This window comes from Hibiscus syriacus, unplaced genomic scaffold (genome assembly GCF_006381635.1).
Source record: "Hibiscus syriacus cultivar Baekdansim isolate YM2019G1 unplaced genomic scaffold, ASM638163v2 tig00111542_pilon, whole genome shotgun sequence".
NCBI lineage: Eukaryota > Viridiplantae > Streptophyta > Magnoliopsida > Malvales > Malvaceae > Hibiscus > Hibiscus syriacus.
This window is the reverse complement of record NW_024063115.1, coordinates 368,007-509,586: the sequence shown is the minus strand read 5'-3', so window position 1 is coordinate 509,586 and position 141,580 is coordinate 368,007. Positions and strand designations below refer to the sequence as shown.

The following is a 141,580-nucleotide window of genomic DNA, read 5'->3' as shown; positions in this document are numbered from 1 at the left end:
ACTTTTTTCTCCAAATATATGATTAATTCAAATAAAATAATCAGGTATATGTTTAAAGACATTATTTAAAATAATATCATAGAAAATAGATGAACTCGGATTTGAATGCTGCATTCTCAATTTCTCATTGAAATATATAGATTAAAGTTTCCAATTTATATATCTGAGAAGGACTAAACATGAAATTGTACCAATTTATAAAGGGACCGACACATAATGCTCCGGTTTCGCCGAAGGTTGACCATATAGAATTTCATAAGGTGTCGTACAATGGCCGGTTGATCAGTAAGTAGTGCCGTGCCGTGCCGTGCCGTGCCGTGCCGCATATCGGCTGCACATTTTTTTTAATTAAAACTTATAATCACTCTTAATCATTATTTGGTTAAATACTTTAGTAATTATTAGTGTTAGAACATAAGCAAGATTAGTGGGGGCTATGGTCACCCAAAATTTAAAAAATTATAATTTAAACCCTTTAAATTTAAAAAATAATAATTTTATCCTCCCAAAATTTTTAAAATTTCATTTAAAATTTTAATTTTTTAATGTTGTTAATTAAATCTCCTCATATAATTTTAAAATATTCTTATTAAGGGTTTTAATTTTTCAAAAATTTTAGTTAGACCCGAATATTTTTTTAAAAAATAATCCTTCATTTAAAAAAAATAGTTTAAACTCTCAAATATTTTAAAGTTTTAAGTTGTTCTCCCAAACTTTATCATCAAGTTTTATCACTGTCCGAATCTAAGATTTTTTGAGATAACAATCATCATCTTAATCACTGAAATAATTTGAACGATGTTTATTTTTTTAATTTTATTTAGGGACTATGGGTTTTAGGACAAGGACATGAATTCAGAATTTTATATTAAAATCTTAACATTACAGAATTATAATTTTTTAAAATATAAAATTAGACTATTAATGAAATATAAAGATTATATATTTGACGTATTTGAACATGTCGTAATCACATCATAACTATAATTTATGACGGTTGGAGATGTGGAGATGAGCGCTGTTGAGTTTCTGAATATGCAACTTCTCCTATAAATCTTTTTATTTCTTTATTTCTAACACGTGGTAACATCTAAGGTGAATAGATATTTATGTTTTTAAAATTTTAGATTTTAGAGTGAATTTCTGATTATTTTTTAATGAGTACCAAATTGTTCAAAAAAATAAATAAAAAAAAAGAAAGGAAAATAATGGGGTGAGGGGAAGTAAAATAGTAGGCTGTCCTAACGCCAAATTAAAACCAGCTTCCGTAGAATACCTCTGGCAGTCAAAATTATGAATTATCCACCATGAGACTTTATCTCACGACCACAAGGTTAAGAGCCTTATTTTTGCATATCTGTTTACCTCATAATACCAAGGCCTTGAACATCGTTAGGGTGGGAATAGGCCAGGCCAGACCAGCCTTTAAAAGGCCTGAGCCTGGCCTATGTTGAATATTTTAGGTCTGAGTCTGGCCTGTAGCCTATCACAAGCTTTTGTTTTGGCTCGGCCTGGCCTTTTTAAAAGCCTAGTCTGACCTAATAGCCTTTTTAAAAGTTTGTTTCACATTAAATTTTTAATATTTCTTTGATAGTTGTTTTTACAAAAAATAAATAACACAACTTCTATAATAGGCTAAACAATCCCTTAATATATAAGTTGGCTTAATTTTTAATCTGATGTTAATTTAGTTGGACACATATATATTGGTACCTAAAAAAATAATATAAATATTGTAAACACCAATTTTTATCCCCTATACATGTTTGCACAGTACCCAAGGTCAGCACCATACATTGTTGTTCCCAACGCCTGCATTAGCACACATCAAATGCTGATGCCGCCCATACTGTGTCCATGCTCTACTTTTGTTGTTATTTTTCTTTGTTTGTAATAGATATATAACTAAAAAACAAATGAAGCAATGGTGGGGAGCCCGCTCGTGAGAGATAATTGGAGGGGAGAGATTAAAGAGATAAAGAAATCGGGGATGGGGTTAGTTTAGTTTTAGGGTTATATATTAGATTTAGAGTTAATTACCTTATAGACCCTATAGTTTAGCAAAATATTTTCAGTTTAGTCATTAATTTTATAGTAAAGTCCCTAGTAAGTCACTCTAACTTAGGCACATTTTACAAAGTAGACACCGTTATGACAAGTATATATACATATATATAGGCCGACCTATCAGGCTTATAAGGTTTTTTAATAAGCCTAAGCCTGATCTATTTAATTTAATAGGCTTTTAAAAAAGCCCGAGCCTAGCCTTTTTATTAAATAGGCCATGCCAGACCAGATTTTATGTAGGCCAGGTCATAGCTTCCTATAGGCTGGGCTGGCCTATTCCCACCCCTAAACATCGTGCGACAATTTTTAAGTTACCGTTGGATCACGTAATCATAAGATTTTATGTCAGATATCAACTTGATTTTTAAAATTTTTAAGGGCAAAACTAAACTTATAAAATTTTAATAGGCAAATATAGATTTTCAATGGAAAATATATAAAAAAATTATAAAATATATATTAATTTAAATTTTTTAGGAGGACGACTACCTCACCCACCCCTCAATCCATCTGTTCGACGGAAAGTTCATTTATGTATGTTTGTTTATTAAACGAGCAAACATGAACAATATTTTATGTTCGTTTAATTAAATGAACGAACACAAACAAAATGCTCGTTTGTTCATTTACGTTCGTGAATGTTCAATAACCCGTTTGTTTATGTTCGTTCATTTATGTTTTTTCGTTTATGTTCGTTTGTTTATATTCGTTTATGCTTGTTTATGTTCTTCAGACACGTTTAAAATATAAATATTTAATAAATTTTAATCTTAAACCCATTAATATTTTTAAACTCAATTAATTTTAAACTCAAATAAAAAGTACTCAAATCAATTAAAGAAAATATAAACCCTAAAATTATTTGAAAAGAAAAAAATATTCTCAAATATAAATCCAATCAATTTTATGTTCGATCGTTTGTGTTCGTTTATCATTTAAACGAATAAACTAATTTTCTTAAAGAACAAACACAAATAATATTCATGTTCATCCGATTCATTTACAAAATTAATCCTTTGTACAATCTCTTCCGATGAATGAAATGAGTGGAACCGCAAATTTCATGTTAAAGGGCGAACTTCTAAAACTTTAAGAAAGGAAGAATTTATAAAATTTCAAGAAGGTAAAAGTAGATTTTAAATTGAAAATACATAAAATATCCCTTAAATATACGATAATTTTAAAATTTAGGTGATTATTTGTAATATTTAGATGTTGTGCGTGCATAAATTATTTAAATTCACATGTTTTCGAACATAACATCATACATAACATAAAATGAAATTTTAATACGACATATTCATCGACTAAATGGTATATAACAAACATGGTTCAATACGTTAAGTATATACATTTATTTATTCAAAAAATAAAATAAGTATATACATTTCGTATTTGTGCTTATAATTACATTTTAATAGTACATCGCATGATGAAACTGTCTAAATCATTGATTCCTGCCAACTACGTCCCAACATCTCGAAGGTCATTGGAGCAGTTGAAAATATATTCACTTCTCAAATCGAGAAAAATCAATTCTAGAAGGACCTAATAGATATTTTCACCATTTGAAAAGCATAACTAAGAATGATCAAATAGTAATAGAAGCACTATTTACGCAATTCCCCCAAAAATATGGTTCCCATTTTGCTCGGCGTTTTCCGCGGCTGCGCTTCCGAATAATGAACCGCCCCCAAAGGATAATATCAACTGTAAAAGAAACTCCAAGTAAAACTTCATCTCGCTCTGGCTTTCCTTCTTTACTCTCTAAATTGTAGTTTTTGAATGTTTTTTAATCTTCCTCTACGCACCATCGTTTTCCCTTGTTCGCCAAATTGGATCGCCGCATTTCCTCGTCGAGACTCGGTCATAGATCTGATCTCCTATTTTCACAGCATTGACTAAGATTTGTTCATTTAGACTGAGAGAAGATTATCCTACCAAGTGTACTGTAATATAGAGCAGTAGGTAGATCAAAATCTGAACTCAGATTCGTTTTCGGGGTGTGGGCCGACGGATTAATGGGGATTTGTTTTAGCATTGAAGAACAGTCGCACCGATCTCACAGTAAGGCTCCAGGTTGTTCTCAATTTCATTTAGTTTTTTCTTGTGATTTTTGTCTTTTTTATTTGTTTATTTTAAGTTTGTACCTCTCGTTGGTGTATCGGTTTTATGTTTTTCATGCTTTTGTGGTGGTTTTTACTTAGTTTTCCTGCTCTCGATGTTATATTTGAAACTTTTGCGTATTTGATTGCTGGAAGTTTATTAGGTTTTGACATTGTTCATACGTTGTTCTTTGGTCTTGATTATGATTGTGATACGTTTTAAGTTGAAATTTGTGAAATGTTGCTCAACTGAAGAGCTGTTGTGTGGGAAACTTTAATAGAGATGGCGCGAGCATGTTTTTTTAGTAAATTAAAAGTTCACAATTTGATATATGCTGTACATTTGTAAAAACCAGCATGAACTAGAGAATCATGACAGTAATTGCTTGGGTTGAATTTGAACAAATCATTACAGGTTGAACGTTGAGTGCTTTCCAATTATGCCTTGTGTGACCGATCTTTTCTAAGCTGCGTAATAGAATTCTTAAATTAGATGGATGTCTATGTTCCATTCTTGTAAATCTTACTTTATCATGAACAACTTCAGATGGAGGACTTAAAACTACTTCGTCCTCAAACAAACAAGAAAACTCGGACTCACTCAAAACCAGAAGCCCAAGCTTTATTGCTTTGACAGCCAAGGATGTCAAAGATCTACGTAAGAATCCTGGATATAGCAACGTTGATATATTCACATATGTGGAGATGAGGTTGGCTACAAAGCAATTTCGTCCAGACTATATTCTTGGTGATGGTGGCTTTGGGGTTGTTTATAAAGGAGTAATAGATGAAAATGTGAGACCTGGTTACAAATCTACTGCTGTTGCTGTTAAGGAGCTTAATCCTGACGGGTTCCAAGGTGACAGAGAATGGCTGGTAATCTCCTTGTATTGTTTAATTGGCATATTCAATGGAATTCCTTTAATTTGAGCTGTTATGATTTTATTCGTGCCATGCCTACATTTATTGATTCATAATCTTTCATACCATTGCCAAACACTGGTACAAACTTATCGATACAACCTCCCTCCTCCAAATAAAACCGAGAGGGACAATATGAAAAAGTTTATCTAGCTGGGGAAGGCTGCTCGATATATAGTAGGATTCTGTACTTTAAAGGAATACATTAATTGTACACTCACCCTATTATGTTATTAATGTAGTTGTTTGATTCAATTGCAAGTGCATTAAGTTTCTTGGTCCAATTCGAATCTATTATTTAATTTTTTTTACTTATGCTACATTGAGTTAGTTAAAGAGAAGTGTAACGCAAGCATTAAATGATTGTCTTAGATAGGTATGCGTATGCTTTTAGGCATTTATAATTGAGCAAAGAAATTAAAAGATTGATGTGGTTTTTCTTATTATTTTATAGGTTAAACTACACTTGTATTCATTAAACTTTTAGGGTGCTTTCATTTGGGTCAGCTAACTTTAAAATCTTGCAATGCAAGTTTATTGACTGTAATGTAAGTTTTAAAAGTTAGGTAACCAGAGTGAAAGTGTCTTAAATCTTCAGTGACCACATGTAAATGGTACTTGGAAAAGAACTGTTTTCAAGTTGATAAGTTAGATCATTGTGTGCCTTCCTTCCTTTCAACAAAGAATATACTTGCTTCTGTTTGTGCCTGAAATCTTTGTTTTGCAGGCTGAAGTCAACTATCTAGGACAACTCAGTCATCCAAATCTTGTGAAGCTTATTGGATATTGCTGCGAAGATGATCATCGGCTGCTCGTCTATGAATACATGGCAAGTGGCAGCCTCGAAAAACATCTTTTTCGCAGTAAGTATTAGGGAAAAATAGTAATTTGAAGTTTATGTTTAGGATATAAAGAGCTATAAATATACCCTCTAAAAGCATCTGCATTGAGCATGCATATCAAGGAAAGAGGTACCGGTTCTCCACTATAGAAAAAGCAAAAGCATTTTTTATTTACCCTGTTTATTCATGGTTGGTAGGAGTTGGTTGTAGCTTGACTTGGTCAAAAAGAATGAAGATTGCTTTAGATGCAGCAAAAGGGCTTGCTTTTCTTCATGATGCGGAAAGACCCATCATATACCGTGACTTCAAGACGTCAAACATCTTGCTGGGTGTGGTTAGTCATAATTTCTTTGTTTTTCATCAGTTGGCTGAACAATTAATCAAGTGTATATTATTTTATGGGATCTTTAAAAATGGGAAGACTGATAAACTTGTATATGATCTTTCTCAGTTCCATACCCTTTCTAAAGAAATTTCTACGATCTGAACTTTAGTTTTATTCTAGCTCCTAAAAGTCAAAAGCCATATGACAAGGATTATCCATACCTAGAGTTCAATTGAAACTTAAGTTCAACTTTCCATGTTCTCTGTTTAGGAAGTTTTAGTTTTTATTTCTAAATATGCATGTAACCTGTAGGACTTCAATGCAAAGCTCTCAGACTTTGGACTTGCGAAGGAGGGACCAATGGGAGACAAGACCCATGTGTCAACACGAGTAATGGGCACATATGGATATGCTGCTCCTGAATATGTGATGACTGGTTAGTAATTAATTATTCTGTTACAATGGAACTGGAAATCTCCATCTTTGCCAAAATTTAGGAACATTTTTAAGTCATAATGATAGGGTATTCTTAATAAATTATTAATAGGCTTCTCTTAGTGGTGTTAAAAAAGACAGTTAAACATTTTTTTAGATTGGTCTTTAATTATTTTTAATATGCTTGGTATATGTCTTGTTATCCTGCTATTGGAGTTTAAAAGCTGCCCTGGCATTGGATGGAATCATTTTCGTTCTCTTATTTGCGGTTATTAACATTTTGTTCAGTTCAGCGGAAGTTGGAAGTATTGTTTCAGTGGAACAAGTTCCTGGTGTTTTGGTGGCATGCGTCGTGATATTCCAAAAATGCGTAATACAATATGTGAAATCAAATGTCAAAATTCCACAGTAATTTTGGAACTATTTCAATTTTATTTTTACAGAAAAATTCTGTGTATTAGAATTGTTTGTTGGCTTTATGACTTGAGAAAAGTATTTATTATGCATGAATCATATTTAGTATTCTGAAGACAAATTGCTTCAATTGCCTGACAGAACGTGTTATAGAACAGTTCTGCGATGCTCTTCTTTTGTTATATCCGTTCATAAGCTCTACTCATAGATTCATAATGTTTAGTTCTGCCGATGCTATAAATGATAAAGGCTTACCAAGTTGCAGTATTGATATGACCAGGCCATTTAACGGCAAGAAGTGACGTTTACGGATTTGGAGTAGTGTTACTCGAGATGCTCCTTGGAAGAAGAGCAATGGACAAGAGCAGACCTAGCCGAGAACATAACCTGGTTGAATGGGCTCGTCCCCTATTAGTCCATAATAAGAAACTTATGAGGATCTTAGACCCTAGAATGGAAGGCCAGTACTCAGCTAAAACTGCAATTAAGGTAGCCAATTTGGCACACCAATGCCTTAGCCAAAACCCCAAAGGGAGGCCTCTCATGAGCCAAGTGGTTGAATTACTAGAGACGTTTCAGACAAAGGTGAGCGATGAAGAGGCAATGATCCATAGCGGGGGCGGGGGCATAACCCTATATGAAGCTCCGGGTAAATCCCCTCGGAGCCGAAATCCGGGAGGAAGCGAAAGTCACAGAGAAGTGGGTGCGGCAGAGGGAAGCAAACCAACAATTGGAAGAAGCAAGAGTGAACCTCCCAAAGAGGTTGATCTTTATGATCCTCCTTCCTTTGCTGAAGAATAAAACAAAGGTTTGAACCTGTAGAAGGAACAACATGGATTGAAACTTAAAATTTGCACTTGCTCTCTCTCTTTGTGTGGAATGAATATGAGATTTTATGGAAGACTGCAACTGGTGGTTCGCCGGTCGGTCTCTCCGATGGAGGGATGCTTTGTTGTGACTTGTATTCCATTACCTGCTTATTTTTAATCAACAGTATTATTTCTTTCAAACCTTTGTGTCTTTCTAATTTTTGTTTTTGTATTTTTACCACCGATATGAAAATTTGAATTTAATTTCATTTTCCTTCAAACTAATTATCGGGAAATAGGTATACTATGGATAGAATATTAAAAAAAAACTTTAAAAATTATATTTTAAATACTTTCCCAAGAGTATACTAATCGCATTAATCAATTATTTTCCCTAAAATCATCAAATGACGTACAATAGCCACTAGAAAGTAAGATGGGACTGAACAAGGAAATGATTTAAAATTCAATCAAACAACTCCAAAAGGAGATGGAAACAAACAAATAATATAATCTAACACGTTGACAAATTGATCATAATATAATTCAATTACGATCTATCTTTAATGCTTGTGACAGTATAATAATATAACGAAATCGACCTAATGGTCCAAAATAACGCTACGTCAATAAGATAATTAAATAAACGTCAACTAAAAAATAACATTAGGCTGTTTATTCGGTAGGTGATTGGGTTGTTTTCTAGGGGAGCTTTAATAGAAAATTTGGCCTGTGAGCACCTAGTAGAGATCCGATGCTATCCATGCAAATATCAAGTTTTGTTTCCTTTTTCTTAATAATTGAGCTCTAATACAAAATAGTATTTCTATATTCCTTTAAGTACTCTCAATTAAATAAAAAAATTGCAAAATTTAATTGATACGTACGTACTCTATTACTTAATTACAATTATATGCATATGTTTGATTATAAAAAAAATTAAATATTAGATATAATTTGTTTGTTTGATAAATATAAATTATATACAATAATAACAGTTAAAAAGTAAAAAGAATCAAGACAAAATTAGTCAAGTCAAGCGAATAAAAAAAAAATTAGCTCCTTAAGTCAACTCGGTTTTTAATTTGAGATCTACTATAAATATTATAGTGAAAGACAAACTCATTATGTCAACATGATGAGTTTGTCCAAATAATATTTTCTTTATTTAAACTCCTTGCATCAATGTGACGAGTTTAAAAAATATAATTTTTTTATTAATATTATCATGTCGGGATGACAAATTTCAATAAAAATATATATTTTATTAGAACTCGTTTTGCCCATGTGACGAGTTTTAAGTCAATGTAACGAATGTCGTGGATCCCAAATTAATTTTGGGATGAAAAATTTCAATAAAAATATATATTGTATTAAAAATCGTTATGCCCATGTGACGAATTCTAAATCATGTAACGAATGTCGTGGATTCCAAATTAATTTTAGAGATTAACCTAATGGGCCAAGTTTTTTACCCGTTTCGCCTATTGAGTCAATTAAGCCAAGAACAAATAGTAAATTATTTCTGATCTTGACTAGATTCAGAAATCGGTAACCCAATAAAATAATAAAAGTACAATAGTTTTACTCATTTATTTATAAAACGTTGAGCTATTCATATTTAGTTAACAAATTATTAATAAGATTTAACAGTATTATTTAATTAAAATGATTTCTTAGTTTTCTTGGAGTACGAATTAAATTTTAACGTTTATTAAAAAAACTTCTTGTGAAATTCAGAACTAGACTCAAAGAATAACGTAACTTGTTCATGCATACCTCATGCACACCTATAACGTTAAACATTCGTTGATTGAATTCCTTTACATTCTCTAACGTATTTGTATGATCATCATTTAAGAAAAACATTAGGTTCTTAATTCTATTTAAACCCGTAACATCTAAAAATATTGTAACAATAGTACGAACCAACTTATCTCATAGGCTAAAGGAATCGTTATTCGTAGAGGTCACACAAGGACGGAGCAATGATTAAATTATGAGGGGGGCAAACAAGAATTTAAATAGTGGTTCCCTTTCAAAATAGCGACCATTATATAGCGTTTAAGATATCATCTGAAATTTTTGTTATTGTGCAATTGTGATACCTTAATAGCATCCATTATTGTCATAATCGTGATAAACGCAACACAACTAAAAAGATTACCGTAACCGTAATTTAAAATCTTGAGATAAGTTGTTTAATTTTAAAATAAATAGGATATTAAAAAGTAATTAAATCATAAAAAATTAAGAGATTGAGGGTTTAATTCTACTAATTTTAAAATTTAAATGTCTTAAAAAATAATTAAACCATATAAATTTTAAGTCAAGACTTAATTATATTAATTTTAAAGCTGATAGTATCCCAAAAAAATAATTATACCAAGAAATTAGGGGGGTAAGAACTTAATTGTAATAGTTTTAAAATGTTCAATGGCCTAAAATGTAGTTAGCCCGTCAATGCTAGGGGGCAGCTGCCCCTCTCATCCATAAGGTGGCTCCGTCCCTGAGGTCACGGGTTTGAGCACAGGTGACTGCAGCAGGGTGGTTGAGCAGTCAGTGTCAAATGGTTGAAAATATTTAGAACATATACTACTTTGAAAAAATTGTAAGTATTAGAACGGATAAAAACTGATAATTTAGGTACTAAATGCATAATTTACCCATAGTAGTATTATCGGGGTGGTCCACGAGCGAATCAATTCCTATTAATATCACCCCTATGCCGAATTAGTTAGTATTTAAGTTTGCTGATCACTCTCCTCTTCTTTCTTTCATTCAACCGTTACCTGCTAAGTGTTTACGCAAAGAGAAAACAATGTGGAAGCTTAAGGTCTCTCAAGGGAACGAGCATGGACTCAAAAGCACGAACAGCAACATCGGCAGACAGTACTGGGAGTTCGACCCTGAGCTCGGTACACTGCAAGACCGAGCTCGGATCGAACTGGCTCGGAGCCACTTCACCGAAAATCGATTTCGAACCAAACAAAGCTCTGATCTCCTAATGAGATTTCAGGTACGTACACTGAATACTATTTTAAATAATTTTCTTCTTCTTCATCTTTAATTTATGTAGTTGTTTCTGGTATAGTTTGCAAGGGAGAATTCATCAGCAGGTGATGAAATGAAGCCGCCTGCTGCTGCTGCTAAGGTCAAAGCTTCTGGGACTGAGGAATCTGTGAAGGTCACATTAAGAAAGGCTCTAAGATTCTTTTCAACTTTGCAAACTGAAGATGGATTCTGGCCTGCTGATTATGGAGGCCCTTTGTTCCTTCTACCGGGATTGGTACATACATGCTAACTTCCTATTTTTCATAATTAAATTACATGTTTAGTACCTAAACTACCAGTTTTTACCCGTTTTAGTACCTAAATTTTCAAAAAAAAAAATTCAAAATCATATCTAATGATTTAGTTTTTGTTTCATTTTAATTCCCATTTAAAAACTTAATGTTAAGTTCTGATATTTTTTTTTTGAAATTTAGATACTAAAACGGACCAAAATTGATAGTTTAAGTACTAAACACATTAAGTTTTTAAAGACGGGCGGGTACTAAAATGAAACAAAAACTAAACGTTAGGTATGATTTTAAAAAATTGAAAGTTTAGATACTAAAACAGAGTAAAACCAATAGTTTATATAGTAAAAGCGTAATCTACCCTTTCTTTTCTGGTCTAATTCTTTATTACATCATTCTTCTATGTGTTTTCGACTGTTTTGACTCCTTCTACAATAATTTGATAATTTCTAATGCCTCTATTTTTTTTAAAAAAATGCAAGGTGGAAGGGTTGTTATGATAACGAGTTTCTTAAAATTTAAATATGAAATAATCGATTAATAAATCAAATATTGAGTCGTTATATAAAAAAATTAACTAAAAATTAGATCATCGAATATTAGTAAGAATTTGATGTCTCTCAACATAATAATACCATCTAAATTTAGAATTCCCTAAAAACTAGATCATTGAATAAATTCAATTTATTTATAAGGTTAAACTAGTAATTTGATTCCTAAAAGATTAAAACTCAATCTCTTATTATCCCACTTCTCCAATTTTTGCTCTACTAAAAACATGTAAGCTATTGTAATATTTTTTTTGTTAAAGCATATAAGATGTGATTAAATTATGTTTAAATGATTATTTTAATTATTGAATCTTCAAATGTTATAAAATGGTCACTATAATATTATAATAATTATAAAAGTTTGACGAATTTAAGGGTAAATTATGTGTTTAGTACATAAACTATCAATTTTTGATATGTTTTAGTACCTATACTTTCATTTTTTTTAAAATCACACCCAATGTTTCATTTTACTACCCATTAAAAACTTAACGTTAAGTTTTGAATTTTTTTGGACGTTTAGGTACTAAAACGAATCAAAACTGATTGTTTAGTTACAAAACGTATTAAGCTTTTAACGGCAGGGGTACTAAAATGAAACAAAAATTGAACGCTAGATATAATTTTGAAAATGAACCAAAGTCGATAGTTTAGGTACTAAATGCATAATTTAACCTAAATTTAATGATCATTTTATAGCAATTTAACGGAATTTAATGACCATTTTATAACTTCTAAAAGTTTAGTGATGAAAACAGTCATTTAAATATGGTTCAAAATGATCTATGATGTACTTCATCCATAATTTTTCCCGACAACTTCTTATCCATTTTTTTATTTTTATTGTCCCATTTTATTCTCTTTACAAATATAAAAATAAGTAGTTATTCCTTCATGATAACATATGACATAACATTATCCAAGTGGTCCCATTTTCATATTATTAATTAATTTGTTTAATTTATAGATTAAAGGCGATATTGCAATCATCTCGTTAACTTATATGCAGAAAGAGCCCCGGCTTTGCGCTTTAAATATTACTTCATGGAGAATGAAGTTTAACCAATAACATTAACATCACATCATTTTCATAAACTTACAAAATGGTCCCCTCCAAAGCCTACCAAATTATTATGATATAATAAGAGGGTTCAAATCATATAGATGTCAACAAGGACAGACTCAGAATTAACTAGTCATAAAAGAATTGAACATCAAGAAGACTTAACTAGTTATAAAAGATTAAGTACCTAATAAGAATTTAAACTTAAAAATTAAAGGGACAAAACTTAGTTTAATTAATAATATTTAAAACAAAAACTTTGAAGGGAGATAAGGACCCCTTTGAAGTGTGATCACTATATTCAATTTTTTAGAGTAAAGTACATAAAAAGTCTCCCGACTATAAGATATTATTTTATTGATTCATTCAAAGTTATAAAATGATTTTTCGACTATAAGACATTGCTTTTTTAAGTCCGCGACTATTAAAAGTTATAAAATGATCACCGACTACTCATTATGTTCCAAACTCGTCCATTTTTCGTTAAAAAATGATAACAATTTGAGTTGGACATTAACTTGTTGAGCGATATATGATATAATCTGATCTCATAATCTCAAACGACTATTATATCACAGTCAGCAGATTAGCGTGCATCTCAAATCGCTATTAATTTTTAACGAAAAAGAACGAGTTTGGAACAAAATGAATAGTCGGGTGACCATTTTGTAACATTTAATAGTTATGAGACTTAATAAAGTAATACTCTATAATCGGGTGACTATTTGTACACTTTACCCATTTTTTAATAGTCTGGAATGATTAAAAAATAATATATATTCAGAATCCTTATTAATATTCGACAACATACACCCTATAGACACATCTATTCGAATCAAGAATCTCTAGAAAAAAACAACAATTCCTTTTAACCGCTAAAAGTAAAGCTGATTGGTTCATTCTGATGTTCAATCTCAACTCCATTCTTGAATGTAAAAGTATATTATTATTATTATTATTGGAATGATTAAAAAATAATATATATTCAGAATCCTTATTAATATTCGACAACATACACCCTATAGACACATCTATTCGAATCAAGAATCTCTAGAAAAAAACAACAATTCCTTTTAACCGCTAAAAGTAAAGCTGATTGGTTCATTCTGATGTTCAATCTCAACTCCATTCTTGAATGTAAAAGTATATTATTATTATTATTATTATTAATAAGTATATGAACTTGGTGGATTATACGGTAGGTGATTGGGTTGTTTGTAACCGGAGCTTTGGACAAAATTTTGCCATCGCAGCATCGGCAGGAGCTACGCCGTTACCTATACAACCATCAGGTTTTGTCTTTTTGCTCTATTTATTTATCCTCATAAATCCTCTCTTTCCTCGGATGCATATTCTTTTGTTGGTGTACTCTCATGCCTTTGTTAAAGTATTATGGTTGAGAGTGAAGTTTTGATTCCTCTGTTACACTCGGTATTTGGGATTTAGTCCCCATGTTTTTATTTTTTTTCTTCATAATTTGATCTTTATTTTAATAATATTATTTGTTAGTTTAAATAATTAACTTCATTAATTACTCTTATATTTTTGGGCAAACTATATCTGGGACCATTTAATTATGGAGGATTCTAATTTGATCGTCGATGTTTTGATTTTACCAATCATATTATTTAATGAAGCTAATCAAGTCACATGCCACTAATATGGTAGATTTTCTTGGATAGGGCATTGAGAAAAAAAATGAATTTCGTCATTTGGAGTGGTGCAAATTTTATTCTTCTAAATAGGGTAAATATTATAGTGGTTTGAGATGATGGTTGGACTATTCAATATCTTCCCGAAGCAACGTAGAGACCACCCTACTTGAGAAAATAATATCTACGACATTTCTTATACAAAAATTCATTTTTTTCATCATTTCATGGATTAGTTAACCTGACTCTTAACAAAACTTGTATAATTAGGCATTTAATCTTCATTACTTACACATTTTATCAGTTTGATCATATATGTTTAATTTAATAATTACTTATACATTTTATAAGTTTGATTATATATATTTAATTTAATGAATTTAATCAACAATCAAAGGTGATACTTTTAGATCCGAATAAGATCAAATTGATCAAGTATATTTTTTGGGTTGAGTCGAGTGAGTCAAAAACCCGACCCAATTTAACCTCTCTAAACATAGGTGATGGGAGGGACTATGTTTCTAAAGTTCTGTTTAATGATAATTTTGGTCCTTGTTAATTTGAATGTATGTCATATTAAGTTTTTGTTTCTTAAATTGAGATTTTTTTATAAACTTTGAAATTAGACAACTTGATCTTTCCATCGTCTAATCTGATTCCGTCTCGGAACAGAACGAAGACGGAGGATGGGGAATACACATAGAAGGGGAGAGCACAATGTTCGGAACAGCACTCTCCTACGTCACCCTCAGACTGCTTGGAGAAGCAAAGGACGACGGCGATGGTGCGATGGAGAAGGCAAGGAATTGGATTCTCCACCACGGTGGCGCCACCTTTATTCCTTCTTGGGGCAAGATGTGGCTTTCAGTACGTATATGCATGTTTTTATAATAATGTATAGTTCATCTCCTTCTATATAAATAAATCGTGCTGATAAGGTGTTTAAATAATTGTCTCTGAGGTGCTGGGAATATACGAGTGGGGTGGGAACAATCCACTGCTCCCGGAACTATGGCTTCTCCCTTACTGTCTGAATCCCATGCACCCAGGACGGCTGTGGTGTCACAGCCGGATGGTGTACCTGCCGATGTCGTTTTTGTATGCCAACAAGTTTGTGGGGCCCATCACTTCCCTTGTTTTGTCTCTCCGTCGAGAACTCTATCTGATTCCTTATCACCTCGTTGATTGGAACGAAGCCCGTTATCTTTGTGCTAAGGTAACTGCTTAATTTTGCGTTTTGCTCCTATTTCGGTGAGTAAATTGAATTTTTTTGAAGTTTAACGAATCATATAAAAGTAAGAAAAAAGTTGAGTGACTAAACTTTTAATTTATCCTTATATTTTTTTTTTACCTATTAGTTACTTTTTGCTTCATTACAATATATATTTGCAGGAAGACCTATATTATCCACATCCTATCATACAAGATGTATTATGGGAATGTCTTGAGAAAGTAGTAGAGCCTGCTTTAAAGAAATGGCCATTCTCTAAGCTAAGGAAAAAGGCTCTTGATGTTGTGATGCAACACATTCACTATGAGGATAAGAGTACCAATTATCTTTGCATTGGCCCTGTGAGTAAGGTAAGCCACTTGCTCCTATTTGACCCGAATCCGACGGATTTCGATCAGATCAGATATAATGTTATTATTATCCCTTATATATGTAGGTGGATTCAAATGGAGTGTGAGTGGGGTGTTCACATTTTGAGTTGAATTCAAATGGATGAAAAATCTAATCCAATCCGACCCTTAACCATGTGCTTGTTCCGAATTGGCCTTTTGTTAAAAACCAACATTAAATTTTTAATAATATATACACGTGGACTGCAGGTCCTGAACATGGTTTGTTGTTGGGTGGAGGACCCAAACTCCGAGTCATACAAGTGTCACCTTTCAAGAGTTAAAGATTACCTCTGGGTTGCAGAAGATGGCATGAAAATGCAGGTTTATATAGAGACAGCTTCATTGATATAAATATATAGGGTTTAACAGATGAAGAAACACTCTGCCTGTGACTTGTGTAGGGATACAATGGATCTCAACTATGGGACGTTGCTTTCTCGGTTCAAGCAATCTTGGCAACCGACCTGGTGGACGAATATGGCTCAATGCTTAAGAAAGCTCACTCCTTCATCAGAAACACACAGGTACGGGCACATTAACAACATCTAAATTCTTTCTTTCTTCTTCTTCTTATGATTAAGAATCAGAACTGAATGTTGTCTTGCTCTTGGATTGGTTTTCTGAAGGTGAAAGAAAACAGTGGGAAAAGCCTTAGTTTATGGTATCGCCACATTTCGAAGGGAGGATGGCCTTTCTCAACCGCAGATAATGGTTGGATCGTCTCTGACTGCACTGCCGAAGGATTGAAGGTAAATATGATTTTATTTGTTAATGATATGATTGATTTAGGAGAAATTAATAAAAACTTGTGAATATCAGGCAGCACTTATGTTATCAACGATGCCATGTGACATAGTAGGTGAAGAGATTATAGTTCCAGATCGATTACATGAAGCCGTTAACGTCATTTTGTCTTTACAGGTAACATGTATAAAATATCTGCCAGTATATTGGATTTTGGCATTTTACTTGTTTGTTATAATTTGCAGAATAAAAATGGTGGTTTTGCCTCATATGAGCTCACGAGATCTTATGCATGGTTGGAAGTAAGCATTGTTTCATCCATTTAGATAATGAAGAAAAAATGGCAAAAAGGCAAGAGGTCCCTGTAATTAAAAAACCAACGTCTCTCGTATTATTTTTAGTTCAATGTAGCCCTCCAACTTAAAATATAAACCCAATATGGTCATTTGACCAATATTTTTCGTCCATTATGGTGCTAACGTGGCAGTTCACAGTGTTGACGTGACAGTCCACGGTGATTGATAATGTGACGGATGACATGACAAATGGGCTAAATTGATAACTCACTGCCACATTAACATTATGGACTGTCACGTCAATATCATAATGGTCAACGATGGAAAATATTGGTCAAATGGCTACATTGAGTTTGTTTTATGAGTTGGATGGCCACATTGAGAGAAAAAAAAAATACAAGAGCCACCTTGGGTTTTTTCTCCCAAAAGTTTAAGGACATCTTATGCCTTTTTGCCAAGAAGAATTGATTTTCTTTGAGATTTCTTAACTCTTTTTGGGTTGTAATCTCTTGCAGATGTTCAATCCAGCTGAATTGTTCAGTGATATTATGATTGATTATCAGTATGATCCAAAAACACGTCTTTCTCTCACGTTTTTCTTGCTAATAATCACAACAAAATTCGGCTGCCATTGTACCTTACTTTAATCACTGAAAATTAGAAAATTCAGGTACGTAGAATGCACTTCAGCAGCAATACAAGGCCTCAAAGCATTCCAAAAGCTGCATCCGAGTTACAAAAACAAAGAAATAGAAGCTTGCATTAGCAAAGCAATCAACTTCATTCGGAGCATACAACGACCCGATGGCTCGTGGTACGGGTCGTGGGGAGTGTGTTTCGTGTACGGAACATGGTTCGGGATAAAGGGTCTGGTCGCCAGCGGACGGTCTTACCACGGCTGCGATAGTATCAGAAGAGCATGCGATTTCTTGCTGTCCAAGCAACTCCAGTCTGGTGGGTGGGGTGAAAGCTACCTCTCCAGCCAAAATAAGGTATTGTTATGAAATATTACTACAAAATACATTCAATCGTTAATTCTATTCTTTTTTACTCAACACAGATTCAATAATTATTTGTAATAACCTGAAAAAAACTCTTTTGAAAAAAAACACGAACAAAAGAGTACACAGCTCTTAATCGGCTTCTAAAGAAAAACCACGAACAAAAAAAACCCTGAAAAACCACGAACATAGATTTCATAGGAAGAAATCTAAAGAATTTCTTTTTATCTATCTTGAATCTGATAAAAAATAATTTGAGTCACACAGCTCTAGTAATGTTCATCAGGGACGGAGCTAGATGGAGCTATATGGGGAGTGGGAGAGAGTAAACCCCAAATTTTTAGATTAAACACATGATAAGTACTTATTATAAATTAAGTACCTCGTCCCTCCCGACATTTGATCCTAGATCCGTCCTGAAGTTCATGGATACGAATTATGCATTTCATTCGACACAGGTGTACACTAACCTGGAAGGAAACAAGTCGCATCTGGTGACAACTGCATGGGCAATACTAGCTTTGATTGAAAGTGGACAAGCAGATAGAGATCCGATGCCATTGCACCGTGCTGCCAAAGTGTTGCTCGATTCTCAGTTGGAAAATGGAGATTTCCCACAACAGGTACGTACTATCAGGTACAGAAAAAATATTTTTTGTTCTTAATCATGGCAAAAACAAGTGCATGTATTCTTCTAATGATAAACCTGGTACCTTTGTAGGAGATTATTGGAGTGTTCAATAAGAACTGCATCATCAGTTATTCATCCTACAGAAACATATTTCCCATATGGGCACTGGGAGAATACCTCAACCGTGTTGTTCTTGCCAAATCCTGGTAATTGAAGCAGTCGTGTGTTCCTTGGAAGAATGTTTCCATGTAAATAAATAACAGCGGTGAAGGAAATTTGTGAAGAAAAAGATGGGTGTTGTACATCATTGAAACCTGCAAACATTGCATGAACCCTAAGTTGTCCCTATGGTAGATTTCAAAAGTAATATTCATAGTTTAATTGAAAATAATGAAATTGAGCACCAACCCTCTACTTTTATAGTTAAATTATCTTTTAAAATTTTATTAATTTTAAAGTTAAGTAGTTTGATCCTCTCATTATTTCATTCTAGTTTTGTCGACTTTGTATGCTTAAAAGAACATAAATTTTGTTGGAAATAATCATGGTGCAAAACAATAATACTAACCATGATTGGCAAACAATAAATTGTATAAATAAAATAGGTTTATTATTTTATGGTAAAATTTATTGTCTTATGATCAATTTTATTTTAATTGATATAATCGTAAAATGAATATCATTCTTAAGATTAACACAACGTTCTCAATCATTTGACATAAAACAATGATATCCATTAAAAAAACATCGTATAAAATATTAAACACACATTAATGAAATTGACATAGAATCACAAAATAAATACCACGTATCATAAATCATTAAATATTTAAGACATATAAGAATTTAGGGTAAATTATGTATTTAGTACTTAAATTATTAGTTTTAGTCAATTTTACTATCTGAACTTTTAATTTTTTCAAAATCATACCTAAAGTTTGATTTTTGTTTTATTTCAGTATCCGTTCAAAATTTAACATTAAGTTTTGAAAAAATTGAAAGTTTAGGTACTAAATGTGTTAAGTTTTTAATGCCTGAGCACTAAAATAAAATAAAAACTAAACGTTAGCCATGATTTTGAAAAAATTAAAAGTTTAAGTACTAAATTAGATTAAAATTAATAGTTTAGATATTAAATGCATAGTTTACCCTATTGTTTTTATAGAATAATGATTGGGTTGAGGTATATAATCGTAGTTGATATGGTCTAATATTGGTTCATAAAAAAAGTAGCGAAAATGATGGTGCTTTTCCCTAACAAAAGAATGGAGCGACTTTAATGGCTTTAATTAGTGCTTCGATTATGCGCATGCAAGAGGGAAACCAAAAAAAGACGTGGAATGGGTTCCCCCGGTTTCAAATTCATCGTCCGCCACAGCTTGATTCATCATTGGGAGGGTTTAATCAGAGACCAAGCAATTTTCCTTGCTTCCTTGCTTCTCGTCTCCACCCATGAGAGAAACCTAGAAAATCAAATAGGTCCCCAAGATTTTAATGAAGAAATATGAGTAGAACTCATTCAGCACGAGGAGAAAGAGGGGAAAGAAGATCAGATCGATCAGTGGCCGTTGCGGTCGACAAGGACAAATACAGTCTGCAAGCTCTCCACTGGGCTATTGATAATGTCCTCATCAGAGGCCAAACCTTGAGGCTCGTTCATGTTCTTCAGAAACCAATCTGCCCCGTTAGTCCAGGTATGTATCGCCTTGATTAGGGTTTTCTTTTTTGGGTTAATTTGTAATCTCAAATAGTAATTGAATCAATCGGTTCCTTCATCAGATGACGGTGGCGTTGGTGGTGATCGACAAGTTGATAATCAGAACATGGACTTCTTACTTCGACTTCGAAGCTTATGCGCCCGTAAACATGTGAGTGTTAAGCCTGTTTGGATCAAGGACGATATTAAAAGAATTCAAATAGGATAAAGTACACATATGATCTCGCGATTATAGAGTATTGATTAATTAACTGCCTCGACCCTTAAAAGTTACAAAATAATCCTGATGAGTTCGACTATTAAAAGTTAAAAAGGGTCATCCGATTATTTATTATATTTTAAACTCATCCTTTTTTTAAAAAAAAATTGATAATAAAATATGATTTCATAATCTCAAACAAAATCGAACTCGATCTAATACAATGACTAAATCCAGAACCAGCATTTGACCAATTTTCAATGCATACAGATACAGTGTGAAACAGTTGTACTAGAGGATTCAGATGTTGCAAAAGCACTTATCGGATATATTCACCAATATGAAATTGAAACTTTGTTTGTTGGTGCAGCATCAAAGACTGGAATTTCCAGGTACCCAGCACCCCAATAACTAATGCATGTTTTCCCTCTATTTTTAAATTGTGTGTGTGTATGTATGTATGACTGAATGTATGTATGTTTGTATGAATGTATGCATGTATGTATGTATGTATGAATAAATTTTGGGTTATATACTTGCAGGTTATTCAAGGGAACAAATGTTCCATCTATCATACTAAAATTGGCACCAAATTTTTGCAATGTTTATGTAATTTCAAGAAGAAAGGTTGCTGCTGCACGAACTGCTACTCGTTCAGTCCCCAGAAGAACTCAAAGTTGGAATGATTTGGCAACCTCAGACACGTAAGCTACCAATGATTATGCCCATCATCTCGTGTTATATATATATTATGAATGTAGTGTAATCCTTAAAAAAAGATCACTCTGATTCAGGGAGAACGAGGGATTATATGATGAAGATATATCACTTGACATGATGAACTCATCCTCAACGGAAGGCTCCCTTATCTCTTCCGTTTCCTTAAATGGGAGCGTCGGACATTCTTTGAGATCACCCGTCGTGCTCGACCCGTGCCGGTTGTCAAATGTCGGGCCACCGCCGCCAGGCAGCGCAGTCGTTCCTTCCATTGGCCGAAAGCGTCATTCTAGTGCCGGCACTCTCACTGACTACTCGTTCTTGTTGGATGATGATTCATCATCTTCTGCAGAATCTCCAGTAAGTTCATTTATTCAATTCCCATGCCTTTAATGTAATAAATAAACATGATCAATTCTGGGTTTCTTTGTTTTAAAAAGAGAATGGAAGAAGACAATGATGAAACAAGAAGGTTAAAGATAGAGCTGAAGCACACGATGGACATGTACCATGCAGCTTGCAAAGAGGCATTAAATGCCAAGCAGCAGGTAAACTATACATTAAAGCTGCGTTCTTGTATGCATGCATGTATGACGTAAATTAAAACAATTCTATAGGTGATGGAACTCCAAGAATGGAAGAGAAAACAAGAGAGAAGGCTGAGAGCATCATCACCGTCGTTGGCAACAGTTGACGACACGACTCGGAAAGTGGTGGAGAAAGAGGTGCAGAAAAGGGTAGCATTGGTGAGAAGAAAACTTCTGTATGAATTAGGGCAATGCCAGTACCAGGCCCACTTAGTTGAAAAATACCGAGGCTTGTTTCATATTTTAGTCGTCATTTTCTTGTACTACTTTTATTTCACTATGTTCATACCTGTAAGAAAGTGTTATCCCTCCCAAGATTACACATAAATTCTGAAACAATGCCATACAAAAACTTTGATTAATGCAATTAAAGTATTGCACACATTAAATGCCATGCTTGCTTTGAATTTCCATTTACAAAAATTTTAACCCTCCATTAAGACCTTTATGGTATCAATCTCAACTCATCCATTTCTTAAATCCCCAATTAAAAATATGAAGTTTGGAGTAAAAATAAATTATACAAAACTTTGATTAATGCAATTAAAGTATTGCACATTAATGCCATGCTTGCTTTGAATTTCCATTTACAAAAAATTTTAACCCTCCATTAAGACCTTTATGGTATCAATCTCAACTCATCCATTTCTTAAATCCCCAATTAAAAATATGAAGTTTGGAGTAAAAATAAATTAGACTTATTAGAGTAATGCTTATTTTATTCGATTATCAATTAATTTGGTGTTTGCACTTTTTTCATTTTAAATATGTTGGATCATATGAGTTGTGCATTCGATTTTAATTAAAGTAATCTGGCATTAAAAATAAGGGTAACTTACACGAATAATCTCCTGATTATAGGGTATTGTTTTATTAAGTCTGTCGCTTACTAAAAGTTACAAAATGAACTTAACAATGGAGAACCATTTTGTAAATTTTGATAGTCAAATGACTCAAGAAATCAACACTTTATAGTCGAGAGACTTAATAAAACAATACACTATAGTCTACATCATTTGTGTACATTACCCTAAAAACAATCATATCCTAACTTAAAGTTGTCATCTTGTATGCAATAATAATACAAACTAATTTTAAAAATTATTGTTTTTCGTCCCTGTATCCATATCTATATCAGTGCAACATATACCCGTTTGGTGTCTAAACGGACCGATTAAGTGATTCGCTTTGGGAATAGTCAGCCGGAGATCAAACCATGTTTGATCAAAAGCCAATTTTTTTTTTCTGGCGTACGCAGTGTTCTATTGCTTTCCACATCCAGCTGATGATATCCAAGCTGGCGGTGCATCCATCTCACTAAATTTTACGTCAACATTATTCCCATGAATTGGCATTACTGGCGGTGTTATCAAAGTCTGGAAATCTTGCATTATTTTAAAATGCGGCATGAGTCCTTGAAAGAAGAAAAATAGAGCAATGGAGTAGAGATGCTTGAAGAAGCGGGGAGAAGATGAGCAAAATTGAGGATTGGGAAGAAAAAAATATTTAAAAAAATGGATAAATTGAAATGTTGTCACTTAAATATTCTGAATTTATAAAAAGACATAATCAGTTTTTGTCTAAAATTTAGGTGCTCAATTAAAAATTAAATCATTTTACTTATGGGTCACGTCATCCGATTAACGGCATTTAATGTTCGGGTGACAAAAAACTAATAAAACGATAGCGTAAGTGACCGGAACTCAATAAAATAATAACACAAGTGATCAAAAGATGTGTTTTTTTTTAATTTGGTGAACATAAGTATATAAATATAAAAGGAAAATGGCTAAAATTTAGTCAATGTATTATTTAAGTGAAAATGATGTAATTTTAATTTTGTATATTTACTGAGTCACGTAAGTAAATTGTTAACTTCGGTAATCGTATCTTAATTAAAATAAAATAAAAATGATTAAATATTATGTATTTTTGAATACGTGTGGAAAAGTCTCTAAAACTCAAACGTAAGTAGATAATTATAATTCACATTTAAAAATTTTATGATTAAATAATAAAAGATATAATCGATCGTTAAATTTATTACCTGATATTTAATTATTTTGTTTTCGAAATTATCTTCCCAGTAGGTTGACTTGTGTTTACATCTCGAGTCCTATGGAAACATGCAATGATCCAACAACGAAAAACAAATGAATATAGGCGGCAAATTAGGGATAACCCAATGGTAAGAACCCTCGGCCACCGGACAGCTTGAGGAGAGAGATCCAAAACTGTATGAAATTTCTTAATTTCTATTTCAGTGGATAATCCATGCAATTGCAATTGAGGGTCCAAATCCAGTCCATACATAACATCACGACATAAATATAAGCATCCCTCACCTCAATAAAGAAATACCCAACAATCAAAGTCCCTTCAGCTTAAAGCTAGCGTCCGTTCACTCATCGAACGACGCCGTTTTCATCATCTCCGGTCACTTCTCAGCTGCGACGGTCCATAACCGCTTTCTCGTTTACCTTCTCAAGGGAGAGGAAAGGTCGATAACATTACTCTGACATGGTTGAATTTTCATTCTCTATTTTACAGGAATAGTTTAAGTCAATCATCAGAACTTGAAAAATCCCAGGGAAAAAGGTGCCCGTTGTTTCAGCAGAGTTAAGAAGTGGTACATAAAGCCAGTAGCCTTGTTTTAGGCTTCCATGCATTCACCATTTCCGGTTGTGTTGAACTTAGATGGGTGTTCCCTCTTTGGGGCTTCAGTCTGAAAATCAAGGCGACACTTGTCCATTGTTAATGGAGCAACCAAGTGACTTTAGTGGACATGTTATTGACATGCCAAGGAGTGGCGATGCTTCTTCATCAAACTTATCTTCTGAAACAACTTCGAATGGGCTGGATGTTTTGCAGCATCCAGACAGACCTTCTACTAGTGCAAGAGCGCTGTTTTCACAACCTTCTCAACCTTCAACATTTTCTCCCAGTGGTACTAACTCAAGAACCTCATCTGCTGTAAGGAGAGGAGATTCCCGTAGGAGGAGGAGTCCATTAAATTCTGTTTTGTGGATTTCTGTTGAACTGGTTCTTACAGTGAGTCAGATTGTAGCATCTATGGTTGTCTTGTCTTTGTCACAAGATGAGCATCCTCGTACGCCTCTGTTTGCATGGATTGTGGGTTATTCATCTGGATGTGTAGCAACCCTCCCTCTTCTTTATTGGCGTTATCGTCATCGTAACCAGGCTTCTGAGCAAGACACTGCTCAAAATCATCATTCTGCACACAATAATGCCCCTGCCAGATCCTTTTCGCTCTCTGTCACAAGGACTTCTGATGGGGGTGATCATCGTAATGCAACTACATCTCCTAGGGGTGGCCAAAACATGGGAGTGATAAATGCCAGGTATAGTTTTTCTTATTTCGAAATGAGGGGTGATAAGCAGAGAATAATACACTCATGTAAGTTATGTGTGTTATATTTGTTTAGTTTTACAATGAGCATCCAACCTAAAGTCAATGAGCAATAGTTAGAGCAACCCTTGTTATATTTATGCATCCAAGATACACTCAACATTGTGAGATTTAGTAAATCTCAACTACGATGTTCTGGTGATAAGCAGAGAATAATACACTCATGTAAGTTATGTGTGTTATATTTGTTAAGTTTTAAGATGAGCATCCAACCTAAAGCCAATGAGTAATAGTTAGAGCAACCATTGTTATATTTATGCATCCAAGATACACTAAACATTGTGAGATTTAGTAAATCTCAACTACGATGTTCGGGTGATAAGCAGAGAATAATACACTCATGTAAGTTATGTGTGTTATATTTGTTAAGTTTTAAGATGAGCATCCAACCTAAAGCCAATGAGCAATAGTTAGAGCAACCCTTGTTATATTTATGCATCCAAGATACACTCAACATTGTGAGATTTAGTAAAGCTCAACTACGATGTTCCCCCTCATACGTAGAAGATAATGAACCTATCATCTGACATGAATTTCATGTGTAGAAATAATCACCTTCAATTTTCAATCAGCATTTTTTTTGTACTGCAGAATTAAAACGCTAGTAGAATACTTCAAAATGATTCTAGATTGCTTCTTTGCTGTTTGGTTTGTGGTTGGAAATGTCTGGATCTTTGGTGGGCATTCATCTCCCAGTGAGGCTCCTAACATGTACAGGTAGTGATGATCATTGCTGCCTGCTGGTTGGCATATCCTGCATTTAACTTTGATTTGTACTTCTCTGGAGAACTCATATTTTTTGTCTTTTTTGTTTCCAGGTTGTGTATAGTTTTTCTTACGATTAGTTGTATGGGATATGCAATACCTTTTATTCTATGCGCTAGTATCTGTTGTTGCCTGCCTTGTATTATTTCTGTCCTTGGATTTAGAGAGGATCTATCACAAGCCAGAGGAGCGACGCCTGAATCCATAGAGGCTTTGCCTACTTACAAGTTTAAGGTGAAGAAAAGTAGAAACAGTGATGGTAAGGAAATCAACTCGGGTGCCAGTGAGGGTGGCATCGTGGCTGCTGGAACAGAAAAGGAACGTGTCATCTCTGGAGAAGACGCAGTGAGTGATTCATTTCATTATTGTTTTGATCATTCAGAACATGTCTCGTACTTACTAATACTATTGGCACTACTCGGATTTTGAATAGGTGTGCTGCATTTGTTTGGCAAAATACGTAAATAACAATGAGCTGAGGGAGCTGCCATGTTCTCACTTCATGCACAAGGAATGCGTGGACAAATGGCTTAAGATCAATGCATCGTGTCCTCTTTGCAAGAGCGAGGTTGGGGAGAACATATTGGACTCGATGTCGGGGACAACTGCAACCAGCATCTTGAGTTCACTCTCCGGAACACATGATAACCATCAACGAGGTGAGACAATGGTGGGCAACAATTATAGAAGCTCTGTGTTTTAAAGAATTTAGTAATGTAATACGTAGAAATTAAAAAAAAATACATATGAAGTAGTAGTAGTATAATATGTGTATATTGATGCCTTGAAATTTGGTATTTGAACGTGCCAGCTGCATACAGTTTGATGGTCTTTCTTCTTATGTGTTGGATGGTCGTCCCTTCCATTCTTTATGGTTGTCTTACGGGGTGAGACTGAGCTTGTTAGACTCACTTGATTGTGACTCGCAAGACTGGCACAAAACACGGCAGTTCTACTGTCACCGTTCCTAAATTATTACTGTGTACCCACCACATTGGCATTGAACGTGTATGATTTCTTACTGTCGTTAAATTGAATTGGTTTACTACCATGTAACTACCCACGCGGATATTATATAATTGCAGAATTTGCAAGAACTTTAGGCTTTGTAAAGGGGGCTTCAAAGCTGTGAAAATGAATTTCAATTTTTAACTTACAGCCTTTGATTTCTCACCTACTTTTGCAGTTTACACATTTTTTCCGATTTGTATCTGATTTTTTTTTTCTAAATAAATTTTAGGGTAGATTATATGTTTCGTAGTTAAACTATCGATTTTTTCAAAATCATATTTAAAGTTCAAATTTTGTTTCATTTTAGTACTTTTGTTCTAAATTTAATGTTAATTTTTTTTTGAAAGTTTATGTATTAAAACGGATCAAAACTGATAGTTTAGGTATTTATTCATAAGTAACTTTTTACCATTGAACATTTGCATCCTTGACATTAGAGGTGCACAAAAAATTTGAATATCCGATTTTGTGTAAAAAATATCCGAAACCGGATTTGGGAAAAATTGGTTTTTTTAAACCGGATCGGATATTTTAAAACCGGATAGTATAACCGGTTTGGGAAAAAATTGGACGATCGGATTTTTTACCAGATAAAAATTGATTTTTTATCCGGAAAAAAATCCGGTCTGGGATTTAAAAAATTGGATGACCGGATTTTTTATCAGATTAAAAACCGGTTACATTGATTACATCATCCGTCCCTTCAAACCGGTTATGATCCGAACTGATTTTTTTATAAATCGATTTTTTGACTTAGTGAAAAAACTGAATCAATTTTTATCGGATCCGAATTGGATTTAAATTCAACTATGTGCATCTCTACTTGACATTCATAGTAATCAAATTCATGAACAATTCCTCGTTCATGAACAATTCCTCGCCACCAAAGTTGCTTGACTTGTGCCTTCATAATTGGTTTAGTTGGCGCATTAGGAGATATTCCGTCAAATAACACCCAAAATACTACTACTAATAATAACAATAGTCTATGTTTCTGTCATTCTCGTTGTTTTAAAATACCTTGTACAATTTACACAAACTTGTATATGGAGGTGAGTAAAACTTAAGTCGACTCGAAAAATTAAATTTTTTGACTAGATTCGAGTCAAATTGACTTCGAATTACAATTTCATAAACTCAGCTCGACTCGAAAAAAATTCAAGTTCAAATCGAGTTGTAAAATACAACTTGAATAACTCAAAATTTTTAGTAATTAGTGGGTTTATTTTCAAGTTTGAGTCGAGTCCTTGGACTTTGTATGATATATGTATATCACGTATGAAAAATAATATGAAAAAATATATTTGCATTGTATATATGATTATAAAAAGTCACTTAAATTGGAATCAAATAATACTATAATATTATAAATATTTACAATTAAATTTAAATAGAAACTCGAAAAAATTTCAAATCAAGTTCGAGTTGTAAAATAAGACTCGTCAACTCGAATAACTCAAAATTTTTTGACTCGACTCGATCGAACACTAACACCTACTTGTACAGTATATGGTATGTACGTACACATCACAGTAATCAAAATGGATCCAATCATAACTCAGCAGGACCGGATAGTGGATTAAAGCAAAAAGAAAGAGGATGGTATATATGAAAAGAATAGAGCAATCAAGAAAAGGCATCATCATTTTCAGTTATCCCGGCTAAGTCTGGTTTTCTTGGGTTCAAACTTGGCTATGTCACTTTATTAACTATGCCACAAAGAACAGGAAAAACATAAGGAATAGAATCAAAACAAAAAATATCTTGATCATCAGCCACCTGTTAGACGATATGCTGTTTAGGTACTTGAGCAATGCTCCCTGCGCTCCCTCCACATTTGCTAAGGTGTCATCCATGTTCTCATCAATCCTGTAAAAAAAATCAGTTCAATCAGTGGTGGTTCATAGCTCAGTCAAAAGACCTAGACGGCAATATAAACTTATACTGCCATATTCTTCATACAGGTAAAATTGTTTTGCATTGGTGGAAATTCTCTGTAACTTTTGACAGTCACCACCAAATGCAAGAAACACAACAAATGAATTCTCAAATACTCCCAAGCACTCAATCAGAAAAAGAACAATAGTCACATTTTTTTTTGTATAAACACCGGTATCTGATCCATTGATTGAGTAATCCGGAGCAGATATTACAGACTCATTACGGGGGCGTCCCCTCCCAAACAGTTTGCTTCATTCACAACGTCGGGATTCAAACATTGGAGGTTGTTCAAAGGACTTAGCACTTCATACCAACTAGTAGTTGGTAACAATTACATTATTAATTCCACATAATTTTAAATGCCATGACGAAGCCACCATAATTTTTTGTTGATTATTGAATTCAATCATTTTTCTAGTGCAACCATGCAATTATGTGAAACTCAGCTATTAGCAAAAATAAATAAATTCATATATATATGAAAAACAAAGCTCTCCTTCAATAGAAAACCTGATAGCTATCTCTCCTTGCTGAGAAACCAGAGTGGCTAGCTGGTTGAATATGGTGCCTAGCTCATGAATAGTGGATTCTACATTTTGAAGAGCTTCAGCTCTGCTCTGCATGTAGCTGTCTTGCAATGGAACCATTTGTTGTTGCTGCTGTTGCTGCTCCTGAAGCAATGGCTGACTCTCCCTATCATGCTTTCTATTCAATTAAAAACCAAAATTGAAGTTTCACTGTCATGCAGAATTTCAAGTGGATATGGTTCAAATAAGAAGTTCAACCCAATTAGATTAAAACAAAAATAGTCAACAGTAGTTGATTCCAAAAAGATGGAAAGAGAAACAAATATTTAAAAGGAAAAAAAAGTATGAAGAATAAAAGCAAATGCGCAGCATGAACCACCACAAGTACATGGTACTGCATAAAAAGCAAACAAGAAAATACAGTTGTGGCACAAAAGAAGGCAATATGCACTAATCATAAACTGCTAAAACTGCACAAGAGGAAATTTTAAGAATTGTTCCATGAGTATCAAACAACAAGTTATCATACAATGGACTAGGAAGTTATGAAAAATAAGTGCTCCATTATTTTCTGCGGTTAATGAGGTTAAGAGCAAAATATTAGAATCAGTTGTTACCTTGGAAACAACTGAGATGAAGATGCAGATCCATTAGCCCATTGTGGAAGGTTGTTTGAAGCTCCGGCTGCAGATTTGGCAGCCAGGGGGCGCTGCCGTACAAAAGGATTTGGAGAATCCTTTGAAGCAGTGGAAGAAAATAACTGTCTTCTATTCTCATGAACCTTTAAATTCTGAAAAAGGAAATTCAATTGCCGTTGATTGTCATGGGAATAATTTCTAAATGAAATTACTACAAGAAATAGTAAAACAGATCAAATTAAACTCAGTAAGCAAACAAACTGAAAAACTCAGCCTTACCTCTGTTCGCATAGTGAGGACATCTTTAAACTCTTTTGTGGCGCTCATCAAGCGATTCTTCAAGTCATCTACAACTGTGGTTGAATGACTAGATGTGTCACTGGAGACACCACCTTCGTTTCCAGAATTGCAGAAAAGCTGAAGGTCTACCACAGCAGAATTAAGGGCAGTGATATCCTGCTTTATAACAGCAGTGAGCTCTTGGATTTCCATAGTAGGGTCATCAAAAACTGAAGTCCTCTTGGCCACTGCAAAGTAAGTGGGATTCTTTATGATAATGGAAAACATCTGGGATCATAGTAACTATGGTAAGAAAAACGGCAACAATAAACTCGTATCAATATCTAGTCTGTTTGTCTTCTTCGATATCCGTCATTGAAAGATGTGCACATTGGAATTTCATCAAGCTCAGCTACAACAGTGGTACCATATAAACCAAGACAACCAAGATTGGAGTTTGCCGACTCGCTGCTTAAACTCTCATGGGTTAATTCAACACTAATGATCAAGTACATTATTCCAAAACATTGTTTGATGGAAATGTTTCAAGCATCGAAGTTCATTTTTGCACATCCCATAAGCCCATTGAATCTATCACTCCTCTCAGGAGCTCATAAATTTCTAAGCTACACACCCGAGAAGCTAAATTTCAGGTTTCAAATAAACCGTGCCTGGCTTACCTTCATCTTTTTAAGAACTATACCATGCAAATCCTTTGGGGGGGGGGGGGACAAAATTCTAAATGTAAATGAAGCAGGTATAAAGTATAAACACTTACATTTAGCTAACTTAGAAAGCTTCTGCGAAGTCTGATGAATCCCCAATCCAACCTTAGAAGCCCTCCTATTAAACTCCAATTGATGCGCAACCACAGATCTCTTGTCCTCCGCTCTCGACCTACTACTACTCGGCCCATTTTGGTTCGGTCCAGACGTGATCGACTTCTTTAACCTCTCCGCTACGCTCAGAAATTCTTGCGTCCGATCCCTAAATGACGACTGTGCCGGCTTTACAGGCATTTTTTTATCAACCTCCACGATCTTTTAAAAGGGAAAAACTAATGTTCCTAATACAATACCTGATTCCTCGAGGGAAAAGTAGGAAAATGAAAAAGATTAAAAAAAAAGCTCAATTCCATCAATTATCTTTGCAATTAAACAAAAAACAGAGATATAGGCGAAGATTCTTACTTCGAACCGGAGGGATCTGACACCGTAATATTCCAGATCGAGCTCAATTAGGAGAAGAAATCGAAGGTCGAGATCTAGATCGAGATCAATACAAAATTCTTAATAATATACAACGATCAATCCGAGAAGGCTATACTGATGGGTGAAATCGAAAAACGAAGAATTTCGGGTGCTCTAGCAGGGAAATGCAAAGGCAATTCGAAAGCACCGACCGATGCACCCGAACCGGGGGAAAGAACTTAACCATAGTCCATAGAGTTCGGGTCGTTATGTTGCGTTAATTTTGGGGTAAATTACACCACGGTCATTTAATTATTAATAAAGTTATCTTTTGATCCTTCAATTAGGAATATGATGAAAATGCAACACAAGTGACATTTGTTCCAAGTTCTTTCCAATACATGGATACTGAAAATGAGGCCGAAATCATTACATTAAAACTTTACTAGAGTGTAAGAAGGCTTCGAATGTCACAATCTAAGAAAATAATCTAAAATGAATATAAGATAATAAGTGATCCATCTGAACTAAAGTTCATCTTAATCAAAGTTCATCTTAATCAAATGATCAATTATTTCGTTCATTTCTCAATAAATCTTTTAGAACTTAACGAACCATACTTTGTCACACATATTAGCTCAGCGGCGACTTCAGAATTTTTTTTAGGTTGTGCACATATATATTAATAATTTAAAACTTTTATATCTATGTTGATATGATAAAATTTTAGGGTGGACGTACCCATTCTAACATCACTGTTCATCCATCGCATTAGTTATAACTCATATTAAGGCCAAAGGAATGGAAGAAGATGATGGAGAAAATTAAATAAATTTAAACGATAAAATGTAATGTAATTTACCTGTAGATTTCAATTTTGACAAAGTAAAAAGAATCGCTTTTAATATTATTTAGGGTAAAATACATGAATGGTCACTTTTAATTTACTCGTACTAGGCCCACACCCAGTTACGACCAGCCGCTCATTCTACGTTTTTCTTAGCTTGTATTATGTTTGGTTGCCGAGAAAATCAAGTTAAAGATGAGTAAAATGACTGGTTTCCATTAGAGAAAATTTATTCACTCATTTCACAACCATTTTTTTTCTTTTTTACAAAAATACGTCTCGTTATGCATCAAATATTTATGATTAACACTGAGTGATAAAAGCTTTCTTCATCGTCTTCGTTTCTCTTTCATCTCGATCCTTTCATTTCTCAAAGATCAAATATGCATATTCCAATATCATAATCTGAACTTGAACTCAGTAACTCCAACTTGTTCACTTCTTCTCTACTACTTTTCAACAACAGTAACGTCATGTCCGAGTTGCTACAATTATTAGTATCAATGCTTGAGATCGAGACAACCCCTTGTTGATCACCATTGTTATGTCTATCTTCATGACTCAGTTGTGAAGCAACAAACTTATCAAGGGTTCTCCAATCAGTTACTTTCTTGGTGGTGGTGGTGGCGTTGCACATTCTTTTCTAATCATCATTTTCTTCTTCATAGTTATTACCATTATTATTATTTTCTGATAGGTGTGATTAATGAGTTGAGCCACTCAAACTTGATTCGGTCAAAATTAGGTAAAAACTCGATTCGAGTTTACTCGACTTGAATTCGAACTCGACACGAGACCTTAACGAGTTGAGTTGAGCAAAGTCTAACTCGACTCGATAAGTTCTTGAGCAGCTCATTAATTTTTTTATATAATTTTTAGTATTTATCTTAAAAAAATATTTCATACACTCAAATATCAAACATTATTTATTATTTTAATATTTTTTTATTGTTACTTTGGAGTTTATATTTTAAAATTACTTCATATACTCTTTTGATAATTTTTGGTTAAATTTATTAATTTATGTTTATATTAAGTTTTACATTGTATTATTAGATTTTATCGTAGTTAAGAAAACAAGATAAAAATTTCGTTGAATTTAACGAACAACGAGGTGAACAATGAGCATCGAGGTTAATGAGCAATGAGTTGAGCAACATATTTTCTTAACGAGCACGAGTCAAGGTGAACAATAAATTTTTTTAACGAGCACAAGTCGAACACTACCTAACTCGTGATCGACTCGCTCGATAAACACCCCTATTATTTAATACAATAGATATCGAGCTTGGCTTATTCATTAATGACAGAGAAGGGCTCTCTTGGTCTCTCGGGTACCGAAAAACTAGTTAAAACCAGCTAACAAGTCTGCTAAGGAAGAGCGTGGGGCATGCGGAGCTAGTAAGCGTCACTTATGCTGGCGGTGACAAAAAGGAAGACAAGAAAGATGAGACAAAGTCGGAGCCACCGCCGTACCATATACCAGTATTACTAACAGGCAGTGCCATGGCAGAAGAACCAACAATCCCAAGAGCTAGCCCCCTCTCTAAATCAATTCAAACGCAGGTTACCAAGAAGTCAAAGGAGCAGTCTCGTGTGGCATATTAGTTGTCAGATCAGTCAGTTAACGTACCACATCAGTTTTTCATTATCTACGGTAACAATGCCGAATGATCATTTTACTACAAATCAATAATATTAATGATCAGTTTTTAACTTTTTAAAGTTCAATGGGAAAATAAAAATTTATTCATTCATTAATGACCATTCGTGTATTTTGCACTATTATTTACTTTTATGCTTTGTGATAAATTTTGGGTAAACTATATAAGTGGCCACCTAACTATAGTTTCTTTTTATTTTGACCATCATTTTTAAATTTTTTTGTCAATCATGTTACCTAACTATTTAAATGCATTCAATCAAGTTACTTATCGTTAACATTTAAGAGAAGTGTTGAAGTCGCAGTTAATAAAATTTATATAATTACACATTTAGTCTTTTATTACTTATACAATCTATCAAATTCGTCATAATTTTAAATTAATTCATTATATTTAATCATCTAATAATATGATTGGCCCTTCGAGGTGGACAACAACAGCCACAACCAATGCACCAGCACTGGTTTTTGGCATAGTTGTTTACAACGTTCACTATTTATCTTATACTATAATGAAGGTTAGAAAAAATGAAAACAAAATTAATTATACCGACTAGATTCGAGTATATATATAAAAAGATAAACTAATAATTTATACCAGGTTAGATCATTCGATGATTTCTTATCTTAAACCTAGTCCTGCTCTGCATTGATCCGATTTGAATATATTAATATTTTAAAATAGTTAAAACAATGCATTTATAATTATTTATTATAATTTAAATTATAAAAATAATATATTTTTACCTTAATATTTCGAATATATATAAAAAGGTAAACTAATAATTTATACCGGATTAGATCGACTCAGTGATTTCTTACCTTAAACCCGACCCTATTCGAATATATTAATATTTTAAAATAGTTAAACTTTAATAATCATTCGTGTAGTTTACGCTATTTTATTTACTTCAATACTTTGTGAAGAATTTAAACTGTTGCTTCACCTTCACGGAACTAAATGGGGCAATGACTAGACACGAACGTTTAAACGTGGGATTAATATCTTAATTTGTCACGTGAGATATCCAATAATTGATTCCTTATTAATTCTAATTAATATTATCATTCAAGTGCATTCGTGTCAATTTTTCATGAGTAATTTACAGTATCAACTCTTCGTATCGTATTGGAACAGTATCATCTCCATTTTAGAGAATCGCTATAGGCTGCGCTATATCTGGCGTGACACTGTAGCATGCGCTATAATTTTGTTTTTTTTAATTCAAATATATTAAATTACAAGATAGATAAAAATACATTGAAATTAGATATTTTTTTGTAATTTTTTTTTATTTTTTGTATTTTTTCTAATTTTTTTAATTCAAATAGATTAATTTACAAGATAGATAAAAGTATATTGAAATTAGATAAATAAACATATTAATTGTTACATGCGTTGAATGTTTTATTTATGTTTTTTATCTTGATATTTATTAGAAATGTATATGTTTTATTTTATATTTACAAAATCAATATTATAATAGTTAAATATTATGAATAAAGTAGAGTTGATGATAGAGATAGTGTTAAAAATGAATTAATGTTTCATTTTTAGAGTAAAGATAGAGATGTAGAGTAAAAATGAAGACTGGAGATTGCCTTAAATATAAGAACTTCTTTTAATCAATAAAATTTACTAAAAACAATTATATTGGACGAACAGTTTAATTGAAATTTTGAAACTATAAATACATTATTAATGATAGGTATTTATTGACATAAAAGTTAAAATATTATTAGTTTGTTATACATTTATACTTTGTTTTTATGTATTTTCCTATTTGATCAAATAATTAGTATGTTATATATTAATTTTAACAAATTGACACCAAAATAATCAAATTATTTTAAAATATACATAATAATTCCTTAAAAATATAAAAAAATTATCAAAAATAAAATGATAAGAGTTTTTTTAGTTTATTAATTATGTGTTTAAATCTCTGTAATGATTTTTAATTTTTTTGTACTATATCCTTTCTCTTAGGTAAGTATAAGACATTATCTGTTCATAAATAACTCTCCACCATTTAATATTGAACACTCATACTCTTGACATTCTTGGTGCTTGAACCGGAACCTTAAAGAATAACAACAATTATTTTATCACCGACGTCACTTGATTCGTGGTTGTACCATACCCTTAAATAAAGATAACATGCTAATATTCTATTGAGTTAGTGTAAATATTAAAAAATGAAGTACTAAAATTTAAACATTAAAAAACAAAATATCAAAAAATTAAGTGTCAAATATAATTAGATTATTTAATATATATAAAACTTAAAGAATAAAAATACTAAATTAAAATTTCATTATATCATAAATAGATCATTATCTACATAAATTTTTTAATATATTTTATATAAAAATATTTGTACTAAATTTAAGATAAATACTTACATGGTATTTTAGCAAACATTATCCCAAAATAAATTACGTGACGGATCTTCTTTCCCTTTCGTATAAGATTTTTTTCCACTATAATACTTAACATCGTAATAATCTATCCACGTCAGCTAGGCAAGACTTTCGCCCAAGAATCCGATATGACCAATTCCAGCTGTCTTGTTGACCATACACGTGTCGGCATCGCAATAACTCAATAGGACAGCAACCTTTTCTGCGGTCACATCAAATCCCGACCGTTCATTTTCCGGTCAGATTTTATATTTGTTTTGTTCCCATTATTGGGCTGTCCTACTCCACCGACCCTTTCGTCTCAAACGCTATCGGACACTCAAACCCGAATAAAATTTTCAAAAGGAAAATGATTTAAATGTTAAATTGACAATTAATAAACAATTCTTAATCAATATTGACAGTTTAGCCCTAAACTATTGTCCATATTCTAAATTTGTTCTTAAATTCTAAAATATTTCAATCAAATACTTAAAATATCAATATAAATATTAACTAAGTTTTTTTATTAACTTAATTATCAATCCAAACATTAAATGTCTGTTTAAATATGATATAAAATATTTATAAAATATCATCATTAAATTATTATATGAATACAAACTAGCGAGACTAACAGAAGAAATTAATATAAATGTTATAGATAATTTAAGAATTTAATTAGAATATATCAAAGTTCAGGAACTTCCAAAGCAATTAACCCTGATGGACAGTGAAGAAGATATTTTTTGAGATAAGAGGGGTGAACACGTCATTTCATACGTTTATATTTGTGTCTATCGACAGCTATGACAAGCACAGAAGCCAGCAAGTAACAGCTTTCGCTTTCAGTTTTCGTACAGACCAGAAAAAATTTCGAAGTCTCGAGAAATCGAAGAAACCGATCTTCCCTTATCTCTTTAAGCAGCTATAAAAGGGCAGCTTTTTTACCATAATTTTCTCATCAAATTGTTGTGAAACAAACAAGAAGAGAAAAGGCTCTGATTGTGAGAAACTGAAAGGATATATTCACATTTGCTATCGGACGTTGTCATCGGGATCACGCCGTTGTTCTTGTTTCAGATCGGAGCGTTTCTCCTTAAGACTTAAAGTTCGTTATTTCGTAAAATCTGTTTTAAGCTGATAATAATATTATTTTTTGATTGCTGCTGAATTTTTTGTTTAGGTAATGTATTAGGCTAATGTTCTCTTTCGGAAGTAGTAATTCGTTGGTATTGATTTGTTAAGCGGTTTAGTTTCCGCTAAGTTTCTGAAAGAATTAAGAGAAACGTAAGGAAAAGTTGCTTGAAAAGATTCGTTTTTAGAAGATTTAGTTCTTTCACTAGGAAAAATATTGATGATTGAATCGGTCGTTCCTATTTAGCATCAGATGGAGAAATTTTGATTGCTTGATTTGTGTACTTTGGTCGAATTTGATTGTGTTAGAATAATTTGATATAAATCTCAGTTTGTTCTTGCTGGGTGATTGATTTGATGCAGTGTTTGTGTTGCTTTTGCTGCTGCTGCTGCTGTTTTCTGTTTTTGAGATATTGCTGCTGCTAATTTCTGTTTGATGTGCTTTGTAGGGATTTAGGCGTAAATGTTCTTTTAACTGTTGTTCGTATTTGCTGAATTGGTTGCTTCTTTTTATTAGAGATTGTTGTTCTTTTATCTCTCTGCTTGGATGGCTTTTGTGTCTATAACGTTGATTCGATTTAGAGCCTTCAGCATAAGCATTTGATATCTATTACATTTGTACCGAAGTATTCTACCTTAGGGATTGCTTGTTACAAATCAATATTATAGTTTAACCATCCTTTGCGGTCTCTATTACGTTATTGACTCAAAAGTTTTAAAAATTTAATCAAGTCTGCTTTCGGTTGTAGAATGAGGAAAACGAACTTGAATTGTTTTTATTATCGGTATGCCTTTTGCTTGACAGCTGAGTTTCGTATTCTCTAACACACGATGTAACCTTGGTTTGTCTTTTGAGTAACTTTTTAAGTTGTCCTTGAAATGAACAAGAGAATAATAATGACTTTACAATCTCATTTTGGAGTTCACTTTTGAAACTTGATATTATGTATATCTTTCCCTGGCAATAAAGTGCTAGATAAGAGACTATTGAGATTGCGGAATACGTGGGAAGCAGGAAATACAAAAAACTTGTGTTTACTTGTTACCTTAGAATGTGTGGTTGACTGCAGCGAGGGGAGGACACCAAAACTTTGATTTCTGTACTTTGAATTCCATTTGCTCCTGCAGATTTTCACTAGAAATCATTAGTGAATTTTGTGCATATATCTCTTTCAAACTTCGATTGACACGTTCATTACATTCCTAATCCCCATGCCCTATTCGTCATTCTAAACCCTAAAACTCACTTCTTCCCAAATTATGGGGTCAATCTACTAGTTGCTATGATTCATTTCCAAAAGCCATAGGAGGGTGTATTCTAAACTGGTTAGAAATAAAAGAATTTTTGCTAATTGGTTTCAACTAGAATTTTCCTAGAAATGAGGTATGTTGATGGCCGGTGAACCAGTTTGGTTATGTTTTAACTGAATAATCTTTCGATAGTTGGAGATTTTCTTGTAGAACTTGATTTTTCGAGAGAAATAATTAAGTTCCTAATAAGCTTAATTCTATCTGAAGATGCACCTTCTCAAGTTCTAAGGATGTCAAAGTATTAAGGGATGGAGAGTAAGTACTATTGTCAGAGGGGAAACTTGGTGCTGAAATGCTAGAGGTAGGGTTGCTTGTTGTGGACGATAATGCAGCAAAATTTTGCAATCAATCACTCTTTCCCTTTTTTTTTCCTTTTCATTGGAGAACATGTTTGATTCTGTGATATATTGCTTTTACCATAGGTTGGGACATCTATGGTCATCTCCAGTATAGTTGGATTTGGGTCCAGAACTTCAAGCAATCAAGTTTATCATGCAATGCTATTGCTTTCTATTCACTGCTGGAGGCTCTGGAGTTCCTCAGTGCTGCATTATTCTTATTTATGTGGGATTATTGTAGTTCTACTAGGTTTGATGAATCCTTCACTTGGGAGTAATGCTGATTGGAGCTGTTCAACCTTTGTTGGATTATTTTGTTGCTGATTTCAACTGGTCTGAAGCAGTGTAGAAGAAAGCAACAATGTCATGGAGTGTTTACCTGGCTTGTTCAAGCCACTAGATGTGTGTAAAATATTGGGTTCTTAGCTAAATTTGTTACTCTCTGCAGGTTTTTTAGGGCTGCACATGCTTTAACATAAGATACAGTTAAACTGGAGATGTCTTTTTCAATGGAAGAAGTTGAGATTAAGCCTTCTGCAGCTGAAGGACTAGAGCTTAGCTGTCAGCAACAAAACGAAAACTGCAAAGTATATGAAGAAGAGGCGGGGGGGTCATGCTCACCACAGTCAGCTCTAGGTTGTATGGTCAAACAGGAATCAAATGAAGCAGAAGCAACTGAATTGCTGGATAAGGGGCTTATGCAGTATGGGTATGTTCGAGTCTTTCTTTTTCTTTTTTAATTTATTTCCATTCAGGTTTCTTTCATTTGTTTGTTGGTTAATACCACGTGTTGCTAATTTTCCCTTTTTTCTCCAGTTGCGCACATTATCACAGAAGGTGCCGGATTAGAGCTCCCTGTTGTGATGAGATCTTTGATTGTCGCCACTGTCATAATGAGGCAAAGGTTTGTTCTTATGATTAACATTTTACGATCAACATTAATTGCCTTCTATGTGACATAGTCGTATGAGAATGCTATTGTCAATAATTTGAGTGTTATCCTTCTCAGAATAATATTTACATGCATTAATTGAAAATACTTTTAACATTCTATTGAATGTTATCCTTCTCAGAATAATATCAATGTTGATCAGAAGCTGAGACATGACATCCCACGCCGTCAAGTCAGTAAGGTATTTATATCCATAAATTGAGCCTGTTTTCTTTCTACCCGGTGGTATTCCTGGAATTCTGTTCTTTTTATTTTTCTGGCATCACCGTTGTAATTCTCCATATTCTAATATTTCCCTGAAAATTTTACCAGGTCATTTGCTCACTGTGTGGCACAGAACAAGAGGTAAATTACTCTTAGCTTTTTTTATGTTCTTTTAAGTATTTTCTTTCGATGAAAGATGTCAATATATAAGCTTAAACCTTTAAGATATTACCGTGTAAAAGAAATGATGATGATATTCTTGATGATGATGAAAATTTTAGTCTGCACAATATAGTGCTTTTAGAGTTGTTTTGTCTAGGTGGGATTTTGTCTGAACATGTTTGCTTTTGATATCATTTTGAACAGGTCCAACAAGTCTGCATCAACTGTGGTGTGTGTATGGGGAAATATTTCTGCGAATCCTGCAAGCTCTTTGACGATGATGTAAGTGGATAATAATTCCCTAATGTAGCATTCAAATGTGAATCTAAGTTTTCCCATGGTTTACTGTTTTGTGATTTGTTTTGTTGTCTCAGCTTTTCATGTTTTGCACAGAGTTGATAGATACATATAGTGGCATACTAACGTTTTTTCTACTATGCAGATATCGAAGAGACAGTATCATTGTGATGGTTGTGGGATCTGTAGGTATGTTCATGTCCTTGGTTTTTTTTTGGCTTAATATTTTGTGACAATTTAGAAGTTATTTTTTCCTTGGTCAATATTTTTTTGGGGGAGGGGGTTGAATTTTTCTGTTGATCTTGTCATTGACACAACTAAATAATTAATGTTATATTCTCCCAGGATTGGAGGGCAGGAGAACTTCTTCCATTGCCACAAGTGTGGTAAGCTTATACGAATCTATCTTTTTTAAGATTGTGTTAGAACTTATTGGGTATTTGAACATCACTAATACTTTTATCTGTTTGTTTTTTCATTTTCTGTTGCACAAAGGTTGCTGCTATTCAATTCTTCTGAAAAACAGCCATCCCTGTGTGGAAGGAGCGATGCACCACGACTGTCCTGTATGCTTTGAGGTAATTTCAGATTCACCTTATTAACCATCAAATGCTATAAAAAAAATTGCTTCAATATTTACCTAACTGAAAAATTTAACAATTTATGTATGCAGTTTCTGTTCGAGTCGAGACAGGATGTAACTGTTTTGCCCTGTGGGCATACAATTCACACAAATTGTTTTAAGGAGATGAGGGACCATTTCCGGTATGTGCTTCATTTCAGTCTCGGGACCAACTGTTTCCTCAATTTGTGATACCTATGTGTTCTAAATGGTATGCTAATCACTATAACAGATATGCCTGCCCTCTGTGCTCCAAATCGGTTTGTGACATGTCAAAGGTTTGGGAGAAATTTGATGAGGAGATCGCAGCTACACCAATGCCAGAACCGTATCAAAATAAAATGGTTCGAATCTGAGCATCCTCTTATCATTTATAGAATGAGTTCACCTGAGGTTCCTTTCATGGAAGAAGTTTCTTATTACCTCTGTCCGTTTACTAATTGTGGGTAACAGGTTTCAATCCTCTGCAATGATTGCGGCACAAAATCTTTAGTTCAGTTCCACGTATTGGCTCGGAAATGCCCGAACTGCAAATCATACAATACTCGGCAAACACAAGGCTAAAGTGGCTAGAGTAGCATCTGGAAATGACTTGGATATTTGTCTTCTTATTTGGTGCATCAACCGTGAGAAACCTCTGCAGGACTTATGACAGGAGCTGATTTGGTGTCCTTCGTGCTTGTTCTTTCGGAGTAGTATTTAGTAATTTCAGAAGCGTTAATGTAGTGCTTGTGTTTTCGTTTCTTTTTTAGATGGACTCATCTTGCCAGGTCTCGCCTAGACGATAAAAGCAAACCTTCGATTATTGTTTAGATTTTTACCTCCCATGTAGTGTATGAATGGCTGTTTCATCCTTTTACGCTTTCTATTTCTTCATCGTTTAAATCGGTTTACCGATGAACATTCATTTACATATATGTCCTTTTAAAGTGCTCCAAAATAATTTACCCTCATTCCTACCAGCTTTGGTACAACATAACTCTATATCCTAATGCAGGCCTCGATCAATCATATGCCAACGGCATAATGAACTATACAAAATTGTATGATATTTTTTAAAATAAAGGGTAAAGTTCACAAATGATCCTTGATGTAAGATACCGTTTTATTAAATTTTTTGATTATTAAAAGTTATAAAATAATTTTTTTCAATTATAGAATGTTTGTTTATTAAGTTCTTCGATTATTAGAAGTTATAAAAATGTTCATCAGACTATTTATTATTTTTTGAAGTCGTTTTTTCGTTGATATACTGGTAATTGTCTAAATTAGACATTAATATGATGATTGAGATATGAGAGTTCGTTTGAAATTTTGAAACCAAATTTTATTATATTACAGTTAACATGTTAATGTTTAATTCAGAAGATTGTCAATTCTTTAACAAAAAAAAATGAGTTTAAAAATAATAAGTAGTCAAACAACCACTTTGTAATTTGTAATAATTAAAAAGTGATCAACAAAATAACTTAGAGACGGAAGATTATTTTATAATTTTTAATAGTTAAGATATTCTATTTGTGTACTCTACCCTAAATAAATTAGCAATAGAAATGATCTTTCCCTAATTGATTTGTGATTTAACACATTTGAAGCTCATTTTATAATTATGTGATATTAAAAAGAATTTTATAATTATGTAATTTAACACATTTGAAGCTCATTTGTGTACTCTGCTCAATCGCATTCCAGACTGAAAAAAATACCCCAAAGTAGTAATGCATAAGTAGCGCAAAGAAAGTTACAAATGCAACCTAAACCGATCTCGAAAATAATATCAGAACGCTGATACAATACCATGCAACTAATAAAGAATCCAAGCAAAACATGTTATTGTCGCTGCCTTCAGTTCTCCCTAACAAAGTAAAGCTCAATATAATAAGGTAGCAGATACGATTGATTAATGTAAAGGTTGATTTATTTCGAGCTCTTCGACTGCCGATTCTCTCTTCAATCCAGCTTTACGGACGAGAATAGATAGTGCACGAACCAGAACGAAGAGAGGAACCCAATTGTGCCAGTCGCCAACATGATTGCTAGGACCATGAAGAGAGAATACCCCAAATAGAGAGTTGCAGAGACTGGTCCACTCAAACTCTTGAGGTCGAATATGAGATAGTTTACGGAGTACAAGAAGATGTAGATGGCAACCGAACCAGAAGAGAAGAAGGATTTCCACCACCATTTCCAGTCCTCCACGCATAGATGCATGTAAGTTAAAACCAAGGATACTTCGGCACAGACCGCGACGAGGAGGATCATAACGATGAGCAGAAAGCCGAAGACGTAGTAGACACGCCCCATCCAGATGCTAGACATGATAAAGAAAAGCTCGATGAAAAGGGTACCGAAAGGTAGAGTTCCAGCACCAAGAACCAACAGCCACGATGGGTATTTTTGAGCCGGGATTTCCCTAGGGATCTGGTTGGTTCTAACAGGGTATTCAATATGAGGTGCCTTTGCCCCGAAGTATCCACCGACTAGGGTGAGTGGAACCGAGATGCAGAACCAGAGTAGGAGTAGGATAACAAAGAGCGAAAACGGGATAGCTCCTGTGCTATGGCTTCCCCACAGTAGGAAATTCAAAGTGGTGAGAATCAAGAAGGCGATACCAGGGAAAAAACAAGCAGCCTTCCATGCGACCGAAGCCCATCCCTTGTGATCACCATAGCTGATAGTTCTCCAAAGCCGAACTGCAACATAGCCAGCTGCAATTCCCAGAATCATGTAGAAGAATATCATACCTGTAATGAGGGTTCCTCGAGATGCCGGGGACATAAATCCGAGAGCAGCAAACAATATAGTCACGATTCCCATCCCGAGGATCTGAACTCCATCGCCAACCATAATACATAAAAGTGCAGGATGGGACGGAGCACGGAAAACGTCCCCAACAACTAACTTCCAGCCAGACAACTCCTCATTCATATGCACTTGGGCTTCCTTGTCGAGCTCCTCGTACCGGGTCAGATCCCGCCTGACGGTCCTTAAGAAGATCACAAGGACTATACCAGCAAGGAAAGTGATCACCATAAGGGAATTCAAGATTGAGAACCAATGGACTTTGGATCCCTCCATCTTCAAATAAGCATCCCAACGAGATGGCCACTTGATATCACTCTCCTTAAAGGCAACCTCATACGTGAAGGCGATTGGCTGACCTTCTTTGATCGGCATCGAGACAGTAGTCGTCTCACATTTAATCGGAGACGGATATTGGTCATAGATTTTCAAGTTCTTAACCAGATTCCCTTCATGCATGACACTGCAAGGAACCACTTCGAATCCAACAACTATATAACCCGGCACATCCGATCCTCGTTTGCCGCCGCCGGGGATAACATCAGCAGCATCACCGGTCCCCATCATATTAGCCATATTCGTTTCCTCATACTTATGAACAAGCACCTTGAATTTCAAATGATTAAACACATAATAAACATCCTCAACCTTAACCCCGACCGGGAACCCGGTCCACCTCAACATGAAACCCCCTTTCATAGTATACCTTATCGCAGGCAAGTTATCGAGAATCAAGTTAACCTGATACATCTCATCAATCCTCTTCTTCAACAACACATAATCATCGGCCGACAACTTATCGGATTGACACAAGAAGATCTCGGTATCGTTAGTGTGCATCTTAAACCTATAAGGCGAATTCTCAATCCGATCTCCCATGAGAATCTCACCGAGATTCTCGGCACTATCCTTAACACCCTCGGGAGGCTTACAAAAGGGTAAACTGTAATAGCTAAAGGGCATTTCAGTGTCGATGGAAGTTAGGGAATTCACTTTGACAGACAAAGGATCCCCGACGACATATTTGTGAGGGTAACTACCAGGCAGATAAAACCCATACCCAGATTGAAATATCAAGAGAATTGTCAGTACCCAGATCCCAAAACTAGCCATTGAATTCAGGTTTTGCAAGATGTTGGCAAACCCAGATCGAGAAATGGGTTTGTAAACGGATTTTGGCGAGAGTTTCGATGTGGGTTTTGAAGAAAACAAGAAAAAAGTGTAGCAATGAAAATGAAAATTGAAGAAACTATGTAAAGGAAGAATGGATCCGACTGACCTTTGGAAAGAGAATGAGAATTGGAGGAGAGAAAGATGCGAAAAAGGGTGTCTATGAAGAAATTTGAAGTCCACACATTGAGATCTTCAAAGTGTTTTTTTTTCAGATTTATTCCAAATAAACGGAAATTTCGAGAGAAGAAAGCGGCAAAGAAAATTATGATAATGGGTCTTGAATCACTGTTTCTGCTAAATAAGTCACCGACGTCATATGGTTTCATTGTTTATTTCATCTCAATACTATTAAAATAAAGGGTAAAGTACATAAGTGTATTCCCTAATTATTAAAAGTTATAAAACGGTTTCTCAATTATAGAGAGTTGTTTTATTGAGTTACTTGACAATTAATAGTTCAAAATGGCACTCGACTACTTATTATCTTTCAAACTTGTCATTTTCCGTTAAAAATTTAATGGTTGTCTAAGTTGGACATTAACATGTTGACTGAGATATGATAGTCGTTTGAGATTATGAGATCATATTTTATTATATCTCATTCAGCAATTAACGACTCGGACTTTCATCAATTTTTTAACTGAAAATAGAAAATTTGGAATATAATGAATATCGGGTGACCATTTTATAAATTTGAATAGTCAATGGCTCAACAAAGCAACTCCCAATAGTTGGAGGACAATTTTATAATTTTTAATAATAAAGGAAATTAATAAAGTAGTATTCTATAGTTAGGGGACCATTATGTACTTTGCCCTAAAATAAATTTTCATTTAAAATTTGTTTAATTATTGACGAATTCAAGCTTATTTATGTTCACAGCATAAACAAGTTCGTTCATTAACTAGTTTATAGATTTATTTATGAATTTGTTTATCAGTTTTCTTCGTTATTTATGTTTCAAATATTAATAATTGTAAGGACTAAATTGAATGTGTAGTAAATTTTAAAGTTCAAACTATGAAGGTTAAGGAGATTAAGCATTAATAGTATAATTTCACCAAGATATTCGCCGTATACATTTATCAACGTTAAATGAATGTGCAACGAATATATAAAAGAACATGTTTGCAAATATTAAGTGAAATGAACAAAAAAAACCTTCAAAAATAAACAAATAACTAAAACGTGCTTTAAAAATTTAAAAAAACACGAATCGAAAATTTTAACGAAGATAAACAAAATCTTATTCATTTGAACTCAATTCATTTACATTATTATACACTCAAAGTAGCAATTAAGCTTAACATAAAATAATAGGAATCTATTTGTAAACAATTTGAATTTTTTAATGCTATGTTTAATGATAACATTAAGGACGTAATTAAAAAGTAATTAAATATTCAAGTTTTTTCAATTAACCATTAAACCAAAATGTTTTATTGAGAAAATATAACAAATAGCCAAAACTTGTGATTATCATTAATTAATGAACTTTGGATGCTAAAACTTTAGTAAATGAACTTTTAGCTATGGTACTATTTAGGATTGGGTATGGTCGGTTCGGTTCAGATTTTTAGTTAATCGGATTTGATTTAAAAATATATACCCTACGGCCTCCACCCGAAACTTAATCTGGCCCGAGTTTAAGGGTAACTTCACCTGACCCGATTTTTTATATAAAACCTGAACTCGAAATAAATATTTTTATAAAAATATTATTTTTATTCAATAAAATAGGGATCTAATTGAAAAAACAATATATAGATGATTATTAATATAATTATCCCTAAATATATAATGTAAATTTATATTATTTTTAGAGTCGAGTCGGTTTATGTATTTTTCACTTTAGACCCGACCCAAACTATTTTCTAAAAAATCAGATCGACTCAACCTAAACCTGAAAGTCTACATAACTGAATTTCAAAGAATATAGCCTTGTAAAATTCGAACTTTATTCATTTATGGTTAACCAGGTTGTATGAACTGGTTGGTTCATTTGATCGTCTTTCTAAGATATTAACTCATAACGTTTGCATTTTATTTTTCAAAAATGACTTAATGTAAAAATAAGTATCCCGACTTCGAACCTAGTTTATTTCATTCGCATTAAACCACCGAGTTGTTAGTAATTTACTCTTTGTTCTTCCTGTACCCATTTTCTGTCACTTTTTTTATCTTCTTCCTTCACAAGCTTAGGTTAACTGTTTAGCAAGGTTTCAATCAGCTTCCCATATCATATGTTCATTAAAACGACAATAATTGTTCAATGACAATTGTAGAATGTGATCCGTTATAGGGTCCCAGAATTTAGAGGCCACAGACATGGATATCATTTAAGTTCGTCTTTGTATAATATTTGTATTCCAACGATATTTACGTTCCAAGTAAAAATAATTTTCCGTTTAATGATAAAATTGTAGATAAAGTTGTCAAAAAAGATTTTGACAATGTTTTTAATCGTTTTCTATGATGAATTTTAATAAAAGAAACCTCGTGGATCCCTCATAATTTTAAATTTGACAAATTGATCTTTATTATAAAATATTTTAGGAGCCTAATTTTTTTGATCAAGCTAACGTGATTACAAAGTAATATCTATTCTAAACACTCTCAACCATTCGACAATGAACGCTCAATCACCTTACTGCAATCGTTGGTTCTCAAACCAGTGACCTCTAAGAACAATAACGATTTCTTTAATCACCGAAGCCTAAGTTGATTCATGCAAAAGCCTCATTTTCAAAAGCAGCACAGAATCTCTACTTTGGGACGAGCATGAGGATAACAATAAGGAACACTAAGAAAGGGATGTACCTAATAGTGATACGTGTCCTTACATATTACCAACTATTTCATGCTCATTAAAAGGACTAAGTTAATAAACTTTGTAATATACGGGACCAACCATTGCATAGTCATTACAACAAGGAACTCCTTCGTCGAAATATTTCATAGTCATTACATTCGAAATCTAAAACGGATCAAAATTAAATTTTAAGTATGATTTTGAAAAAAATAAAAAATTGAGATACTAAAATGGATTAAAATTGATATTTTAAGTATTAAATTAGTAGTTTACCTTTTTTTCCCGAAAAGAGCCTCACAGCTAAATAAGGCCAAAAAATACCATGACACACGGCTCCCACAACGCTGATGACACACGCCATGGTTTGACTTTGACCCCACTTCACATATAAATACACTATACCCATTACATTCGAAATCTTAAGCACATTGCATTTTTAATAAAGAAAAAACACGCTTGCTTGAGTTAAGGAAAGCATGGCCGCCGGAGCTGCCAATGAACTTTTCCGGTCGCTCTACGAAGGTTGTTTATCGGGAAGCAACATCGGTATCGAGCACCGGCCATACCACCGGAACTGTCACTGTGCACTCCACGACAAGTCGCTTGGGAACTGTTCCCACGCATCCCCTAAAAGAAGAAGCGTATCGTACCCTATAAGGAGAGCTCGGAGTGAAGGAAGCTTAGCAATGGAGGCGCCCGGGGCATCTTTTTGCCGTTCGTCGCCGTCTTTGTCGCCGGCTTAGAGTGGGAAGCACCGGTTGGGACCGTGTAAAGAAGAGGAAGAAGAAGATGTTCTTAGGGGGAACTGGTAATGAATATGAAATTAATTAAGTTTTGATCGATACTTGTCGATTGACAAAAACATCGGAATAGAAAGCTATCAGTAGTAATTAGTGAATATAAAAAATGGGTGTATGTTTCATATAAATATATCAAATTCTTTTTAATTTTTGCTTCTTATAATATTTTCATGTTTAATTATATATGTTAATCTTTCACGAGTAATATATCAAATTTGTATCACATAAATAGAAAAAAAAATAGGAGTTAATTGAACCATCTCTTCAAAAACTACAATATTCATTTTAAATTAGTTTACGAATTAATTATTAAATTTTAGGATAAAGTACATAAATGGTCCCTCAATTATATGATATTGTTTTATTAAGTCCATCGAGTATTAAAAGTTATAAAATGGTCACTTGATTGTTCGTTATGTTTCAAACTCATCATTTTCCGTTAAAAAATTGAAGGTTTCCTAAGCTGGACGTTAACATGATGACTGATATACGATAGTTATTTGAGATTGTGAGGTTAGATTTTATTATAACATAGTCAGCAGGTTTGCGTTCAGCTCAAAATACTGTTAATTTTTAACGAAATAAAACGAGTTTAGAACATAATGAATAGTCGGGTGACCATTTTATAACTTTTAATAGTCGATAGACTCAACAACAACGCTATATAGTTAGAGGACAATTTTGTAATTTTTAATAGTCAATGGACTTAATAAAGCGATATCCTATAGACGGGGACCATTTGTGTACTTGACCCTGAATTTTATTAACAAAATTGTAGAATAATCAATAAATTTATCAAAATTTTACAATTATTATAACTTCATATTGATTATATTATAACATTTCAATAAATTTAATGATCACGAAATAATTTTTAAAATTTAATACTCAAAAAATTATTTAAACACGTTTTAATGACCTTTAATATAAGTTATCCATTAATATTTGACGAAATAGACCCCACCCAAGCAACGTGGATCATGTAATGTTTGAAAGTGGGCGTCTTGTGAAACGCGTTGTGTCATTGATTATTCCATTAATATCTTCGAGAAACTTCCCTAATTACTACATTCTTTTATTTTTTTCCTAATGGAATTTTTAGTTTATAAGAATTTAAATAGGCTAACGAAAATCAGAGGTTCCAATATTTTTTAAAAAGTTTAATGTGATATCGTATTATTTTTTTTCAATGTGGTCCTTCAATTTATAAAAAATCTAATATGATCTTTTTACCAACGTTTTTCGTCATTGATTATTACGGTGTTAACATGACAGTTCATGATGTTGACGTGACAGTTCATCCATCATGTTTGAGTTACCAATTTTGCCCATCTACCATGTCATCTGTCGCATTATCAACCATTATGATCTGTTACATCAACACCGTAACGATCAACGTTGAAAAACGTTAGTCAAAAGTCACGTAGAGATCCTCAGATGTATTTTTCCATTTAAACAATTATTAAGGTGAATCTATTGGATGACTTCCATAATTAAATCGATTGTTGTTAGCTCTAGAGATCCTAGATTGGAATGTTTACGTCTTATAAGGCTTGTGCGCGTATTGTCAATGTCTCAATGGCTAAAACAATTATGAATAGACATTATTTTGCAATCATCTCGGATTAAAAAATTAATATATTATTAATAGTTTTCTAAAAATAATTATTATTAACAACATATTAAATAATATGGTTTATAAATTTATATTTTCATATTACATCGAATAAAAGCATCTGCTAACAATAAATATCACATAGAAGATGTATTAGTGTGATAAAACAATCAAAATAGAATTTAAAAAATTGGAATATGATCCTTGCGTTGAGGAAGATGTAACTATAAAATCTTGATGTGGTTTATATAACTGCTCATTTCAACGACCTTGTTAGGCACTTTTAAAATTTATAATACATATTATATAATATGTTGTTAATAATATTTTTTTAATATGAAAGTGACATGTGTTATTTAATTTTTTAACGGTATGTACTTAAAAATATAATAGACAAAATTTTAGACACTTATTTTTAACAAAAAAAAAATCTTCAACATTAAAATATTTTTCGAGATAAAATTTAATTACTTATTTTTTTATTAAACCTATTTATATCCTAGGTAAAAGAAGTTGGGTGTTAGCCGTTAGGAATAGGGAAGCTAATGTTAGGGCTTAAGAAAAGAGAGGCAGATAGGAGGGACCATGATGCGTTTAGCCTAGCTGTTTGGACGGATTCCTCGCCGACCTTGTGTATATAATAATAAAAATAAAGGAAAATAAAGTTGACTCAAAGCATTGCATTCAACTAAAAATCCAGCCTGTGCTTTTATTATATTTACACCTCAAATCCCAGCTGTGGGAGCCTCCGCGGCTAAATTACACCGTTTTTAATTTTACTTTTCTAACACCGTTCGACTAATATTTCCAAAACTAGCACTCTTTCTGTTGAGTTGGCAAAGGTGCGTCCCCGGGGATGCGCTTTACCCGTGTTTTCGCTGAGTTGGATGCCACGTGTGAAAGGCGCGTCCCCGGGGACGCGCCTTTGCCATATCAGCAGACACGTGTGGAAGGCGCATCCCCGGGGACGCGCCTTCCATTAAATGTCATAAATGCCCCCATCCGTTTTTCCTAACTACCCCTCCTCCTCCCCTATATAAACCCCCTCAACCCTCACTCATTCTTCACACCAAAATCATCTTCTCCTCTCTTATATAACTCAAATTCTCCAACTATTTGAGTTTTAAATTTGTTATTAGTGGTAAGAAATTTATTTTTATGTTAGTATTTTTTTAAATAGTTATTATTTTTTATATTAATATTTATGTAAATATTTTTTTTATTAAAATAATATTTATATAATTATTATTTATTTAGAATTATTAATTTTTTTGCTAATTATATTGTTTTGTCTACAGTTATAATGGAAAACGAAATGCTGTTGCGATTGGATATTGATCATATCTCCAGACATTTTAGCGATATGGTAATATTTTTTATAATTAATGTTAATATTTAAATTTATTTTTATTTTAAAGTTATTATGAATTTATATTAATTTTACTTTTATATATATATTATTTAGGATGCTGATCGTATTTTAGAAACTTTTATTAAAAATCCACGTATACCGACACCGGAACGTATTTTGCCATATTTGGCTTCTGCTGGGTTCGGGTATATTGCAACAATTATAGGCGGTTGCAAACTCGAACCTGTCCTAATTTCTGCACTGATTGAGAGGTGGAGGCCCGAGACACACACTTTTCACCTTCCATGTGGAGAGGCAACAATTACATTGGAGGATGTCTCTATGCATCTGGGGCTTCCCATCGACGGAAATATGATGTGTGGTATGGCGGATGGTGATTGGCAATCAATGTGCATTGATTATCTTGGAGCTGTTCCGCCAGAGTTTAATGGAGGTAGAATAGCTTTATCTTGGTTGAAAGCTAATTTTGAGGTTTTAAATGAAAATGCTTCAGAGGATCAAGCAAAGGCATGTGCTCGGGCATATATTCTACGAATAATTAGAGGAATATTGATGCCCGACAAATCTCGCAACCAGGTGCATTGTATGTGGTTGCGGCATCTGATCGATTTTGATGAAGCTGGAAGATATAGTTGGGGTGCTGCAGTTTTGGCATTTCTCTTTAGAGAAATGTGTCGGGCGACGAATTATAAGAAAACTGCTATCGGTGGATGTCTTCTGCTTCTACAATCATGGGTGTGGTTCCGCATGCCTTTCTTATGCCCGATCGTGAATGAACCATACGTATTCCCCTTATTGCTGAGGTAATTTTCGAACTAAATTTTGATTTAAATATTTTCAATTAAATAGGGTGATATTTAGTTTATATTATATTTCATAGGTGGTCGATGAAAAGAAAGGACCATAAAAGTATACCTACTGGTTAGAGGAAATTCGTTTACTTATTGATACGAAAGCTGGGTCTGAGGTATGTTTTTAAATTTGTTTAATTATTAATATTTTAATTTAAAATATTAGATATAATTAGAATATTTTATTTATTTGAATTGTATATTTATATTTCAGTTTCAGTGGATACCTTATGCGAGCGATGAAGTGAAAGCTTGCATCCCACCCCACCTTAGTGGGTCATTACAGGTATGGATATCGGTTATACCTCTTATATGTTATGCTATTATTGAGTGGCATCCAGTTGATCGCGTGCTCCGTCAGTATGGTTGTACGCAATATATTCCTGGAGCTCCTAGAAATTTAGACGACGTGCATAACATAGATAGACGGGGAAAGAAAGATGTTAACTGGGTGGTGAGACACAGAGATTGGATTGTGCTTTGGGAGAACCGATATACACTGTTGGCCCCTCGACAATATTACGCTGAAACTGGTCATATGGTTACGGATAACTATATGGACTGGTTTAATGAAAATGGGAAGCCGTTTCTACTTTCGGCGGAAGCACGAGGGGTTAACATTCCTAGGCGCCGAGAAAGACGTCAACCGTCTCAATATCATCGTCCCCCGACGCGTGGACGGAGAGAAGGCGCTACCGGTTCTGCATCAGTCCCACCACAACATCCTTATTCGTCGATGCCGCAGGGGTACATGCCCAGCCCTCCACTTCATATGCCAAGCCCACCAGTTTATATGCCATCTCCGCAGGGTTACATTCCGAGCCCGCAGGGTTACATTCCTAGCCCGCCAGGTTACATGCCTAGCCCGCCATGTTACATGCCTAGCCCGCAAGGTTTTATACCATATGGAGGTGCATATACGACTATGTTTAATGATCCATCATATGCTTCATATGCATCTTATTTGGCTGGTGGTGCTTCTCCGCAGACACCTCAATCTTCATCTGGATCACATACATCGATGCCAATGTTTCCACAGTTTCCACAGTTCCCGGGGAGCGGTGGGATTGTTACTAGCACTCCTCAAGGGTCGTTATTTTATACAGGCCCTTCAGCCCCTTCAGCGTCATCTACACCAAATGAAGAAAATGCTGCTGATGATGATAGTGAAGATGAGGAGACTGAAGAACAAGTTCCACGAAGAAATCCTCCACGAAATAGGCAACCACCGCCATGTGGAACTCATTCGAGAAGACGACATCGGTGATCCAGTTATATTTAATGTTATTTAAATAATTAAATTTCAGAATTTTATGTAATTTGGTTATGTTATTTAAATGTTTCATGGTTGTTACATACATATTTTTTAATGTTATTTTTTTATTCACATTTAACATTAAATGTTTGATAAATGTTTTTAAAATACAAATTATATTATTCGAAATTTAAAATAAAAATAAAAATAATATTATTCAAATTTAAATTTAAAATATATAAATTATAGTATTCGAAATTTAACATTAAATTTCAACTTAATATTCCAATTGTATTCGAAATTAAAAGTTATATTCCAATTATATTTCACAATACTTAAATTGAAATTAAATTTATCCATACATATGATTTTATCATTAACATATATATTAAAACGTATACATTAAAATCAACTTATGTTGAGTTCATCGATCGACGGAATCAACCAAGAGGGGGTGAATTGGCAATTTATTCAATGTCACATTTCAATGCTCATTCCATACAATTTCAATGTCACAATCAACTTATCACTTCACATTTATTCAATTTATCAATAACATTTTATCTAATTTATTCAAACTTCGCATAACGTTTTAATTTAAGTTATTCTTAACTTGTTGAACTTTCAAAAGAAGTTAAATTTAAGTTATTCCCCGAGGGACATGAGTGACATAATAGGGCAATGATAACATATTCTCTGACGAAATAATGGAAGGGCGCCCCCGGGAACGCGCCTTCATGTGAATAGTGAAATAATAGGTACTGATATATCTAGTGTCCCCGAGGGACATGAGTGACATAATAGGGCAATGATAATATTCTCTGACGAAATAATGGAAGGCGCGCCCCCGGGAACGCGCCTTCATGTGAATAGTGAAATAATAGGTACTGATATATCTAGTGTCCCCGAGGGACATGAGTGACATAATAGGGCAATGATAATATTCTCTGACGAAATAATGGAAGGCGCGCCCCCGGGAACGCGCCTTCATGTGAATAGTGAAATAATAGGTACTGATATATCTAGTGTCCCCGAGGGACATGAATGACATAATAGGGCAATGATAATATTCTCTGACGAAATAAAAATAATGGAAGGCGCGCCCCCGGGAACGCGCCTTCACGTGAATAGTGAAATAATAGGTACTGATATATCTAGTGTCCCCGAGGGACATGAGTGACATAATAGGGCAATGATAATATTCTCTGACGAAATAATGGAAGGCGCGCCCCCGGGAACGCGCCTTCATGTGAATAGTGAAATAATAGGTACTGATATATCTAGTGTCCCGAGGGACATGAATGACATAATAGGGCAATGATAATATTCTCTGACGAAATAATGGAAGGCGCGCCCCCGGGAACGCGCCTTCATGTGAATAGTGAAATAATAGGTACTGATATATCTAGTGTCCCCGAGGGACATGAGTGACATAATAGGGCAATGATAATATTCTCTGACGAAATAATGGAAGGCGCGCCCCCGGGAACGCGCCTTCATGTGAATAGTGAACCGATTATAGACACTATTATATGTAACGTATTATAAACTTTCAAAACAAAACTTCAGTTCACAATCTTTCAAATTCTCAAATTCCCAAACTCTAAATTCTCAAATTCTCTGAAAATGAGTCGTCTTTCTGCTGTTGTTTTGTATGATGGAGAAATTAAGGAAGCTGAAGAGGGGGTTGTTTTTGAGTCAGATCATTATATCCCCTTAACCTTGAAGAGAAACATCACAATTGAGGAGTTAATCACAAAAATTTCGTTAAAGATTCGTGTAGCAGGCCAGAGAAGACTATCTTCACTTCAATACAGATTTCCTACTGAACTTTTTCCGCTCACGTATACATCATTTCAGCTTTCAAACGATGATGATGTTTCTATGATGGTTGATGCTCATATGGGGAGTTCACAATCTCTTATTGAAATGTATGCCACTTTTATTGAGGTTCGTGTAACTCGTGGTCTCTCATATTCCTCTCACTTTGGCATTGCATATCAAACTGATCAAGTTGATAGCCCGACACAACTTATCTGTAATGATTTCACATCATTAATGGCGGATCCAACGCCATATACCATGCCATCAAGTTCAATAGGAAGGCATTCATCTGCAACTGCTTATGATCTCAACCCACGTGGCTTCACCAATAATCCATATGGCAACATCTCTTCTACTTCAAGGGGCAGACATTCATCTGCCAATGTTTTCGACTTACATATGGAAATGCCAACGAGACGACAGTCTATTCACATCCCACATGATACAATGGCCTCAAGTTCAAGGGGAGGACACGCAAGCGGGAACTTATTTGACCTCAACATTGGATTATCGGAGGAACCCTCATCTCCACCAGAAGAACCTCTTCGGGAGCCAGGTGCAGATGGTGCTGAAACGGGATTATTCGTTGAACCTGACTCACCACAGTTTAACGTACATTCTGATGATGACGAGGATGACGTTCCGATAAATACAACACCAGCCGAACTTCCTGCACATATGTATGAGGCTGATTATGATGCAATGTATGAGCCTGAATTTCCAGATCTTCCTGATGTTGGCAACTATGGACTTCAATCATCAGTCAATGACGGTAATTTACATATTGGAATGGAGTTCGCATCGAAGGAGGAAGCAATGATGGCAATAAAGAGTTACAATATTCGTAACTCAGTTCAGTCCCGAGTTGATCGATCTAACACGGAGAAATATGTCTGCTACTGCGTCCAACGTCACAACGGATGTCAATGGATGGTCCGTGTATCAAAGAGGAAGAGGAAGAACAACTTATGGGAACTAACCAGATACAACGGTCCTCATACATGTTGTGCAACAGGTATAAACCAGGATCATCCCAACTTGGACTCCAACATTATTTGTCAAGCAATCATGCCCATTGTGAAGCAAAGCTCTCATATAGTTGTTGCAGTGTTGATTTCTGCTATACAGTCACAATATGGGTACACTGTCTCATATAAAAAGCGTGGTTGGCAAAACAGAATGCCATTTGCAAACTTCATGGCGAATGGGATTCCTCTTACAACGAGCTGCCCAGTTGGTTTCATGTTGTGCAAAGACTTAATCCCGGGACAATTGTTGAGTTCGAAACTCAACATCATTACGTGAATGATCGAATGGTTCGCGATCGCTGCCAATTTTACCGAGTCTTTTGGACTTACCCTCAGTGTATTAATGCAGTCAAGTACTGTAAACCAATTGTCCAAATTGATGGTACTTTCTTGTATGGGAAATACAAGCAAGTTTTATTATTGGCTGTGGTCCAAGATGAAAACCGCAATATTCTTCCTGTTGCGTTTGCCCTCGTTCAAGGAGAAGACACTGAGTCTTGGGCTTTTTTCCTTAAAAATTTACGTTTACATGTTGTCACCAGGGAACGACTATGCATTATTTCAGACCGAGGAGCCGGGATAAAAGCAGCAATGGACTCTTTGGGTACAATGTATAGACCTCCACATGTTCAACATCGTTATTGTGTCCGTCATATTGCTGCAAACTATTACGGAAAATACAAGAAGAACGATGAACGTCAGTTAGTCGTGCGGATGGGTATGTTACTTTTTCCCAATTTTTCTATCAATTTCTTATTACTTATTTATACTTCATATTAACTATTACATATTCCTAATGGCTTAGGTTACGAACTCTTACCTCAAAGGTTTGAGTCGATGCTACAAGAGCTGTTTGGCAAAAATAAGAAGGGGTGCGAGTACATTATGGACATCAGCAAAGAAATGTGGACAAATGCATATGACGGGGGGTATCGCTATGGTCATATGACAACAAACTTGGCTGAAGCAATAAATTCAACCTTAAAGGGGGCGCGTCATTTACCAGTCACGGCGTTGGTCAAAACGACTTATTTTCGTTTGGGTCAACTCTTTGCAAAACTCGGTGGACAAGCTCTTACTTGGATGCAAAACGGACATATTTACCACCCAAGACTAGTAGCCGATTTACAGAAAAAAGGGGCTACATCAAATGGGATGTTAGTTACAAATTTTTCTCGCACCCGTGAATTGTTTCGTGTAACCGAAATGCCACGTCCGCTGCAAGGGATTGAAGCTAACTCTTTCAGAGTTAATCTGCAAGAGAGGTGGTGCGATTGTGGTTTCTTTCAAGCACTCAAATATCCATGCTCTCATGTCATTGCTGCTTGCTCACATTCGCATTTGGACTACAAAATTATGTTGATCCCGTATACCAACTTTCACAAGTTTTCAAGGTATATGAATTTGAGTTTCCGCCCATAGGAAACGAAAGAGACCCAAATGAGATTCAAACTTGGCTTACAATTGTACCAGATCCATTGCTATTGAGGGACTCAGGTCGTCCAAAATCTACTAGAATACATTGTGATATGGATATTCGGGAGAAGTCAACAGAACAAAAACGATGTGGGCATTGTAGAAACATCGGGCACAATAGAAAAAAATGTCCAGCTCTGTTATCATCATATAACCGTTAACTCTTATGTAATTAAAGTTTTTAAATGAATGTTTTTATTTCTAATAATTTAATGTTATTGCATTTATATAATTTGTCAATGTATGTACACCTAAATAATTTTTTTTAACTTTTAAATACATAAATATATTTAATATAATTATTTTATATATTTAATATTATTAGTTATAATTTTTTTTAAATATAATAATAATTCCACCTTCTAAGTAGAGAAAAATATTAAATTAAACAAATTAAAAGTTATTAAAAAATTTATGTATACGATGACACATTTCATGTTCTGATTGAAGGATTAAATTTATTAAATTAAATTTTCAATAAGACTAATTTTATAAAATATGTAAGTCTTGAAGATTAAATATGTAATTATACTAATTTATTAACTTATGCATCAATATTTTCGTTAAATATTGATATGAGATGACTAGATTAATAACATTTAAATAATTAACTGATAAAATTAATAGATCGATAATCAAAATAAAAAATACTCGAAACTTGATAATTCTTACATTATAATCGAAACATTTTACATAATATATTATTAATTTATAATAATAATAAAAATAAATTATTTATTATAAAACAAAATACGCGTCTGCTGAGTTGGCAAAGGCGCGTCCCCGGGGACGCGCCTTTCACACGTGGCATCCAACTCAGCGAAAAACACGGGTAAAACGCGCCCCCGGGGACGCGCCTTTGCCAACTCAGCAGAAAGAGTGCTAGTTCTGGAAATATTAGTCAAACGGTGTCAGAAAAGTAAAATTAAAATCAAACGGTGTCAGTTATGTAAAAACCCAGCCTCCGCTTCCTCCTTATTCTTCAACCACGCCTCTTTAGCTCGCCTCGGCTCCTTCCGTGGAGCCACATCCCCATCTTTCCACGGCTTCGTTTAGAGATGTGTACTTTATTTGAGCATGATGGTTTCGGCTAGATTCGATTTGATCTTATCAAATTTTATATATATATATATATATAAAGACGTGATCTATTTATATTATTAATACTTCTTTTATTATATGATTTTTGTCTTAAGTCGATTATACACAAAATTTTAGGATATAAGTTTGATCGTATACTAAGTTATTTAAAATTAAGGAAATGATAAGATCATTCTTAAAAGTGATGGATATATTTGATACATTTGATAGGTGTAAAAATGGTAAATTATAAATTTGGTAACTTAATTTTTCTCTCTCCTATTTCACTAATTACACTTTAAATCTTTTTAATTTTCTCACTGAACCTAGGGTCTATTTGATAGACTAATTTCTGAAAAATGAATTCTAGAAAACCAATTATATTTTTTGGAAAACAAATCCAGGGATCATTTTATGATGTTTGAATGATATTGTGTAATTATTTTTCCACTGTTTGATAAGTTTTCATGCAAATAAATTTCAGAATCTGTTTTAGTTAAACAAAACATATTATAGATTTTATTAACTTAATTTTTAATTTAATTAATTACTACAAAATTATAAATATTTAAAACTAAAATTATAACCGAATGCATCAACATAATCAAGGGAGTATATGCATTTCCCCCCTAAGAGTGAACATAGGCTTATTCAAAAACTATGAATGACTAGTGAACTGAGTGTATCAAATAATTGCTCTTTTTCCGGGTTACTAAGAATCTAACCAAGCTAACAAGCCGAGCCGTTCTTTTCTCTGATTCCCAATAAGCCATCTTCTTTTCTCAGCATTTAAAGACCCAAGTACCAAACAACTAAAACCAGCTCCTTCATTTCCTCTCTTCTTCATCTTTCTCCGTACACATATAAACTCTCGAGTAACCAAAGGAGGTTGAGAAAAGAGAAGAAAGAAGAGAGATCGAAAATGGCCACTGGAGCAGCTGCGGTCGAGACGGTGCTCCGGTGCGTCCTCGAAGGAAGCTTATCGATGCAAGAAATGGAGGTGGAGCGCCGCCCGTACCATCGCAACTGCAGCTGCGCTTTACACAACTTAAAAGGTAGTAGCGTTTGCTCTTCCGCTTGTTTCCGCTCCAGGACTATATCTTTTACCAAGAGAAAGACATGGGATGATTGTTCCTTACCAATGGCCAATTCTCAGTTTTCTTCTCCATCTTCTCTTATCGGAAGCTCTTCTGTTAGGAACATGGAATCAATCACATCGACGGGGTTTTGTTGCATAGATGATTATCAAAATATGTGAGAGGGTAGGAGATAAGAGATCTGATTTCTCTTTTTTTTTTTTTCCAATTTAGATGGATTAGATCAAAATTCTTTCAGGCACCGCATTCCTGTAAATTCGATTCAATGTATTGTATTTTGAGCAAAAGAAAAAGAACAATGAATCTGTCACCATTTAATTTTCTCATCTCTTCCAAAATGCGTCTATTTCATGAAGTGTTTACAGCAGATCTGAGGTATATAGATTTGGATCCATTTTAATCTGTCAAATTTGTTCATTTTCCTCGTATTGTCTGCTCCAATTAAAGGGATCTAATCTAAGGTAAAAGATATATTTTGAAGAATTAATCTCAACTATACAAAAGGGTCACCAAATTATTGGGTTGTTCTAATTTAATCACTGAATTATACATTTTATCGAGTAAACTATTAAATAATTTAAATCAAACCATTAGTTGTTCATTGTTAATGAAACTATGAGCATCATATTTAAATAAATTTGTATAATTATTCATTTGGTTCTCATTACTTATTATGTACTTTATGCTATTCATTAAAGTTATGAATTAATAATAAAACTTATTAATCTATTACAAAATAATCATTATATATTATAAAACACTAAAAAAATTGATTAGTTTAAAAAGAATCATTTGTAATTAGGGACGATCAAAATATTCGAACTTGACTTTATAGGGACTTCTTTTTAAAAAAAATTTTGTGGCTGGGAGCGGGACGGGATGGGTTATATGATATAAAATTTTGGGTGGGCATGGTCGGGTTTAAGGTGAAAAAAATGATCTGGTTTAACCCGATTAATTTTTACTCATATATATATATATATATATATATATATATATATTATATTTAATATTTTTATATTATTAAATATATTGTTTAAATATTAAAAATATAAAAATAATTATAAAATATATTAGTTTAAAAGTTTAAATTATAATATATTATTATAAAATATATTATTTTGATTATAAATAATCTTCTGCAACTTTAAAGTAATAATAATTTTCGATAACCTTAAATATTATTTTATAAAACTTTTAAGCTTAAACGGATAACCATATACATAACCACAATAAACGGCAATTTTAGCCAATACTGCATGCAGGTTAATTATTTATCCCAAATAAAATATTAGATATTTTATTTTTTAAATTACGACATTTGTTATAGATTTGGAACTCATCATATGAACATGATGAGTTCTGATATACTATATTTTTTATTAGAATTTATCTATCTGACATGACAAAATTTAATAAAAATATATTTTATTATAATTCGTCATTTTAACGTAACGAGTTTAAATAAAAATATTATTTAAATAAATTCGTAATGTGAACGTGACGAGCTTATCTTATACTGTAGCATCTTCGTATATCCCAAATTAATTTTAAAGATGCCTAATACGGTAGTTTTTTTTTATCCGACTGACCTATCAGGATCAATTTTGCCCATAATAAATTCCTACTCTTCCTTATAGTGGGTTTAGTTTTGGACCGAATATCTTGAAGACCCAATTTTGTAAGCCGATGCTCATGAATGGCAACCAATTAGATATTTAGGGTTTCTCATCCCGACCCTCCCATTTTCACCGTCTTCGCCTGCAGCCGTGCCACATTGGGGGGGGGGGGAGAGAGAGAGAGAGAGAGAGAGAGAGAGAGAGAGAGAGAATTCGTCAACCATGGCCGAGCAGGTTCGTCTCTCAGATCAATGATACCCTTCATTTACTCCCATTTCTTTTCCTCTCATGTTTCTGAAGTTTTTTATTCTTTATTGTTTGTTTCAGACTGAAAGAGCGTACCTTAAGCAGCCAAAAGTGTTCCTAAGGTAATCTCAAAACTGAAAACGTTGAAACAGTTTTTTTTACTTATATTTCTGATTCGGATTTTATCGTTTTCAGCTCCAAGAAATCTGGTAAAGGTAAAAGACCTGGTAAGGGAGGGAACAGGTATTGGAAGAGTATTGGTTTGGGATTCAAGACTCCTCGTGAAGCTATTGAAGGTATTTCTTTTTCTAGTTTCATTTTCTTTATGATTGTGCAGATTTATGTGTATATATTGTTGGAACCATGGATGGTCAGTTCTTGTACAAGAAATTCATTGTTTCTTGCAGTTTAGAGCTTAATTCAATACACCTGGGAATGTATTTCACTATGATTTACTTGATTGACGCCTAGCATCCGATGTAGGGAGGGTATATACGGACGAATTAGGATTAAACATTGGGAGGGACCAACTTGCTTAATTTCAAACGAACATAGACCTTTTAAAGATTTCAACCCAAAAATTAGAGGGGGACAGGGCTTAGTTTAATCAATAATTAAAGTACTAGGGACCTAAAATGCTATTTGACAAAAATGGGAGTACCTTCTGAGTACTGCGTAGTTCCCTCCCTGTATATGTGTGTATGTTTGTATAACATGTTTCTATGCTTTTAGAAATTCAGTTGATGCCCAGATTATGGTTGTTAGTTGTTATTTGATAATGTTTTGCATATTTGTTTGCTAAAGGAACCTACATCGACAAGAAATGCCCGTTTACCGGCACCGTTTCCATCAGGGGTCGCATCTTAGCTGGTACTTGCCATAGTGCTAAGATGGTGAGAACAATCATTGTTCGACGGAATTACCTTCATTTCATCAAGAAATACCAAAGGCATGATCCAACTCCATCTCTCTGATCTGTACCATGTTTTTAAAATCTTTTTTGAAGAAAGTTTTCGGGTTTTCCAGGTATGAGAAGCGCCACTCGAATATCCCGGCACACATTTCTCCTTGCTTCCGTGTGAAGGAAGGGGATCACGTCATTATCGGGCAATGCAGGTTAAATTTCTACACAGAAGGATTTTTATTAAATTTGTATTTGAATCTAATCTCTTACTGTTTCAGCAATTTCGGTTGTTTGTAATTTGTTTGTGTTGTCTCATAATTTCAGGCCATTGTCGAAGACCGTCAGGTTCAATGTTTTGAAGGTGATTCCGGCCGGATCTTCCGGCGGTGGGAAGAAAGCCTTCACCGGAATGTAAGGAGAAAATGATATTGTGTTTTGGACATTGAGAAGTCCTCAACTGTTAGGTTCATTTACTCTTTGTGTTGAATAGCCTTGAATTTTTCGTTACCTTAGTATGAATCTGTTTTCGAAGAATATATCTTTCACTTGCTTTTTATATTATGGATGGAATTTCTGGTTTACTTGAGCCAATTTATGATAGTTATCTGGTTTGAAAACTACTATTGCCACCAAAACATTTCATGAGAAAAATGAAATGATTTTTTTATATTTTATAATTTTTGTGAGAACTAATGATATTTTATCAATTTTCGTAATTTTATATTATTTTATTAATATCTGATTTTTTATTATAATTTTTATGGTTTTATATTTTCAAAGATTACTCCATGTATATTTGTTAAGTTTATATCATTTTTATATTTTATAATTTTTTGTGAGAACTAATGAATTTTATGATAATAATGACATTTTATGAATTTTCATAGTTTTATGTTATTTTTATTAATATTTGACGGGTTTTTAATAATTTGTATGGTTTTATATATTTAAAGATTACTCCATTTATGTTTGTTAAGTTTATATCATTTTTATGGTTTTCAATACTTTTTAAGTTATCATATTTCTATTTTATAAGGCTTAATATCAAAACAAGTGATCCAATTATACATTTTTTTCCACGAGTACCCTCCAATCATATATAGACATGTGTTACCTTTGAATTGAATTAAAATAGTTGGCTAAACTATTTGACTAATTGTCACATCACCACCTCTGTTAAAAATTAACTATCAGTGGCTTAAATGAATCATTTAAATAGTTAGGTTGGATGGTATGTTTGATCGTTTTCAAATATTGATGGTCAAAATGGTTAATGATCATAGTTCGGTGGTAACCCGTATAGTTTACCCAATATAAAAATATATTCTTTCCCTAATAATAAAATAAGTTCACATTTTATACTTATTTATTTTTAAAATTCATTCTTTGCTTATATATATATATATATTAGAAAGTTTATCCAACTTTAAAAAATTGTATGAATTTTTTTTCAAAAAAAAATAAACGTTCAATATATGTTGAAGATATGTATTTGTAGCATGAGCACACGTCAAAAGACAAATCTTATATTCGATCACTCAATGAGTATGTTTAAAAAGATTATATTTAAGTATATGAGAAAATTAGAGTAAAGTACACAAATGATCTCTCGATTATAAGATATTATTTTATTGAGTCTCTTGATTATTAAAAACTACAAAGTAATTCCTCGACTATAGAGGATTGCTTTGTTGAGTCATTCGACTATTAAAAGTTACAAGATGATCACTTGACTATCCATTTTTTTTTCTTCGCCAAATTTTTAACTGAAAAATATGAGTTTAGAACATATTAAATAATTAGGTGAATATTTTATAACTTTTAATAGTCGATGAATTTAATAAAATAGTTTCTTATAGTTAAAGTACTATTTTTTAGCTTTTAATAGTAATTGTACTTAATAAAACAACATCCCATAGGCGGAAATCATTTGTATACTTCACCCAAAAAGATAATATTTAAAAAATTATGTGATTTAAGAATCTTATGAATAAAATTACTGATTTTGAGTTATTAAAGACATGATATAAACTTTGTCAGACTAATTTATTATCTATTAAAAAATTAAAATTATTATTTACTAAAAATAAAAAAAATTATTTTTCCCCTTAAAAATTAATTAATAAAAAATTTATTTTCATCATTCTAGAATTTTATAAATTTAAGTTTATTCGCTTAAAATTTTATAAGTTCAAATTCACACTATAAAATTTTATGAATTTAAGTTCAACCTTACATAAAATTTTAGATTCACGCATTGAATAAGTAAATGAAAGAAGTTATAGATAAGCTTTTGAGTGTGTTGAACATGATAATTGTTTTCTCTCCCCTCCTTAAATGTTACAGTTGGTGTAGTTAAGTTAAGCTATCTGCCATCCTCCAAACTACGCCTACACAAAGCCAATTGCTTTCTTCTTCATTCAACTTTTCTCTCCTTCATAAAAAAATCTCTCTCTCTCTCTCTAGGTTTTTTTTTTGCTCATAATTACTTTTTGTACTCTTTTAGATCATCATCGTCATCATCTTCTAGCTGTTAGCTGTTGTTGTTTGGAAGAAAGAAAAAAAATGGATCCGACCCTTGATTCCAAGCCTGCTTCGGAGCCTGTCAAGATGAAAAAATGGAAGAAAATAGTACGGTTGCCGCCGTCGACGCCGTGTGCTTTGGTGTCGTATAAGGAATTGCCGGAGTACATGAAGGACAATGAGTTTATTCTGAGTTATTATAGGGCTAATTGGCCTCTCAAAGGAGCACTCTTTAGCATCTTTCGTTGGCATAACGAAACACTTAATGTTTGGACGTGAGTTGAAGCCCTTAGTTTCATATTTTTTCTGGTTTTGAGTTTTTTTGGTTAAACTACACATTTAGTGTCTAAATGATTAATTTTAGTATGTTTTAATATCTAAACTGATAATTTACATACTAAATGCGTAATTTACTCCTTTTTTTATTCTAATTTGATTTTGGTTTTTGTTATGAACTCTTCGGACATTTAATAGGGTTTGTTCTATTTATGGGATTAACAATGACACACTTGATTGAAGTCCCTCAAGTGTCGGATCTCATTGCATTCTTTACCAGGTTGGTTTTGAAAAAAATTAGAAGTTTAGGTATTAAAACGAATCAAAATTAATAATTTAGGTAATAAACACATAATATATCCTATAAATTTTTATAAGTCATTAATATGTATGTATGTATGCGTGCATGCATGCCAATTTCAATGTGCCAAGAATTTATGTTATTGAATTGATATCGCAGTTATTTTCCTATGAGTGGCGACCTCAATGTTTCTCATGATCCTCAAGACCTCTTTATGGTGAGTGCCATTTATTCATTGATTATATTTGTTGTGATAATTGCAGAGAACAACATCAAATAATCTCATCGATTTGAAGCCGGAATCGGAATCAGACGTTACGCGCGTAACGCGGTGGCCGTTCTACGTATTCTTAGCCGGCTCCATGTTTTGCCTCCTTTCGAGCACCATTTGCCACCTTTTTTCTTGCCACTCTCACCATCTCAACTTGTCGTTGTTGCGGCTCGACTATGCCGGGATCACCGCCATGATCATCACATCATTCTTCCCGCCGATCTATTACATTTTTCAATGCGATCCGCAGTGGCACTTCGTCTACCTCGGTGGGATCACAGTTCTAGGCTTGTTCACCATCGCGACGCTGCTATCGCCGGCCTTGTCGACCAAGAAATTCCGAGGGTTCCGAGCTCTACTCTTTTCTTCCATGGCACTCTTTGGCATTATCCCCGGTATCCACGCCGCCGTCGTCAACTGGTCTAACCCGCGCAGCAATGTCACGCTGGCTTACGAGCTGGCCATGGCTATGTTCTATTTGACGGGGACCCTGTTCTACATTAGCCGAATCCCGGAGCGGTTCAAGCCGGGATGGTTCGACTTAGCCGGCCACAGCCACCAAATATTCCACATCCTGGTAGTGATGGGTGCATTGGCTCATTATGGCGCTTCTCTTGTATTCCCGGACTGGCTCGATCGCCATAGCTGTTGAATGATCTTCATTCATAGCAGCTTCATGCAATATATTCGAAGAACTGTACTTGAAATTTATGTATTCTTTTTCTTAATTGTTTCATTCGTTAGTGAATTGAGGCAAGTTGAAGAAGAGCTTTCTTCACTCAAATATATTTGTTAATCTCATTTTATGATTTCATTAGGGTTTATATCTAATCCATTGACGTGAAATGAATTCATACCGAGAATTCTACTCGATTATTGAGACGTTACATCGCCGTAGCTAAACTTACCTCCTCATCGGTTCCGTCATTGCCGGTTCAACCGACCACCCGTTAAACTGAACTATGCTATATGATACAAATCCTCTGAAACGATTGCTGGCCTACCTGCTAACTAGCAATTGCTGACCTACAATGTTCTAACTTGGACAGAGCTTCCTGCGACTTAACGAGCACGAGATCGATGTAAATCGAAGTCACGGTGGCTTCACTAGTGCTGGATACCAGGGACAATGCTTGTGCGGCGAACTGGTGGGCGCAATCGAATTCGCCTTGTATGGCGTACAAGGCGGCAAGATTCGAGTAAAGCATTCTGCGTGCCTTTTCTGGCTTAAGAAACATGGATTCCTGTGAGCCCTAAGGGGAAGGGTTCCCGGCAGCTCCTGCGTTTGGTTCTTCACAATCGACAGGTTTCTCCATTCGCCATTGCTCACGGTCCTCTTGACCGAATGGCGATTCGACGTTATTTCCCCGGGTTTGCCACAGGCCAGGTAGTGCAATTATCTGGGGAGATTTATCCTGTGAGAATGTTAATAGTTTTGGAGGCTTCTCCTTCAGAAGGTATGAACAAGTACTAAGCGCCTTGGAAAAGAACACTGAAGAGGTATTATACTTCCCAAGTTGATAGTGATTGCAGCCAAGAAAGATTTTCGTAAAATATGCTCGACGTCGCTGCATCTGTCCGGTTACTTGATACCATCAGCAACTTGATGGCTTTTTTATGGTGTCCACGAGCATACTCAAGCCGGGCCTTCAATAGGAGCGCCACAGATGAATCTCTCCCTCGAGCAGCATTCATGGCATGCTTGACTTCACGCTTTGCAAGATTTACATTTCTAGTTAGAAGCAGAAATCGAACCTTGTAAAGTTGCAACTCGAGCTTCGGATCAATACCGGAGGTAGATCTATCCATTACGGTCCTGGAAAGATCATTTGCTGATGTAAGACCTGCAGACCTTCATAAGTTCTGTCCACCAATATCCGGTGACGAAAACATTTCCAACATGGCTACCGGACTCCGCCTGTTCCCCAGTTGCACGAGCAAGCTCCTCGAAACTCTTCTGAGCCAACCAAAGGAAAAAAGAAAGTCGTTTATACAAAACATGCAGTTTGTGTTGCCAGTATGCATGACTCTGTTATGGTCCATGTCTATTGTTGAATACTCAAATATTGAGAAGTAGAGAGTTTGATACTGCCCATTTCTTACTTGTAATGAGGAAAAAAATGGCTAAAAATAAGAGAAACTGAAGAGATCTTCAATCAGGTGGGCTTTCTAATGCCTATCACCTTGCAAACAAGATCTCAAAGGAATTTAAATAGCGGTTCGCGACTGTAATTATAATTACGATTCTCGTAATTATTATGATAGCATCTGTTAAGTTCACAATCACGAAGAAACTCTTGCCATTGAAACATTTTTTTTATTAAAGTGATTATAAAATAATATCTATTTTAAATACGTTGAACCATTTGACAATAATCGTTGATGCTCGAACTCATTACTTCTAACAACAATAACGATTTTTTTAATTACCTAAACAAGTTATCCGTCATTGCAACATTAAAAAGAAGCCGTTGAATCATCCATTTGCCAATAATAATAAAAAACTTAAGACCGCGCCAGCAGAAAGGGCAAAATCATAATAGATGTCAAATCCACTACAGTGAAGCAACTGGCAGTAAGCACATTTTCTAAAATATGATGGTGGTGTTTGGTTCAAGGATTGTGTGATTCTCATAGGATGAGAATCTTACATTTTCATATTTGGTTGGTTGGGAATCTCATTCCCGGGTAATATTTTATTACCAATAGTAGATTTTTTAGGTATGTTACCGGGAATGTCATTACTTCCATTCTCTTAGGTATTATAACATTACCGGCATTTTGGACTAAAATACCCTTAAATTTTTATTTTTTTTTCAAAAATATCATTCTTCTATCATTAAATAATAAAATTTTTACGAATGTTAAATTACAAATTTATCCTTAAATTATTTTAGATTTACAAAAAAAAATCTATAATTAAAATTTTATATGAAGTTCAGGGGTTAAAAAAATTTACCCTTTCATTAACCATTTTTTATATTTTTAATTTTGTAAAAAAAATATATAAATATTATGAATTTAATTTTTTAAAGAAAATATATAAATATTTTACAATTTGTAATATTATACAAATATATAATAAGGACAATTTGGTCAAATATACATTCTAATAATATTTTATTCTTTTAACCAAACACGGTAATCTTACATTCCTGCTAAACCAACCAAACACAAAATACAACATTCCCAGTAATCCTATTCCCTAGTAATCTTTTATTCACACTGGTAATCTTACATTCCGTGAACCAAACGCACCATGAAGGTAAATGTATAAAATGGTAGGATAAATTATGCATTTAGTACCTAAACTATCAATTTTAGTATGTTTTAATATCTAAGCTTTCAATTTTTTCAAAATCATACCGAACATTTAGTTTTCATTTCACCTTACTACCCACCGTTAAAAACTTGATGCGTTTAGTACTTAAACTATCAGTTTTGATCCGTTTTAGAACCTAAACTTTCAATTTTTTCAAAATTTAACGTTAAATTTTGAGCAGGATACTAAAATGAAACAAAAACTAGAGTTCTTAACGACGGCTACTAAAATGAAACAAAAATTAAACTTTTGATATGGTTTTGAAAAAAATTGAAAGCATAGGTACTAAAACTGACCAAAACTAATAATTTAAGTATTAAACACGTAATTTACCCAAAATAGTAATTCGACTTACGGAAGTCCACATTGGATTATTAAGATAATTGGAAAAGAAATAACAAATATTAAAATCTAGGCGACCGAATTTGAGAAAAGTTTTTTTTTAATTCTAAAATGATTAAACTGACAATAGTTTGGTGTTGCATGAAAAATTATGAAGTATTTTTATTACTCACTTCGTTAAGTTTGTTAATCACATTTATTGCATACAGTTTTTGATTAGTTTAAGGATTATTATAAAAATAAATAAATCATATCACAAATAGATTTTGAAACTTTTTATAGGGAGGGAAAACAGAGATAAGATTTTTTATTTCCTTTTTTTTTTCATTAGATTTAGAAAAATAAATATTTTTTGAATTTAATGAGCGAGACTTAGTAATCGAGAGAATGTTGTTTTATCTAAAGAGAAAATAATTTCATTGACAAAAAATGCCTTATAGTATACGATTTTAATCAACTTTTTTTGGATTTGCCAAAATGACCAACTAAATCGCAATGCGATCGATAATTCGTAACGCGATCTCCGGTATCGCAAATCAGTTTTCAGATTCGCAACGCGAACTTCGACTATCGCAATGCGAATATGTAAATCGCAACGACTGATGGTATTACATTTGTTTCTTAAGAATTTTCTCTAAAAAGATATTATTCGCGCGGACGTGTCGAAGACACGTATTACCACGACCACGACCATGAAGTTATATGAACATCTCCATCATGGTTTATCTTCTACACGTGTCGAAGGCATTTTTAGTCACTGAGATTATTTTCTCTTATCTAAATGATACGTACAGTAAATTTATTTGGATTTATATCCAAACACAAATTCTAATGTATATATGAACATAAACAAACATCATTATCGATAAATTGATGTTACTACAATTCAATTGCGCCCATCTTCTCAACATCTCCATCATGGTTTCCGAATATCCTGACTGTCTTGCGAGTCCTCGTTTCCCTGCGAAAAGTCGAGACCAGTATAAGTTCGGATCCCGGGACCATGTCCATTGCAGTCCCTCTCCCTTCCTTGCTGTGCTCGTCTTACTTCTTTTTGATGCTCTGTTAGTTCCACTCTTTTTCGTTTCGAATTCAATGGTGGCTTATCCTTTTGGTTAACTGCAGCAATCATACCCTCCTCCGTCAACTCTACTCGCTTCGAGCTCCTGTTCTGTGTTGCAGTGATCTTGCAACACCGTGGGGCGGAGGCAGCGGAAGTGCCGGTGTCGTTTTCTAGTGTGGAGCATCTTGCTACAAGTGATTTACTTCTATTGTAGAGGCTTATTCTTCCGATTCTTGACAACTTGTGTAGAACATGAAGCAGATTTTGGGGATACTCCAAGTTGGTTTGCTTGCCATATGTGGAGTTCCAAAAGATAATGGTCTCATCAGAAATGGAGGTATTCCGATGATCCAGCGTTTTCTCGAGGAGCGGTGCTTGAAGTTTGAGGAAAGAAGAATCGAATGTTAGCAGAGGCTGACTCCTCCGTATAGAATCGAGGATCTCAGCCCAGAGGATTCCCAGTTGATCCTTGACATGTTCATCCTTTATATCTTGATGTGATAACCATTGAAGCAGTGAACCGGATATTATCTGCAGTATAAGAACCAGCCAATGCTAAAACAACTAAATGCAAATTCCATAAAACATATTTAGAAATCAAAGTGATGCCAAGGAAGGGAAGAAGAGAGTCAGAAAAAGTAAAATTTCCCTCGATCCAAGAGAGCTTCGATGTAAAACCAGGGATTTAAACCATCATTTTTCATTCTGAAATTAACATGTTAATCGGATTCGGGTGAGTGACAAATATAAATGTGTCCAACACGGGCATTTAAAACCAGGGCTTTAAACCATCATTTTTCATTCCGAATATGCATTGGATGTTGCAAGAAAAATGAAAAGTTAAAGCAGTATAGTTGAAATGTTCTCATTCACGGTTCCATCAAATTTTGTTTGAAAGAAAATAACACCTGCTCAATTTCAGAATTAAAAAGCTTACATCGATTTAACTAATGTACTTGATCAAATGTATTGATCAGCTATATATCGGGAGTATAAATCAGATGCAAGAGCGTAAATGAAGTTTTTCCTCATCATGCTACTGCTAAATGATAAACACAGAGCAAAATACAGACCTCAAAAAATGAAAGAATATCTTGCTTCGAGTGAAGGCGACAAATGAAGCGAGTCAATGCAGAGAATACCCTGAAACCCACCCACACGAGAAATATAAACATGTATACAATTTGTAAAGGAAAAATCTCAACATGAAGCATAAATAAGCAAGAGGAATATTTACCTTGAATTCACAATCCCCAACGCTGGTTCCTTTGCCATGTTTATGTACAAGAATTTCATGACTCTGCAGGATATTAAGCGACAAAGAAACAACAGATTATAAGATTGGGGGGGGGGAATATTAAGCACCCTAGTCGGTAATAGTTTACAAGAAAAATATGCATTCTTGGTTAAAGAATAAACAAGCACAATTTTGATTTTTGCTGTCACAGATAGATATCAGATAAACTACATATCTAAATTCTTGTGTAGATCATGGTTCAGTTGGATTATTAGACCTTTCTGATTTTAGTTACCCTACAGATGAAACTTCTCCATGCTTAGGACAGCTATGTAAGTAGCTAAATATTGAACATTTCATCCATAAAAATGATGCACTCTTAATTTGAAAAGGCAAAACAGGCTAGAAATCGTGATGAGACAGAAACTCCCAAAAGGGCTTTTTCAAGACCAGCACAATTTCTGAGCAAATCAACTACGAATGACATCAGAATATGAGCCTCATGTAGGTTAAAGATGGCTTTAGGAACATGAGTGTATTAAATGTTTTAATTTACCTGGAAGAAAATTCTAAAATATTGATAATGCCACTGGACTCATTACAGACACCACATTCTTTTCCACTTTCGCCTGTATCTGAAGTCAGTTTCTGTTCCAAGATACATACCAAAACGTTGCCAGTGAAAGAAATGCAAGAGAATTCCAGATCCTTGTAACATAAACCAAGCTCGCTATTATACCGAAATATGCTGCCATTTTCATCCAAACACGAATTTAACATTGCACACAGATCACCGCCAAGAGTGTTTGTAGCGGATAACTTAAAGAACGCAGCACAAACAGAAACATATAATGATTTCCAAATCTCAATAGCCTGTTCAAGTTTTCTCTCTGATAAAACAAAAGATTCTTTCAGGGCGTCACCAGAGTTCAACAGGGCTAAATCTTTCTCAGAACAAGAGAACAAAATGAATGGATATGATAAGAGATGGCAGATGGCCCTATAAAATGCATTGTCAGAATCTGTTTTGAACAGGGAGAGATCCTCCATACCATTAATATAGTCATTAAGACATGTCACCATCGCCATACATATCTCCATGTACTTAAAACCCATGTGCCCATATAATAAACCAACAGAAGCAAGAAAACTTTCCAGGGGATCATCAAAAGACAGTACAGATTTATAAAAACTTTGAAGCCTCTGTAAAATCAATTCCATCTCAGGTGTATTTATAGCTAACTGAACCACCAAAGTGAGGTAGAGTACAGTTAGATAAACCATGGGTGAAACCATATCCATAAAAGAACACTGGTGCGGTACTTTTGAACGGTTAACTGAATCCAGAGTGCCAACATAATTGATGTCTAAAGCCACCTTGTATAGAGGGGATTCCATAATAGAAGGTTCTAACTCATCCACAGCAGCCTCTATTAAAGAAAGGGAAGTATTAAACAAATCACCAACACCTTCTGAACTAGCATCTTCACCTACTTTCTTTGTGAAACTAAATATTCTATTCAAACAGAACATAATGTTATCATAATTATTTAATGGGTTTCTAAACTCCATTTGCACTCCCTTTAAAACAGATCTAAATATCCTGACAGCTGCATCACGTGCCGTTTTTTTGCATTCTGGGGAAACTGTTGCTGTTGCCACATGAGTAATGATAATAGCAATCATCTTTAGGTGGAAGTCCAACTGATTAAGATCCCAAGGCAACCATTTAATAGGATATTGCTTCCATGAGTACCTTCCAAACCCGGGAATTATGATTCTAGCAGAAAGACGAAGGTTTACCTGGTCCTTTGGATCAGAGATCAAATCTGAACACTTCGCTGATATACAATCTTCAAGCAAATCAAGGCAAAAATTCCATAGCTGGATACTTTTACTATCTGGGCCCATCTTTAAAATTTCTTGAAACATAGGATCCAATACCACTTTAATTACTGATGGAGAGTTGATGGATGTATCAAGCTTATGTAGGAGATAACACCATGTGTTTAGGCAGGATGAGAGAACAGATATATCACATTTACTTGAAATGATTCCTATTAGAGGTATCATTGTGAGCTTTAAGCTTTTTGAAAATCCATTTAACATCAATTCACTGCTTTTTCCTGAGGATGTTTGTAACCGTTGACTTGCATTCCTTTTGCAGGACAGTATTTGAGGGTGAACCAGGGCATCAATAAGACCTTGCCAGGCAACCTGCAAAATTAAGACAACCATTTTAAGGAAGATGTTCAACAAGCTATGTATACTTCCAAAACAAATTATTAAAAGCCATCAGTAAAAAGATAATAAATAAAGCTGTTTGTCACAGAGGAGCCAACATATAGGGTTATGCTAAACAATTTTCTGTGCATGTATTGTTTAGTTGTTGGATCCTGTAGTTAGACCTTCCTGATCTCTAGATGAACTATGTCCAAGATTTTTCTTATTTAATTATCCATGAAGGAATTTGTATCTGTCTATATCATATGATAGCAAAGCTGACTTGTGAAACAACAAACCAAGAAAAGACATGCGTTCTTATTTGAATTATATGGCTTTGTACAAGAGATTGTCAAATAGATAGGATAATTCATTTGGCTGAATAGAATTTCTTGTTCTGCTTTTGTACTCCCCTATTTATTGAATAAAATGTTTTCCAAAGAAAAAAAATAAACTAAAATTTTATCAGTAATACCAGAGAAGCAATCTGGACTTGTGGGTTGTGATCTGAAAATGTTTGCTCAAGAACCTTCAACATATCATTTACTAGATGTCTGTTCTTCAAGGCACCAGATCCTAGGAAGCTGATAAACCACCCCCATGCCTGGACAGTTTGAACTTTCATACCCTTGTCTAACAAGTCCTTCATCCCCATCAGCAAATTTTTCCTCATGTCTTCAATAATAGCCTGTTTGAGAAAGATGAAGCACGAGTGATCTGAGATTATAGAATTAATCAAGCAATATTGCAAACCACCTTGAGATAAGCTTTATGATATTATATTATGAAACTGGAGGAAAGTGATTAAATTCTGAGGAGCTTAACAAACAGATTTGTGTTTGCCCTTGCAAAATGCAGTTTAAGTGCAAACTAAAGTGCAGTTTCTATCATAAAAGCACACTCCATGTATTCACTTTGGAAAATAGAAACGGGTCATGATAAAGAAAACAAAAATAATAATAAACCTGAAGCATGCAATTAGTCTAACCTATGTTAATAAGTCTGAGGGAAAAAAACATACCAAGATATATATGGGTAAAACTTTTCGTGCCATCACGCACAGCAAGTTATATGCACTCTTTGAATAAATAGGGAAACATTTAAAAAGGAAAGGGGAGAAATGCAGTAAAAATGTCAAGAGCACAATACCAGTTACATGTACCCTATCATAAAAGCACACTCTGTATTCACTTTGGAAAATAGAAACGGGTCATGATAAGAAAACAAAATAATAATAAACCTGAAGCATGCAATTAGTCTAACCTATTAATAAGTCTGAGGGAAAAAACATACCAAGATATATATGGGTAAAACTTTTCGTGCATCACGCACAGCAAGTTATATGCACTCTTTGAATAAATAGGGAAACATTTAAAAAGGAAAGGGGAGAAATGCAGTAAAAATGTCAAGAGCACAATACCAGTTACATGTACCTTTGAAAGACTTATTGGAGCAGGAAGTATTGTAGACTTAATTTTCAAAAGACACCTCTCTGACATATCTCGCTCTCTCTTATCAATGCTGAGAAGTCTTCTATATATTGGAGGAGCCCATAAGTGTGCTGATTCTCGCATCATTTCACTCATTTGGGCTGTTAACTTTGCCACAGCCTAAGACAGGTAACATAAATAATTAGTACATACAACAAACTCAGAGTTAACACTTAACACCACATCTTTCACCACAACAAATATCATAGATCATTTTAGTACATTCTATGAAGGAGAGACTACCAACAAATCCGTGATATTAAAACAATGAAAAGTAAATGAGTCTCTTGATTAAATTTGCTAATAATTCAATGCAATATGAAAACCCCGCATAGAGGCAATGGCGAACCACTGAACTTGATTATCAAACCACCAAATAAATAACTATACCTGCATGGCCTCAAACGTTGTTGACAATGAGCCACTAGGATTATCAAGGGCATGAACAACCGCCGGCAGCAATGTATCAAAGCAAGCAGCTAAAAGTGGTGTATCAAATTGTTGCATAGATATACACCACACGCCTAAATTACAAACTGACTGCCATTAAGAGATGAACAAGTTCAAAGTCACTAACAAAAAGTGACAAAAGAGTTTAAGGGGAGAAGAAAAAAAAAGGAACCTAACGTTGTTCTAATAAAAATTTATTTTACCTTCATTTTTGTAACGGTGATGAGTTTAGCCAATGACTCTAAAAGCAGCTTTACATCTTCAGCTACAGCAAGAAGTCAAGAACAGCGCCAAAAACAAAAGAAATCAACAATAAATTAAAACTTCAAATCATTTAAAAATAAAAGTTAAAAACAATTACCAGGAATTGCAGCGATAAGGGAAGGGTGATAGATCATATATCCCAAGCACTTCAAGGCTTGAGCAGCTCTGCAGTCAAACAAAAAAATGCATAAAAGCAAATAAAATAAAAAAATCAACTTGAAAGGAAAATTGTGATCAATTTTTACATTTCTTCGTCTTCATGGTGGATATCAGAGTCGATTAAATTTAGAAGACAACGAGAACTTTGAATTAGGGCTTGGATTGAAGGAGGACTGTCACTGGACTGTTCTTGGAAGTGCAAAAAAGTTGAATAACCGAACGATCGGTTTGCTTTTGAATCAGATGATATTAAGGCCTTGATTTCTTCCATCTGACCGCTGATATTCGACATTGTCAAAACGATTGTCGATTGTGAAATTGAAGGAAGTGAACATAAAATAAAAACCCTAAAAGGTTGCAATTTGGGGATTTTGAGCTTGCACCAATTTTCGCGCCAATTGGTATTGCGTTCGCGCGGCGGGAAAGGTACTGTTTGGGGGATGTGAATTTTAACTATAAGCTAAGCCCAATATTAGCCCGTTTACAATATTTATTTTTATTTTTATATATTACATAATTTATTTTATATGAAATTAAACTTATAATATCAGAATATAAATTTATAAAATACTTAAAATTTATTTTTTTATAACCAACTGTATATGTTTCGTTGATCGATTATTCTAGATCGAGTACTATAAAAATTTATTATGAACACGATCCTCCTAATTTAATATAATCCAGTCACAATGTAACTATTAAAAAATTGAACATTCTAAGAGATTTAATGTAGGCATGTAAATGAACTGATCGTTCAGCGAACCGTTCATAAACCGTGCGGCAGGAAGTTCGTTTATGTTCGTTTATTTATTAAATGAACGAACATGAACAAGATTTTGTGTTCGTTTAATTAAATGAACGAACATGAATAAAGGGCTTGTTCGTTCATTTACGTTCGTGAACGTTCAATTATATGTTCGTTTATGTTGGTTCATTTATGTTCGACACAGAGGGCAAGTTGAATATGTAACGAAGATTATTGAAGTTGTTTGGATTTCAAAAAGATTGTTTTGTTGAACAAATTAACTTTAAGACTTTATTATGTTCATATAGCTTATTTATGATTTATGTATGTTTTTGTCGTATTCTAATAAATTAACTATAAAGTTACATGTTATATTAATTAATTTTAAGTTGTTATTCTTGTTGTTTACTTTTTTTTATATTCGTTTGTTGTGTTCGAATAAGTTCTTTTGTGTTTTTGTTGTTCGTTTGTTGTGTTCGTTTATGTTCGTTCGTTCGTGTTCGTTTATTATTTAAATGAACGAACATGAATAAACTATATTCATTAATGAACGAACATGAACAAAAAAATTTGTTCGTTTATGTTCGTTTTCGTTTATGTTCGTTTATTTATTAAATGAACGAACATGAACATACATCCGTTCGTGTGCGTTCGTTTCGTTTACATGCCTAATTTAATGTCCTGTCCAAGGGTGGCAACAGGTCGAGTGGTATCAAGTTTTTAATCGATATAACTTAAGAATCATTTATATCTCCTCCACTCAAATCGTAAATCCAACTCAAATATTACAAAATATTATTTTTATTTGGAAAAATATAGGGTTAACTAAAAAATTGTAGATAAACATATCTTATATCAATTATCTATACAAATATATAATTATATTATATTATTATCTTAGATCGAATTAAAAAAATTATTATAAATTCAAAATGATTTTAGTCATTTTATAGATTTCAATTTAACTCGAACTAAATTATTTAAAAAAACTTATAATTATATTATTATTATAAATAAAAATGAGACATTACCTGTCAAAATTTATGTCAATTTGATACCCTGTATAATAAATGATTTAATTATATTATTTTTGCGTTAAGAAAACTCGTTGAGAAACTTATTCGAAGACTCTTTTGCAAGGCAACCCTAACATGTAAAATGGTTTTAGTATACTATAAAAGAATAAAGGGTCAATTATTTATTTGGTATCTAAACTGTCAATTTTAATTCGTTTTTTTGGATAATTCATCTTTATTACCCAAGGAAGTAGGGTCTGCTACAAAAAAATATCGATCTCAATACAATATATACATTCTACATGTAACCCCCTTGACCCGGCCTATGCGTTTCGACTAAGTCTAGTGGATCACATTATGATTATTAAAGACATTTTCGAAACCGTTATTCCATCAATATAAAATCACATTATAAATAACATGAAATTATAAACAAATTATACTATCAAAATCCAACTCGTAAATATAATACCAATAAGTAATAAATTAATTTAAAACATGTTTTCAAATTCAAAATCACAATAAACCGAATAGTAATAGCAAAAGAGTCATCATTATAAAATACGATATTTTAAAATAAGGTCCATGTCACTAAAATAAAGTCAACTTGCAAAATAAAAAAAACATTACAATCTGATTTACTTCAAGAGATATGTTGATCCTCCAAGTGCTCGAACCGAGGTATCTAACCAACAGTATCTGAAAGGGGAAACCATTTTCGAAAGGTGAGCTAGGCTCAGTGTGTCCCAACATTTCCATAAAATCACAATATGTACAAATCATAGTCCAGTAAATCTCACAAATTCGTAAAAAAGTTTAACTTTTGAAAATCATAGTTTAAACCCTTTTCTGGTACACCATCAGTAGTTCCCAAAATTATTTTCCATACAGTTTACTTTATGCACATAGAAAAAAAGAAAGCCGACTTAAGGATAGGCTATGAAGCTTGTATCCTTAAGCCCAAGTCAATAAGTCCATATAGCTTACCCTAAGCACACAGCAAATGAAAGCCGACCTAATGAAACATCTTGGGGACCTCAAGAGTCACATTAGGCCCATTTAGCTTGATCAGAGCTATTCCATCGTAATTCAATTCCAAAATTCAATTGCACCGTGACATAAATTCCATAAATCCAAAAACATGGTAATCATATACCATTTCAAAACAAAAATTAGATAGCAGTCATATTCCATAAATTGTCACATTAAATTGGTGCATCCATAAAACAATAACCAATAAATTCGGTGTACCACATATTAAAACCAATGAAACAGTTCAGTAATAAGTAGGGAACACGCCTCGATAATAGGTTCAAATAGCAAATCTACTGATTTCTAGTTTCACCACGCTCTGCTACAATTTTCGAACCTATTTAACAATAACACTATATTACTTATGAGTAATATAAATAGATCCCTAAAATCATAAAATTTACGGTATTACGGGTGAATACTGGCACACGTGGTTTAATTGATCTAAAAGAACTGGGTCGAGCTGTCGAACGATTCGGAGAGTCTCTTGTACCTTCAAACAATAATGATTGATCAGCCCCAAATCTTATTTAATTGTTCAAAACTAGAATTCTTAAGTATCTAAGCATTTTTCGGGTTTGACTATCAATTTGGGGTATTTCGAGTCCGAATTTGGCCAAACGGATTACGGAATCAGAATTAGGACGTCGAAAAACATAAAGTATGACTTTCCGAAAATTCAGATTCTTGGTCAAAGTCAAAGTCAACCACTTTGACCGTCAATTTGAAGGCCTTCGGGTTCGAATTTGATGAAACGGACAGCGGAAACGGATTCGGCACGTCGAAAACTATCAGGATAGGTATACTCGAAAAAGATTAACGGTCGTTTAATGCTCAGTCAAAGCCATTTTAGGTTTTGGTCAAAGAAAGTCAACGGTCAACGGTCAACGGTCGGGTCGGGTTAGACCGGTCAAACCGGTTCGAACCGGTCGAAACCGGTCAGAACCGGTTTCCAGCAGCCACTCTCCTTGCGGCGGCGCGTGTGGAACGTGAGGCGTCCTCCGGGGCCCTAAAAATCCCGGAAAATTTTCTAAAAATTATTTTGAGTGATTTCGAGATACTTACAACGACCGGTTCAAATTTTTAAACGGCGGAGAGCTCGATTTCAAATCGACCGAATCTTTGACTGCTCCACCTCCTCACGCGCCACCGTCGACGGCGGACAAGATTGACACAGGCGGACCCGCAACGACACAAGGAACACGATGGTGCTGGAGGTGTCGTAAACGGAGCAACGATCGGCGATGAATTTAAGATTTTCCCTACGATAGAGCTAAAAAAACGTCGATGCTTTGACTTGAAATTCCTGGCGTTTGGCAGCGTTTCGCTTCAATTAATTTAAGGGAATTGTTCCTAACTCGATAATGAACACGATGGTGGTTTCAATTTGACGATCAGATGTCAAACGACGTCGGAATAGGACTTGAAAGTGGAGGTGTGAGAGGAAGAAAGTTTAAGGAATTGCATTTGTGATTTATGATTGTAAATCAGAAATCACGCTTAAATCATCAAAGCCTACCGATAGTTTTAGGGAAAAATCAGGGCTTGGTCCTTGAATTTCCTTTACTTCGAAAATGGCATACAAGTTTTCATAAATTTTAATTTATTCACTTAATTTCACCCATTTTCACAATTTACCTCCAATTTCAATTAATATTATTTTGTAAATATTCGGGTTGTTATACTACATACAAAAATAAACAGATCGGTTAGTCAATCCCCCATGTAATACAAAGGTGAGAATTAACTCTATCATTCCTATTGATTCTTTTCCCTCTAAGCTTAATACCTACTAGTTCTTTGATGCAAACAAGGAGCTCGTCTTTAATTCGTTTTAGTGTATAAACTTTTAACTTTTTTTACAAGCATGTCTAATATTTAGTTTTTGTTTTATTTTAGTACCCCACCGTTAAAAATTTAATGCGTTTAATACCTCAACTATTGGTTTTGGTCTGTTTTAGTGCTTAAGCTTTCAAAAAAATTCAAAACTTAATGTTAATTTTTTAACGGGTACTAAAATGAAACAAATTAAACTTTACGTATATTTTGAAAAAAAATTAAAAGTTTAAATATTAAAAAGAAATAAAACTGATCATTTAAGTACTAAACACATAATTTACCCAAGAATAAATTGGAAAGAAACAGACAAGTAACGGGGGAAATGAGGAGGAAGACGAAGTCGTGGGTTAAATCGGACGGACAAAAGAGCTTGAATAGTGTCGGGCATGGCATGTTTTTCGATTTCTGTGTTGTTGGAACAATTAGATAGGTAGCGTCAATGATAACGTGACAGCTCAGTGCATGCATTTCCATGCGATTGTCCCCCTCCCCTTACGTGCCACTCTGACCTTTTGTCGCTCCACTTGTTCGGGAACTCCACGTCTTTTCAATTAAATTGCAAATATTGAGGTTTCAAATTAAGTAGATTATATAATATATTTTATAATTATTAATATTTAATTTATTGATTGATACTATGCATTGCGTATTATAAATATTTCTCATAAAATTTTATTTTTATTTATTTATTCATAGTTAAAACTTAAGTCTTTAATGATATTTAAGAGATTAATATTTCATCTCGTTAATTCAAGGAATAATAAATAAAAAAAATATGAATTTATAACCTAATAAATAATCAGATTATTACTTTATAATTTTTAATAATCAAAATATTCAATAAAATAATATTTTACAGTTAATAAATTATTTTAAAAATTTTAATGATCAAAAGAATCAATAAAATAATATTCTATAATTAAAATAGTATTTATCTATTTTTCTACGGTTGAACACTCCATGAAGTTAGCAAAAGGATACAGATAGAAAGCGTCCGACAAAGTCGCACGGTAAATTGGTAACATTACAAATTTACCTATTACATTATAATTATCGGTTTTGATGTTTTTGGGATTGATACAATTTTAAATGTATCGACACTTTATGCGTGCACCTCGTTGTGCTTTTATTTTGGGGAAAAAGTATCGACACATATTTAAAGAATGTCGATACATAATGTTAACCTATTTACTAATTAACCAATATATTTTTACCGGTTACATTGTAAATTTACCTGTTTATGGGTTTTTGTTCTTTGAAAAACTGATAACATGGTGGGTTTCCCAATGTTATTCTTTTGTAACTGCAAAGTTTTTATTTTTTTCTTAATGGGTTTTGCTTAAAATATTTAACTTTTTGTATTAAAAAATGAAAATTCTAAATTAAAAATGACCACACAAGCACACTTTTTTACTACCGGTTTTGTCATTTCGAGACCGATTTTGACATATTTTTACCTATTATATTATTATGAATCGATACATTTTTATAAAGTAACGACACTTTATTTGTGCTATAACTTCTTTTCTTTTAAATTCCAAAAGTGTCGATACTTATAATAAAGTATCGACACTTTCAACAAATCCGGTAGCTGTTTACCGGTTTTGTCATTTCGAGATCGGTTTTGTCATATTTTTACCTGTTATATTGTTATGGATCGATACATTTTTATAAAGTATCGACACTTTATTAGCACTATAACTTATTCTCTTTTAAATTCAAAAGTGTCAATATTTATAATAAAGTATCAACACTATCAACATATCCGGTAGCGCTATACTTGTTTTGTCATTTATAGACCGGTTTTATCATTTGTTTACCTGTTATATTATTATGGATCGATACATTTTTATAAAATATCGACACTTTCAATATATCTAGTAGCGCTTTACCTGTTTTGTCATTTATAGACCGGGTTTGTCATTTTTTTACCTGTTATATTGTTATGGATCAATACATTTTTATAAAGTATCGACACTTTCAATATATCTGGTAGCGCTTTACATGTTTTGTCATTTATAGACCGGTTTTGTCATTTTTTTTTACCTGTTATATTGTTATGGATCGATACATTTTTATAAAGTATCAACACTTTCAATATATCCGGTAGCGCTTTACCTGTTTTGTCATTTATAGACCGGTTTTGTCATTTTTTTATCTGTTATATTGTTATAGATCAATATATTTTTATAAAGTATCGACACAAACCGACAAGCTAAGTTTGTCGGTTGCCAAATTTTTTAATATTTCTTCATGATTTCCACCTATTACATTATTATTACTCGATATTTCCGATAGCGCTAAACCAAATTTGTCAAATATATTTTAATATATCCGGTAACGCCGTATATTAACTGTATATTAATCCGACTTTCCTGAGACAACCCCCAAAGATTCCATTTATTTTTGTAAATAAGCTCCGACCCGAGATGTTGGTGGGATTAGGGAGGGGCATGAGTCGTGTCGGATTAAAATTTTGATTAATTTGTCTCAAATCTAGTTTAGGAATAATTTCATTCGATCCAATTTTGGTATGAGTTTAGGGTTAACTTTACTTAACTCAATTTTTTTAAATAAAATTCGAGCCGGACTTGATCCGGTCGATCTAAAATAAATATATTTATAAAAATATTATTTTTATTCAATAAAAATAGAGATTTAATTAAAAATAATAATATATAAAGAGTGTTATTGTAATTATTTGAAATTATAAAAAGTAATTTAATTTTTTTAGGGTCAACCTGTATCAGATATTTTTTAATCTACACTCAAATTTAATCTGAATCTAATTTTTTAAAAAAAAATCTGATGATCGAGTTAGGTAATAACTCGTTGGATTCGGTCCTATGCCCATTCTTAGGGACCGTGGTTGAGCCTCCGTCAGTGGGTATTTTCTGGCCTTATAGGTGAGCTGTCGTTCATGGGTTAAATTTTGGAGGATTCCCCTTCTATCCTCTTTGATCTTTACGGTTCTTCATGCATTGATTTGATCCCATCAAGGCTAATGGTGTCTTTTCAATTATCAATCATTGACTTGTCTCTTAGATATTTTTCTTTATATTTTCCCTCACATGCACAATAGTTTCAGTGAGAAATAAAACTTTGGATAAACTATTTATCATTTTATTTTTACTATCGATTTTTTAGTTTTATCAATCATATCATTTAATTATTTAATTGTTTCAATCAAATTATTATTCGTTAATTATTGATAGAAATGATGACATAACAATTAAAAGAAATTGACATAATTATAGTTATGTGGCTTAATTGAAACAATTAAATAGTGAAGTGGTCAAATAAGTAGTGGCTTTTAATGGCCACGTCATCATTTCCGTCAATGATAACGGTTATTGGTTTGATTGAAACAATTAAATAGTTAAATAGTGTGCTTGATAAAATTAAAAGATCGATTACAAAAGTAAAAGGACTAAATAGTTAAGTGGTCAACTGAGTAGTTTACCCTAAAAATTATATGTTAATGTGTCGAGTTAATAATGCATATTAATCATTTTTATTCAATAGTAATTATTTTAAATAGAAATCAAACTATATGTGATTAAAGAAACGATTGTTATTTCTAGAAGTTTCTTGTTCAATCATCAGAGACTACAGAAGTATTTAAGCATTCATTATCAAATGATCGAGAACATGGGCGAACGCACTGAAGCCCCTAAGGAGAAATTATTTCATGAACTTGGTTCATCATGTCATCCATGGTCCCAGTGAATCACATCTATTAATTTTAAAATAACTTTCAAATGAATGTTCACTCATTATTTATACGTAATAAAGAAGTGAAGATTCACATTGGAAAAAAATGAAATGGAAAAATGTTATTAGTTGGGACCATAGATGACGTGGTGAGCAGAATCCATCTAATAATTTCTCCCATAAGAACCAAGTGCATCTCATTATTTTGAAAAAAATGTTAAATTTAATTTAAAGTGTTAAAGAAAAAAAGATAAAAAAACATAAAAAATTGCATACCCATTATTTTTTGAAAAAAAATTAAAATTTTGGACCCGTTCTTAAATTTATGAATCCGATATTGATCGCAAATCTTTAAAACAAATACAACTACTTGTAAGCACACTAGATTAATAAATTAATTAAAATTACAAAATACAAATATTAAATTATTAAAAAAATGAAAAAAAGAAGGGGGACAACCATACAGAGAGAGATGAAGTTGGAGTTTGAGTGTGAAGCATGCATTTTCAGAGCTGGGAAAAACCCAGAGTATCTCGAGTGCATGGACCATAATCCATTACACAAAATTCAACACAAACCCTTTCTTTTTCACAAATGGGAAAAAAATCAACTTGTTTTTGTTTGGTATATATATAATCCTCCTGTTTGAACCATACGATCAAATTCTCATCTTTGGTGGGTCACATTACTCCTTTCATACCCTGTTTTATTTCCAATCAACTGGTGAAAACAGTGATCTTTTTGTCCATAATCTTCAACTGTTCCATGATATTTTGATGAGTCATTGTTTTGTTCCGAAACGACAATCTCTAAAGTCCTGGGAAAACACCAAGCCATGGAGAAACCAGCGTGATCACTTTGTCGGAACAGGAAAAAAATGTGGTGAATGGTGCTGCCCATGGGAGCTGGATCCATATTTAAAGCACTGATTGGCAAATTGAGATGCTCTTCGTGAGACAAGTGGCACGGGCTAGAATTTCGACTATATGATTCGTGTGATCTTAGGTAATGAAATTTGAGCTTCGGTTTCGGTTGAGTTTTAACTTTATCTACAAAATCTCATATTCGAAGGAGCTCAAATTCAGCACGAACCAATTGACTTCCGTGATAAAGGAATTATTATTATTATTCTTGAGGATTCGGGTTCGAGCATCATAGATATCAAGGGTGTGAGCGTTCAATGTTGAAAAATTGAGAATTATCTTTGAACATATACTCCCTTATACTTGCAACATGTTATTTAAAGAAAAGGAATTCGAATTCAAATTAGTCTTATCAAATCAAAGAGAATATGTTTTATTATCCAATGATCGGATCAGATGATCCAGACAAACTTAATACTCTGCTCTTTAACGAATATTATTAGCACACACGTTTCGGACCTGAGCTCACAGCATGAAACATAAGACACTAACGTAAGAGCAGGTGGTTTTGCATGATAAACGTAATAATTTGTTATATAATATACTAATATTAATGTTATATAAAATTGCCACGGTGGCGCTTGTAGGTCAGTGGATAGAGCGTCTGTTTCCTAAGCAGAAGGTCGTAGGTTCGACCCCTATCTGGCGCGGTTATGTTTTTTATTTACACTGCACACTTCCTAAAGACGCTTGGAAGATTGTGGTAATGGATTTTATTGCGACTTTACTGCCTGAAAAAGTTAGTCCAGAATACATTAAAGATTACGAAAATTATAATTAGCGGTTCACTGAAGGAGATGGAGAACAATGAACTATAGAAGATGAAGAATAGTGAGATCAAAGAGAGACACTTCAAGAATCCCTTTTTCTTAGTGCCGGTGTTAGAATTAGAATGATGTTGAATACTTGTAGGTTGACAAACCAAATAGGTTTAACTGTGAAATAATGAATTGTAGTTCATGTGAGCCTATCGATGGTCATGGCAAGATGCTATAGCTATTCAGAAAATATGAAGTTTTGGACACTTCAAAAAAGCTCCAAAATCCTCGACACTCGTATGGAAACGGAAATGCGACTTCCGGGGAAAAAAAATCCTGAAGAGGTACAACAGTAGTTTATAAATGTATTACTCGAATTATGGTCAATAGAGTACTTCAATTTCTGCAGTGCATCAACCTAAACCAGTCTGCATTCATACCTGGCAGAAGCACTTCCGAAAATATATTATTGGCTGAGGACATCATGAAGGGGGTATGGTATATCATTTGTAAGTTGGGAGTTTCCAATTTTTTGTTTCAGGCTTTTGGATTACTTGAGAAGTTCATATCACGGATGGAGACAGACGCATGATTATATATTAAGAGGAGCAAATTCGAACTTATAAAATTTCAGGAGGCAAAAACATATTTTCAATATAAAAACATAGAAAAAAACCCAAAGTACGAGATAATTTTAAATTTTTAGAGGGACGATCACCCCCACCTTACCTAAGTCCATCCCTGGAGCCTGCATCACAAAGCCGAGGTTTTCCATCTCTATAAATGGGGGAAACCCTGAAAGTGCCCCAAAATAGCATCTAAACCAAAACAGCAATGCTGCTTCATACGATCAAAGGAACACAAAATCAAAGGATGCGTGACTTCAAGACTGTTCTGTCAGTTAATATTAACTAAAATAACATCAAAATGGATGGTCTGCATAAGCCATATCAGTCCAGATAACATTCTAGACATACATCAACCTGGATATATAAAATCTTACATTAACCAAATTATATCAATAAAAAATCTCAGTATGTGGCCTAATGCCTTCCTTAGCAGCTTGAGAACCCAATTATACACTCCAAAACAAAGTGCAGTTCCGTGTTTGCTATGTATGGAAAGCAGAGTGTGCAACGTGACAAGTCCGACCACTTTTGTTCAGTCTGTCACCTACATCACAAATGCACACCGTCATTGTTAGCCTACTAAGACGAAGGGGAAGTGAATTTTTTTTTTCAACAGATTAATCGGCATCAAACATGTAATCAAAGAGACTAGACGTGCAGAAAGGAGAGAAGGGATTCAAGATGTCCTTACTCAAACTTCTCCAGCAGCATACCATAAGAACATGAAGCCACAAGAGCAAAGCTTGCACTTTAACTAAAACATTGTATGCATCTTATGGTATCTTGTAAGTTTGTGTGGGATGTTTGGTGTATTTTTCTACGTTTTTGGAAAGTTACAGCGGTATTGCCATGTAATCCTGCTGATTTAGTAGTGGCTTGGATGGATTTAGTTCAAAACTCTCACATTTGGACGTTCATACCAGGTGTGATTATGTGGTTTGTGCGGAAGTGTAGGAATGAAATCGTTTTTAAGAAGGGTTCATTTGATTCAGTTCAACTGTCATTCCTCGTCAGATTTAGATTGGTTTCATGGTTTGTTGCAAAATTTCCTAGTGCTAATTTGCAGTTTGATTGCTTGGTGAGTGACTCATCGCTGGCAGATATTCATTGGAATGCCAAGAAGGTGATATCCTCTTCACCTGGTTGGTCCCCTCCTCCCTTAGGTTTTTTGAAGATAAATGTTGATGGAGCAGTGGAGGAGGAGTGGCATAGAGGTGGAATAGGTGGTCTTGTTCATGACTCGAATGGTAAGTTGCTGGGATCCTTCTCGAAAAAGGTCGGGCTGCCCCCCCCTATTTTGGCAGAATTGCTTGCAATTAAAATAGGATTACGCTTCTTCTTTGAGAAGGAGTGGGAACATAAAGGTAGGTTGATTTTGGAATCGGACAGTTAGAAGGCTTTGGAGTGGATCAAAAATCCTGGTTCATGCACAGCTTTGTTCGAATCTTTGGTCAAGAAAATTTGTGCTGTGGTGGTGGATAAAAGTGTAATTGTAAGGCATGTTCAGAGAAGTTGTAATTGGAAGGCTGATGAGCTTGCAAAGTCGGGAATTGGGTATTAGTTTGTAGTGCAGCCTACTGTTCTGCTGTGTAAAGGATGTCTAGGTTATTTTGTAAGGAGGGGCAAGTATTGCTAAGTTAGGGATAGGTTTTTGTTGTGTTGTCTGCAGATTGTTATAGTCATTTTGTGGATGTATTCTGGTTGTGTTTGGTTGTAATGTACTATTGATGTACTTGGTATTTAAGTAATAAAATTTTGAGGCACTCTTTTCCTCCTTCCAATGTCCGTTAAGCTATTTTCGTAGCTTGACGGTTATGAAGGGGGTTTTTAACGAGGCCTCCCATTTATATAAAAAAAAAACTAAAACATTGTACTTAGTGTTTCAAAAGGAACATTTTGAAAAGGGAAAATTGTTTGTAATATTCGAGTCATATAGGTAACCATCCAGTAAAAGAAATCTGATTTAATTGTGTGACACATCAAATTGTAAGATTGCATGCAAGTATTCCATATACAAAAGTTTCTACTCATTTTAACACTAATACTAGAAAGCTGCTGTCTCTTACTGCAAATGTGTATGATTATGCCAGGTGCAGAGAAATTGCTTTAAGAACCATTTTCAAAGGGCAGCAGAATGAAGTTTGGAAGAATGAGAACATATTTATGCAACAAAAATGAAAATTTCGTGTGAACTCTAACTGAACCACATTCGATTTTTATCATCATCAAAACTAACGGCACATGCTTTCATTATACTACAGGCATAACTATACCATTCAGGCCTAGATAAAGTCACATTAAGAATCGATATCAACATGCATAACAAGCTATCAAACTGTATACCTTGAACCCAGATTTCAAATTGTGCATTTGTATAGCAAATAGACATGTCATAATAACATATATAATCATTCCGATGCTTACCGACAATCATTGCACTTAAAACTTCAAACCTTAAAACTTAATGGGACAAAAATAACACAGGGGCATGGAAAAGACCTTAATAGAAGCCATTAAGCTGCTGCTGCTGCTGCAGACTGAAACTTCTCGAGCCTATCGCAATGCGGCGTCTCACGGATAAATCCCCATTGCTGCCGCTGAAGCTCAAATCTACAGTTCTGAGTCAAAATAGAATAATAATCTCTCTCAACACGTTCCTCAATCCTTGCACGCTCAATACTATCATCTGGATAATCCTGCTTGAATTTCGTCGACCTCACGTAAAAGTTCACACCATTCTTTGTTGTGAACTTGTACTCATAAGGATACGACCTGGACAGCGAAAAAACAGGCTCAGATGATGGTAAAAAGCTAAACAAGATGATTAGAAGGATCGGCAGCAACTGAATCAGCATTCGGATGTTGAATCCAGCAGAGCCTTGATCCCCCGTTCTAGCTCCCATTCCAGGTCCAAAATTGAAACTTCGAAATTGGGTAGTCGCCGGAGGCATCCCACCGAAGAAGAAGTTCCTAAATATCTCGTCCGCGTCAAAATCTGTATCGTAAAAGCCATTGAATCCATTGCCCCCGCCACGATACGGTGAAGCTCTCCTCTCGTAAACAGGTTCGTCCAATCCAACGAGATCGTACCTTTTCCTACTTTCTTCATTGCTTAAGCATTGAAACGCTTTCGAAACCGACTTGAAGGCTTCCTCGGCACCGGGAGCTTGGTTCTTATCGGGATGAACTTTCAAGGACAGTTTCCGATAAGCTTTTCGAACATCATCAACGGAACACGTTTTCTCTAACCCCAAAATTTCATAATAATCCTTCTTCTTCTTGATTTGCTTCACGATCAAGAGTTGCTCTTCGGTGTACGTACCTGCAATAGCCGTCGGCGAGGAGGAAGAAGCAGCCGCAGATCCAGACGGTGGATTCCTCCGGCGAATTGAGGGTTTATCGGACGGCTTGGATTGAGAAGAATCGGAAGGAGGTTCCGGGGTCGACCGATCGTCGGATTTCGCTTCATTAGCCTCTGATAAGAGATTGTCGACGGGAAGAGATGGGTCGAGCCGACGCGCTTTGGTGAGGAATTTGAGCGCACGGTCTCGATCTCCGGCGTCCAATGCATCTTTGCCGATTTTCAAGCATTTCAAGGCATCATCTTTGTTGCCATCCATGTTCAAATTAAAAGAACAAAATTTCAAGAGATGACTATTAATCGGAGGTAAAAAATAGCGGGATATTGCCCTAGAAGAACCTGGGGGTAAAAGGGAAATCGCTACTTAGAGTTCGTATGCTATTGATACTTCAAGGTCGGTGGGTGATTTGAAATTTAATTGAATTCAAGATTCAATATTTATTAGAGTAAATTATGCACTTGGTATCTAAAATATCATTTTTAATCCGTTTTAGTATCTAAACTTTTAATATTTTCAAAATCATACTTAATATTTAGTTTTTGTTTCACTTTAGTACCCGTCGTTAAAAATTGAACGTGTTTAGTATCTAAACTATCAGTTTTGGTCTATTTAACATCTAAACTTTCAAAAAAAAATCAAAACTTAACATTAAATTTTGAACGAGATACTAAAATGAAACAAAAACTAAACTTTAGGTATGATTTTAAAAAAATAAAAAATTTAGGTACTAAAATGGACCAAAACTAAACTTTATAAAGGAATAAACATTTTCACTACAACACAAGAAAAGAAGGTTAAACATAACTCTCTTCACCAACGCATGTTCCACAATGATACCAACATGCCATCAACTCTGCCCTGCTCCATCTACACCATCTCTTTCTTCAGCAACATGGCTCAACGACTATATTTTTTACCATTAGAAGGCTCGGTCTCGAGACCAACATATTAGTATAGATATCAAATGTGCAGGTGATCATTAAATGCTCAAAATTAATGAATCCAATGGCTCTAAATGGCTAGACTGACGTTAGAAGACATAAAAGGGGCGAAGATTCAAATGGAGAACAATAAGAAAGTCAATTAAAAGATCAAACCAACATCAATAGTATTTTAGAGCAAAAATTGTCAAATCTTTTTTAATATACTTGTGAGCTTCTTGTATATTCTTGCTCAAGTATAATTTGGGTGTGTGCTTAATTAGTTGCAAACTCATTTGCCTTTATGAGGTTTTTTCTTTAGTTTGCTAAATTTGTAACTACTCTTAGTGAGAGTGTGTATTCAATGTTTTGGGGTATAAACCTTGAAGAGTTTGTAAGATTATACATTGTCCTTAAAGGTAAGCAAATCTAGTGGATTTGAGAAATTCTTAGTGTGGATACTAAGGTAGTGGATATATATTTGGTTTAAAAGTCGAACCACTCTAAATCATTGTGCAATTCTTTCAATTTTTCTATTCCTTCCACCAAATTTTTTAAAAGGCCAATTCACTGTTGGCATTATTTGGTTAATCGATAAAGCTAACATGAATGATCATTATCAATTGATTGAGAGCCTTTAAACATATATTGTTTTGTATTTTCCCTAGATTTATCAATCAAATTTTAATCGAATATGCACTCTTATAAATAATAATTACATCAATCGAATAAAAACTCAGCTGATATTTTTCTCAAAAAAGCTTTAAATACATAAAACTTTTAACTATATATATTAAAGGCTTAATTATAAAATAAGTACCCAAACTATACTGGTTCTCCTAAATAGGTGTCTAATTTTTTTTAATCATCTAGGTGCATAATGTCACAAACGTTACCATTTTAGATGCCCGGAACATAAGAGTCATTAAAAAATTCCGTCAAGCGACACGTGTCACACTCTAGTAATTTTGATTTTTTTTTAAATATTATACTTATAAAAACCTATATTTTCTAAAATTACAAAAAAAATACAAATCCTCAAAACTCCCAAATCCCTAACCTTAACTCTAATCCTAACCTCCTTTGTCGACCATGATCGCTATTGGGATATTTGAAAGCTCGAATCGACTACCGGAACGGTTTGCAAAGAGGGGTCAAAACGGTTTTGTGTTTAGGGAGTAAGGAGATTGAAAGATAGAGAATTGCACAACGATTTGTAGTGGTTCGACTTTCTCAACCAAAGTCTACGTCCACTACCTTAGCTCCTCACCAAGGATTTTCCAACAAATTCACTAATTTGTTCTTTCTTTTGAGGACAAAGAGATAACCTTACTGTTGAAACATTTTAATATTTCGATATAACAAATTAAGTTAAATGGATTTTAAGATTTTCCAAATGATTTTCTAAAGTATATTCGATATAACTATTCGAATATCAAAACATTACTCCAAATATTTCAAAAATCATTTTTAATCCTTACTTAAGTGTAAAATTAAGTTTTAATCATAAAACAATTTCAAAATAATTTTACAAAGTATTTCGAACCAATTCAAAGTCAAAAATTACAGATTGCTCAGAGGGAACCGATTCCCCCCCATAGGAGGAACCGATTCCCCCCTAAATGGTTTGGCTCCGAGATTTCCAGAATGCTCGGAGGGAACCGATTCCCCCATAGGAGGAACCGATTCCCCCCTAAACATTTTTGTTCCGAGAATTCCAGTATGCTCGGAGGGTACCGATTCCCCCCTGTTCAACGGTCGAAATATTTGAATTTTACACTTAGGGAACCGATTCCCTATGAGAGGGAACTGATTCCCCCCACGCTCCAAGCTGTTTTATTAAATGTTTTCACACTAAAATGGCTATAATATCTTCTCTAATTATCCCCAACGTTCAGAAGTGATCCAAGGTGTATTTAAGCAAGCTTAGAAGCCATTGATCAATAACAAGAAACATCAAGCAACTAGAATCAAGAGAGAATCAAAGAGAAAGCATCAAACCTCAAGTTTGAGCATTTCAAGCCTATTTTCATTCAATATTCATTTTGCTTTCAAGAACACTTTTTGTGCTCAATTGTATTCATCTTTGAGTGTTCTTTTCTTTGTTTTAGAATTGTGCAAACATCTTACCTTGTGAGGTTTTCTTGTAAGTTTGCAAATTTGTAATCTTCTCTTTGAGAAAAGAGTGTTCTCAAGAGTTGGGGTATACTCTTGAGGGAATTGTAAGGTTATCTCTTTGGCCTCAAAAGAAAGAACAAATTAGTGAATTTGTTGGAAAATCCTTAGTGTGGATAGCTAAGGTAGTGGACGTAGACTTTGTTTGAGAAAGTCGAACCACTGTAAATCGCTGTGCAATTACTTTCAATTTTCTGCAAAAGCTTCCACAAATTTTTTTATTGCCAATTCACCCCCCCTCTTGGCCAATTTCGTCATTCGATTAACTCAACAATTGGCATCAGAGCCTAACTCATTTGAAGGTTTTATCGCCTCTTGAGTCGATTCGGGAAGAGTTATATCGATTATTAAAGTCATCAATGGCCTCCGCTTCAAACTTCGACTCCGGTCTCGATTCGATGCCCGTCAACAAGCCTCCTTTCTTCAATGGAGCTAACTACGCCTATTGGAAGAATAGAATGATGTACTTCATTCAAACAAGTGACATGGGAGCATGGAATGCCGTAGAAGAAGGATACATTAAGCCTATCACTCATCCAAGGTTGTGGAGTGAAGGAGATACAAAATGTTCCAGCTCAACTCCAAAGCCATCCATATTATCTTTTGTGCTCTTGGACCAGATGAATACGGAAGAGTTTCATCGTGTACAACCGCCAAAGAAATATGGGACAAGCTTCAAGTCACACATGAAGGTACCGATGAGGTAAAGAAATCAAAAATTAGTATTCTAACGCATAGCTATGAAAATTTCAGGATGAAACCAAATGAAGACATCAAAGCTATGACGGATAGATTTTCAACGATTGTCAATGGTCTCAAATCATATGGAGAGATCATCTCAAATGAAAAGCTTGTGAGGAAGTTAGTCTACTCCCTCCCAAAATCATGGCAATCAAAGAAGACGACAATCATCGAGTCTAAGGACCTATCGTCCTTAACTCTTGAAGAACTTATCGGTTCACTCCTCACTCATGAGATGATGCTTGAAGATGAGGTGGACCTTGATAAAGTTGAAGAGACACCAAAGGAGAAGGAGAAGAAGAAAAACATTGGAGTTGCTCTCAAATCCACAAAAGATGAGAGTGATTCTAATGATGATGATGATGACGAGGAAATGGCATTGTTTGCCAAACGGTTCAGAAAAATGATGAGACCTTACCAAGGAAGAAAATTCAAACGAAACGAATGCCTCAAAAATGAACCAAAAGAGAAGGACCCAATCATTTGCTATGAATGCAAAAAGCTGGGGCATGTCAAATATGATTGCCCACAATTGAAGAAAAATGGTCAATCAAAAAATAAGCACAAGGCTCATGTGGCTACATGGAGCGATGAAGAAGGTTCCGATGAAGAAGAACAAGAAGTAGCAAACTTGTGCTTAATGGCATTTGGGGAAGATTCTAAGGTAACCTCTAACTCATCTGATTTTGATGATTTATCTTATGATGAGCTATTAGAGGAATATAATGGGTTAGCTTCGGATTATGAGAAATTATTTTTAAAATATAAAAATGATGTTTCAAAGTTGAAAAATGAAAATAAACTCATATCCAAAACCAACAATGATCTTGAAAGTAAAATCAAAGATTTGCAAATCAAACTAGAAGAGTTTGAAAAGAAAAATTTAGATTTGCAAAATTTACTTTCAAAGGTCAATGATGATCATCAAAAGAAAATTGATGATCTTAAAACTTCTTTTGATAAAGTTGGAACAAAACATTTTGAAAAAGGTGAAAATTCAAAATCCAACTTTGTTAGAAAAAGTTTTAGAAACTACAATCATAGAGGTCCCCAAAGAACCTCTAATGGAAAAATCATTAGAAGTGTGTGGGTTCCTAAAGAACTCATTACTACTAAAGATAAAAATATCCTACACAAATGGATACCTAAAGGGACTAGGATTTTGGAAACTAATGAATATGGACCCAAAAGAATTTGAGTACCAAAAATCAAAAATTAATCTATGTTTGTAGGGAAAAGAGCATTGCTACAAGGCACGGGAAACAAATTCAAACTCATGGTACCTTGATAGTGGATGCTCAAGACATATGACCGGAGACAAAAGCCGGTTCATTGAGCTTAACGCCAAAAATGGAGGAGAAGTGACTTTTGGAGACATTCAAAAGGTCACATTGAAGGTATTGGTACAATAGGTAATACCTCTTCCATACAAATTAAGAATGTTTTATATGTGAATGGATTAAAGCATAATCTATTGAGTATTAGTCAATTATGCGATAAAGGATTCAATGTCTTATTTGAAATTAATGGTTGTAAAGTCATTGACATTGCATCTAATCGAATTATGCTTGTTGGTCATAGAATAGGAAACATTTACATGGTGCATTTAGATTCTATTGATATGACTAATTTATGCCTAGTTGCTAAGGATGAGCATGATAGTTGGTTATGGCATAGGAGACTAGGTCATGCTAGTATGAGTGTTTTGCAACGGCTAATTCAAGGTGATTTAGTTCGAGGGTTGCCTAAGCTTAAATTTGATAATGATAAAATCTGTGATGCTTGTGCTAAAGGAAAACAAAAACGAGTTTCTTTTAAATCTATTAATGATGTATCAACTAGTAGAGTATTACAATTGATCCATTTAGATCTTTTTGGGCCAACTAGAACTACTAGCTTGGGAGGAAAACAATATGCATTTGTCTTGGTAGATGACTATTCTAGATACACTTGGGTTCTATTCTTAAGTACTAAAGATGAAGCATTAGAAAATTTCATCACATTTTCAAAAATAATCCAAAATGAAAAAGGATACTCTATCACTAGTGTTAGAAGTGATCATGGAACTGAATTTGAAAATCTTGGATTTATTGAGTTTTGTAATTCTAATGGTATTAGCCACAATTTTTCAGCACCTAGAACCCCTCAACAAATGGAGTTGTTGAAAGGAAAAATCGAACTTTAGAAGAAATGGCTAGAACCATGCTTTGTGAAAATAATTTGCCAAAATATTTTTGGGCGGAAGCCACAAATACCGCTTGTTATGTTGTAAATCGAGTAATGATTAGGCCAATTTTAAAGAAAATCCATATGAAATTCTCAAAAATAAAAAGCCTAACATTAGCTATTTTCATCCTTTTGGATGTAAATGTTTTGTTTTAAACAACGGTAAAGAAAATCTTGGTAAATTTGATGCTAAAAGTGATGAAGGAATTTTTCTGGGTTATTCATTAAATTCTAAAGCTTATCGTGTATTTAATAAAAGAACTTTAGTTGTAGAAGAGTCTATACATGTTGTTTTCGATGATAATCCCCTTCCGAGGAAGGATTCTTCTGTTAATGATGATGTAGGTATTGTACAAGCAAATGACGTTAAACATGACGTTGGAGAATCATCATCAAAGGAAGAAACAAAAGATGAGGAAACTCATGATCCCCTCGAGAATCCAACCATTGAAGAAAGGGAAGTATCTTTTCCAAGAGAGTACAACTATGTCAAGGATGGTGAAATTATAGGTGATCCATCAAAAGGGGTAACTACTCGATCTTCTCTTAGAAATATCTGTAATTATGTTGCATTTATTTCATGCATAGAGCCTAAGAACATCAAAGAAGCATTAAAAGATGAACATTGGATTATGGCTATGCAAGAAGAATTAAATCAATTTGAGAGAAGTAAAGTATGGACATTAGTTGAAAGGCCTAGTAATAAATCTACTGTAGGTACTAGATGGGTTTTTAGAAATAAACTTGATGAAAGTGGTAATATAGTGAGGAACAAGGCTAGACTTGTTGGTCAAGGCTATACTCAAGAAGAAGGCATAGACTATGATGAAACATACGCTCCCGTAGCTAGGATGGAAGCAATTAGAATGTTATTAGCATTTGCATGTTTCAATGAATTTAAATTATATCAAATGGATGTTAAAAGTGCATTTTTAAATGGTTTTATAAAAGAAGAAGTGTACGTGGAACAACCTCCAGGTTTTGAAGATTCAAATTTTCCGGATCATGTTTTAAAATTGACAAAAGCTCTTTATGGTTTAAAACAAGCTCCTAGAGCTTGGTATGAAAGATTGTCAAATTTTTTAATTGAAAAAGGTTTTTTAAAAGGAAAGGTTGACACTACATTGTTTTTAAAGAGAAAAGGTAAAGATTTATTAGTAGTTCAAATTTATGTTGATGATATAATATTTGGTTCTACTAATGATGTTCTTTGTCAAGAATTTTCTAAGCTAATGCAAAGTGAGTTTGAGATGAGCATGATGGGGGAGCTCTCATTTTTCTTGGGACTCCAAATCAAGCAAAGAAAAGATGGCATCTTCATTAATCAAGCTAAGTACGTCAAAGATATGCTCAAGAAGTTTGGACTGGAAAATGGGAAACCTCATAACACTCCAATGAGCTCTTCAACAAAGCTTGACTTAGATGAAGGAGGTAAATGTGTAGATGTTAAATTATATAGGTCAATGATTGGCTCTTTGCTTTATCTAACTGCAAGTAGACCGGACATTATGTTTAGTGTTTGCTTATGTGCTAGATTTCAATCATATCCTATGGAATCACATTTACTAGCTGTTAAGAGAATCTTTAGATACCTTAAGGACACTCCTAGTTTAGGACTTTGGTATCCTAGAGACTCTAGCTTTAGCTTGCATGCTTTTTCTGATGCGGATTATGGAGGATGCAAATTAGATAGGAAAAACACCTCCGGTACTTGCCAATTCCTTGGAAATATGCTGATTTCTTGGTTTTCAAAGAAACAAAAATTGTGTTGCATTATCTACCACTGAAGCCGAATACATTTCAGCTGGTAGTTGTTGTGCACAAGTTTTATGGATGAAACAACAACTTTTTGATTATGGAATTGAAGTAGGTACTATTCCTATCAAGTGTGACAATACTAGTGCTATCTGTCTCACTAAAAATCCCATCAAACACTCTAGAACTAAGCACATTGAAATAAGACATCACTTCATTAGAGACCATGTCACTAAGGAAGATGTAGTTCTAGAATTTGTTGATACTTTGCACCAATTAGCGGATATCTTTACAAAACCCTTAGACAAGGAAAGATTTTGGACACTTAGGAGAGAATTAGGTTTGACCAACCTATCTTCACTTAGTGTTTAAAATAATTTTAGCACTTTTAATAAATCTTGAAAAATGCTTATAATAATTTTTGATTGCATTCTTGCTATTAGTTAGGGGGGAGTTTGTGATTCTTAGTGAAAATTAATTTTATGTTCAAAAATCGATTAAAGATTAATTTAATTGTTTGAACATAATTAATTTTTGATATATGAGTTGCCAATACCACTAGAAAAGATTAATTTAGCATTTTGTGCTTAAAAAATCGGATTTTAGCATTTTGGTGCAGAGGGAATCGATCCCCCCCTGAGGGAACCGATTCCCCCTTTGAAGGGGAACCGATTCCCCCCACAGGGGAATCGATACCCCCTGGGGTTCTGCTAAAATCGGGCAGAACAACCCCAAACTCTCAAAAACCCTCTTCCTCTCTCTTCACCGTTTCTCCCCTCTAAATCTCTCAAATCTCCATTTTTGCCTCAAATCAACAATATTAATCGGAATTTGCTTCATAAATCATCTTCTAAACCTGTTGAAATCATTAAAATCGTGCAAACAACATCTAAATCCCCTCAATCTTCATCTTTCAAGGTAAAGTTTTCTAAACTCTTTATTTCATTATTTTTGAACATAGGATTAGTTTTAATTAGTTCTAGGTTGAAATAGTGATCGGGCATTGATTATTTAGTGATTAGAAACTAGATGTTACAACTAATTTCATCAAAAACACAAGAATTTTTCAATTTTTTTTTAAATTTTCGAAATAATAAAAAAAATGTTATTTTTCAAATTATTGTGTTTTGATTAAATTATGTTGTTGTTATGAAAAACTATACATATATTGTTTCTCAAAACCATATTTTTCAAAAGTTTTTCAAAAACTTTGCCCATTAGGATTGATTCAGAGAATCTTGAAATATTGAGGACTCATTGAGTTTTGGGATTAATTGAATTGCATACACTTGTTTTAAAATTGCAGGTTATTATATCTATTCCGATTTCCTTCACCATGTCAAATCCTAAACGTCCTAGGTCTTCATCTAGTCGTTCTAGTCGTCAACCAAATTCACCTCCAAATCCTCCTTCTATTCCAATTTCTAATCCCAATCCCACTGATCCTAACTTGACTATCCAAAATTCGTGTTTCAATCATCCTGGGTCTAGAAATCACCGATATTGGTATTATCAATATTTCGATTCTTACAAAATCCGGGAAGAACGTATTCCTTCTCGTCAAGCTATGTTAGCTATCGATTTTAAATATCTTCCCATTTTACAAGAATGGAAATTTGATAAACTATTTGATCTTGAACCCATCGTTTACCATCAACTTGTTCGTATATTCTACTCTAATGCCGTATGTGTTAAAAACCAAGCTGAAACCGAAACCATAGGAATTCGTTCCTACCTCCTAGGACAATTCTTATATATTGACCTGGCATATATATCCAATACATTTGGATTAGATAATGATGGTATTTCGAATGAAAAACAAATTTTAGGTTCTCGTTATAAAAGAAGAGATAGTGCGAGTGTCTTAGACCTACATGAGCGTTTTCTTCATCTAATGATTTCTTGGTGGTTTCGACCATCCGGAGGTCGTTATTCTACTCTTAGAGCTTTGGATCTTTGGTGGTTACATTGTTTCGAAAACCGTATTAAAATTAACCTACCTCAGATTATTTTTGCTGAAATTGTTGAAACCATAAATCTTGTTCCTAACAAGAAACACTGTTCATCTCTAGTTTACGGTTGCTTTTTGAGTAATCTGTTTTCCAAAGCTGGGCTTAGAGTCGGTCTAGATGCCGTTTTTCCTCTTAAGAAACAAATAAATCTTCTTTCCTTAACGAGAGCGGGATGGGTAAAGGACAAAGAAACAGGTGAATGGGTTCGTTCTTCTACTCCGGGAGCTAGTTCTTCACAAGCTCCACCCGAGGCTGACGAAGATCCCGAGTTTGAACAATTAATGAGGGATATTGATGAAGCTGAAGAAGAACCTGAACAACCCGAAGAGCAGCCCGAGGAGCAAGCACAACAAACGCATCAAATGCCTCCATATTTTCAATCCTTTATGGAGACATTCGATTTCCGATACGCTACCATGGACTCGCGCTTTTCCTCTATAGAGTCTCATTTATCCACAATGGGAGCTCAACAATTAGAGATTCTTCGGGAGATGCGTGCAAACAATGAATCAACCAACGCTCGTATCAATGAACTCACACACGAGATGGCCGCTATGCGAGCCCGTTTTCCTCCTACCGATCCGGATGCTTAATTTTATGTTTATCTTTAAAACTTTGAACAAAATGAATATTGTTTCAATATTTTGAATTGTTTGATTTTGTGGATTGTTGGATTTTGGATTTATGAATGGTGTGAACTTATATGTTTGGTGTTTTATTCATTTTTGCATCATTTACATTATCATTAGTAATATGACCAATTTTGCCATATCACATTATTTATGAATATTGATTTATGAAACTAATGGCTAACCTCTCTTTTGATTGTGATCTTAGCAGCTTAAGCTTATAATTAATAAATCAATTGGCTAAATGATTTTCAAAACCTTGTTTTACAATGTCTTTTTGATTTAACAAAAAGGGGGAGAATAATAAGTGTTAAATATGTTTTACATGATAAATTGAAGAAGTGTTAAAGTAAGGGGGAGTAATTTCAAAACTTGATTTCAAAAATCTTAAAATTACTAAAATGTTTTGTTATATCAAAAAGGGGGAGATTGTTGAAACATTTTAATATTTCGATATAACAAATTAAGTTAAATGGATTTTAAGATTTTCCAAATGATTTTCTAAAGTATATTCGATATAACTATTCGAATATCAAAACATTACTCCAAATATTTCAAAAATTATTTTTAATCCTTACTTAAGTGTAAAATTAAGTTTTAATCATAAAACAATTTCAAAATAATTTTACAAAGTATTTCGAACCAATTCAAAGTCAAAAATTACAGATTGCTCAGAGGGAACCGATTCCCCCCCATAGGAGGAACCGATTCCCCCTGAATGGTTTGGCTCCGAGATTTCAAGAATGCTCGGAGGGAACCGATTCCCCCATAGGAGGAACCGATTCCCCCCTAAACATTTTTGTTCCGAGAATTCCAGTATGCTCGGAGGGAACCGATTCCCCCCCCCAGGGGGTACCGATTCCCCCCTGTTCAACGGTCGAAATATTTGAATTTTACACTTAGGGAACCGATTCCCTATGAGAGGGAACCGATTCCCCCCACGCTCCAAGCTGTTTTATTAAATGTTTTCACACTAAAACGGCTATAATATCTTCTCTAATTATCCCCAACGTTCAGAAGTGATCCAAGGTGTATTTAAGCAAGCTTAGAAGCCATTGATCAATAACAAGAAACATCAAGCAACTAGAATCAAGAGAGAATCAAAGAGAAAGCATCAAACCTCAAGTTTGAGCATTTCAAGCCTATTTTCATTCAATATTCATTTTGCTTTCAAGAACACTTTTTGTGCTCAATTGTATTCATCTTTGAGTGTTCTTTTCTTTGTTTTAGAATTGTGCAAACATCTTACCTTGTGAGGTTTTCTTGTAAGTTTGCAAATTTGTAATCTTCTCTTTGAGAAAAGAGTGTTCTCAAGAGTTGGGGTATACTCTTGAGGGAATTGTAAGGTTATCTCTTTGGCCTCAAAAGAAAGAACAAATTAGTGAATTTGTTGGAAAATCCTTAGTGTGGATAGCTAAGGTAGTGGACGTAGACTTTGTTTGAGAAAGTCGAACCACTGTAAATCGCTGTGCAATTACTTTCAATTTTCTGCAAAAGCTTCCACAAATTTTTTTATTGCCAATTCACCCCCCCTCTTGGCCAATTTCGTCATTCGATTAACTCAACACTTACAACTCCCTAGTTTTTCCGGGCTAAACTAGAACCTTTCCCCTTTACAAAAGGATAAGAAATGTAAACAAGAAAATCTCTCTAAAGTAGGTGTTTACAAGAATTAAGCTCACAAGAACAAAATATTTAAAAGAGAAAGATGAAATAAGAATGAAAAACTCTTCTCTTGTGTTTGATTGCTTGGATGGTTGTTCTCTTACTTCTTCAAGTGTCCTTAGCTTGTATTTATTTCTTGGAATGTGTTTGATGTTGTATATAGCCGTTGGGGATGTTTTGGAGCCATTTGGGGATGATTTTTCTACTTAAAAAGGTTGCCCATAACATGGTGCATCGGTGCACTATCAAGGTGCATCGATACCCCTTCATTAAATTCAAATAAACTAGTCGTTGCAGCATTGGTGCATGGATGCACAACAGGGTGCATCGATGCACTAATTGCATTCGAAATGGAGTGCATGGATGCACTGCATGGTGCATCGATGCACTAGTGGCAGGTGCATGGATGCACTGCAGGGGTGCATGGATGCACTTTGACACCCTTTAGCATTTTTGCTCAAATCCGAATTTAATGGACTTTGAATTATTTTTGAAACCTTTTTAAAACTTTAAATAAATTCAATTCAAGTCCAAAATCATTTTGCCTTAAATTTGTTATATTGAAACATAATTCAACAATCTCCCCCTTTTTGATATAACAAAACATTTGAAAAATTGTTTTTGGCAAAACTCCCCCTTAATAAAATGTTTAATGAAAAAGATACCAATTGTTAACAAAATGATATCAATTGTTTGAAAATATATGAAAATGTTAAGCTCCCCCTTTTTCATTAAGAAATTGAATTTTTCAAACCAAACTTCTCCCCCTTTTTGTTATATAAAAAAAATCAATCTTTGAAGTTCAAAATAACTTTGGAGAGTAAGTAGTAAATTTGACATTTTAAAACTTATTTGAAAAATCAAAGCTCCCCCTCAATAAATGCATTCCAAACAAAATTTAGCTTTAAGAATTTGACACTCAAACAAAATTGAATTTCAACAAAGAATAACAAATATGTTAGTAGTACATGAAATTCAATATATCCAAGTCTAAAATACTTTATGCAATATTAATTATTGAAATTAAGTGCATATGCATAAAGTTTTTTCCAAAAATGTTATGCATTTGAAAATTTTGATATCAATTGTTAGAGAGATATCATTTTCATTTAAATCACATGCATAAACATTTAAATTTAGGTCAAAAATTTAAAATTTGTAAAATCAAAGTTTTTGAAAAAATGATATCAATTGTTAGAGAGACATCATTTGCATTAAAACCAATTTTGACCAAAATTTTATTATGATGAACTGAAAAAAAAATCTTTAAAAATTTAAAATGTTCATCATAACCTTTTTTTTAACATATATGAGATTAAAAACAATGCATAATCATTTAAAATCAAAACTCATGCATGCATAAATCCTATGAGCAACCAAATAACTAAAATTAAAAACATTAAGCTTAGATGTTACCCATTCCTTTTCATGTGTGGCTAGAGCATCTTGAATATCATCATTTTCATCACCATTGCTCTCACACACCTACAAGAGACATTTAAGTAGATTTTGGTATCCAAATTGCTTTGGGTCCTTGAACGTTAGTTTCAATGCCTCTTGTTCCTTTGGGAACCCATACTTGTCTAATTTTAAAACGTTTTCCTTTCTTCAAAGGACAAGTATGTTCCATATGACCATGATAATGGCAATGTGAGCATTTTGCCATATCTAAACATAATAGGTTGTTTTTAGAAATTAATTCTTTTTCTTTTATTAAGCTTTCAAGCTTAACTCCTAACTCAAAATTTTCTTTTTCTAAATCATTTATTTTGATTTTCAAAATCAACTTTTGATTTCAAAATCAAATTATCTTTAATTTTGAGTTTTGAAATTAATTTCGTATATTTGAAATTCATGGTCTCAAATCCCAAATACAACCTATTATAAGCATCTTGTAACTCATCAAAAGTAAATGAATTAAATTCATTTGAGTTAGAAGATACCTCGAATTCTTCTTGAGTGGTCATGAGGCATAGGTTGACTACTTCATCTTCATCATTGGAATCATCTTCATCACTCCAAGATGCAACAAATGCCTTCTTCCCCTTTTTCTTTAGAATAGGACATTCATACTTGACATGCCCCTTTCTTTGACAATTGAAACTTACCGGGGGACTCTTCTTCTTGGTTGATTCATGTTTCACTTCCTTGGAAATCATGAATCTCTTGAGTTCCTTCAAGAGCTTGACCATCTTTTCTTCTTGTTCATCATCGTCTTCATCCACCTCATCACTTGAATCTTGATAGCTTTCATTGGTGGATTTGAAAGCAATGCCTACCTCCTCCCCCTTCTTCTTCTTCTTCTTGTTTTTATTCTCTTCCCTTTTTTCATCTTCATTCACCATCATCTCATGAGTGAGAAGGGAACCAATTAGCTCGTCGAGAGTGAGAGACTTTAGGTTTTTTGCTTCGATAATGGTCGTCTTCTTTGATTGCCACTCTTTTGGAAGAGAGTAGATCATATTCCTCACAAGCTTCTCATTTGGGATTACTTCTCCATATCCCTTGAGACCGTTGACAATCATGGAAAATTTATCCATCATAGCTTTGATGTCTTCATCGGGTTTCATCTTGAAGTTCTCGTAGCTATGGTTGAGAAGACTTTTCTTTGATTCCCTCACTTCGTTGGTTCCTTCATGAGTGACTTGGAGCTTATCCAAAATCTCTTTGGCACTGGAACAAGATGAGATTCTTCCATATTCATTTGGGCCTAAAGTACATAATAGAATATGTATAGCCTTAGAATTAAGCTGGAAATTTTTTTGTTATTCTCTACTCCAATCATTGTACTTGCCGGGTAGAGAGGAATAACCGTCCATGATTGAGTTTCAAGCTCCTAGATTGTAGGATTGAATAAAGTACATCATCTTATTCTTCCAATGTGCATAATTTACTCCATTGAAGAAGGGTGGCTTGTTGACCGGTTGTGAATCCATAATAGAATATTCTTCAAGATAATAAGCACCGGAGGAAAAAGTCATTTCTTTGTCTTGCATCGAGAATTGGTAGAGCTTCTTCGAGGATTGTCTCAAGGTGATTAAACCTTCTTAACGAGTTAGGCTCTGATGCCAATTGTTGGGATATTCGGAAGCTCGAATCGACAACTGGAACGGTTTGTAAAGAGGGGTCGGAACGGTTTTGTGTTTAGGGAGTAAGGAGATTGAAAGATAGAGAATTGCACAGCGATTTATAGTGGTTTGACTTTCTCAACCAAAGTCTACGTCCACTACCTTAGCTCCTCACCAAGGATTTTCCAACAAATTCACTAATTTGTTCTTTATTTTGAGGACAAAGAGATAACCTTACAACTCCCTAGTTTTTTCGGGCTAAACTAGGACCTTTCTCCTTTATAAAAGGATAAGAAATGTAAACAAGAAAACCTCTCTAAGGTAGGTGTTTACAAGAATTAAGCTCACAAGAATAAAATATTTACAAGAGAAAGATGAAATAAGAATGAAAAACTCTTCTCTTCTGTTTGATTGCTTGGATGGTTGTTCTCTTACTTCTTCAAGTGTCCTTAGCTTGTATTTATTTCTTGGAATGTGTTTGATGTTGTATATAGCCGTTGGGGATATTTTGGAGCCGTTTGGGGATGATTTTTCTACTCAAAAAGGCTGCCCATAACATGGTGCATCGGTGCACTATCAAGGTGCATTGATACCCCTTCATTAAATTCAAATAAACTAGTTGTTATTAGCCGTTGCAGCCATGGTGCATGGATGCACAGCAGGGTGCATCGATGCACTAATTGCATTAGAAATTGAGTGCATGGATGTACTGCATGGTGCATCGATGCACTAGTGGCAGGTGCATGGATGCACTGCAGGGGTGCATGGATGCACTGTAGGGGTGCATGGATGCACTGCAGGAGTGCATGGATACACTTTGACACCCTTTAGCATTTTTGCTCAAATCCGAATTTAATGGACTTTGAATTATTTTTGAAACCTTTTTAAAACTTTGAATAAATTCAATTCAAGTCCAAAAACATCTTGCCTTAATTTTGTTATATCGAAACATAATTCAACAATCGCCATCGTCGACGCAGCCCTTTCCATCTCCCTGGTCGGTCATAGTCTCCCTTGTCGTAGTGTACATTATTGGTCGTCTGAGTGTAACAAATTTTGGGATTTGAGTTCGACAGAGAAGCAATTTTGTCATTTCCTTCGTTAGTGTTTATGTTCGTGTTTGGCTTGTCGTACGGTGGAGGTCCGATAGACATCAAACGACGACAGACGATGTGGGTTTAGGGATTGAAATTGGAGTTTTCAAAGTTTTAAGTTTTTTTAAAAATCAAAATTTTTGGGTTTTGTAAAATATATAATTTTTTTTATTTTAAATAAAAAATTTAAAATTACTAGAACTTGACACGTGTCACTTAACGGTGAAATTTAATTGTCGTTATAATCCACACACCTAAAATGATAACATTTGTAACGTGGCACCTGAATGATTCAAAAAAAAAACTTTAAACACCTATTTGAGAAAAATGATTTAGTTTGGACACTTATTTTATAATTAAGCCTATAACACATATTATCCGTATTCTATACCTCTATCCTATTTCAACCAACAAGCATTAGTAAACATGACATGGTAGCTCCTATATTTAGAAGCATAACTTGCCCTTGACTAGGTTTCCAAATTTAAGCCAAAAATGTTTAATGTAAAGCCAAAAACAGGCAGCAGCAGAATCGAATGGGCAATTATTTAGCGTGTGGACCAGCTCGGTTCGGTGAGTTGCCGAATTGATTCACTGGAAATTGGGCCACTTTCTACGTGTTAAAAAGATTAAGAATCTTGTCAAAAAGAAAGCTGCTGTAATGGAGAATTGGAGTTAACACCATAATGTTTATTAAGTTTCTATTTGACTATGAATCTTTGCTCTCAGATTCATGCCATCTCTTGTAGAAAGGAAACATCATGATTACAGTCTTGGAAAAACGAAGGCTGGTGATTGAAGGATTAGAGATTAGTGACAGCCATTGCACACACCATTCGTCTTCTTAAACTCCTATGCACCACCTGAGAAAGAAACAGAAGCAAAACTTGTCAGGAACTTCATTGTCACTGATACAAAGCTTGTATTCATGGAGTATGCTCTGAATTAACTCATTGTTTCATGTTCTTACCGAAATCCCTTGGTGTCCTGCATTTGAAGCACTCGATCCTGCTAGCATAATTGTGAACTCCACACCCATATCTGCAAACATCAAGAATGTCGTATCAGCGCACAATGCAGCGTGTGTAATTATATTCTATATTTTCTTAATATAAAATTCTACGTACGTCCCATACAAAGTGTATTGAATGCAAACTCTCACCCGGTGCAAATCCAGTCACCCGTTTTCCATCCAGGGGGAACGACGGTTCCGTCGGCGCCCATCATGTTATTATAGCCGACAAAATCGTTTTTCATCGCACCACACCGGTAGCAATTCGTTCGACTTGCGTAGTTGACAACTCCACAGTTCATGGCCGTGCAGTACCAGTCCCCGGCCAAGGCTTCGGCGCCGTAGCTTTTGTTGAATACGAAGGTCGATACGTCGGGGCCGCCGTACTTGGGATAGCCACAGCGTTGACAAGCCTCTCGCTTTTTGAAATTCTGGTGTTGGCATGCGGCGCACAGCCAGTCTCCTCCTCCTATCCAGCTCATTTCGGCTCGGAAAATCTACTTTTTACAAAGAAGAAGATTATTAAAAAGAAACAAAACCAGACACAGAAAACTAAGCTTCTTCCACAATAAACTGATGCAAAGCTTACCGAGAATGGAAAGCAAGGGGACTTGAAGAATGCTAGTAGATGCTGCGGTGCAGTTGGTGCTTGTTGGTGTTTGGGTGGAAGGGCTATTTATACTTGTTAAGCTCCCAAAGCGCGGACACATTTTATATATATAACTATTTCAAATACCACTCGTTTATGTCACAGACGTTTTAATTTTATCAATTTTAACAGGACATTTATGTTTAGCTGCAATTATGTCACTCCGCCGTTAATTCATTAACGGAGCGATGACATGACATCTTTATTCCGTGACGGCAATGATATGACTCTCTCCCAAAACAACCTCGTTTTGACACGACCGTTTTGATGCTTAAAAAACTTAAAACGACGTCGTTTTGTTGATGAAAAAAATATTTTTAATGGGATTTAAACCATAAACCTTTAGAATCCAAAGCTAAATACCCAACCACCAAGCTAACTTTAGAACTTGATACAACCTTAACAAAACTATAATAAATGTTCATCTCTACCACCGTCACCCTCATTATCTTCCTCCATCCATAACGGTTCTACTACTACTACTATTTTTCAATCATTATCTTTAACATCACAACCTATAATTCATATTTTTTTCTTAAAAGAACTTCATTAATAATATAACAAACCTCATGAGACAGAGATTTTATAGATACAACAACCTGCATTTTGAACTATCTGGGAAAAAGTACAAAATTATAATTCAAAAGGGAAAAAAAGTTGAAAAAATGATGAAAAAAAAGAAAAAGATAAGCATGGGTGAGATTGTTCGTGAATCTTTTTTTCCCTTTATTTAAGCCTCATCAACAAAACTTGCATGTCAAAGCTCTTTAAGCAACTCATACGTTCGATGCCGTGATAAAATTTGTTTTCCTTCTCGCTTTTCTTTTATTTTCTTCTTTATCTTTTGTTCATGCTGCAATTGCTTCGTTTTCTCTTCAATGGCGTCATGCGACATTATTTTCTCTTTTTCACTATAACTTTGCCGGAATTTCTGCTATTATTTGGATTTGATTTTCTTCTTTATTTTCTTGCTTTGATTTGCGGCATGCGAAATCATTTTCTTCTTTATTTTCTTGCTGTAACTTTGCTGGAATTTCTGCGATTATTCGGCTTTGATTTTGCTCATCCCTCATTGAAACCATTGGTGGAATTTTCTTGATGAAGAAAGGAAGAAGATGAATATTATTAGTTAAACTAAAAATTCAAATTGTTATTTAACATTTATAATAGTTTTGTCAAGGTTATAGCAAGTTCTTAAGTTAGCTTGTGGTTGGGTATTTAGTTTTGGATTCTAAAGGTATATGGTTTGAATCCCATGAAAAGTATTTTTTTCATCAACAAAACGACGTCGTTTTGAGCTTTTTGAGCATCAAAACGATCGTGTCAAAACGACATCATATTGATGAGGGAGCCATGTAATCGCCGTTATGGAACAGAGATGTCATGTCATTACTCCATTAATGAATTAACGACGGAGTGGCATAATTGGAGTTAAACATAAACGTTAGTGTTAAAATTGGTAAAATTAAAATGTTAGTGGCATAAACGAGCCCACGTTTAAAGGTGAGTGGTATTTGAATTAGTTAACCCTATATATATTACGTTTAAAGAAATAATAATATAAAAAGAAAATATAGATTTTACGTTAAAAAATCTCAAATGAAAAAAACTATGAATAAAGGAGATAAAGTTTATTAACTATAAATATAAAAGAATTTCATAGAGTTATATCAAATTATATATAGAGAGAGATGTACGAACATATAAATTAGGGTAAATTACACAAATGGTCTCCCAATTATAGGTTATTATTTTATTAAGTCATTTGACTATTAAAAATTATAAAATGGTTCCTGATTATAAAGAGTTGTTTTATTGAGTCCATCCGTAACATCCTAAACCGACATGACACACAATAGACCGATTAGAATGCCACATGGAACCACCAGAGTGATTAATCCAAAAAAAATTCTTAGTTAAAATTACCATTAAAAAACATTTCGAATAAAGAAATTCAACCATGGAAGTATAAATAAGTTTACATCGAGGAGCTCCCAAAATAAATATATCAAAATATACAACCCAACGTTTCAAAATAAAGTTACGACTCGAATATACAAAAGGGTCTACAAATATTACATGCCCTTTAAAGAAGATATCTCGAGACGTACTCTGCTATGCACTCAGTCTAGGAATTGCTACTCAAAAGGGCTTCTCGACTGCTCCTCCTAAATACATGTGCATGCAAACAAATTTCGAACGCTGAGCTCACTAGCCCAGTGCCACATTAACAACTAAACCATACTAAAAATGTTCATCAAATGCTCAAGCTATCAAGTACAATGCAATAGTGAGTATACTTATATATTTCACTCTCTACTTTATGGTAGACATCATGGTACGGTTGAGAGTTTTGAACCTCGTAGCTCACACACCCCTCTAGTCTACTTAGGATGAGGCCCAGAATCTCTACATCAGACATAAGACCCTCGACTAACCCACCCCTTGCGAGTGTTTGGCCTTAACCCTAGTTAGTCAATTTAAAGTGCCTCACGCACTACCAAAGGATATCCAGACAATACTATATCTCGACACTGATATCTTTACTAAAGTAACTCGGGTGCCCTGATCATTTTTCGAGTATCAATTAAGGTTAGTTTTATGTCACCCTAATTGATCTCGTTTCTAATGTATTTGAGCATTAATTTTGTTCTCACTTGTAGTCTTATTTGAGACTAATTATAGAGTTTTTGGGAAACCTCATTTCCTCTTAAAGTCTCTTAAAATTAAAGCCCCAACAATGTATGTTGGTATCGATACTGACCTCTCGGTATCAGTGTTGACCCTCGAGTACCGATACCAAAATTGAACAATGGAGAAATTGTCTCGATACCAACCCTTGGGTCTCGAAACCAAAGCCCCGGTATTGATACTCCTATAATGAGTATCGATACTCCCTCATAAAATTCTCTTGATTTTATACCTCTAATAAGAACGGTGTCGGTATTATTTTTCCAATACCGATACTCACATTCAAAAATGCCCTATTTGGGCACGAAATTGACACTCAAAATCTCCCAAATTGTTCTATTGAGGTCTCGAATCATTGTTAATGTTTTATGTGATATAAAAAGGTCATAATAAAGGCTTTAGAACATGCTTAAACACCAAAACATGGAATTTACCATGAAATGTTATACCATACTCCCTAACTCAACTTTCAAGCTATAAGACATTTAAATGACTCATAAATGGTATGAAGAAGTTGTGAATGTGTTACCTTTGATGTCTTCGTTGCTAATATGTTCTCCAATCACCTAAGAGTCAACTTCTCTTTTCCTCTAGCTTTAGAGCTTTCCCCTACTTCCTTCACTAAACAAAAGCAAGAAAATAAATTACTAACTTAACTACGGGCTTGGATTGAAGTTAAGAACACTCCCTATAACTTGATTCCACCAAAAAATGGACTATAATCACTTGATTCTCTTAAACCGCCCTAAAACTCATTTTTAAAACTAAACCCAAAACTTGAGATTAGGGGCTTGAATTAAAGCTCTTGAAATGGAGATTATTATTCTTACCTTTGTTAAACCAAACCAAGCTTGAAATTCTTAAAGCTTCTACCTTTTTCACAACCATGGAGAAAAAGAGGAAGAAAAAAGAGAAAGATGAGGAAGTGTGTTTGATGAGAAAGGAAGGTGGAGTGGTTCACATGAAAATCATCAAATTTTAAGGATTTTCAGCTTTTGAATTGAGCAATGGGTTAATTACACTTCTAGTCCTCCCTCTTCCAACCTAATATTAAAATGTTCTCAACTATCTATCATTTATGCCAACTCAAGCCTAATTTCAAACTCAACTTGGTCCAAGCTATACTAAAAGGTCTATTGGGCTCAATTTAATAGGTCTCGGATCAACCCGAACTACTAACTCGAGATTTAGGGCGTTACACCATCAACTATTAAAAGTTACAAAATTGTCACTAACCATCAACTATTAAAAGTTACAAAATTGTCACTAGACTATTCATTATATTCCATACTCATTCTTTTCCATTAAAAATTTAATGATCTTCTGAGCTGAACATTAACATGTTGGCTGAGATATGGTAGTCATTTGAGATTATGAGATCAAATTTTATCGTATCTCAATTAACAAGTTAATGTACAGTTGAGATTGTCGTCCAAATTTTAACGGAAAATGATGAGTTTGGAACATAATGAATAGTCGGATGACAATTTTGTAATTTTTAATAGTAGAAGGACTCAACAAAGCAATTCCCTATAGTTGAGGGACCATTTATAACTTTTAATAGTCAATGACTCAATAAAACATTATATATAGTAGTCGAAGGACTCAACAAAGCAACTCCATATAGTTGGGGGACTATTTATAACTTTTAATACTCAAAGGACTCAATAAAACATTATCATATAGTCGGAGGACTATTTGTATACTTTATCCTATAAACTATAGTTCAATCTTTATATTTATATTTATATTTATATATATATATAGAGAGAGAGAGAGAGAGATTTGAGAATTCTCATATTCATCATATATTTAAATTTTTTAATTTATTATTTCATCAAATAAATAGTGCTATAGTTTTTTTAAATTAAATTATAACAAAATTGGAATTATAAATTTTAACGTATTCTAATAAGAGGTAAGTGTGCATGAATGAATACATACTCCTGAAATAGAAATCCAAACATGGTCCTCTTTATGTGATTCTTTTATCATTATTGCACAAAAAACAATGAAATATTATTCGTTTCTCGTCCATATTTGCTACTACCTAGGTATTATGAGGGGAAGATGTTACTTGAACATTTAATATATAATATTTTTATTTTCTTAAAAATATAATTTTTATTAGAAAAAATACAATTTTATAATCACCTTTTAAAAAATTATTTTTAATATCACATTTAATATATATATATATATATATATATGAGATAGTATCTTCTTTCATGATGTAAAACTCTTTTAGTTTTACACATATTTAAGACTATTTAATGAGTAAAAACAAATAGCTGGGAATAAAAGTAGGAAATGTGAAGATATTTACTAAAAAAATAAAAAATCAAACTCTGCAATCCATTTTCACTCATCAAACAAGCATAAATCTGTATAAAAATAAAGAGTTTTACATTGTTTATTGTGTGTGGATTTTAACCTTGTATATATAATCATTCTCGATATATATTAGTATCTAACATGATTCAACCAGCATGGTCCTATCACGAACATGGCACCATGAAACAACTATAGCTTCAACTTACGTGTACATCCACGGGGGAAGATACATCAAACATCTTGGGCATTGGTTCTTCCTTTTATTATCATTAGGTGGAATTTATTCTTCATATGGTAATGCTCATCTATCTCCATTGCAAAAATTCCCCTTTTCCTGCAATAATTCAAAAGCCACGTGAAAGATTTCCCTATACGCATATTCCCAATGTGACTTGACCTCCCCTCTCTTTTTTCGGAACCTCGAATTAATTTTTTATTATATTTTGGACCCATCGTACTCTGACGGCTCGACTGGTGTGGTAGACAAAGGGGCATGGGATTAAAAGAATGTTGAGCCAATCATGGTAGACTGGAATATGGTTTGCGGCGGACCGATGATGGTGGGCTAAGATAGTTGTTGTCCGATAAAAGCAGCATCGCATCTCATGGTCATACGTGCACACACTGGGCTTGGTGTGATGAGGCTGCATTATTTTGACTTTGAATAAAGCTTTCAAAATTAGCTAACCTTATTCCCATAGATAATGAGGTAAGGAGAGGTAGGGTAGTAGGTTGTCCCTAACGCCAGGTTAAGAGCAACTTCCGTGAAAGACCTCCGTTATGAATTGTCCTCAGTAGTATTCGATCCCACGACCTCAAGATTAAGAGCCTTGTGCTCTACCAACTTGAAATTGCATAAAGCTTTCACTATCCCCATTTCCCTGTTTCTCCCAAGGAGCAGTGTCAATTAATCAGGTCAATAGGGGTTCCAAAAAATTTTATTCTCTTTGTCCATCTTCGCTTTTAATCTGATTTGATTTAAAATTAAAATTATATTTTATGATCTTAACTTGTCGTCCCAAAAGATGTGTCTACGACGCCATCGTTTTTAAATTTCAAGACCGTTTTCTTTTCTGAGGTAGTATTAATGTCTTTTACCTCTTCAAGACATGACATTCTCCCTCTACTAAATCTTGTGACGTCATCGTCACAGACTGTCATTGAGGTTGTTCATCTTGTTTATCCCACCCATTGAGACCCTTGTCGTGAAATAAGACAATAAAAAGGTTGTTCTGATATAACTTGTCACATGATCAATGTCATCTTCCCAAAAGATAGATCTAATAGAACGTGCAACGCCATCATTTTTAAACTTCATAATCTCCCTTTACCTTTTTCAATATGAAAATAATATTCTTATTTTTCTATGGTGTGACATTCTTTTCCATTTAATCTCGTGACATCGTCGTCACATTTGACATGTAATCAAACAGTCAAAGAATAACGTTGATATCACTTAACACGAATTCATTAATGTCACACACTCGCACTACAAACATTATCCTTGCGACTTGAACACTTGTTCATTCAATGGGACGAATGATGGGGTTGGCGTAAATCTATAATGTGAAGATGATTAAGAGTGCAGTCATGAGTTGGAAGGTTACAGGGCAGTGAAAAGAATATACCAAAACTCAAAGAGGGTTCTATGAACCCTAATCTGTCTCTGGGTAGGGTGTAATGGGGTATCCATTTGCTTACATGTCAAAACAAAAAATCAATTCCATGCATATATATGCTTGGTTTGTCAGCAATTTATAGGGTTCGATAGGAGAGAACCCTAATGACCATTTATTAACTATTCATGCTGAATATTCCTCATCTGCCTTTACTTCTTTGCTTTGTCACTGTTTTTTTTATTTATATTCGAATATGAATATGAAAAACCGACGTTCGACATTGATATTTTAAGAAAAATGAAAGGCCGAACAGACAACTCCTCCAACTGTCAGTCCCTGTGTTTCATCCGTAAAGGACGATACAGAAGAGGAGAAGCTCTTGCCGTCGTCAAAAGCTGGAAATTCGGATACATATTTTGTTCAAGAAGCTCGAAGTGATTGCAAGTGACACTTCAGTTTCAAGCATTGATGTGTATTCGAACACGGAAATATCGAAATCTATTGGCAAAACATAAAATTTACGGTCCGAATTGCATTTGAAATTAAAACATTCGAAACTGACGACCGGGTCGGTACATGTTCTCGTGTTCTGTCATGGAGTTCAAGCAAAGGGACCAGAACCAATTAAGAAATATCAACTACAAGAGAAACAACCGGGTATGCAAAATTATCATCTATACCATGTATGACACCCATAACCAGAACGATTTTGCTTCAAGAGATGCAAAACAGTTTTCAATTCTTACGTGGATCAACCATCGAGCCCCAGATTTGAAGTTAACCAAGCACAGACCTCTTCCATCTCCTCCGGGATCGTATAGTGGCCGAGCCTAGATTGTCAAATAAAGTACTCGGTTCAAGTTGATGAATTGTCAAATAGATAAGAAACATGAAGGATCTGTTGGACCATAGAAAGATCCATACCCATTGTAGGATTTGAAAGTCGTGTCCTTAAATCCGTTTGAATTCAATGCTCGAGAGGATTCCTCACCAAATTTATATGGAACCACATCATCACCTGAAAACGAGCATGCAACATATAATGTCATACGTAATTCAAATGAACACCTGTAACCTTTATGCCAATCTACGATAATTTGCATAATGAAGGTAAATTATAAATACCTTTGCCATGGCATAGCAAAATGGGCAAAGACGCAGCACGCCTTGCAGCAGCATCGTGTCCTATTTTGCTTTGCAGAGTCCTGGAAAATAATAGGAATTATAACAATACACCGGAACAAAGGGTGGAAAAAGGGTGGAAAAGGAGATAAAATGCAGGAAACTCACTTTGAACATGGAAGCCATCCGCTAAGTCCGACAACCGCACTCAAATTGGCAGGATACGTGTTTCCGTTTCCATATTTTCCATGTGTAAAACAGGTGGCAGAGTATAGAGAGGTAGCTGCACCCATACTGAAGCCTCCAACACCGAGTTTAACTGCAATTAGAAAATGCTTCTATTAGAACAGTGTCAAAAACAATGACAGTGAACAAAACTTTCATCGATAAAACTAAAGTGAATGCAACATTGCATTGGTTTTAAGCCAATCTAATCAAGCAACAACAGATTACAGGGTGTTAAACCGACCCCAAAAACCATAACCCCAGCAGAATGCAAGGCTAACGTTTGGCAGCCGAAAGATGTAAAACTTTATTTGTCATTAATTCTCACCATAGAATGAAGTATCCAAAATTCATTGAAAATATTTGGAAGAGAAACGGGAAACTGCACCCCCACCCCCCACCAAGAAAAAAATTCTAGCATCATAAAACCTCATAAAAAAGGGCAAGAGGAAACGTACTGTCAGCAGGCTCTGCTGACAGCAAATTTGCAACATGTGCTGCAGCAGCATCCAAACCCTCTATATCATCGGGTGCATCTTCTGAAAGTTCGCCCACATCGAACCCTGATGCATTTTAGATTAGAATTGAACAATTTGATTAGATTCAACTAAAAATAATCAAAATTGTAAGAAAACGAATTTAATGCATTTAGTTCCATCATATGAGATAGCATTGTTACAGAAATATAAGGATATGCTTACAAGCAGTTGATGGAAAGCCACCAAATATACTTATTGGTTGAGTAGGAGCAGTTGGGCATATCCATTTAATCTGAAGCATAGGATCATCACAAGCACAAAAATTATGACGTAATCAAGAAGAATAAATTCATTGGCTAATTATTAGAATTAATTCCAGTAAACATCTTTGGCTGCACTCAACCATCCTTACATTTGGAAGTGGGAGAGTCTCCAGGAGCTGGGACCAACTGTCAAACAAGAAAAGATAAATGAGTAGGTATTTCAAAAGATATCAACATTTTTCTTATCTAATATCTGAGATCATTGATCACAAAAATGGGTAACACATAGGAACGATAATGCAGGGAAAAGGTGGACGTCGAGAAAAGAGTTACCATTACCAAAATCAGGAACAAAAAATCAAAACACAAGCAAATTAATTGCTATTTTCCTTGAAAGACTTTTGAACTCTTGAGGGATGGGAACAAATAGAAATAAACTCAACATGCATATAATAAACAAAATATTTCTCCCCCAACAAATTGAAAATTAGAAGAGTGGATAGGGATCCGAATTATTAATCGTTTCCTATTCCTAGGAGTAAATAAGTTAAACCAATGGGATTATTGAGAAAATAATCTGAAACTTATTCACCAAAAAGAGAACCAAAAACAACAAACAAGAAGCTCAGAAAGCAATGCAAAGTTTACTATACCTCGAACCATTATCACCGAGGCCATGTAGCCAAACTATAGTAGCTTGGTGCCTGCCTTTCGGCCTGACCACATAGGTTCTTCCGAACTCAAGTGCCCCCCTGACGGTTCTAGCACCTGAAAATTCGCCGCAGACTTGCAATAAAGTTAAAAACATTTAAAATTAAACAGAGGTGGATAAAACAACCTCATGAATTTACAAAAAAATAAAGTCAACTTAATTCGACATATGTACCAATCAACCATACAAAGAAGAGAATCAAATGATTCAATCGACATAAGAAAAATCAGAATATATAATAAAAGCTTGTTAGTTAGCTCTCATTTTGGAAACCATCACCATAGCAGCAGGTAAGGAAGCAGATAAAGTGATAAACTAACCAGGGGAGAAAGAAGGACCAGTGAAGCTCATAGTAGAGTGACACTAAGCAAATCCGCCGAATGCACAAGCAGAAGGCAGCACTGATCCTGCAAATGAACTGAAAGTCTGAAACCCAGATTTATATTTTAAGAATCAAAAGTAAATTCTACAAAGTAATCCATTTTCAGTACAATGATACAATATACTTTAAGCAACCAGGCACCAAACAGGCGACCTTGTCAGCAACACTTAAACTAAACCCAAAATTAGAAAGGGAAAAAAAACAGGTGCATTACAACAAATTCATCAGAAATAAAACACTTCTAGCTAACCCAGATTAAAAATCTTTCAAAACCCATCATAAAATGGGACTTCAACTCAAACTAAAATGATGGCATTCACATGAAAAAAAGATGTAAGAAGGAATACCGAAAGATGAACAAGAATGAAACTTTGAAAAGTCAACTTTTTTTTAAAGATCAACAGGTTGGAAAGAACTGCGAAGTGAAATCCAGTAGATTCTAGGATTTTTTTTTAAAGAAAAAGCATCTTAGTTGGGGGAAGAAGATATAAAAAAAAACCGAGAAGGGGGTTTAGGGTTTAGGCAGTTTACCTTTCTTCGACAATGACGTCGACTTGGATGTGAAGTGTCCGCGAAGGCTTTAGATACAAAAGATCTCTTATTTTGGTCTCCAATCTCCAATTTTTTGTCAATTACTTTTCTCCCTCCGTTTATAAGGATTTTTTATATTATAACATGTTTTTTAACCATTTTACTTTTTTTATTTAAAAATAACATAATTAGAAAATAATATTTACATGCACAAATCAAGTTATCTTAATAATCAAAGGATAATTGTTATCTTTAAAAATCTCAATTCGAGCATATTATATGTCAGAAATATTTGAGTATTCATTATCGAGTGGATATAAAATCTTTCGAATAGATATTACTTTATAATAAATATTTATCGATTATTTAATATCTATTTGATTCATTATTACTTTTTATTTGTCGAATTTATCTTGTGACCACTCTAAATTAATAAGAAAAAATTACTTAAAAGTAATGTTAAAAATTATTTTTTGTAAAAAACAGGTAATATTTTGAGGAATAAAAGCGAAGTGAACTATTTTTAACATTTTTTTGTTACAAAATTTTAACATTTATATTTGTTAAAAATTATGAGTATCATTACCCCAACACTCATTCGATTCATTACTACTTTTTATTCTTCGCGTCGACCTTGTTACTGCGAAGAACAATAGGAATATTTTCATTCATACACAGGGATACATATAGATGTAAATACAACGAGATAGATCGTAAATTATTCGAAATTGATTTGTCTGAAATTCGATAAATATTTGACTCGAGCTTTTAACGAGCTACTTGATAGTCGACTCGAAAAGTTCACGGACAACTCGAAAAATATAATATATTAAGATTTTATTTAAAAAAAATAAATTATTCATAAATTAACATTTATGTATTGATTTAAAAAATTACAGTATAAGATTTTTATACATTTAAGATTCATATTCGAGTTCGAGTTTAAAGCTTCAATCGAGTTAAGCTTAAGTATTTTTTTTTATTTCAAGATTTTTTTGAGCTTCTACGAACTTTAATTCATGATTTCGAGTTCGAATCAAACTTAAAAATTTAAAGCTTGTGAATTTTCAAACGAAACTAAGCTTTATTTTAAATTTTTTGAGTAGAATAAAGTTTAATAATACACAAACTGTTTAATAATATACAAACTCAACTCAACGCATTATTATATCACTCCTGCCGCTGCCGTAGTCGTATGCATATTTTCTTTAAAAGTCCTGGACCACAGTTTCGAGTGCTCCTTGCTTGCTTTATCGGCACTTTTTCAATTTAATAACCATTTTCAATACAAACAAAATGATTTCGATGATTAAAAAATATTATTATTATTTAAAATTTCATTTTAGAATATCAAAATTTTAAAATAATAATTTAATATTAAATAATTAATAATTATTTTTAAATAAATATTACTTTATTATACTTATTATTATAGCAAAGTTAGAGTCGGTGACATTACATGAATATACAATAAATTTAATATCTATCTGATATAGAATCAAATTTTAGAATATTCCTCGTTTGATTGTTTTATATTAGCATATTCGGCAGCTTGGAGAATCCCAGATCCAAACTGCAGCACCATAATCGTTTAATGATCATCGTCATCTTCTTTTTTCTTTTTTCTTTTTTTTGGGTAATTTCATTCAAGTTTAAATCAAATGCCGACTGCATTTCGCCATCAGTATGTTACATTGACATAAAGAATATTTATTATATTTCCAATCTTTAAAAAGAAAAAAATACTCCCGAATCGCCGGAGAATCATAGATCGGAACGATCATTGAAATCGGAGGCGAGCCTAGAAGCGATAGCTGAATGGTACATAGCGTCGTGAAACGACTCCGTGTTCGTAGTCATCATTCGGAGCTGCCTCGCCTTGTCTTCCGTGAACCTTCCCCGGGAAAACTTCGATCTCGCCGGCTTTTGCGCTGTTTCCGATTTCGATTCCACTTCTCTTTTCTCTTCGACCTCGGTCTTTCCATCGGAGCCAAAGTAATCGGGCTCGTTTGACAATCCAAAAAGCGGGCTCCACCAGTTGGATGAGGAAGGCGGTGAAACACTACTTTTACGGCGAACGAGATCCTGTTTTGCATGGCCGGGAACAGAACCGGCGTAGATTCCGGCGGGACGGAAGGTGAGAAGATTAGTAGCCATTGAAATGCTTGATTTAAAGGGGTTGTCGACAGAAAACTTAGGGCTTCTGGAATTCAGAGAGATTCTGTTAAATTTGTATTAATGGAGATCAAAGTATTTATAGAGGAATTGCCCAGTGATTCAATAAAGAATTATTATTATTATTTTGAGTAATTCAATAAAGAATTAAAGATTAAAGAAAAGGAGAAGGTGGGGTAACGGATAAGATATACACGTGGAGGTGAATCGTTTCAAACCTTTTACCTTTTTTACCGAATGTTCCGGTCTTTTGGTCTGGGCCGTGGGCCTTAGATGAACCGATGTTCATATCAAGTTACATACACGTATACAATACTGGGAAATCAAATTCCCAATTAAACTATAGTTCAATTAATATTTTTAAATGTCGTAAATTTAATTAGGATTAAACATAATTATTTTTATTTTAAATTTTAAAGGATTATAAATTAAATTTCTAAATTTCTAAATGATAGTCCAATATCTCTGTACTTTTGAAAGAAAACTAATGTGATGATCGTTTTATTTTTATTTCAATGTAATTTTCCAACTCAAAAAATAAATTCAATGTGATCATTTAGCTAAAATATTTTGTTGTTTAACGTTACGATACTGATGTGGCAACTCTTTGTGCTGATGTTGTGATCTGCGATACTGACGTGGCAGTCCATCTGCTATGTTTGAGTTACCAATTTATCCATTTGTCATGTTATTCGTCATATTATCAACAATCATGAACTGTCACGTCAACACTGCAACGGTCAACGATGAAAAATGTTATTTAAAGGGTCATATTAAACTTATTTTTTGAGTTCAAGGGCCGTATCGAGAGGGAAAAATAATACAAAGACCATATTAGTTTTTTTAAATATAAAAACATCTAATATCTTTTTACTAATAAAATATTATAAATAATTAATTTATTCACATATTTTTCGGAACATATATTTAAAAAAAGTTGACTTTTACCATTTTTTCTCCATTTGAGTTTGGAGACAATTTTCGACATGTGAAAATCATCTTTGTTGGAAGCATTCAATCAAAATGCGTTACGAACGCGTTCCTCAATTCCTTGTTCTCTCCAGTGGTCCAGCCACTGTCCTTGTCCGGTTAGCCGGCTCCGTCTTTTTGTAAGCACAAGCTGCGCATCTTTGAACACTCCACAACCACAATATGACAGGCACCGCGTTTGGACCGTCGTCGAGCGCAACCATGAATATACTTCCCGATTCCATGTCCAGCCAGCCATGGCCGCCCCTTGCTTTCTGGGTCATGGTTTGCCTTTCAAACTCTCAATCTATGCCCAGCCAACTTTACATGAATATCTGGGCTATTGGGCCACAATATTCATACTGGATTAGGCTTAAACATTATTCCATGCAATTAATTATATAAAAATACTTACTATAATCCCTCAAAATCCTTTTAACCTTGTTGTTATCCCCACTCTCTACACATTAATATGATGAAACATGCAGAAGATAACCAACTTAATATGTGAGAATAAGCTTATACATATTTAGTCTAGGAATTCTTTGTCAGCATTTGAAAGACAAGAATGACCCGATTATGGAAGGCGTTTTAATTGAGACCGAGAACATGCTAGCCCGAGGGAGAATGGATTTACCTCTCAACCTTTGCTTCGCCACACTCAGGGGAGACGACTTGTTGTTGCATCAGCTATTGAAAAGGGGGCTTGATCCTAATGAAGCAGACAACAACGGAAGAACAGCTTTGGTTAGTGAAAATCTTTTAGACTTTTCATTTGGTCAAGATCCCATATGTATATGTATATGTATATGTATATCATATGCATGCATATGTATATGCATATGCATATGTATATGCATATGTATATGTATATGTATATGTATATGTATATGTATATGTATATGTATATGTATATGTATATGTATATGTATATGTATATGTATGTATATGTATATGTATATGTATATGTATATGTATATGTATATGTATATGTATATGTATATGTATATGTATATGTATATGTATATGTATATGTATATGTATATGTATATGTATATGTATATGTATATGTATATGTATATGTATATGTATATGTATGTACGCATGCATGCATGCATGCTTAACGATTTTTTACTTTTGTTTTTGTACAAAATTAGCATATAGCTGCATCAAAAGGAAGTGAGAACTGCATTCTTCTCCTACTGGATTATGGTGCAGATCCAAACTGTAAAGGTATACTCCAGGCCGTTCTGTTTATAACAGTTGATCTTTCTTCGTTTATAAGTTAACACACATTCAAGTAGGGGAACTGATTGCAGAAACATAATTAACATGTCAATTGATTTGTTTAATTCTATGTTTTGCAGACTCAGAAGGAAACGTACCACTATGGGAGGCGATGCTTGCCGGCCACGATAGCGTAGCTAAACTGCTAAAGGAAAACAGAGCAAGCATCACCAGTGGAGATATAGGTCACTATGCCTGCACTGCCGCCGAACAGAACAACTTAAACTTGCTCAAAGAAATTGTTCAGTACCGTGGGGATGTCACACGTCCGAGGCACAACGGGTACACAGCTCTTCATGTTGCAGTTTGCGAAGGAAACATTGAAATAGTCAAGTACCTTATGGATCAAGGTGCTGACATTGACAAACTGGATGTTCATGGTTGGACACCGAGGGATCTAGCTGAGCAACAAGGACACGAAGAAATAAAGACGATGTTTGAATCAGAAAAGAAACGAAAACTCAATCTATCGTGTCGATTCCGGAGAATGCCAAGACACGGTACCTTGGGAGGTTTACGAGTGAGCCGGTTATCTGTCCTGCAACACCAGATGCGAAAGATGGATCGTGGAGCCAATCCCGGCAGAGGCGTAGGACAAGTAACTTCCACAACTCGCTATTTGGGATATTGTCAGCTTCAAACAGTGTGGATAAAGATTTACTACTCTCGATTCATCGACCAAAGGGTGTCAAGGATGATCCTATTGTCAACCCCTCTAGAGTGGTAATAAGTTGCCTGGAAAAGGGACAAACCAACGGAAAACTTGTACTACTACCGGGCAACATCGAGAAATTACTCGAGATTGGTGCTAAAAAGTTTGGGATATTTGGAGCTAATGTGGTGAGCAAAGGAGGAGCTGAAATTGATGATATTGAAGTGATTAGAGATGGTGACCATATTGTTTTTGTTAGTGATGGTCGTCAAATGCTGCAACATCAACAACAGACTACCATTCCAAAACCCCAATGCAATGGGTTTCCTTAGAGCACAAGTTAATACATATTACTAAATCTCATCTATTTTCCCTTTCTTTAACTTCTCTTTTTTAACTGTTTTTACAATATAAAATGCAGGAGAAAATAGCTGAGCTAATCCTTGCAACGTGCATTTAATAAAGCTTTGTAAAGGTGTAATATTATTTGCTAATTGGTTTCTTTTGTTTTAGTAATGAGAAATTGTAAATTATTCATTCACCCTTTTATTATTATTATTTTTAAATAGTTATTTCATGTTTTTTTTTAAGTTTCGTTTGTAATCAAGTACATAACGATGCATCTAAAAAATCGAGCCTTGCTTATCAACCACGCCAAACTCTCTCGAAATGCGACAAAGAATCCGATCATGTGGAAAGATGTATAAACCTTGAATCAATCTGGAGATGATAATTAAAAACATACTGCATAAGAACCATTTATCTGCACAAGGGTTTCCATAGAGAAGGTATATTGGGTTGAATAAAACAAACATCAAGGGAAAACGATACATGTATATCACTGCACAGATTAGTCAGCAGCCCACCCTCTCTATTTGAACAAAATGGCCAAGAAGCCAACCAAATTTTATCTTTTGGATTCTGAATTTAATTTGAATGACAACTCAGATACCTCTTGGGGCTTTTCTCACCACCCATTCATCCTTCACGCTACAAAAGCTTCATCGTTTTCAGGCGTTCTTCGTGTTCTGGATCAAGTTTTGGCGGCGTATAGGAGCCATGAAGGTCCTCCACAATGTACTCCTGCAAAAGACCAATGTCGAGGCAAGATTTAATCTGTAATGATAGGAGTAAAAATATATAATTGTAAAGCTAACTCTCTCGATGTTTACCTTAGTAAGCTCCCTTTTGGTAAGAATGTGGTAGTGTTTCTGCCAGATCCTTTGAACTGCCATCGTGGCAGCAAGGAAACCGTACGCTATTCCCAGAATGGCAAAGATTACAACAAAAACTACCACCAGTGCAAAGCATGCTTCCATAGATGCAGGAAAGCAATCCAATATACCCCACCCATAACAGCAATTCTGGCATCCAGCCATTCTTGGGTCATTGCTATTGAGGGAGAAGCAATGCAATACGAGACCAAAAAATCCAAGCAATACAAAGAAGGCAAGCACCCCTAAGAAACAAGGAAAAGATGGTGGGTTTATCTTCTTAATAAAACAGAAATTGGCTCATGCGACGAACTTGTTCATTAAACATGATCAATGCATGAAGCAATGTTTAGATTAGGTAAGGTACCTGCAATATACAACAGAAATAGACAGGCAGAAAATCTGGGAAGCTTACCTATGCAATAATAAAATGGTATGGGATGGTTTGACAGTATGCGATCCCAACCATTAATGAATGACTTCCGGAAAGCCCCATCTTTATCCATGACATATGCAAAGCCTGCCATTGCAGCAATCACCTGAGGAATATAAAAATCAATCATAAGAAGACCATTTCAAGGCTATGCATGACTAAAAATTCGGATAAGAAAGATACTCATATCATCTCTTTCACTCCTCTAGATACCGCACTTGTGTAGTTTTCCCCCCAATCTTTTCAGTAAATAGGGGGGCAAAATGTACGGAACTTGTAGGGGGGTTAGTTATTTTGATGAAGTTCCCTTATACAATGTGTCAGCCGAAAAAAGTCTGACAATTACGATATTATGGCAATGTAAAGATTACGTTATAGGGAAACTGGACTCCGAATTAACAATGTCTAGAAAGAAGCTCAATACTTTTTGCGTTTCTTTTAGATGTCATGGAAATGCAACAGCCACAGAACTTTAACCAATTTAGAATACCAAAGAAAAGATAACAATGCTACCCAAAATCAATTTAGAGAATGTCTAATAAATAATTCTCAATAAATGCCAAATGAAAGTTTCAAAATAAAATTCTTTGGTTACACAAAAATGCATGCCTCCATTGACCATGTTGCATTTGCATCTACCAAGTCACCTACGGGATCAGGCAACAAATCCAAAAAAAAGAAAAAGAAAGAAAGTATGGAATTGTTTCAAAGCATCCGAATGCCAGCGCTAAAACGAGGCTTCATGAATCCAGACATAAAAAATACATCAAAGTCGAGGAATAAATGGTTGCATGGGTTTCTACAAGTGAATGCCACATTAATCCAACAAGTAATCACCATATACAAAGATCAAAATCGGAAATAGTGACAGAAGATGCAAAGAATAAGAGGTTGTAAATTAACATGCATGTAATAACTAATAAAGATATTAGCGAGATGAATGTAAAAGGACTAAGAAGGCTTACAGTTTGTACAGCCAAGAACACAAGAAAGACATCTCTTGCCACGAAAAGTCTGAACTTTATTTTACGCCAAGAATTGTCCTTGAACAATTCAACTCGAAGGTGAAACTGAGCCTTGCAAGTCGTGCAATGGGAGAAAGCAAATCCTTCCTATCAAACAAAGAGGAGGAAACTCACATAAGATCAAATACTAACATAAAAATTTCACATGAAAATCGAGAATTGAGCCTTCACGTTCAGGTAGAGAAACCAGCTTAATTTACCTTCACCGAACGCCAATGATCAAGGCAAGCACGATGAACAAACTGTTGGGTGCCTTTGCACATGCATGGAGATATTAATTCATCATCTACAAAACAAAACAACCATTAGTTCAAGGTTTGAATATAAATATCAATCGGTTATATTCAATATTATCCCATAAAACTTTCAAAAAAAAAATAGTATCCCATAAATTCAAAATGAATCATGTTCCAAAATATCATTGTCCGAATCAGTTTTCCACCCTGATTCCACCTTTAAACTAATTTAATACAATTACATTCACGATTCAAACGTAAACTAAAAATATTGAAGACCAATAATTAGAAACAAAAAGGGAAAATCAAATGAGAGAATAAACCCTTGCCTTCTTCACCATCGCACTCGAGGCAAATGCGGCAACAAGGAGCAGAACCATTCTCAATATCTTCACCCCCGATCTCACTAGAACTCGAACTCGCTGTCAACGACGGATCGATCTCGTCTCGTAACAGAGGAGCAGATTCACTAGGGTTTCGAGCACATGCTGGCTCCATCTGCAATTCACCCGCCATTGATCGAAAAAAGGGGGAAAATCCTAGACAAAATATCAATTACCAGGACTCAGCAATCGCGAGTCGATCATGAAATTTCGATGCTTTAATTCCAAAAACAAAAAAGACACCTACAGCTTTGAATCAACATAAAATATGAAATTTCGCAGAATAAAAGTTCAGGCTCTTGCCTTGAGGAAACTACAAGGGTCGAAAAATGGCAGATAATTGAAGGAGGAGAATTGTAAGTACCTGAGAATTTTTTCTCGGGAATTTATGGATTTCGAATTCTCTTGGTCATATATGGATTTAGCATTTCTATCTTATTTTATGGTTAATCAGATAAAGGGACCAAATCAGCCTCAACCAAAACTGGGGAAATCCTTTAGGTTAAACTGCAATGAATGTCACTAAACTTTATGCTGTATATCACTTTTACCATTAAACATTAAATTAACTCACTTTTAGCACTATATTTTAATATCAATTAAAGCATTCCATCGTTAAATCGTTAATTACACGATGACATGATTGTTTCTTCCATGTAAGCTTTGTTTTACGCATTGATTTTATTACTAAAATTATAACGCATCAATTTTAGGCGATGAACTTCAATTTACATATCAGTTTATTTTTTTAGAATTTTGTAAACTTTTATAGCTTCATTGTTAATCGATTATCGTCCGTTACCCATTCCAACTCAAGTAAGGGTTCATTTGTTTAGCAAAAAACATATTTTGAAAAATACTTTGAAGATAATAATTTTCGTGAATTTTAAAAATACTTTCAAAAATTACCTCTAGATCTAAAGATGTAGGTGATTTAAGTGATGTTAACACCAATTAACTCGGGTGACCACATCTTAATTAAATAAAAACAAAAGTGAATATATTTTATATTTCATTGGTTTTAAGAAAACCCTAAACTTCTAAACTGATTTTTTTATTTTATTTCATTGATTTATTTTCGTCATTTTTTCGTTAAAAAATTAATGATAGTTTGAGCTATATGTTAATCTACTATTGAGATATGATAATCGTTTAAGATTATATGATCATATTATATCATGTCTTGATCAATAGGTTAACATCCAATTTAAATTGTCATCATTTTTTAATGAAGAAATGACGAGTTTAAAACTCAATGTATTTTACCCAATTTGTTTGAATATATAATTTGTTTTTTTCTCGTATTAATAAAAAAATGATTATACTTTAAAAGTCTGAACTCTGTGGCCGTCACTCTTGCCGGTATTACCGAATCAAACAAGATGGTTTTGCTTTTCATCCCCACGACTATCATTTCGATCGCTGTTTTCTCAAAGATCTCCCTCTTCATGTTCATCGCCGGTGATTAGTTTGTTTCCATTTTGTCTTTTTTAATTCATCATTATGAGTCTAGATTGGCTTTTTCTCTGGCTTTTACGTTAGATTATGTAAGAGTCCCAGGTACCCACATCCCAATTTCTTCCCATGAAGCCTTCTTTTTCTAGTAATCCTTTATGATCCCCATTAATGCATCTGCCATTGTCAATTTTGTTTAAGATCTATTGCTTTTTTTGAACTTTGGGTGTTTGTTAGAAATTAAAATCAGAATCATGCCAGCCAACAGATTTGATTCCAGTAAACAGTACTACGCTTCAAGCAGCTTGGTGGTCGGTTATGCACTTTGTTCAAGCTTACTCGCTGTTATAAACAAATTTGCAATCACCAAATTCAATTACCCAGGCTCATTAACTGCATTACAGTACTTAACTTCCGTTTTAGGGGTCTGGGTTTTTGGCAAGTTTGGTCTTTCACACCACGATCCTTTCAAATTCGATGTGGCCAACGAGTTTTTGCCTGCTGCTGTTGTCTTTTACCTTGCCATTTTCACGAACACCAATCTTTAGCGCCATGCAAACGTGGATACTTTCATTGTGTTTAGATCTTGACGTCCCTTTTGGTTGCCTTAGCCGATACGGGCTTTAGGGGGGCAGCCGTGCCCTTTGAAGCTGCCATTTGTGTCGCTTTTGATCATTTTGGGTGGTGCTGCTGGGAATGTAGCTACTGATTCAGCTTTTAATTTGACTGCATATTCATGGGCGTTTGCGTATTCGGCCACAATCACCACTGAGATGGTTTACATTAAGAATATGGTGATGAATCTTGGGTTGAACACTTGGGGCTTCGTGTTGTACAACAACTTCTTGTCCTTGATGATGGCGCCCGTGATTTGGATTCTGACCAGAGAATACAGAGAGGTGTTTGCGGCTTTGAGAGCCAACGGAGGGGATTGGTTCGAGCCCGTGGCGTTCGTCGCGGTATAATTGTCGTGTTTGTTCGGTTTTCTCATTAGCTTTTTGGGATTCGCTGCTAGGAAGGCGGTCGCTGCCACTGCATTTACCGTGACCGGTGTGGTTAACAAGTTCGTCACGGTTGTGATCAATGTATTGATCTGGGATAAGCATGCCACCCCTTTCGGTTTGGTTTGCCTCCTCTTCACACTGTTCGGAGGGGTTCTTTAACAGCAGTCGGGCACCGGACAGCCACCTCGCCACTCAACGGCATCCAGGAAGACCAATGACGCGAACGATAATGCGGATTATGAAGGCAACCAAGGTAAGGGTATGCCTGGTAAACCTGCCTCTGTCTGAGCCACACCGAAGAAGAGTGTTGGAAGTTTTGGATCACTAATATTCCTAATTCTCAAAGTACCTTTCTGTAGGTCTCAACATTCCCGTACAAGAATTTAAACTCATGGTTTGCCCTTTAGCATTTTGGTGATTTGTCAATCACTAACAATATTGTGGCATTCTTTGTTGCTCCATCATGTACTAGTGGTTGCAAATTTTCTCCATACATGATGTTTGGTTCATGAAAGCCGAGGCAATTTATGTTCGAACATTTTTCGATTTCTTCAAAACTTACAAAACTTTTAGTGTCAACGTCGAGCGTGTTCATCAACTATTTCAACGAGGAAAAGTGACCAAATATTATGTTTGTAATTTACCCAAAAGAAAATCCAAAATCAATAAGAAGCATGAAAGACCAATCCACTTCAACATGGTTTAAGGTGCTTCGTCTGCTTGTTGCATATTGATTAATGGGCATTAATTTATATTGTTTAAATTTGTATTAATTTGGTCCGAGGGAATTAGATCGTGCTTCAACCGCCTTCATTCATCGGGTACTTAACGTTATCTCTCATTGCTTCAATCGGCATAAATTACATCAAGTGTGAGACTGCCCAAATTGGTGACATTTTCAATGACCCATGGTTGTTTATTGAATGAGATGGCTGATCCACCCTTAGCACCCAAAATGGAATTTCGTCTCTTAATATTTCACCAATTATTTACGTTTCGTATATGCATTCGGTCCATAGTTAAATATAGTTACGAGAACATGAGTTTTTTTTATATTTATTAATTTTAAAAATAAGGGTAAATTACGTTTTTAGCACCTAAATGGTTAGTTTTGGTCCGCTTTAGTACTTAAACTTTTATTTTTTAAAAAAATTATACCTAAAGTTTAGTTTTTGTTTTATTATACTACTCATCGTTAAAAACTTTAGTTTTTGTATCATTTTAATATCTCGTTCCTTGAAAAAAAATTGAAAGTTTATGCACTAAACACGTTAAGTTTTAAGGCGGATACTAAAAATAAAGACTAAATGTTAGGTATGGTTTTAGAAAAAATTGAAGGTACTAAAACATACCAAAACTAATAATTTAGATATTAAATACATAATTTATCCTTAAAAAATAAAAAAAAATAACATACTTGTAGCAAATGTATACTCTTTTTCATATATACTTATTGACTTTGGCTCTAAAATTATATAATTATATATCTGCCAAACTATGTCGGTTAAATTAAAGATCATAAAAGGTCATTGTGAAAAGGGTAAAATTTAGGTGACCTATGTGAATAAATTGTTCTTCTGTTGTATAAGAGGAATCCGATGCCCAATGAGCCTTTTTTGCTATCCTTGAAAAAATATTTATCTTTTTAAAATAAGCCTATGATAATTATTTTTAATATAATTCAATGATCGTAAATGCCGTTTACTTTTATTCAGCATATATATATATTGGAAAAGAAAAGAAAAAGGCAAAGAAGAAGCCGGCCTGGCCAGCTTTCAGTTCGCCACGTGTTACGACTATATGCCTTTGAGCATATTATAATATGTTTTTGAAGGTGAACATATGTTATAATCGCATAATACTAAAATTAGTCCTCAATGTTTATCAAAATAGTCATTTTGCCTCTTATTATATTTTTGGAGCATTTTGACCCCAACATTTAATTTTAGGATAAAAAGACCACTAATATTTGATAGAATACTCACTTTGTCCCTTATTCTTTTTTATGGGACATTTTAGCTCTCAAAGTTTCATTTTAGGTTTAAAAAACTCTTATTTTGGATCATTAATCGTTTGTTAACTAATGATTTCCATCTATAGAGGAAGTTTTTTTTGTCTCAGAGTGAAACATTGGGGCCAAAATATTCCCAAAAATATGGAACAAAATTAACATTTTAATAAACATTGGGAGCTATTTTTGATATTATCCCTATTATAATAGGCTAGGTGTTAAAATAATAAAATCATGAGCTTGTTCACCATTAACCAATGCATTTGGCATCTATAGATGGCCTGCAAATGGGTTTGAACTTTTAAATGAAACTCTCAACTTCATTGTTGGCTTCTCCCAGTCAACACATCATATATATGTGTTTTTTTTTCAAAAAAAAATAAAAAGAATGAAAAGAATTACATAACATAGCCATGAAAATAGTCTTTAATTACGGTTTTGAAAAATAAAATAAAATAACTGACGACCAATCATTATTTTTTCTTTAATTATTCTTATTTTTACCCATTCCCGTCGTTCCTCATATCTTCAATCATGCGTACCACATTTGACATGGTCGGTCTTCGATCGGGAATCGTCGAGATGCAATCGATTGCAATCTCTAACAATCGCACCATTTCTTCCTCGATGCTGTGAAACGCCATCAACTCGACGTCAAAAACATCGGCTGTGCATTCCTCACGAACCACGGATTGGACCCAAAGCGGGAGATCGACTACTTCTCCCGTTATCGATGCACGGTCCGGTGATTTGCCAGTCAGTAACTCCAATAACAACACTCCGAAACTATACACATCGGACTTGAACAAAACTCTACAAGTTTCAATCACTTCTGGTGCTCGATAACCTACGATGCGGCTATGTTGAGCGGTACTAGAAAAGAGGGGGTTGAGACCGAAGTCGGAGATGCAGGCTTCGTGATCGGGTCGAAGAAGGACGTTGGAGGACTTAAGGTTGCCGTGAACCATGTTTACTGAATCATGGAGGTACGCTAGGCCCCGAGCCACGGTTAACGCTGCTCTGATCCGATGGTCCCAGTGTAATGGTGTATGGCCTAAGATCATGCTACCTACAAAATCATAAGATAGCACCACAATTCAATTAAATTCAGTATCAAAATTTTAAAATAAATGCATAAATAATATTTTTAATATATATATATATATATATATATTAATGGAAGCTTAATTTACCGTGGAGCAGCGCACACAAGCTACCGTGAGGCATGAAATCAGAAACGAGCAATTTCTCGTGCTGGGAATAATAAAATGCTCTCAAAGGAAGGACGTTTTCATGCTGGATTTTACTCAACGTTTTCAACTGCATGTCGAACTCTCGTTCACCGACCGCCACGTCTTTCAAACGTTTAACTACCACCGTCGTCCCTTCCGCCAGAACAACTTTGTACGACGTTCCAACACTGCCTTTCCCCAACACTTCAGCTGACGCCCTTAACAATCCTCCAAATCGAAGCTGTAAACTCCGCCTTCGGAGAACACCAGCTTATTCATCCTTGCCACTTCCTTTGAACCTCCAGTTATATCATCTTTCGACGATGAAGTTCCTGCCTCCTCCTGCTGAACCGCCTGTACCGTCGCCGTAACCGGAACTCGCTTCGGTGGCCGCCGTTTCCGGAGACAAATAATGAGTAGTAATAATAATAACAATACGGAAATTGCCGACCCTACGGCAATAGCAATGATGGCGGGGTTCGAAAGCTTTTTGGAATTTTCACCGGAAGTTTTGGACGGGGCAGGAGATGGCGGAAGTGGATTACATGGCCGGAGTGGATGGCCGCAAAGTCCAAGGTTACCGGCGAATGAAGATTCAGGGAATTTGGACAACGAGTCGGGGATTGAACCGTTAAGGTTATTGTAAGAAACATTGAAATCTGATAAACCGTCGGAGTCGATGCCGGGGAGAGAACCGGAAAACTTGTTGTTTTGCAAGAAGAGTCGGGTCAAATTACTCAAATTATTGACACCCAAAGGTATTGAACCGGTGAAATTGTTGGACGAGAGATCGAGCCGTGTCAAACGAGTCAAACGAGTCACACTGCGCGGGAACCAGCCGGTGAACTCGTTACCTTGAAGATAAAGGTTATGGAGGAGAATCAGATTCGAGAAGTCGGCAGGGATCTCACCGGATAAACGGTTTGACCGGAGACTCAAAATTCGAAGCTGGCTCAACCGACCGATTGTGTTGGGCGGAATCGAACCGATGAGAGCCACACCGGGGAGCCGTAGAGAGTAGACGAAGGAGCGGTTTGCGTCGCATTCGACGCCGACCCAGTCGCAGGCAGAGGTCGATGAGTTCCATTGAATCCGGTTCGCGTGTTTGACGTTCGAAATGAATGCGAGCAGAGCTTGCTTGTCTTGTACAGGTTCTGAGTTTACTCTCCGAGTTAATATCAGAACTGAAACTAAAAAAACACAGACAAAATTTACGACAACCATTATCAAAAAATGAAACACAACAAAAGAACAATGAGGAAGCAAATGGTTGTTTTTGGCTTCGGCGGTAATTTTCCGGCGTCTAGTCAGAAGCGGAATCGATTTTCCGGTGGTATCACATAACAGAAAAGTCGAATGGAGCGTTTTAAAGACATGCAGGAGCTTAGCTGCATTATATTCAGTGGTTCAATTGACCCACTCAACCCCCACAATAATACAATATTAAATATAAGTAAAAAAAAAATTAAATAATTTTAAAAAAACTCTTAACCTTAAAAGAAAAATATTTAAAAAAAGGGTTAAATAATTAAATATAATCTATCTTATAAATGAAGAAATGGACAAAAACAAATAAGAAATTTAATTAAAAAGAGACACATATATCATATATTCAAAATTTCAAATATACTGATTCTTTAAAAATTCAAAATATTTTTATCTTTTATATTTAGGTTTTATTTAATAGTAATAAGGCAGGATATACCCAGATACTAGCTTCTCAAGCGAGTGTAGGGAGGACCATAGATGTCACGATGAAGAATATCTAGAAGGGGGGACAGAAAAGAGTCGAAGAGGAACACTGAGCCGTCACTGGGGGTGGGCTGCTTGGCGATGAAATCCGCTGCAGAATTCGCTTCACGGAAGATCGTCTTGAACTCGATGAACCAAGACCTATTCATAAGCATAACAATCGATCGCATCATGCAAAGGGGCTGTCCGCTGACGGTGGGGAGAGGAGCTGAACAGCTGCACTACTATCCGATTGAACGATTACTTTCTCATAACCATGCTGCCATGCAATTTGTAGACCCTCAAGAATAGCCCAAAGTTCAGCATCAAGCACTGTAACATGGCCGAGAAATCTGCAGAAAGCAACTAAACAATCGCCCCTTCAGTTGTGAATCAAGCCACCAGCTGAACCCATGTTTGTTGCAGGAGATAGAGCACCGTCGGTGTTGAGGCAAACCCAGCCATCATTCGGTTTAGACCAACAAATCGGCGCAGGCGATGGGGCATTAGCTCGAGGAGATGGAGATGAAGAATCTCCGTAAATTTTACCCCAAGAAATTCCTGCTTGAAAGCAGCTATTAACATCAACAGTTGAATGCTGAAAGATTCGAGTATTCCGGCCTTTCCATAGTTGCCATAGAATGGATGAAAACAAGATGTTCCAGTTGCCATTTATAATCGAATTATGAGTACGAGATGCCAAATTTTGAGTCAGCCATTCATCAAGCGGAAGGTTGAAAAAAATCAGAAAGATAATAGCTACCATGCAGATTATACAAGCACTGCTGTGTTAAGTTTTTTTTTCTCCAGAATATATCGTTTTTTCCTAAATAAGTGACCTAACTTTTATTTGAATCATTAAAATGTCTAACGTTACAAATGTACCATTTTAAATGCTCGAGACGTAACTGCCGTAAATAAATTCCGTTAAGTGACACGTGCCAAAAATTAATATATTTATAAAAAAAATCCTATTTTTTCTAGAATTACAAAAAAGTCTTAAAACCCTAAAAATCTATAACCCTAACACTAACCTCCCTTGTCGGCCACGACCGCTGATGACGCCCTTGTCATCTCTTTGGTCGATCTTCATCGCCCTTGTCGTCGTATGTATCATTGGATTGCCTGAGTGTCGCAAATTTGGGGGGTTTGAGTTAGCGGGAGATTAGCTTATCGTAGGGTGGAGGTTTTGGTGAAAGTCCAATCGACGTCATTTGACGTGAACTTAGGAATTTAAATTAGAATTTTCGAAGTTAAGAGATTTGTTTTGAAGTTTTTCAAAAATTTTGAGTTTTTTAAAAATATATATTTGAAATTTAACGATTGTTACAGCTCGGACACCTAAAGTGGTAACATTCGTAATACTAGACACTTAGATGATTCAAAAAAAAGTTTAAACATCTATTTAGAAAAAAAAAAGATATAATTTAGATACTTGTTTATAATTAAGCCTTGTATTTATAATATTGCAATTATTTTTTATTAAAATCAGAGAATGGACGATACAAGATTAGAGAGATTTAGACTTAAAATTTTAGAAAATAGTATTAAGTTTCTTTAAACTTTTAATATTTTAATTTAGCCCTTTAACATTTGATTAACACGGATTGAGGACCCTGTCAAGCAATCATAACTGCCATTTGACAGCCGCTCTTCCTCGCTACTATGGCCTGCTTCATTTGACGCCACTTGGGATGCAGAGTTATTGTATGTAAAACCATGAAAAATGGAGACTTGTACTTTTCATGCAACATTAAGCAATACTTCAAATGTTATGGACTAAATATGGACAGAAGAAAAAAAACAGCCCGTAATCGATACATACGATGTCGGTGCATGTACTCGATGCACATGGATACAACTCTCCAAAGAACACATACTTGAAAAAAGCAAAGTAAAAATTAAACATACCCGTGTCGGATCCGAATCCGAGTAACAGAGCTTCCGAACCATTCAAATCTGTGCCTAAAAAACCCTTTGTCTACACAAACCTGGCCATATTCAAGAAGCAAGATCCTTGGCTGCAACCAAAGCAGCTAGAAGTGTATATATGCATATTCCGTTTTCTTTTCACGACATACAAGCTACTCCGGTGATTAGCAGGCAATGGGGAATGAGGTCGGTTTTACGGGAGGAACGATGTTAGCAGCTGCAGGTTTGATACCGGCAGCGATTTCGAGACATTCCCATATTAGTTTCCTCTTCTCGGTTGCCTCATTTAACTGGGAGTTTTCGACCTCCAACTTACACTCACAGGCAGCCACGAGCTCTTCGTCCATCTCAAACAACGTCTTTCTTGTGTTTTTTGTCAGGTTAAGAACTGTTTGGTTCCAATGGTTCCGGGAATTCCGCTCAAGGGCCGGAAATATGAGAGGAAAAATCACCTGACGGTTATGCCTGATAAGATTAAGGACGCGCTCGTTGTTCCATAGCATGTGGGCTCGTTCAGCCACCTGAAATACATATCCAGACATGAGAATACTCGTATCGAACACACACACACCCCTATGTCCGAGTAACATGGCAAATCGCCATTTAATTAGTTTGTCTGGTTGATGAACATTCTTCATCTAGCATGTAGGAGAATAATCGGTAGGCTAATCGAAACGCTAACACCACAAGATGAATCCGGTTATTGCGATTAAAATCGTATTAGCACACACCGAACTATATCATTCTCCTAAATAGCCATGTACTACCATAACTCTTTTAACTTAAGAATGTAAAATCGAACTCTTAACTCTTTCCAATAGCATGCAGCCGATAAAAGACATAAATTAAGTGTACTCCGAGGGAGTTCTCGTTAGCAGGATGATCACAATATAAATCAGATTGAATGCTATACCGGCTTTTAGAACTGTACACAATCTACATTGTCAAAACATGACGGCAGGTTCTCGGTCAACAAAAACAAAACCGATAAAATTCTCTTCGATGTAAACATTAATCATAGTCATTTGAAGAGGAAAATTACCTGGTAATGGAAGCTGTTTAAGCAGCACGCCATACGCAGGAATAGCGGAACCATGATCTTTTGGAAGTCAGCCATGCTAGTCATCTCCAAATCTCTTCTAATTCACTTATGAACATCAATTCCTTTTGGCTATTCGTAACCGGCCAGTACTTTAACAGTCCCGTAATCACATTATTAGCCAACTTTGGATCCTTGTCTACGAACTGTATGACACAATATGTTAATTGCTGATGATAAGCACCCACTGATTTCGGTTTGTGTAGAGGAATGAGGGCTCGACATAGAAACATCTTGTGCTCCTCCTTCAATGGTAAAGCGAATCCACTGATAATACTCCCGAAAATCTCCAAGAGCTCAGCAATTCCACTATGTCTTTCGGTTTCATAAACGAAACTATAGATGATATTGTTAACAGTTTTTCGTAAAATGGCCTGTGCATAGTGAATTTCCCATAAATCCCATGCAGAATTGTTTTCAAGCAGTCTCTTTCTCGGGGTCCTCGGACTCGAATAGGTCAAGTAATCTTAAAATAAAAGAATGATTCACGTACTTTTTTGCCACCTTCACATCAAGCGAACTATAACCGATAAATTGAAGAAGCAGATCGTACACAAGTTGCAGACTGGACCAGCCAGGATCGAACATTGGCTCTTCATCGTCCACTTCACCACTAGCGGTATTAGATCGATATTTAGGTGGAAAACTCTAAACAGATTAATGGCACACATTTACACACTGCAGCAATTACTGGTTCGTTGAACTTTGCGGACCCCGAAGAAACAAAATCGACAAGCTCAATCAATGTTTGGCGTTTAAGATCTTGCTCAGCAGAAGTTTTATCCGGATCACTGGAATTGCAAACTTCACAGCAGAGGTTCAATTTACTGATAAACAGGTTCGGTTTCTGTGGATTTGAAACATCGTTGAAAGCCAGATTTGGCTCAACTGCCTCAGACGCAGCCATAATGCTAGCAGGAAAAACAGCTGAGGACACCCGTTTAACAACACGAAGTCGGCTTGAAATTTTATTCCCGAAATTCGTACATTGAACTCCATCATCCGAGTTAGAAGTACGGTCAACAGGATCAGTCCCAGCTGAATCTAACGAGTCCGATCTTTGCGACTTCCGAGGTAGTTTTCTTAGAAATTGTTTGAGCATGATGCCAATAAGTTAACTCCCACCAACACAAACTTCCTGAATTAGATTACAACAGTTAAGGACTTACAGTGATTCGACCAACAATTCGAAATTACAAATTGTAAACTATAAAAAGGACAGCATCGATTTTTTATGGAAAGAATAAAAGATCAGAACACCGAGCACACATCCGATAATGGTAATTTAGCAACAATGGATCCACTTGCAATATTTTCAACCATGCTAAAATCTTAACATCCCTTGATTCTGGTTGACATATGTATTCATGGGATCGAATTGAAAAGCTAACAATCAAACAACATTCAATGCAACAAATATCGAATTCGGCAAATCTCGAAAAATCGCCATGATTCTTGACTAGTTAAGGAAAAGCTGGAGTGTCTAACAACTACCAGATGCTAGAAAATTATGCTATTCTTCACAAATGGCAACCCAAATCAAGCTAAATCACTCACTTTGATACAATCAAACTTGAAAAGTAAGTTCCCCATGAACAAAGTCATCAACTCTAGAAAGAAACAGGGCCTGATAGCAGCAAAAGATTGAATTTCGTTTCATAGGAAAATCTCATATAAACTCCAGATCTGATCAAATAAAGTGAAAAGGAGAGTAAATCAACAAAGATCTAGCACCAAATCACAAACAGAATGAAAACCAGATCTCATTTAGCAGGAAAAAAGAGTACTTTTTAACAAACAAAACTATGAGCTACAACAAGGAAGAAAGAACCAGCACAAAATGAAAAATGCCATTATGAAGCTTATAAATTGCCAAATATTTCGAACCAATCATGCAATTAAGCCAAGAATAAATCCATAAGAGAGGGGAGTGGAAGGAAACCTGTGATTGTTGAGCTGTAAAAAAGGGTTTTTTCAACAAAGAAGGAAGTGAAAAGGAAATTGGTCTGGAAAAGGCTTAGGCTTTAAACAAAAGGAAGAGCATTTAGATTTCTCATGAGATTCAGGGTCAGGGAAGAAATGGGGTTGGAGTTTTGAGTTTGAAAGTGATGAAGTGGTGTTGGATCTCCATGAAAGATCGACAGCCTGAGCTCCTTTGATTGAAGAGAATGACCAGTGTGGCATTTTCTCAAAAGGACATATGTTAAATTTCCATTTTTTTTAAAAAAAACTTCTTTAATAATTACCATTATAGTAAGTAATAATGAGTATTAGCGATTAATGATTAAGTTGGGGACCTGATGTCTAGTAGCACAATTATAGTCATCCCTTTGAATCTTTGTGAACGAAATCATGGTTAAGAGAACTCCTTCCCAAATGAAGTACATGTATTTTATTTTTTAAGCATTATTAATATATTAAATTTATTAATCGATTAATCTCGAATTGATATAATAAAATTCAATATAAAAATTATCTTTTTATTCGAATTTGTTTAATTCATAGAATCAAGATTCAATCTTTGAATAACTCTTAATTATTATGACATAAAATCCTAATTTATAAACTATGTATTTTATATTTAAAATATTGATACTGTATTTCTCTTTTGTTAAAGAGTTTATCTATTCATTTTCTGCATAACAAAATATAAAATAAACGTTACAATAATATATCAAAATGTATAATATTTTAATTTCAATAAATATAAAAGAAATATGAATACGATTATTATTTGTCTTTGCGGTATGTTTTTTTGTCTTTTTTCGTTTGTTTAGTCATTATTTTTATTTTACGTTTTTTTAATGTTGGATTTGACGACGTCACG

General features: G+C 34.4%; 17 protein-coding genes, 1 non-coding gene and 4 pseudogenes across 21 annotated transcripts; 12 read left to right on the top strand and 10 right to left on the bottom strand.

The window, feature by feature from the left end:
- Positions 1-3,759: 3,759 nt before the first annotated feature.
- LOC120164692 (probable serine/threonine-protein kinase PBL17) lies at positions 3,760-8,104 on the top strand. Its single transcript, XM_039174356.1, has 6 exons — positions 3,760-4,146; positions 4,720-5,048; positions 5,821-5,956; positions 6,133-6,269; positions 6,573-6,696; positions 7,390-8,104. Exons 1-6 carry the CDS (start codon positions 4,089-4,091, stop codon positions 7,908-7,910), a joined length of 1,305 nt encoding a protein of 434 aa, XP_039030287.1. The 5' UTR covers positions 3,760-4,088; the 3' UTR covers positions 7,911-8,104.
- Positions 8,105-10,739: 2,635 nt separating this feature from the next.
- On the top strand, positions 10,740-19,000 carry LOC120164693 (cycloartenol synthase-like). Its single transcript, XM_039174357.1, has 15 exons — positions 10,740-10,937; positions 11,013-11,207; positions 14,037-14,126; positions 15,159-15,353; positions 15,448-15,702; positions 15,879-16,067; positions 16,317-16,430; positions 16,511-16,633; positions 16,736-16,858; positions 16,929-17,030; positions 17,099-17,155; positions 17,665-17,711; positions 17,820-18,141; positions 18,609-18,773; positions 18,872-19,000. The coding sequence occupies exons 1-15, from the start codon at positions 10,740-10,742 to the stop codon at positions 18,989-18,991; spliced, it is 2,295 nt and encodes a 764-aa protein (XP_039030288.1). The 3' UTR covers positions 18,992-19,000.
- Positions 19,001-20,285: 1,285 nt separating this feature from the next.
- Positions 20,286-21,409, top strand: LOC120164776 (U-box domain-containing protein 35-like). Its single transcript, XM_039174440.1, has 4 exons — positions 20,286-20,475; positions 20,561-20,649; positions 20,968-21,089; positions 21,240-21,409. The coding sequence occupies exons 1-4, from the start codon at positions 20,286-20,288 to the stop codon at positions 21,403-21,405; spliced, it is 567 nt and encodes a 188-aa protein (XP_039030371.1). The 3' UTR covers positions 21,406-21,409.
- A 102-nt stretch (positions 21,410-21,511) lies between these two features.
- Positions 21,512-22,328, top strand: LOC120164775. The gene is made up of 3 exons (XM_039174439.1): positions 21,512-21,774; positions 21,855-21,962; positions 22,032-22,328. The coding sequence occupies exons 1-3, from the start codon at positions 21,532-21,534 to the stop codon at positions 22,326-22,328; spliced, it is 648 nt and encodes a 215-aa protein (XP_039030370.1). The 5' UTR covers positions 21,512-21,531.
- Positions 22,329-24,544: 2,216 nt separating this feature from the next.
- Positions 24,545-27,310, top strand: LOC120164666 (E3 ubiquitin-protein ligase At1g63170-like). Of its 2 annotated transcripts, XM_039174327.1 has the most exons (6): positions 24,557-24,630; positions 24,726-25,363; positions 26,023-26,148; positions 26,250-26,541; positions 26,630-26,855; positions 27,008-27,310. In XM_039174327.1, exons 2-6 carry the CDS (start codon positions 24,759-24,761, stop codon positions 27,085-27,087), a joined length of 1,329 nt encoding a protein of 442 aa, XP_039030258.1. In that variant the 5' UTR covers positions 24,557-24,630; positions 24,726-24,758; the 3' UTR covers positions 27,088-27,310. The 2 variants fall into 2 exon arrangements, with proteins under 2 accessions (XP_039030257.1, XP_039030258.1); XM_039174326.1 differs by having other exon boundaries at positions 24,545-25,363.
- Positions 27,311-28,887: 1,577 nt separating this feature from the next.
- On the bottom strand, positions 28,888-31,938 carry LOC120164668 (syntaxin-32-like). Of its 3 annotated transcripts, none has more exons than XM_039174328.1 (6): positions 31,698-31,938; positions 31,371-31,623; positions 30,593-30,840; positions 30,293-30,465; positions 29,659-29,853; positions 28,888-29,076 (listed from the first exon to the last, which is right to left on the bottom strand). In XM_039174328.1, the coding sequence occupies exons 1-6, from the start codon at positions 31,728-31,730 to the stop codon at positions 28,917-28,919; spliced, it is 1,062 nt and encodes a 353-aa protein (XP_039030259.1). In that variant the 5' UTR covers positions 31,731-31,938; the 3' UTR covers positions 28,888-28,916. The 3 variants fall into 3 exon arrangements, with proteins under 3 accessions (XP_039030259.1, XP_039030261.1, XP_039030260.1); XM_039174330.1 differs by having other exon boundaries at positions 31,371-31,670; positions 31,783-31,938; XM_039174329.1 differs by having other exon boundaries at positions 31,371-31,615; positions 31,783-31,936.
- Positions 31,939-39,929: 7,991 nt separating this feature from the next.
- LOC120164669 (probable E3 ubiquitin-protein ligase RZFP34) lies at positions 39,930-42,530 on the top strand. Its single transcript, XM_039174332.1, has 11 exons — positions 39,930-40,190; positions 40,298-40,385; positions 40,555-40,614; positions 40,746-40,778; positions 41,004-41,081; positions 41,242-41,285; positions 41,442-41,482; positions 41,592-41,674; positions 41,770-41,861; positions 41,951-42,062; positions 42,172-42,530. The coding sequence occupies exons 1-11, from the start codon at positions 39,979-39,981 to the stop codon at positions 42,280-42,282; spliced, it is 954 nt and encodes a 317-aa protein (XP_039030263.1). The 5' UTR covers positions 39,930-39,978; the 3' UTR covers positions 42,283-42,530.
- Positions 42,531-43,638: 1,108 nt separating this feature from the next.
- On the bottom strand, positions 43,639-45,861 carry LOC120164665 (transmembrane 9 superfamily member 11-like). Its single transcript, XM_039174325.1, has one exon. It carries the CDS (start codon positions 45,631-45,633, stop codon positions 43,669-43,671), a length of 1,965 nt encoding a protein of 654 aa, XP_039030256.1. The 5' UTR covers positions 45,634-45,861; the 3' UTR covers positions 43,639-43,668.
- Positions 45,862-60,728: 14,867 nt separating this feature from the next.
- Positions 60,729-61,064, top strand: LOC120164774. The gene has a single exon (XM_039174437.1). It carries the CDS (start codon positions 60,729-60,731, stop codon positions 61,062-61,064), a length of 336 nt encoding a protein of 111 aa, XP_039030368.1.
- A 1,636-nt stretch (positions 61,065-62,700) lies between these two features.
- LOC120164670 (40S ribosomal protein S11-like) lies at positions 62,701-64,253 on the top strand. The gene is made up of 6 exons (XM_039174333.1): positions 62,701-62,756; positions 62,850-62,890; positions 62,964-63,064; positions 63,573-63,717; positions 63,795-63,884; positions 63,997-64,253. The coding sequence occupies exons 1-6, from the start codon at positions 62,745-62,747 to the stop codon at positions 64,085-64,087; spliced, it is 480 nt and encodes a 159-aa protein (XP_039030264.1). The 5' UTR covers positions 62,701-62,744; the 3' UTR covers positions 64,088-64,253.
- Positions 64,254-66,664: 2,411 nt separating this feature from the next.
- Positions 66,665-67,827, top strand: LOC120164740 (heptahelical transmembrane protein 1-like). The gene is made up of 3 exons (XM_039174405.1): positions 66,665-66,751; positions 66,932-66,989; positions 67,036-67,827. Exons 1-3 carry the CDS (start codon positions 66,684-66,686, stop codon positions 67,693-67,695), a joined length of 786 nt encoding a protein of 261 aa, XP_039030336.1. The 5' UTR covers positions 66,665-66,683; the 3' UTR covers positions 67,696-67,827.
- A 3,678-nt stretch (positions 67,828-71,505) lies between these two features.
- Positions 71,506-77,999, bottom strand: LOC120164738. The gene is made up of 10 exons (XM_039174403.1): positions 77,680-77,999; positions 77,532-77,599; positions 77,374-77,435; positions 77,111-77,260; positions 76,664-76,840; positions 75,706-75,918; positions 73,564-75,224; positions 73,008-73,070; positions 72,844-72,913; positions 71,506-72,301 (listed from the first exon to the last, which is right to left on the bottom strand). The coding sequence occupies exons 1-10, from the start codon at positions 77,883-77,885 to the stop codon at positions 71,624-71,626; spliced, it is 3,348 nt and encodes a 1,115-aa protein (XP_039030334.1). The 5' UTR covers positions 77,886-77,999; the 3' UTR covers positions 71,506-71,623.
- A 9,440-nt stretch (positions 78,000-87,439) lies between these two features.
- Positions 87,440-87,512, top strand: TRNAR-CCU. The gene has a single exon. It is a non-coding gene; the product is annotated as a tRNA-Arg (tRNA).
- A 1,025-nt stretch (positions 87,513-88,537) lies between these two features.
- On the bottom strand, positions 88,538-109,508 carry LOC120164739 (chaperone protein dnaJ 49-like). Its single transcript, XM_039174404.1, has 4 exons — positions 109,502-109,508; positions 101,146-101,155; positions 90,749-91,890; positions 88,538-88,793 (listed from the first exon to the last, which is right to left on the bottom strand). Exon 3 carries the CDS (start codon positions 91,867-91,869, stop codon positions 90,763-90,765), a length of 1,107 nt encoding a protein of 368 aa, XP_039030335.1. The 5' UTR covers positions 91,870-91,890; positions 101,146-101,155; positions 109,502-109,508; the 3' UTR covers positions 88,538-88,793; positions 90,749-90,762.
- Positions 108,687-109,399, bottom strand: LOC120164742 (uncharacterized RNA-binding protein C17H9.04c-like). Its single transcript, XM_039174406.1, has 3 exons — positions 109,059-109,399; positions 108,867-108,937; positions 108,687-108,759 (listed from the first exon to the last, which is right to left on the bottom strand). The coding sequence occupies exons 1-3, from the start codon at positions 109,388-109,390 to the stop codon at positions 108,749-108,751; spliced, it is 414 nt and encodes a 137-aa protein (XP_039030337.1). The 5' UTR covers positions 109,391-109,399; the 3' UTR covers positions 108,687-108,748.
- A 7,207-nt stretch (positions 109,509-116,715) lies between the features above and the next one.
- Positions 116,716-119,401, bottom strand: LOC120164697 (acyl-protein thioesterase 2-like). The gene is made up of 9 exons (XM_039174359.1): positions 119,323-119,401; positions 118,944-119,058; positions 118,440-118,476; positions 118,250-118,319; positions 118,007-118,111; positions 117,492-117,642; positions 117,327-117,406; positions 117,126-117,219; positions 116,716-117,031 (listed from the first exon to the last, which is right to left on the bottom strand). The coding sequence occupies exons 1-9, from the start codon at positions 119,351-119,353 to the stop codon at positions 116,953-116,955; spliced, it is 762 nt and encodes a 253-aa protein (XP_039030290.1). The 5' UTR covers positions 119,354-119,401; the 3' UTR covers positions 116,716-116,952.
- Positions 119,402-121,609: 2,208 nt separating this feature from the next.
- LOC120164714 lies at positions 121,610-122,196 on the bottom strand. The gene has a single exon (XM_039174381.1). It carries the CDS (start codon positions 122,070-122,072, stop codon positions 121,680-121,682), a length of 393 nt encoding a protein of 130 aa, XP_039030312.1. The 5' UTR covers positions 122,073-122,196; the 3' UTR covers positions 121,610-121,679.
- A 1,085-nt stretch (positions 122,197-123,281) lies between these two features.
- LOC120164773 lies at positions 123,282-125,330 on the top strand (annotated as a pseudogene).
- A 421-nt stretch (positions 125,331-125,751) lies between these two features.
- Positions 125,752-128,714, bottom strand: LOC120164694. Its single transcript, XM_039174358.1, has 7 exons — positions 128,654-128,714; positions 128,236-128,445; positions 127,871-127,956; positions 127,611-127,757; positions 126,628-126,751; positions 126,171-126,457; positions 125,752-126,081 (listed from the first exon to the last, which is right to left on the bottom strand). Exons 2-7 carry the CDS (start codon positions 128,420-128,422, stop codon positions 125,989-125,991), a joined length of 924 nt encoding a protein of 307 aa, XP_039030289.1. The 5' UTR covers positions 128,423-128,445; positions 128,654-128,714; the 3' UTR covers positions 125,752-125,988.
- Positions 128,715-129,998: 1,284 nt separating this feature from the next.
- LOC120164715 lies at positions 129,999-131,036 on the top strand (annotated as a pseudogene).
- A 2,223-nt stretch (positions 131,037-133,259) lies between these two features.
- Positions 133,260-135,215, bottom strand: LOC120164772 (annotated as a pseudogene).
- Positions 135,216-137,427: 2,212 nt separating this feature from the next.
- LOC120164717 lies at positions 137,428-140,957 on the bottom strand (annotated as a pseudogene).
- Between the last annotated feature and the right edge of the window lie 623 nt (positions 140,958-141,580).

Excerpts from the sequence above, each read along its gene's own strand:
- LOC120164692 (XM_039174356.1), top strand. The coding sequence starts at position 4,089 with ATGGGGATTTGTTTTAGCATTGAAGAACAGTCGCACCGATCTCACAGT. Across the intron at positions 5,049-5,820 it reads AAGGTGACAGAGAATGGCTG|GCTGAAGTCAACTATCTAGG; the intron begins GTAATCTCCTTG and ends TTTGTTTTGCAG. Across the intron at positions 6,270-6,572 it reads CAAACATCTTGCTGGGTGTG|GACTTCAATGCAAAGCTCTC; the intron begins GTTAGTCATAAT and ends TGTAACCTGTAG.
- LOC120164693 (XM_039174357.1), top strand. The coding sequence starts at position 10,740 with ATGTGGAAGCTTAAGGTCTCTCAAGGGAACGAGCATGGACTCAAAAGC. Across the intron at positions 15,703-15,878 it reads CCCGTTATCTTTGTGCTAAG|GAAGACCTATATTATCCACA; the intron begins GTAACTGCTTAA and ends ATATATTTGCAG. Across the intron at positions 18,142-18,608 it reads ACCTCTCCAGCCAAAATAAG|GTGTACACTAACCTGGAAGG; the intron begins GTATTGTTATGA and ends CATTCGACACAG.
- LOC120164776 (XM_039174440.1), top strand. The coding sequence starts at position 20,286 with ATGAGTAGAACTCATTCAGCACGAGGAGAAAGAGGGGAAAGAAGATCA. Across the intron at positions 20,476-20,560 it reads AATCTGCCCCGTTAGTCCAG|ATGACGGTGGCGTTGGTGGT; the intron begins GTATGTATCGCC and ends TTCCTTCATCAG. Across the intron at positions 20,650-20,967 it reads GCTTATGCGCCCGTAAACAT|ATACAGTGTGAAACAGTTGT; the intron begins GTGAGTGTTAAG and ends CAATGCATACAG.
- LOC120164775 (XM_039174439.1), top strand. The coding sequence starts at position 21,532 with ATGATGAACTCATCCTCAACGGAAGGCTCCCTTATCTCTTCCGTTTCC. Across the intron at positions 21,775-21,854 it reads CATCTTCTGCAGAATCTCCA|AGAATGGAAGAAGACAATGA; the intron begins GTAAGTTCATTT and ends TGTTTTAAAAAG. Across the intron at positions 21,963-22,031 it reads CATTAAATGCCAAGCAGCAG|GTGATGGAACTCCAAGAATG; the intron begins GTAAACTATACA and ends ACAATTCTATAG.
- LOC120164666 (XM_039174326.1), top strand. The coding sequence starts at position 24,699 with ATGGGTGTTCCCTCTTTGGGGCTTCAGTCTGAAAATCAAGGCGACACT. Across the intron at positions 25,364-26,022 it reads ATGGGAGTGATAAATGCCAG|AATTAAAACGCTAGTAGAAT; the intron begins GTATAGTTTTTC and ends TTTGTACTGCAG. Across the intron at positions 26,149-26,249 it reads GAGGCTCCTAACATGTACAG|GTTGTGTATAGTTTTTCTTA; the intron begins GTAGTGATGATC and ends TTTTGTTTCCAG.
- LOC120164668 (XM_039174328.1), bottom strand. The coding sequence starts at position 31,730 with ATGGAATTGAGCTTTTTTTTTAATCTTTTTCAT. Across the intron at positions 31,624-31,697 it reads TTTTTTTTAATCTTTTTCAT|GTTGATAAAAAAATGCCTGT; the intron begins TTTCCTACTTTT and ends AAGATCGTGGAG. Across the intron at positions 30,466-30,592 it reads TCCTCACTATGCGAACAGAG|AATTTAAAGGTTCATGAGAA; the intron begins GTAAGGCTGAGT and ends TTCCTTTTTCAG.
- LOC120164669 (XM_039174332.1), top strand. The coding sequence starts at position 39,979 with ATGTCTTTTTCAATGGAAGAAGTTGAGATTAAGCCTTCTGCAGCTGAA. Across the intron at positions 40,191-40,297 it reads AAGGGGCTTATGCAGTATGG|TTGCGCACATTATCACAGAA; the intron begins GTATGTTCGAGT and ends TTTTTTCTCCAG. Across the intron at positions 40,386-40,554 it reads ACTGTCATAATGAGGCAAAG|AATAATATCAATGTTGATCA; the intron begins GTTTGTTCTTAT and ends TATCCTTCTCAG.
- LOC120164665 (XM_039174325.1), bottom strand. The coding sequence starts at position 45,633 with ATGGCTAGTTTTGGGATCTGGGTACTGACAATTCTCTTGATATTTCAA.
- LOC120164774 (XM_039174437.1), top strand. The coding sequence starts at position 60,729 with ATGGCCACTGGAGCAGCTGCGGTCGAGACGGTGCTCCGGTGCGTCCTC.
- LOC120164670 (XM_039174333.1), top strand. Across the intron at positions 62,891-62,963 it reads CAGCCAAAAGTGTTCCTAAG|CTCCAAGAAATCTGGTAAAG; the intron begins GTAATCTCAAAA and ends TATCGTTTTCAG. Across the intron at positions 63,065-63,572 it reads TCCTCGTGAAGCTATTGAAG|GAACCTACATCGACAAGAAA; the intron begins GTATTTCTTTTT and ends TGTTTGCTAAAG.
- LOC120164740 (XM_039174405.1), top strand. The coding sequence starts at position 66,684 with ATGGGATTAACAATGACACACTTGATTGAAGTCCCTCAAGTGTCGGAT. Across the intron at positions 66,752-66,931 it reads CTCATTGCATTCTTTACCAG|TTATTTTCCTATGAGTGGCG; the intron begins GTTGGTTTTGAA and ends TTGATATCGCAG. Across the intron at positions 66,990-67,035 it reads ATCCTCAAGACCTCTTTATG|AGAACAACATCAAATAATCT; the intron begins GTGAGTGCCATT and ends TGATAATTGCAG.
- LOC120164738 (XM_039174403.1), bottom strand. The coding sequence starts at position 77,885 with ATGTCGAATATCAGCGGTCAGATGGAAGAAATCAAGGCCTTAATATCA. Across the intron at positions 73,071-73,563 it reads ATTTTAGAATTTTCTTCCAG|AGTCATGAAATTCTTGTACA; the intron begins GTAAATTAAAAC and ends AATATCCTGCAG. Across the intron at positions 72,302-72,843 it reads ATATTCTTTCATTTTTTGAG|ATAATATCCGGTTCACTGCT; the intron begins GTCTGTATTTTG and ends CTTATACTGCAG.
- LOC120164739 (XM_039174404.1), bottom strand. The coding sequence starts at position 91,869 with ATGGATGGCAACAAAGATGATGCCTTGAAATGCTTGAAAATCGGCAAA.
- LOC120164742 (XM_039174406.1), bottom strand. The coding sequence starts at position 109,390 with ATGAGCTGGATAGGAGGAGGAGACTGGCTGTGCGCCGCATGCCAACAC. Across the intron at positions 108,938-109,058 it reads GGTGACTGGATTTGCACCGG|ATATGGGTGTGGAGTTCACA; the intron begins GTGAGAGTTTGC and ends TGATGTTTGCAG.
- LOC120164697 (XM_039174359.1), bottom strand. The coding sequence starts at position 119,353 with ATGAGCTTCACTGGTCCTTCTTTCTCCCCTG. Across the intron at positions 117,407-117,491 it reads GGATGGCTTCCATGTTCAAA|GACTCTGCAAAGCAAAATAG; the intron begins GTGAGTTTCCTG and ends ATTATTTTCCAG. Across the intron at positions 117,032-117,125 it reads ACTTTCAAATCCTACAATGG|GCTCGGCCACTATACGATCC; the intron begins GTATGGATCTTT and ends TTGACAATCTAG.
- LOC120164714 (XM_039174381.1), bottom strand. The coding sequence starts at position 122,072 with ATGGCTACTAATCTTCTCACCTTCCGTCCCGCCGGAATCTACGCCGGT.
- LOC120164694 (XM_039174358.1), bottom strand. The coding sequence starts at position 128,422 with ATGGCGGGTGAATTGCAGATGGAGCCAGCATGTGCTCGAAACCCTAGT. Across the intron at positions 126,752-127,610 it reads TGTTCTTGGCTGTACAAACT|GTGATTGCTGCAATGGCAGG; the intron begins GTAAGCCTTCTT and ends TATATTCCTCAG. Across the intron at positions 126,458-126,627 it reads ACCATTTTATTATTGCATAG|GGGTGCTTGCCTTCTTTGTA; the intron begins GTAAGCTTCCCA and ends CTTGTTTCTTAG.